At 40.4% G+C, this 118,485-nt stretch overlaps 13 protein-coding genes and 2 non-coding genes across 20 annotated transcripts; 8 read left to right on the forward strand and 7 right to left on the reverse strand.

The window, feature by feature from the left end:
• Positions 1 to 205: 205 nt before the first annotated feature.
• On the reverse strand, positions 206 to 16,081 carry acer2 (alkaline ceramidase 2). Its single transcript, XM_033624658.2, has 6 exons — positions 15,700 to 16,081; positions 15,182 to 15,296; positions 11,777 to 11,918; positions 9,634 to 9,771; positions 2,371 to 2,508; positions 206 to 1,761 (listed from the first exon to the last, which is right to left on the reverse strand). Exons 1-6 carry the CDS (start codon positions 15,811 to 15,813, stop codon positions 1,575 to 1,577), a joined length of 834 nt encoding a protein of 277 aa, XP_033480549.1. The 5' UTR covers positions 15,814 to 16,081; the 3' UTR covers positions 206 to 1,574.
• Positions 16,082 to 19,213: 3,132 nt separating this feature from the next.
• On the forward strand, positions 19,214 to 25,678 carry rps6 (ribosomal protein S6). The gene is made up of 6 exons (XM_033624745.1): positions 19,214 to 19,345; positions 19,995 to 20,126; positions 21,244 to 21,454; positions 22,261 to 22,407; positions 24,113 to 24,270; positions 25,542 to 25,678. Exons 1-6 carry the CDS (start codon positions 19,340 to 19,342, stop codon positions 25,635 to 25,637), a joined length of 750 nt encoding a protein of 249 aa, XP_033480636.1. The 5' UTR covers positions 19,214 to 19,339; the 3' UTR covers positions 25,638 to 25,678.
• Positions 25,679 to 26,194: 516 nt separating this feature from the next.
• On the reverse strand, positions 26,195 to 32,555 carry LOC117255630 (perilipin-2-like). 2 transcript variants are annotated; one of them, XM_033624744.2, is made up of 7 exons: positions 32,446 to 32,555; positions 32,316 to 32,346; positions 31,822 to 32,005; positions 28,834 to 28,916; positions 28,490 to 28,739; positions 28,291 to 28,415; positions 26,195 to 26,483 (listed from the first exon to the last, which is right to left on the reverse strand). In XM_033624744.2, exons 2-7 carry the CDS (start codon positions 32,334 to 32,336, stop codon positions 26,283 to 26,285), a joined length of 864 nt encoding a protein of 287 aa, XP_033480635.2. In that variant the 5' UTR covers positions 32,337 to 32,346; positions 32,446 to 32,555; the 3' UTR covers positions 26,195 to 26,282. The 2 variants fall into 2 exon arrangements, with proteins under 2 accessions (XP_033480635.2, XP_033480634.2); XM_033624743.2 differs by having other exon boundaries at positions 26,195 to 26,621.
• Positions 32,556 to 33,230: 675 nt separating this feature from the next.
• Positions 33,231 to 33,312, reverse strand: trnas-cga (transfer RNA serine (anticodon CGA)). The gene has a single exon. It is a non-coding gene; the product is annotated as a tRNA-Ser (tRNA).
• Positions 33,313 to 34,501: 1,189 nt separating this feature from the next.
• On the forward strand, positions 34,502 to 47,228 carry LOC117254916 (WD40 repeat-containing protein SMU1-like). Its single transcript, XM_033623371.2, has 12 exons — positions 34,502 to 34,706; positions 36,422 to 36,632; positions 36,721 to 36,873; positions 36,959 to 37,075; positions 38,846 to 38,968; positions 39,411 to 39,530; positions 39,902 to 40,018; positions 40,198 to 40,325; positions 42,963 to 43,089; positions 43,203 to 43,364; positions 45,736 to 45,888; positions 46,117 to 47,228. The coding sequence occupies exons 1-12, from the start codon at positions 34,681 to 34,683 to the stop codon at positions 46,213 to 46,215; spliced, it is 1,536 nt and encodes a 511-aa protein (XP_033479262.1). The 5' UTR covers positions 34,502 to 34,680; the 3' UTR covers positions 46,216 to 47,228.
• A 3,300-nt stretch (positions 47,229 to 50,528) lies between these two features.
• dnaja1 (DnaJ heat shock protein family (Hsp40) member A1) lies at positions 50,529 to 63,305 on the reverse strand. The gene is made up of 9 exons (XM_033624391.2): positions 63,177 to 63,305; positions 60,915 to 61,066; positions 60,333 to 60,519; positions 57,278 to 57,382; positions 56,777 to 57,004; positions 56,556 to 56,670; positions 54,358 to 54,473; positions 53,462 to 53,562; positions 50,529 to 52,455 (listed from the first exon to the last, which is right to left on the reverse strand). The coding sequence occupies exons 2-9, from the start codon at positions 61,044 to 61,046 to the stop codon at positions 52,219 to 52,221; spliced, it is 1,221 nt and encodes a 406-aa protein (XP_033480282.1). The 5' UTR covers positions 61,047 to 61,066; positions 63,177 to 63,305; the 3' UTR covers positions 50,529 to 52,218.
• On the forward strand, positions 63,293 to 68,297 carry aptx (aprataxin). Of its 3 annotated transcripts, none has more exons than XM_033624394.2 (7): positions 63,294 to 63,515; positions 65,636 to 65,682; positions 65,825 to 66,064; positions 66,224 to 66,283; positions 66,389 to 66,615; positions 67,633 to 67,736; positions 67,852 to 68,297. In XM_033624394.2, the coding sequence occupies exons 1-7, from the start codon at positions 63,386 to 63,388 to the stop codon at positions 68,004 to 68,006; spliced, it is 963 nt and encodes a 320-aa protein (XP_033480285.1). In that variant the 5' UTR covers positions 63,294 to 63,385; the 3' UTR covers positions 68,007 to 68,297. The 3 variants fall into 3 exon arrangements, with proteins under 3 accessions (XP_033480283.1, XP_033480285.1, XP_033480284.1); XM_033624393.2 differs by having other exon boundaries at positions 63,295 to 63,515; positions 65,825 to 66,106; XM_033624392.2 differs by having other exon boundaries at positions 63,293 to 63,515; positions 65,825 to 66,283.
• A 1,179-nt stretch (positions 68,298 to 69,476) lies between these two features.
• trnai-aau (transfer RNA isoleucine (anticodon AAU)) lies at positions 69,477 to 69,550 on the reverse strand. Its single transcript has one exon. It is a non-coding gene; the product is annotated as a tRNA-Ile (tRNA).
• Positions 69,551 to 71,811: 2,261 nt separating this feature from the next.
• On the reverse strand, positions 71,812 to 77,702 carry LOC117255836 (uncharacterized). 2 transcript variants are annotated; one of them, XM_033625045.2, is made up of 12 exons: positions 77,514 to 77,696; positions 77,207 to 77,261; positions 76,905 to 76,952; positions 76,567 to 76,620; positions 76,446 to 76,472; positions 76,294 to 76,335; positions 74,919 to 74,966; positions 74,539 to 74,592; positions 74,390 to 74,416; positions 72,771 to 72,812; positions 72,612 to 72,671; positions 71,812 to 72,511 (listed from the first exon to the last, which is right to left on the reverse strand). In XM_033625045.2, exons 2-12 carry the CDS (start codon positions 77,258 to 77,260, stop codon positions 72,053 to 72,055), a joined length of 915 nt encoding a protein of 304 aa, XP_033480936.1. In that variant the 5' UTR covers position 77,261; positions 77,514 to 77,696; the 3' UTR covers positions 71,812 to 72,052. The 2 variants fall into 2 exon arrangements, with proteins under 2 accessions (XP_033480936.1, XP_033480938.1); XM_033625047.2 differs by lacking the exon at positions 74,919 to 74,966 and having other exon boundaries at positions 77,514 to 77,702.
• Positions 77,703 to 84,783: 7,081 nt separating this feature from the next.
• sparcl1 (SPARC-like 1) lies at positions 84,784 to 94,783 on the forward strand. Its single transcript, XM_033623215.2, has 11 exons — positions 84,784 to 84,879; positions 85,922 to 85,977; positions 86,835 to 86,900; positions 87,000 to 88,112; positions 89,840 to 89,948; positions 90,284 to 90,405; positions 90,502 to 90,622; positions 90,706 to 90,842; positions 91,064 to 91,212; positions 93,152 to 93,300; positions 94,202 to 94,783. Exons 2-11 carry the CDS (start codon positions 85,924 to 85,926, stop codon positions 94,228 to 94,230), a joined length of 2,049 nt encoding a protein of 682 aa, XP_033479106.2. The 5' UTR covers positions 84,784 to 84,879; positions 85,922 to 85,923; the 3' UTR covers positions 94,231 to 94,783.
• Positions 94,784 to 95,102: 319 nt separating this feature from the next.
• Positions 95,103 to 95,995, forward strand: LOC144462474 (uncharacterized). The gene has a single exon (XM_078166267.1). It carries the CDS (start codon positions 95,228 to 95,230, stop codon positions 95,867 to 95,869), a length of 642 nt encoding a protein of 213 aa, XP_078022393.1. The 5' UTR covers positions 95,103 to 95,227; the 3' UTR covers positions 95,870 to 95,995.
• Positions 95,996 to 97,493: 1,498 nt separating this feature from the next.
• Positions 97,494 to 99,911, forward strand: scpp9 (secretory calcium-binding phosphoprotein 9). Its single transcript, XM_033625405.2, has 6 exons — positions 97,494 to 98,098; positions 98,983 to 99,057; positions 99,166 to 99,222; positions 99,334 to 99,399; positions 99,482 to 99,532; positions 99,653 to 99,911. Exons 1-6 carry the CDS (start codon positions 97,874 to 97,876, stop codon positions 99,716 to 99,718), a joined length of 540 nt encoding a protein of 179 aa, XP_033481296.2. The 5' UTR covers positions 97,494 to 97,873; the 3' UTR covers positions 99,719 to 99,911.
• Positions 99,912 to 102,426: 2,515 nt separating this feature from the next.
• On the forward strand, positions 102,427 to 105,708 carry odam (odontogenic, ameloblast associated). Its single transcript, XM_033625126.2, has 10 exons — positions 102,427 to 102,570; positions 102,670 to 102,742; positions 102,827 to 102,862; positions 102,969 to 103,016; positions 103,141 to 103,389; positions 103,509 to 103,565; positions 103,657 to 103,779; positions 105,115 to 105,147; positions 105,254 to 105,337; positions 105,472 to 105,708. Exons 2-10 carry the CDS (start codon positions 102,683 to 102,685, stop codon positions 105,505 to 105,507), a joined length of 726 nt encoding a protein of 241 aa, XP_033481017.1. The 5' UTR covers positions 102,427 to 102,570; positions 102,670 to 102,682; the 3' UTR covers positions 105,508 to 105,708.
• A 17-nt stretch (positions 105,709 to 105,725) lies between these two features.
• LOC117255892 (uncharacterized) lies at positions 105,726 to 109,751 on the reverse strand. Of its 2 annotated transcripts, XM_033625125.2 has the most exons (13): positions 109,672 to 109,751; positions 109,509 to 109,580; positions 109,318 to 109,416; positions 107,422 to 107,514; positions 107,171 to 107,191; positions 107,049 to 107,069; positions 106,924 to 106,950; positions 106,799 to 106,825; positions 106,643 to 106,708; positions 106,453 to 106,488; positions 106,326 to 106,361; positions 105,958 to 106,023; positions 105,726 to 105,860 (listed from the first exon to the last, which is right to left on the reverse strand). In XM_033625125.2, the coding sequence occupies exons 1-12, from the start codon at positions 109,738 to 109,740 to the stop codon at positions 105,970 to 105,972; spliced, it is 621 nt and encodes a 206-aa protein (XP_033481016.2). In that variant the 5' UTR covers positions 109,741 to 109,751; the 3' UTR covers positions 105,726 to 105,860; positions 105,958 to 105,969. The 2 variants fall into 2 exon arrangements, with proteins under 2 accessions (XP_033481016.2, XP_078022872.1); XM_078166746.1 differs by lacking the exon at positions 109,318 to 109,416.
• Positions 109,752 to 110,594: 843 nt separating this feature from the next.
• On the forward strand, positions 110,595 to 112,046 carry LOC117251297 (uncharacterized). The gene is made up of 4 exons (XM_033617467.2): positions 110,595 to 110,666; positions 110,762 to 110,826; positions 110,919 to 110,981; positions 111,108 to 112,046. Exons 2-4 carry the CDS (start codon positions 110,770 to 110,772, stop codon positions 111,459 to 111,461), a joined length of 474 nt encoding a protein of 157 aa, XP_033473358.2. The 5' UTR covers positions 110,595 to 110,666; positions 110,762 to 110,769; the 3' UTR covers positions 111,462 to 112,046.
• The last annotated feature ends 6,439 nt before the right edge of the window (positions 112,047 to 118,485 follow it).

Here is a 118,485-nt window from a genome sequence, read left to right on the forward strand (position 1 = left end):
AACAAACAAACAAACAAAAAAAAAAAATCTGCCGTGAAATGTTTAGTATGCGAAGATGTTCATGAAGCAAAGTTTTGAGTATTGTAATTATCGTCGCAGTGTGCATTTAGCCAACGGCTTTGAGAACCATCTTCATTTTGTGCAAAACATATAATTATCTCCTTGACTAGTCGATCATATTTAAATACATTTTGATTTCACATTCTTTTTTGTTTTTTTGTTTTTTTTACTTTGGGTTTTTGGCCAATGTCGAAGGGTACCTGTTCACTCAGTAAAATATGAATGATATGCTTTTCCTTGGAAAATAACTGCATATAACATTGTTAGTTAACACAACTAATACAGAAGTATATTAAACACATTTCTTTTATACTACCTTTTAAAATCACAATAGCATGCTGGAAGCAGAACATAATACACCCAGAACAGAGAGAAGCGTTTTGCGTGTGTGCGGCTCAATCCCAGGATAAATGTTGGCATTGTACATTGAACAACATGTGGGCAGTTTTAGGCACAAAAACTATTTGGTTATGGTTGGTAAAAGATCCTGTTTTGGCTTAAAATACATGCTGTTTGTGGCAGTATCTCTGCTGGAAAAACCACTGCTTTTCATGTCTAAAAAGCCGCAAGAAAAACAGCGACGGGTTGCTACAAAACACCCATGTTTGGTGCCTAAAAAGAGTGCCACATACTGTAGGTGACACCCCATGCACCTCCAGACAAAGTCAGCTAATACACTACCTCACTTTAGAAACGTTGACACAATATGTATGAAATGTAACCTATTTGTGGTTCGCAGAAATGTACAATGCCAACATTTCTTCCAGCGACTGGCCTGTGTGTTTCTGGCATTTCAAATACAAAACACCCATCCACAAAGAGGGCAGGCACGACAGCCTGAATCCATTATGCATTTAAAAACACATAAGGCTCGGTGTGAAATACTTGTAACACTTCTGTGGCATCTTATGAACCAGCTTGTTGATTCACTGAGCATAGTTAGATCGGCTAAGCAATATAATATGAAGCATTAATGCATTATGCATTAATCACAGTCAGTGAATCCAGTGCTTTATTGTTTCTAAATATGATTTCATAATGGCCAGACTGCACCTATGAGATGCTATACTTATGTTTATAAAGGCAATACAACGCTTTATAATGAGGTTTTCCGAGTTACTACAAAATGTACAAAACCGTCTTCTTATTAAAGAAACCTGAAATGCATAATACTAATACTGACATGATCTCATAAACAAAGCCTGAGAGTATGTTTTTAACACTGTTAAGGTTTCTTGGCTTTGATACTGTGTTGTTTAAAAAGTCACCCTTTCATCATCATGTTAGACTAATTTTGTAACACCTTTTGTTCTTTGACAGAGTTGCATAAATACTGTTGTGTAATGACACCAGACAGGGATGGAAAAAGGACAACATAAATCCTCACAGTTGGCCACAACGTGCATCACCTACATCACCTGGTCACAAGTGGCCGCAGAGATGCCATATTGTTCGGACACATCCTGCTGAGAAGTGTTAAAGCACGACCAGCAGAGCAGCACATGTGAGTCCCCTTATGTGACCTTGATGGCAGTCTTCTTGTGGAGGAAGAGGAAGGAAATGTAGGGCACGCCGATGAAGGCCCATTTCTCGTTGGGCCAGAACATGATGACCGGTCCTCGCTCCGGGGCCTCGGTCGCGACGTCGAAGTAGGCGAAGCAAACGCAACCCAAGTAGGAAGCCAGGCAAATGAGGATGTGCCTGTAACAGCAAGAGGAGTTTGGATGAATGAGTGAACTGCCTGAGAAATGGGTCGCTAAATATATCCGGGTGCTGCCTCTGTTATTTGAGTCTCTAAAAACTCATTTTCTTAGAGGAATACATCACCCGCAAAATTACCATTTGTATGTAGAGTTAGTCACAGCATGTTACTTTGAATTAGTTGAGAAAACTTTGCTTTTTTTGGGTTTTCCGATCACCATAGAGACATGCAAGGAAAACAAACATCCTTCATAAATTGATCTAAACAGGGATTGTGTTAAACAACAGCAAAACTATATCAAAACATCTGTTTTCATAAGGAATATTTGCCTTTTTTGGATTCTACGTTCACCGAGGACACATGCAGGAAAAACAAAGATTTCTTAATAAATTCAAGGTAAAATGGTGAGTAATTGATATACATACGGTCATTTGCTGGTGAAGTATTCATTTAAATATAGACAGAAATGACCTGATAAAAGATTTTTGTAGTGTAACAGCAGAAGTTTTGATAATAGTAACCTAACTAATGTCAAAAGAGTAGCCATTATTCTGACCCTTATAATCGTCCACACTAGAGTAAGTTTTCTGAGTCTTTTTTGAGCTTACCAAGCACAGTGTAAGTAGGGAAAGTTGACAGATGACCACATCTCACAGAATATCCTGTCACTGATCCAACAAAGCAGAGCCAGTGCCCACCAGATCCCTGAGACCAGACCCAACTTGAACACACGTGGGTTTTCACACCTGCGATGACGAAACAGAGCACTGAGAAACATGTACAACTGTGAAAACACACACAAGTTCACACAAGTTTTGACAGCTGAGAAATAATCGAACTTACAGATAATGCCTAATGTAGTATGTTTTCATTTTATGTCACAAGAGAAGCAATTTCATGCAGTCTAAAAGAGAGTGTGACAATAAACGAAATAAAACGTGTCAATGTATCCGCAAGCATTTCAGAGACTGAGATAAATTGTTGCTAATAGTTTAGCTTTCTGATTACTGGAGCCAAACACTCAAGGCTGCGGCTTCATGTCCACATTAATGTAGCTATCGTTAGAGCCTCGGATCACAGTTCGTCCTTCACCTCACTCCCCACCGCTACAGACCAGCTTGCAGTGAGGAGAGCAGGCAGCACCTCTGGAGTTGGAGTCGCCAGTCAGTGGCTGCAGCAACCTGAAACCCAGTGCCATGCGACTGGACAACCCCGACTCCCTTGGCCACCAGCCTGGTGTGTCACCCAGCGCTGGGGGGTTTGCGCTAGCTGAATTCAAGCTGCTACAGACATCATCCGAGAGTCCATCTCTTGAGCTGCGGCCTGCTCTCCTCCTGTGGAAACACTCCACATCAGTGGGCAGCGAGGTGAAGGGATGGTGGGGTGGCTAACGTAAAACACTGGGTTACTGAATGAAGTGTGTGCATATGCCCAAGGTCGTCTGGTAGGACAGAGAGGAGAAGAAGGATGTAATTTTGAATTATGCTGGGTTTCTTTCTGCCTACCCGAGCTTTAAGACTCCAAAACAGCAATAATTAACGACCATAGGGTGAGGATGTCTCTCTCAGAATACACTGGGCACTGTGTCCAGTTTTGGTTGTGTACAAATCCCCCCTGCTTGTTATGAGGTTTTGTAATGATTTTACTGCCTGTGATGTCCACTCTTAGCTAGGGTGCTATAGTTACAACTGAAATATGTTCATACCAGGAAGACAAATTATATGTTAGCACATTTATTTTTGGATGAGGGGATTATCTTCTCTTTCTTTTTGGAGCCTGACAGAACTGTCCGAGGCATTCTGGTCTCTGCGCACATATCTCAGAGTGGACACTCCACTGACTTACAGAGACATGTGCTAATCCAACGTGCGGCTGATAAAACTATTCTTAGTAATGTCCTCCTTAGACATACCAGTTAGAGCCCTGCTGCTGGCTGAGGCCAAAACAAAGACAGGGGCAAGGAGGCCTGACCGAACTGTGCTGATGATGCAACTGTTTAGTCACTGTGAGACAGTGTGTCACCTTCCTTTATGACTGGGCATTTCATGAAGTCATAGTATTTTACGAGCCTTTAATTTGAGTTGCCATTGTTTCAAGGTGAAAGGAATGTTGGAATGACGCAAACATTTTGCATAAAGTATGACAACATGTTAAGATTTCAATAAACAAGAAGCATCTCTCAGCTGCAGAGGCCATGGAAACTGCTGGTCTACAGTGAGTGAGCGTCCATGACGTCTCTGTGACAGTGGAAAGAACAGTAAAGACATTCTGCCATTTTAAAGCTAACTTATGGAGCTTTATCACCTTATAAAGCTGTAAATGCAAATGTATTAGCCAACAGTTGCTTTGCATTAAGATGAATGAGTTCAACATTCACTCTCATTTAAAGCACTTGGTTTTAGTCTCACTTGCCGCTCCGCTACGTTTTGCATTTAACAATTAACAATTATAACATTTGTTTTAAAATTGTCATCTTCATTTAAAAAGCACCAAAATCAGGATAAATCATGTAATTTGTAAAAACAACAAAAATGGCTGTAATACCTAGGGGTGTAACAATCAATCGATCTGCATCGATATATTGATTCAATGATATATCATTGATGCAAAGTGAAAACATTGCTCCGTATCACCATCTTTGGGTTACGCCTCCATTTTGAAACTCTGTCACACCGTCAAACAGCAGCAGGCAGACAATGGCAAGCAGCCAAGAGATAAACATAACGTTATTAACTTGAAAATTAATCAGCAGTGTGGAAATGTTTTCAATTTCAGAGAAAATACGGGTCAACAGACAAAGCATATGCTGTGTGTAAACAATGCTGTTATGAGATAAAACACGAAGCACCTGACTAGGCTGCTTTAATTAAACAATGTTTAGCTGAAATAACGTGTTTGCAGGCTAAAAGTCAACCATGCTGCTCAGTTGAGAGATGTAAGAGATGAGTAAGTAAAATCATAAATAGTACGTGTAATTTGTGAAGCTACGAGTAGAGTTGCTAGGCTGATTTATGCAATGTAAAAGTGCTCAACCTGATAAAAGGTAACAAGCAAAAAACAACACTCTTGTCACTTAACCTTTACAGTTATTATTAAGGTGAATATTATACTTTTGTTAAGTGATGTTGCTGTTAATCCATGTTTTATGGCTGTTAAAGGAAGTTTGCCTTCGAGAAGTTTAGGCAAAAAATGATGGTTTGGGTTCAAATGAAACATTTCTTCCACAGTGTTTTCTGGCAGAAAGCCCTGAAGGCTGACTTACTCCATGAGCTGTTCTTTGTGTGTTAATGGAGTCAATTTAAAGTAAACTTAACTGCACTTCTCTTTTATGGCCAAAAGCAAAAAAGGATCAGGGTTGGCAGGTACTTCTGTAACAGACTGTGTTAAATGGGCATATGATATCGTCTCTTATTGATCGCAGGGCCCTATATCACATCAACTCGAAATTGTCTTGTGGCAGACTTTGTAACATCTGCAAATATCACATAGTTGTCCAAAGAATCAATATAATACTGTATCATGATTAAACTAGTGATTTACACTCTGGTAATACCACATATCACACTGTTGAGCTTTATCACTGCAAGTAAAATTCCTTCACATTCCCACAATGACCACTATCACGTTACATGTCGTCAACTGATCCTTTGTTTACATAGAAAATATTGATCAGTGCCGTTTCAATGCTTAAATGAAGCTCAATATTTGTAGAGAAAAGTCATACAGTCAGTGAAGTGTCTCAGAAATGTTGGCAAACGTTAGATATGGTTTTGTAACTCATATTGCCCACCATAAGCAACGCTATGGCAGCAAAACCTCTGAGTACAGTGTGCGTCATGACAAAGATTGTGTTTTGTCTTCTTTCAAAAGACACAGCCTCACATGATGTGAAGAAAGTCAATGAATGAACCAAACTGGAAACATGTCAGTATATGTTACATAATTGGACCATCAGAGGGGGCAGATATAAATGGTGTCATGGCTGCTCATCAGCAACAGGAAGTATAAAAATAGATGACCAATGATACGACCTTCCAGAGGGAAATAGGCCATTAAACTGCCATCAATATTCTATTATATTGTTAAGTGTTTCGATCGGTTATATTCACATGAGAGCTGTGCCTCGGGGACTGCACTAAGCCAGCTATAGGCTCGGTTACTGACTTTACATACAGTGCATCTGCCATAAGACAAATCTATCGCAGCACAGCTTGATATCTGGTGCCTATCAGCTCAAACAGAAGCATGTCAGATAAGACACATGACATGAAACAAGGACTTCTCCTTAAAGACGCAAGAGCTCATGAGTGTGATAGAAAGTTTGACTGTGGGAGGCGGTGATAAGTAAAGGAAAGGACAGTCTGTCTATCTGGGGTGGAGCACTGCTGAGATGCTTCTCTCACCCAGGGGAAAAGAAAGGAAGAGGCTCCATAGGATCAGCATAGGATTTCTCAACGACGCTGGTGGTCTTCATTCATTGGCTTTAATAATATAAATGCTTAGCTTCCATTTGAGATGCCAGTACTCTATTAAACAATGAGTAATACAATGAACAATGAATAATAACAAGTCATGTTGTATTGCTCATACATACATGAGTCTGAGCCGACAGGAAACGAGCCGTCAGACTGGCTGTAAACAAGCTGGATTATCTTAACATCTTTATTGTGAGGTAAAACTGAACGTGAGCATCCCCTCGATGTTGGTAATTATCCCTCAGTGCACTGGGAAAACGTGTTTACGCACAGCTGTACGGTTGATCAAGCTGCATCAGAGAGGCTGTCTGTAAACTACAGTATGATGGGTGTGTACAACAAATAGTTTGGGTACATTTCTCCGCTTCTGTTCAGGAAAATTTTGCCAAGATTCCTACATTGATGTATTTATAGGTCACAGTAAAAATGCAAGCAGAGAATGGTAAAGAAGAGACAGTGGAAGACAGAGATAGCTTTTAAACACCCCTATTTTAACTTTCAAAATTGGTTCAAATATGTTGTCTTTACAAAATATACTTTACTTCCAAATATGTTCAAAATGATCGTCTGACTATACTTGCACTTCTCACCCTATCAAACTTTTAGCGAGGTCAACACGTTCAAAGATCTCTAACAAACTTGATGAGTTACAATGTTAGGCAACACTCTGTTTGGATAGTCCGCCTGCAGATATTTTACAGAGTATTTGTAACATTTCAGCAGCTTTTAGTTGAGACTCAACAATCCCACTGTTTCTCTTTATTCTGTAAATGTTTAACAGATGATCTTTAGAGTATATGTGACAGTTCATAAACATATCTACATGTTCTCAGAATAATCAAACCTGTTGAACTTGAACTTAAAGCAACTCTTACCTTTCTTGCATTTCACACAGCACTTAGAAAAAATTTGAACATCCACAACTCCTGCCTCCCTCCAAAGTCCCAACCCCCCTCCTCCATTACGTCCTCATTATGTCTATGATAGACGTAGGCGTTGGCGAGGTAACGTTAGCTACACGGAAGAGGAGAGCGAGTGTAACATTACACCCAAGACAGTCAAACGCAACCCCGGAGTTTTAAAACTCAACCGGAGTCAGTGATGACTGATGAGTTTTAGAATAAGGTTACAGTGCTAACGTTGGATAGTAGCGTTAACTTTGCTAGTAAGTAGAAACGCACAAGGAAGATAACGTTAATGTTTCAGAGGCTACGCCACAGTAGGCTAACGTTAGCCATTAGCACTGGATGCTGTGTTGTCTGTGAAGAGATGGTACGTGAGCGGTGACGTCAGTCAGAGGCCTCCACGTGATTGGTCAGAGTTTTCTTAGAACCATATGAGGATGATATAATTATGAGTTTTTATCTCTGGTGGAATTCACTTACATTTTAGTGTGCCATCAGCTTATTAATAGCATTTTAACCTAAACAAAAAAATTTCCAGAAAGGTAAGTGTCGCTTTAAATGAATAATTCAAGTTCAACTACATTTTTCTGAGAATATGTGGTGAATTGTTAGATAAACTTTATAGATAGACATCTACGGACAAAGTGAAAATGCTGAATTGTTGAATCTCAACAAATAAGCTGTTGAAATGTTACTAAACTATCTATAGGTAGACTATCCAAATATAGTGTCATCCAATATTGTTACGACAGAAAGGAAATGATGGCAAAGCTATGAAAATAAGACACGAGTTGTAGTAAACCAGAATCATCCTGTATGCTAAAGCTGCCCCCTGACGGTTGACCAAACGTTAGTTGACCAGAAAGGTCATTGGTCAGCAAGATTTCATTGGTTGCTCAGTCATAGAAAAACAAAACAACGACAAAAAAACCCATTAAAACTCTATCAGGAGCTGTGCCATGTCAAAAAAAAAAAAAAATTCAAAATTATATGACTGGACCATGTGGGACTTTAATTTGAAAGAACAGACACAGGAAGTGTCCACGCTCAGCAGTCAGACAGGAGTCACGTTAATTTCCAGGGCTGGTACCTGTGGTTATTCCACAGGCTAGTTAATAACATGTCGGGTAGGAAATCCAAAGTGTGGGATCATTTTGAGAAGGTGAAGGACGAACACAAGGTGATATGTAAACTCATCTTCATTGGTCGACTACAAACATGACGTATCATCTGAAATATGGAAGTAGCTACATGCCCATTAGCCACTTAGCACAATCATTACTGCTTTGCCGACAGCGTCATTAACAGGCGGCTTGCTCAGTGTGTGACGTGCACTTGTAGATAAAATATAGGCCTATATTAATGAAGGTTCATTAGTACGGTTTTGTATTTCTCTGTAATGTAGCACAGTGTTAACAATGTTACTGATACTATTCTTTCTCAGACCTTCAACTCAAACCATTGTGTCGCCCCGCCCAAAATATAGAATTCAATAATGAAATTAATATTGTAAACTTAATATTAATATTAATTTATTGTAACCTTAGCTCTCTCATGCACAGAACCAGTTTTCAGACATAATCACTTTGGTTTGTCTCACTACTCTCCTTCACGAACAACTCAGCTATTACAGCACAACTATGACTGGTATTTTTGCTTCGGCAGTATTATTTGTGATGAATGTCCTATACACAGGACAAGCTGTTCTTGTTCAACTGGAAGTGACTTGGCTGACAGCCATACTGTAAAAAAAAACAACCCTAACCCTAAGCAAACAACAAATAAGTCTGTCGTTTCTGAGGGCAAAAGTCTGTTGGCCAGGGCCACAGGAATGCTCTCCCCACTTAGCAGAACAAAAACAAGCAGCCTCGACAGATGACTGGCACTTTCAGTAATGTGAGGAATAACTAACAGGTTGAACAATGGATGACTTAAGGTTTCAAGACTGAAGGTGGTGAGTAAGGGATGTGGGAAACGGAAACAACCGAGCAGCCCCACATTGCTTTGACGGAAGAAGGCAACACACACACACACACACACACACACACACACACACACACACACAGAAGGGCACGAGTGGCTTGTTGTGTGTTTTCAGGAACATTCTTTCACATCATAAGGTCCTATAATTAGCCGGGAACAGACAGCGTGTCATACGACAATGTAAGCACACAAGGCCAGAGGTGACATGTTAATGTACTGTCGACTGCAGCAGCTATGTCTTTGCATTGTTTCCCTGGACACAATCCAAGTAATGACTTCCATTACAGATTTCACTGACTGGACAACACTGAACCACTGACATGGTCATTGACATCTGCTGCTGCATTGTCGGCAGATTATTTAAGCCCCTAAGGAGATCGGCAACCATCAGATGAGTCTGCATCTTCAACATTCTTCTCATATCAAATATTAGGAGCTACTTTGTGACTTAAATGCCGCTGCATCACATTGACCTGCCCACACTCACCTCTGCTGTTTCTTCACTAACCTTTTAAGCTCGGTAATAAGCAGCACGGTGCAGGGGATGCCCAGAGTCATCAGTGACAATGAGTTGACGACAGGTTTAACAAAGGCCAGCCCAGTGGTGATCCCCGACAAGATGCCAATGACCACTTTGAACCTTGTCCTAAAATTGAAAAAGGAAAACATATCAGACAAACAAAAGTTGCAGCAATGTTGCACTCTGAGCAGAATTGTGAAACTCAGACAGAACATCTGAAAGCTCTTCCCAGAAAGCACTGTAACATTCAGATAATAAACAAGAATCACTCAGCTACCGGGGGGGGGGGGGGGGGGGGGGGGGGTTAAGTGACAGCCTGAAGTGAAAGAGCAGCCATGACGGCTCTGTGAGAATGGAAAGAGAAGTAAAGACATGTGATGCAGCTTTTACTGGTGTCAGCTATCTCAGACATGCCTATTATTAAACAGGCAGTCAGAGCAGTGGCGACACATCATGTGACAAAACAATGTCCCACAGTGGGCCACACTGATACTGTGTGTCTACCTGACATAAAACAGGCATCCGCCTTGAAATTAATTTCATGTGAAAAGAGACAGGAAAAAAACAAAATAGAAAACACAGTGATTTCTTTTGTTTGATTGTAAAAGCATGTCTTTAATTTTGTGTAACGCAACTACCACTGCATCAAACACCTACACCTGTGTGTACACAAAGTTACAGTACACTCTTAGAAATAAAGGTGCTAACTAGAACCATAGAGGATTCTTTGGCTTGTCCTGATAGCAGAATCCTTTTTGGTTCCTGGTAGAGCCTTTTATTATGGCGCCACCTGGGATCTCTTAGAGGGATCTACATAGAGCCCCACATTATGGTTTTACTTGGAACCATCAGTGAAAGGTTTCACCCGGAACCCCCGATGATACCCCTCTTATGTCAGCATGGAATGGGTTCTGCTTGGTTCCTGCCCCTAATTTTGAACTGTCCAGAGAATTTTGACCAAAAATAATTTAGTTTGGAAACCGAAAATTTGGGTCTTAGCTGGAACCAAAAAGCAACAGATTTTTCATAACCAGAAGTATTTTACAGGTTAGAAAAAGAGGATGAAGAAGGCAACAACAGAGAAGTCAAATGAGAAATTGTTGGGGGGAAAAAAAGGAGCGTGCAGTGGTTTCATTAACAGTTGTTTTTTTTGGATAAACAATAATGAAACAAACATCTGTAAGAACAAAAGCTTGCAGGTTATCAGTGCAATCTGGTGCTGTTCACTTCTGTTGTGCGTTGTGTAACGCCCTCTGAGGATGACACATCTTTGATTACAAAGGTCCTGCTCAGCACTGGTGGAAACATGGGCTGGTCCTGATCTGAACCAGTTCAAGAACCAGAGCTTCTTTGGTGGAATACGGGTATGACAGGTTCTACAGACAAGCAACTATTTGCACCATATGACACTGGCACATGGTGAGGTCTGAAACGAAGGACTCAGTGGGGATGGAGCACCTGCCGCAGCATGCGAATGTGCCGCCTGCAATCATTTTGACTTGACCAGTGGACTTTTGGAATTTCAGCACACTGTGTGCTATTGAATGGCATGGGACGAAGGTAAAGACATCAGCTACATTGTAAACATTACTGTCCCCATACTTCCATGCGTCCTTTATGTTGGCACATTTGTACCCAATAAATGGCACTGGAGTGCAGAGTCAAAGGTTTCACACAACAACACCCAAGGCAGACAGTGGTGGTCTGTGAGGCCATGATATACATCCTGGCATGCAGATGGAGATATCTTTTCACTATTTATTATTATATATTACTAATTTGTTCTGTTCCGCCACCATTTAAATTTCTTTGTCATCGCCTACGATCTTATCTCACTTGAACTACACTACACTGCCCCCACGATGTCTCATGGTACTGCTCCGTTCTGTCTGTATCTGTAAGCTTTCAGAAAATGTGCACAAATATGGACTAAATGAATGCAGAGTATGTACAAAAGGCTCCGTCCGTCTCCACCTACGTATCTAACATTGAGCATATATGAGCCCTTAGTCTTACCAAGAACCCTTGAAGAACCATTTCTCCAAAAAGGATTCTTGAGAAGCAAGTGGTTCTGGGTAAAACCTCAGCTCTTAAGGAGGAAACCTTATTTCCAACCGTGTAGTTAACATACCGATCCCTCCTGAACATCCTGGGTAGGTATCTCTTGGGAAACCACATGGCTATGGCACACATAAGCACCCATAATATGGCCAACTCGTCCAGCATTTGTCCAAGGAAACTGAGGGTGGCGTGAAAATACGTCGACCCAATACCTGAAAGAAAGACACAAAGAAAAGCACAAATGTTTGTCAGAAGAGAGACACCATCTTTAGTTCAGCTCAGTGTGTTAACGAGGCCACAATAATGAGTGTCAAAGGTGATCAGTGAAATCCTATAATGTCTATTTGGAAGTTAAGTCACAGAGTTATATTAGTTAAGACTGGACAGTTTGCATCAGGAGCTAAAAACTTTGCGGGCCACTATGAGCTGTCAAAACTGTGTACTGTCCAGTGAACAGCTGACATGTCCCTGTTTCCATCGATCAAATGGGAAAAGTCGCCAATGTCACCTCTAAATGAGACCAGTTTAAACAGATTACAAGTGCCAAAAACAAAAGCAGCTTAAGAAATGCGCGTCGCTCTAAACAAAGAGCGACACAGGAACAAACAAGTTAATTACAAATAGTTACTTGGAAATCAGCGTTACTGTTACTGGGAGTTTTGAAATTCAGTGGACGGATGGATCAGTCAGTGCCCCTCTGTTATCACGGTCCAACAGACCTTCTGTTATCACAATAATCTGTTGTCATAACAGGAGATTCCTACAGTTCAACGGACTTCTTATCCAAATGGGGGTGCTGCTCCCAGTCAGAAGTTACTAATCATGACAACCTGTCAGCGTGCTCGCATATCACTGGCAGTCAAAACAGAGACCACCTTAACTTTCACATGGAGATAGAGCTGAAACGATTATTAATCAATCAGTGATCTCCAGAACGTTAATCAGCAACTACTACAAACATTAATCGGATCCAACTTCTCAAATGTGTATATTAGCTAGTTCCTTCTGTCCTCTATGATGGTAGATTAAATATTTGGGGGTTGTGGACTGTTAGTTGGACAAAAAGAGGCATGTGAACACAGCTGAGGCCAAAACCAAAAAGGCAGCTAGGTGTTGTTTTCCTACTAGAACCTATGGGGTTGTTTTTCTGCTGCGGTCAAAGGTCGTCCCAGCTACAGAGACAGTGGAGATGAAACCATGTGTCCCCTTGTCAGCTGCGTTTTTGAAGTTTTACAGCCTCCAGATTCTTTACAACAGCCTCAGTAAGAGCTGCTAAGCCACATATATGAGCATTTGCGGTATGGAACAGAAATGTATGATTACTTTGATGACTGGTTTGAAAGGCAGCAGGTGTTGAGCAGGAGACATGGGACTACTCTGACATGAAAAGACAAGATTAATACAAAGCTACACAGTCCAGAATGAGAAGACGTGACCCATTTCACATCTGACCCGTAGTTCAAGCTCAGTTATGCAAATCCCATTCAACAGCTACTCAGTTATCATCCAGTAAAGTCACCTCTCTTTAACATTGGGAGGTCTGTCGGGTTATCTGTGCTGACAGTGCAGCCGGGGTGTTTTCATAACAGCTGTAAGGGAACAAGACACTGTAATCTCTTCAGGACTGTTCTGTTCTTTACATACAGTAGCCCCATTTAGGACTGACATACTGTGTCAAATCAAATAAAATCTAGGCAATAGGCATATTCATCCCACCAATGAATAAGCCCAGTCATGATTAAATGTTTTTCTAAGAGGGTAAAGTGATTCAGGGCAACCTAAAGCTATGGCTGAGGACAGTTGACAGAGGCCACAGCTGAGGAAACCTACATCCTCCTAACAGTGCTGTTGTTGCAGTTTAAGAATGTGGGGCCCTACATACAACTCACATGTGTTGTACAATGTATAATTCATGTACAGCTATTTAGTTGTATTCAAATGTCCTTTTTTTGTAAAAGCACCAATAGCCGATGAAGGTATTTTTCAACAATATCGCAATATTTGATATTTTCCATATCGCCCAGCCCTATATTGTTGGAAAATACTTAAAGAATGCCTTTTATAATAACCAGAGACCAAGGTGACATATTTTAATAGCTTGTTTTGTCCAACTAACAGTCCAAAAACCCCAAATATTCAGTTTACTGTCACAGAAGACTCTGAGAACTGGAAGATGTTCACATTTGAGAGGCTGAAACCAGTGATTTTTTGCATTAAAAATGAGGTCCAGTGTGTGGGAATCAGGGGCATCTGATGGCAAAGGTGGTATATAATATTCTTAACTATGTTTTCATTAGTTTATAATCAAATAAAAATAAGAATTGTTGTGGCCGTTACCTTAGAACGAGCTGTGTAAATCTACATAAAGGAGTGTGGCCTCTTCCATGGAGTACATGTTGTTCTACAGCAACCCAGAACAGAGAAACCAAACACTAACCCCTTTACGTAGAGATGCTGCTACAGGGCCGCTACAAAGTCCCTTCTTCACGTCTCCTTTGCATTTTTACACAGAACTAAATGATGGCGGCATCATGTTGCTCCAGTGTGTGATTTTAGATAACATGCTGGCAGCATGGAATCAAAAGAGGCGTGACATGTAACACAACTGTGTCAGCCTCTAGTGTCATACATGTCGGCAGCGCTTTATAAAGAATAACAACGGCATAACATGGCGATAACAATCATTTACTGTCCCTTTTACATGGCGGCCTATCTCGTCTATTGCTCGGAGGGTATGAGCTCCAGAACTTCATTGTTTTCCCAATGTGCGGACATTTTTGGCTGCTGTTCCTCTTAAAGTTAGCTGTCAACTGCATTTAGCTACTTTTTAAATCTCCCACGGTAGGTTGCAAGTGTAACACATTGTCAAAACATCACACCCGTGACCTGATCCCATCCTACTGACTGTCCCTTTAATATAGACATCGTTTTGGCGCTGCTATGACCACCACCGCCAGCATAAAGGCGAGACAACTCTGTCCCCCAATTCCCAAATTGTACCTTTTCTACAGAATGTAAGGCGCCTTAACAGTGTGAAATTCCCACTTTGAAGAAGCAGTGTAAAAGGGGCTACTAGCTCTGTATAAGGCCACTCACACTGGCCATGCTTGGAAGATGGGAGAAGTTTCAGTTCTGCAACCTCACCACTAGATGCCACTAAATCCTACACACTGGACCTTTAAAGAGTTCATTGTTAATTTTCTGTCAAACTAATTAATGGGCTTATTGTTTCAGCAGTAGTGTATTTTCTCATATAAGATTAGGCCTATTACAATTATACACTACAGCAGATTGGAGAATATTTTATGCTACAATAAAAGATGCATGAGATGACACATTACACTGTACAAACTGTAATAATAACTGGTTATGTGATTTGTTAGCTGAGGGATGTTGAAGCGAAACTGAGATGATGAATGTCACCCACAAAGCTGAACAGAAACACAGAAGGTCAAAAGGTCATCGCACAACTTACCAACCACAACTAGCAGAATCCATATGAGGTAAATCCCACTGTTGAAATGTGTTGCATATTGGCGGAACAAGCACATTAATATGGGCGGCAAAACAAAAAACAAAAAGTTGCTGATCTGAAATGATAAACAAAGGAAAAGCTATGAGCAAAAAAAATACATCACAGTTGAGCCGATCGTGCAGCTCAATGACATCATGCTTGCCAAAAAGTTTATCAGTGCGCGAGCCTCGCTGGCCTTTAACAAAGTTGGCAGCCAGTGGAAATGAAGACAAGCAACATTTGTACCCTGATGCTAACATTACACATCAAGATGCTGAAGCTGAGAAGCAGCCCAAACTGCCCAAAGTCAGTTTAACTCACAGCTAGCTACAGGCTAACCTGCGAATAAGAAAGCAGTGCAGTACAAAGAAAAACAAAGGCAGAGAAGCTGAGGTCCAGTTAGCTGTGACTGTACACATCACTGTATTATGCAAAAACAAAAAAGACAGCACACATCGTTAGCTAACGTTCAAACCGACCGTGTTGTAAAATTCAGCGATGCTGGGGTAAATTAGGTAATTGCCTTCACACCAGTCCACCTCGGAGCTGCCAGCCTGCAACTGGTCCCAAAAAATCAGATTAACGTTACTCATGTCTGGACTAGTCCTGTCGGATGGACAGTGCAGAGCAGACAACACTCAAAGAAAAAAAAAACACTCGAGGAAAAGTCACTCTCTGTCGGCTCGTTGCTCATACGCTAGATGTGGACGTGTTGAAACCCGACACGACTATATGCTAAACTACAGAAATCGTCCCTGAGCTGCATTTTAAATCCTCTGTCCTTCCTCAAAGCCTCCTGCTTGTCGTGACGCTCTGTACTGTGCATTGACAGCTGCTCGGTCTGTGGCCAGAGAGTGTGCAAGCGCCGCGAGAAGGTTCACTCCTGTCTGCTTCCGGCTTCGGTGTCACGTGACCAGCAGCGAGATGTGCCTGTATACATCTCGCGGGAACGCGCACCTACGACAGTTGCACTTTGCTTTTCCATTTTGTGATACTTTGCACCTCTACTTAACTTGATTTTTTCGCATCTGTCAGTTACTTTACCGATTTATAGACTGTCATAACACCCAACATGAGTGTTTACAATATGATACTTTGACTAAAAATTAAGCAATCTGACAGTATACTATATAGGCCTAAGTGTATTAAAATCAGCTTCATTCCAACTAGTAACAACATTAAAATGCTGCATTCATGTCTATCAGACAATGTGATATATAAGCTAATAATGCACCAAAATATTATAACGCCCAGGAGGCATCCTGATCAGATGCCCGAACCACTTCAACTGACCCCTTTTGACGCTCTGCTCTGAGCTCCCCCCGGATGTCCGAGTTCCTCACCCTATCACTAAGGCTGAGCCCAGCCACCCCATGGAGGAAACTCATTTCAGCTGCTTGTATCCACGATCTCATTCTTTTGGTCACTACCCAGACCGGTGGTGTTTCGGGCACGTCCCCCTGGTAGGAGGCCCCGGGGCAGACCCAGAACATGCTGGAGGGATTACATATCTCATCTGGCCTGGGTACGCCTTGGGGTCCCCCAGGAGGAGCTGGAAAGTGTTGCTGGGGAGAGGGGTGTCTGGGGTGCTCTGCTCAGCCTGCTGCCCACGCAACCCGGCCTCGGATAAGCAGTTGAAAATGGATGGATGGATACACCGCTAGCAGGGGTTACTATCATTTTTACTCTTAATTTTGATCGGCCCCACTTAAAATACCAAAAGTAGTAGCAAGTTTAGCTGATTATGAGCTTTATTTGAGCTTTATTTACTTATGTAGATGAAAGATACATTCTACGGATACCAGAGGAGGCCAGATGAGGAGGCCAGACTCTGCTCTGGGTTGTATGTGGGGCTTCTCTCCATCTTTGAGGAACATGGTGGTCTTTGGCTCATGGTGGCCCTCAAAGTTGTCTATGGCAGTGGCAATGCTCTTAGCAAGTGCCCTAAGCACCTGGTCGTGGTGCCAGCGATAGCACCCATCTCTGAGAGCTTTTGTGCAGCTGCTAAGGAGATGTTCCAGGGTGTTTCATTTTTACCCCAGATGTGAAAGTTAGCAGGACTTGGTAGGACATCATAAACAGCTTGGACTAAAAACCTGATGCAATAGAAGTCTGCTTTCCAGATGTTGGGCCAGGTGATCTTTCATTGGAGCACATTTTCCCATTGTTCTACTGTTCTCATTCTTTCCTTCTCCCCTGGGGGTATATTATCAATTATATTATTATTTCGTGCACAGAATACAGCACAAAGTGCTTTAAAATTCAGCGGCAGAGACAAAGAGCAAAGAGATAAAACCATACAATTATACAACACCTGTTCAATGAGAAATAAGAAGAAAACATACATTTAAATAACAAAAATAATTAATCAATTAGGCTATATTAAAATGATTTTGAAATGCCATTTAAACTGTCCACTTAGCCATCAAGTAAAGAGTGTTTCATATTTTTGGGGCATAGTAGCTAAAAGTAGCATCCCCAAATCTTTTCATAGTTAGTGACATTAGGAACAGTTAAAAGAGCAGCGGTGGAGAATCTCAGGGTTCATGGAGGGACATAATATAAGAGGGGATGAGGCCATTAAAAGCCTTGAAAACCAATAGATGGATTTTACAATCAACTCTAGAAGATACTGGGAGCCAGTGTAGGTTATGTAAAACAGGAGTAATATGGTCTTTCTTTTTGTTTGTTTTTTCTCTTAAGGTGCAGCAATAGAGGATTTAGGGTGCTTTACTGGCAGAAATAGAATATAGTAGCCTATTCATGCTCTTTGAAAATTGTTAACAAGGTCTGAAATAGATTACCACCAGCTACAAATAAAGGGAGGGGTGTGCCGAGTGGTATTGAGGCAATCTGCAACCTCACCACTAGATGTCACTAGGTCCTACACACTTGTCCTTTAAGTTGGAAATACTTATGTCATGACTGTACACACAGGTGTAAGCTGTTATTGCCTATTTTCACAACAGACATTCTGATTTGTCATAGCAGGAAAAACAGAGGTATTACTAATAACACTTATGATGGCTCTATTCTGTTCAAGTGTTCCAGTACGTCACAACAGCATAAACAATACCAGGACCTGAAGAAGCTAAATGGAATTCAGGCATCATTCATTTTACTATTTTCAGATCTGTCTTTATCCTACTGTGACATGTCACTTTTTTTGTCAGGTAGTGCGTGATGACTCACCGGGATAGCTTACTGCGAGTGAAACAAAGCCAAATATGACTAATAATACTGTTGAACTGCAAAACAAGTCTGTGTTGTTAAGTGCTGATAATCGAGGAAACTGTTCAGTTGTTTTTTCCTTCAAGAGACGTAAGTAATTAGACTACATTAGTTCTAAAGTCTTTGGAAATTTACGGTGATATATCCTTCAGGAATGTGGTATTATTAACAGGAACTGCAGCATTTTCTGTGATGAAAACATGCACAGATCCAGATCGCGTATTACTGTAGTTAAGTGAACTGCTGATGTATTTGAAGATGATTTATCTATAACGTGCAAAGGATTTTTCTCTGTCTGGAGAGGGATGGTAATTATCTTTCAATCACAGCTCCTGATCTACTCTCTGGCACCCTCTGGCCGACGCATGCTTAGCGACTTCATAATGCCCTCTGTGTTGGTGTTATATATATGCTTACATGGTCATGACGCATAACTAGCCTATAAATTATTATAATTAACTAGTTAATGTGTTTATCTTGCTTTGACTTTGTTCAGTTCTTCACCTTTCCATCTCATATGTAGGGGTTACCAAATAGACAAAACAATTGAATAAAGGAATACATATTTTGAGCAACAAAAAAAATCTGTTCACAATTAAATTAAATTAAATTAAATTTTATTTTATTTTGTTTTATTTTATTCATTTATTTTAATTTTTATTCTATTTTATTTATTTATTTTTATTCTTTTTTTTTAAAAATTTATTTAATCATTCATTTTGTGTGTCAGTGTGTGTGAGAAATTTGTTTAATAACCTTCAGCTTGAGCCTGTTAAGAAAATTACAACGAGGCAGTTATCGCGAGAACATTTCAGGCCTATGTGAGACCACGAAGCGGATATCCGGTCTCTTTCCCGTGGCGGACCGTCGTAGGGCCGGTTTAGCAAAATGAAGGTACAATGTTTCCCTTATCATAAATCTGTGTTGAAAGCTATTTTAGATAAAATACTTGTGTGTGGTTGATGCCATGATTGTAAACTTTAAAGCGGACTAATTTAATGTAGCGGTCGCGGCTGTAGCACTTAGGATGAGTTTTGATTGTGATGAGTGTCGGCGCTTACGATGCTTTCGGCTAGTGAGCTGTAGAAACATGGCGGCACACTGAGAGAATGTGCACCGAGTGTAAGCTCGGTTAAGTGCAATTAAGAGTTTCCAAACTTCTGTAGCTTACGTTACATGAATATGTCGTGTGGTTCGTTTATAACGTTTACTCTTAAACTGGTTGTTTTAATGCTAGCAGTGTTTAGAGAGCTAACGCTAGCCAGCCGACAGAGGCTATCAGGCCTCCAAGCCACTCATTCTACTTCTGTTTTAACGTCAGCTCAGATGAGCTTACTATAATTATTGTAACTGTATTGTATTATATATTATAATGTCAGGCCCACACTAGTAACACTATCTCTTTCCGCGTCACAGTTATACACAGCTAACGTTACCTGCTATACCGACCTGCGTGAGGACTTTTGGTGACCTGTCATAACCCATGTGGAGCCCAACATGACCGTGTACATGTACTAACAACAACCTTGCAACTTTTTTTCAGCTGAACATCTCATTCCCCGCTACTGGCTGCCAGAAGCTGATTGAAGTTGATGATGAGCGCAAGCTGAGAACTTTCTATGAGAAGCGTATGGCCACTGAGGTGCCTGCTGACCCTCTGGGAGATGAGTGGAAGGTAAAGTGATGCTTGATCTCTTTGGACCTCATTCTGCTTTGCCAGAACATTATAGTGCAGAGTGTATGTGTCAGTCTGACTAGGTGAAAGTTAGGGATGTAACTGTACACAGAAGTCATAGTTTTGGTGCAGGTTCTGTACCCGAGCAGCTAAAACAAATACAGAAAGATAGATTTCCTTCCATGTATTTAAGTGTCGGTGACAGATGAAAGTCTTTTGCCCACCGGCAACTTTGGTTAACCACTCTCATTATTAAATCAAGAACAGTTCTGTATATTGCTGTAGGGATACTGAAATGCTTCCCAAAAAGTTGCTGGTCAGAATGGGTTACAAAAATGTAACTGAACATGTGCATTAGGATTAGTGTTTCAAATAGTTCCACCTGGCTATATGCTAGTGCAAATGCCAGTTGTTTTTCTGTATGCTGCTACATCTAAGTGCATCCTGAAAGCAACTTGGATAAGGAGTTAAGCTTAGTTTGTTTTTCTTCGTCCTGTTGAGAGGCACATCTACCTGATGCTGTGTGTTCACATGTTGGGTGTGTTTTCATTCACGTACCCTTCAAATGACATAGCAACACTGACACACTGTCCTTGTCTTATACACAGCTCTCAGTTACTATTGCAACTGAACGGGAACCCACAGACAGCATCTTATTAAAATGTGACTGACACTATTATGTGACTGACTTGCAGGGGTAGAGGGTAGATCTTGCCCTTGGGAAATTTGTTACCACATAATGTGCATCAGTCGACATACCTTGTATTCTGCAAGCATCTGAGTGTCTGTTTGGTATGAATCCTCAAATCGTTACTTTCCCAGGATATTATGCTGCAGAGTGTATATTTTAGCATGAGTAGTTACAAATGTGTTTTATAGTTATCATATATAATGTGGCACACCAGTAGACCCTTTCTGACTGATCTATAGTCATTAAGGGGGGACAGCGTGTTGCTAAAGTAACTGTGGAGCTGCTTACCAGATGCGACCAGGTCCAGGATCAGTGGATGGTTGAACTGCAATGCTCTCTCACTGTCAGTGTTATTCTTTTGTGACACCATCTACCAGTTGCCTGAAATTGAAAAGCGGAAAAGTAACATGTTTTCTCTTTCTGCAGGGTTATGTGGTGCGCATCAGCGGAGGCAACGACAAGCAGGGCTTCCCCATGAAGCAGGGTGTGCTGACCCACGGCCGTGTGCGCCTGCTGCTCAGCAAGGGCCACTCCTGCTACCGTCCCCGCAGGACTGGCGAGCGCAAGCGCAAGTCTGTGCGTGGTTGCATCGTTGATGCCAATCTCAGCGTGCTCAACTTGGTCATCGTCAAGAAAGGTAGCTTGTTCAGTCTGCGCTTATGTAGACCATTATGTGGAAATTAATTGGATACTAAAGCAGACAGTTAACAAGTAATCCAACAGAAGTCTTGATGGCCACACAACACAGACTTAATTAGAGTTGTCTCTGAATGTCACTGTCAGAAATATTTATGGCACACCAGTAGACCCTTTTTGATTGGTCTGTAGTCATTAAGGGGGGACAGCGTGTTGCCAGAGTAACTGTGGAGCTGCTTACCAGATGCGACCAGATCCTGGACGAGTGGATGGTTGAACTGCAATGCTCTCTCACTGTCTTGTGTACACCAGCGTCAGAATGACCTTAAGTTTTTGTTGTTTGTGAGCTTCTGTAAAAAATCTCATTATAGAACTAATTAACCTTGATTTGTGTCTCAAACTATGCCGTGGTGGGTAATTGGAGGGAATGATGCCTTAAAAGTCCCCAGAGGCCTTTGATTTTATGTTTATAGCATCTGGTTACCCTGAATATGACTAAATAGAGCAGTGTGTTTATTTGACATTGTTGTAGTGTTTTTGTAGGACATTGAACGTGGCACTCTGAGAAACTTTAGTGTGACCAGTTTTCCACAAAGTGAAGAGCAATCCTTGTCATTTTGGTACTTTGGGCTGCAGACAGCTGCCCCCTTTCTCTGGGGAACAAAACCTTCTGTACCTTTTCATTTCAATGTTTTGTTTTTAGTGATAGTTGGAAATCATGCGGGTGTAGATTAAGATGTAGGCAGTGCAGTTTGCAGGTGAATCCGCTTGAGCGTTTGACTAATCTCCTGATCTGGATATTCTCAGGCGAGAAGGAAATTCCCGGGCTGACCGACAGCACCGTCCCTCGCCGTCTTGGTCCCAAAAGGGCCAGCAAGATCCGCAAGCTCTTCAATCTGTCTAAGGAGGATGACGTGAGGCAGTATGTTGTGAGGAGACCCCTGACTAAAGAAGGTAAGACTACAACTGTGTTGTCAGTTTTCACTTAAGCCTGCATGTGTTCTTTGGATCACTGAATGTAGATTTTCATTTGGTATCAGTTTGACTTTCAGTGAAGATTGAGATTATGGGCCGCATGATGTCCGTGCCAGCTAAGAGTTACTTCAAATTTAGATAAAATTGAGCCAATCAGTCTCAACATTAAAACCACTGACAGATGAAGTGAATAACACCTAACTTGTACAATGCAGTCTTTTGCTGGGAGTCCTTGGTTTCTGGCATTCATGTGGATGCCACTTGACATGCACCACCCACCCAAGCGCCACTGCAGACAGGCCAGAGACTCCATCGGGTAACAGACTTGGCTCTGACATGTTAAGGCATGGACACAGGACCTCTGGGGAGTTGGCACATCTTACAGATGCTTGATCGGATTGGAATGTGGGGAATATGGAGGCCAGGTTGATGGGTTGAACTCTGTCACATTCCTCGGGCCATTCCTGAGCAGTTTTTGTGGTGTGGCATGGTGCATTGTCCTGCTGTGGGGACCCACTGCCATCGGGCAATGACATTGCCATTAGGGGGTGTACTTGGTCTGCAGTGGTATTCATGTGGACCCAAGGCTTCACAGCAGAACATTGCATAGTAACAAAATTATCAAAGTTATTCACTTAAATTGTTTTATTTGTGGCTCATCGCTGTGTCTATATAAGATTGTGACTAAAATATTACTTGGAAATACTTACGACAATGATGAAAGCATGGTTAAGTGTTAAATGCAACTTGGCTAATATTACAAGTCTTAGTATTTAAGCTTGTTGTCTATGAATTTTAAATACAGTTGACTGATTGTAAAACTCAATTCTCAAAAGAACCACTGTTGCAATTTACAGCATTATCCTTCATACAGTTTACAGTATAACAGGTTTATACATGTCATTATTACACTTGTTAACATTCTCTGTATCGTGTTATCCTGTGTATGGCTGAGGAGCAGTAGGAATATGTTCTGTAGTCCTATGATTTAAGTTTCTTTGCTGGATAAAACTTTGCCCGAAAACCAAGTACATTAATCTTAATTGCTGCTCCTTGCATTATGCATACGCACAAGAACTCAAGACAAGATGGGAAGTTGTCATTTTGAATTAAGCAGATTTATAAAACAAAACTATGAACCTCTAAACTCTAAGTAAACATTAAGCACACCTAAAAATAAATTGTCTAGAGTGAGCCTGTAGCTGCTCAATATATTTCCATATTAAATACCTCTTCATTGTTAATTACCTCACTTTGGGTTAATTGGGTAGACTTAATTAACTGACAAATTCACTCACACTAATTGAAAAAGCCTGATGTTCACCAGCAGAGATGAGCTCATGAGCCACTCTGGTGATAATTAGCAAACACTGACATGCCCATTCATTAAATTAGGAATATTTTCATATCTTAAAATATTGGTCATGATGGGAAGTTTTTATGGCAAGCTTCACCCGCAGGTTGTTTGTTTTTTAGCCAGTTTAAATCTCTGACTCAGCAGTGTGTATATAGCTGTCACGAATGAACAAAGTCTGACAGAAGCTTTTCTTGGCAGTCAGTCCTTTGCATTGGCACATGCATCTATAAAACCACTTCAGCTGTTAAGTAAAGGTGGCCGACCTTCATAACCCCACCTGTCTGTTATATGGATTGTCGATATTAACTGCATCTCCTCTCTTTATAGGCAAGAAGCCCAGAACTAAGGCTCCCAGGATCCAGAGACTGGTGACGCCCCGTGTGCTGCAGCACAAGCGACGCCGCATCGCCCTCAAGAGACAGCGCACCCTGAAGAACAAGGAGGAGGCCTCTGAGTACGCCAAGCTGCTGGCCAAGAGGATGAAGGTAATGTTTCAGTTTTGTGTTATTTACTGCGCTTAGCCACAAAGAACTAAAGTGGCTTTTAGTTTAAGACTTTTTCCTCTTAATCAGATTAATAAATGACTGAAATGAACATTTTTAGATATTGTATCAGGGTGAATTTGGCCTAAAAAGGTCTAAAGATCCTAACTTTAGGGGCTCAGGAAATAATTGATTCTTAGATACATTGCGATGTGGATGATTCGGCAAAGATTTACAAATGTCAATCGATTATCTAAGTGTTAATTAATAAGGTAATGTTGACCGAACAAGAGAGGTGGAACACAGCCGCAAGGGCAATGCAGCACCTGGACAGTCCAAAGTTAACTTGTAATTTATGTTCATAAACAGCAGGGGCTGCAAGCTTGTTTTAATATCTAAATAATATCATTTGCAGGACAATCGTGAAACATATGGCAAATACTATTTATGCCTTCACCCTGACCAAAGCAGCCATCAGCAGTAATGTAAACGAATGACCAGCTGACCAACACACGCTGCAGCATTAACCAACTTTAAACAGCTCTATGAAGAAGAAAATAACTCTGCTCAGTTAGTTTAAGCTCAGAATGTCTTCGCCTGGCCTGCTCAGCAACTTGGTTTTTCCCAGAGCTTAGAGTGCAGCAGAGAAGCTCATTTTAGCGAGTCGTTGCCCTCTGAATTGTAATCGAACCATGCGGTGCCTGGAGATTCCCAACCCTACCAAACATTGGGCAGAGATAAAATGCATCATATTTCAATGGGAACTTTTCAGTTGTGGTGATAAAAATAGATGCGTTTAAACATTGTACTGAAGTAAAGATTACCTCACTGTACAGTAATGCATGTTATCGGTAGCTGTCAATTCTTCACTTGATTTGTGTGGCTATTCTAGGAATTTTTAGTTTCAGTTTACTCAAACTTAATTTAAATTTATTTCAGTTTTAGTTTACTTTTGTGTTATGATTGGATCATGTTTTGCAGATTATCAGATCGTAATATATCAACAATATGCACTAATAAGTACATGCAGAGTGAGTCAAAGTATAGTGCTGTTTTTCATTACCAGTTAATTCATTACATCTTTTAAGAAAACCCTTAAGCAGTCAAATCACTGCAGTCACTGGCACCAGATTATGTTAAGAATGAACAGTGAGGAATAACTATGTTGTGTAAGATTGAGAAAGCTTGTGTGACGAGACAGTTAGCTTGTAAGCAAATGACTGGTTCTGGGATGTGCTGAAACATTTCACTGACACTTTTGTTCCTGCCAACAGGAGGCCAAGGAGAAGCGCCAGGAACAGATCGCCAAGAGGCGCCGCCTTTCTTCTCTGAGAGCATCCACATCCAAGTCAGAGTCCAGCCAAAAGTGAAATCACAAAGTCAAATAAAGTCATGTTTTGCTGAAAAATTACCCCATGTCATGCAATTATTTTTTTCAGTACCTTTTTAGACAATGGACCGAATATTTGTGAAATGATGTGATCGCAGGTTTGCCAGTTGAATTATGGTGGGCAATTATGACTAAAAATTAATGACCAACCACCAGATACAGACAAGTGGTTGCTGTCCAAGAGCTAAACCTTTGCTCAGTTACAGTAAGAAATAGGAAGTGTTTAAAAATGCTTTGCATTTACTGGTGTATTACTATATTGAAGAAATACTTTAAAAACAGTCATGGTATATTTAACTTTATATAGTTGGTGCAGTTTGAACAGCTGGTCAGTGTCTATTAAAGAGGGAGCTTTGCAATGCCACTAAGAAAACAGGAATGTGTCTTGTTTTATAGTAACATGTTTAATTGTCTTGGGTTTTGACTTAGTGTCCACATGAAGGCGTCTTGGGTTTTGACTTAGTGTCCACATGAAGGCATCACAGGGTACCTGTCTGCCTGAACAGCTGCTGGAAGGACAAGACGAAACTACATAGATGAATGTTCAGCTTATTTTAATACTCCGTTACGCCTCTCTGGAGCTGTGGGACATATGCATCGTACAAACATCAAATACATAAAGTAATCAACGACTAACACACCCTTTAACATTACACCCGTTGTCAAACGCAGGTGTCTTGGTTGGCCGTCTCACTCGGAAGGTAGGCTTATGTTGTGGGCGAACCTGGACCACGTCTTTGTGTGTTGAGGTCTCTGCAGCATTGAGACAACTTCTGTCCTGATAAAGTTGCTGGTGTTGAGGTGGCGGGCAACCTAAGTTGTACATCTGGGAGACAAAGAACACGGCAGATAGAAGCTGATTCTGCAGGTACTGAGGCAACACCTGGACGCTCCAGGCCAAGGTCAGCCAGCTGGCCCGAAGGTCCTGAATCAGAGCTGGAGACCTGGATAAGTTCTCCATCACCTGTTGAGAAAAGGTCAGAAGGGACCATTCAGCCAAGGTTTGATTTATTGAATACATCCTTTGAGCTAAAAATTTGAAAGTGGTACAATAGGCTTTTTTCATGCGATGCATTTTGACGTGACAGTAGGAAAGCACCAGTGTTAAGGACAAAATTCATTAAGACTACAGTCCACTGCTCCAGGGCCCTGGTGCATGCCAGCTCACCTTACTGAGATAATTAATTGGTATGTAACGCCTGTGCTTCTGTTCTGGCAAGTCAAAATGGCTGCTTTGAAAAAGGCCCATTATTTGACCAGCTGGTTACCTGATTTAAACAAAAGCTGTTGAGTTGAAAAAGTGAAGACAATGCTAAAACAATTTTTTTACTAGTTATATGTTTGTGTTACTGTCACATCAAATTTACACTGACAGTACATAGCTTTATGCCACAGAAATATTTAAGGGGTAACTTGGGTATTTTCAAACCTGGACTCTATTTTCTGACATTTTCTTTTTTGTCTGAGTGACTACAATTTTTGAAATTGGTCCAGTACTGAGAGAGACTACTGCAGCCAGCAGCAGCTAAAAATGTGCAATTTAGTATCTGCAGGCAACTAAGCACCGTCAATTTACATCCAATAACTGCTTGTTGTTGTCACTGATGGGGCACAGATTGTTATTATAAGTGTGACAAATTTTGGAAAATATCCCTACAGGGGTAATCTTTTTGGTTAGGGAGTTTTTGTTTTACCATAAACAGACCTGAAATCACCATTGCCATACACACCAGACTCCATTTAAATCAACAGTAATTTTAGGGTGTGTAGGGTTAGCATATTTTCACATCTAACTGGGTGAATTAAGGGTTTATTTCAACAAAACCAAAGTGGGTGATTGTTGGAACAGCAGAGAGATGAACCAAGGAGTTTTATTTTGCTTCTGTTAACTTTAAATGAAGTGTGTTTTTGATGATAAAATTTCCGTTTATATTTGCGTAAATTAATGGTGCACAAATTTCACAAATGGTTATATTGCCAGCTGCAGCTATCTCGCTCAATGCTGGACCAATTTCAAAAATGGTTGCTTCATTAGTAACTTATACACAGGAACTATGGGCCAGGTTGAAAAACACCAAACTTACCCTTCAAGCGAAAATGTCACATAGCTTCATCAACATGTTGTGACTGCAATGAAAACATAATTTTTATACCAAAACTAGAGAGTACTTGATTCTTGTGAGTTAAATCTTGCAGTTATTTGTACACAACCATGTTATTCCTTAGATATAGCTCCATTATTTAGTCAGTACGATTATGAATAATTTCATGTTTGCAATAACCATGCATGCTCCTGAGGTGGAAGGGCGCTTGAGACTCAACCATGCTTCCGCCTCTCGTTAAAGAAATATTTCGACATTTTGAAAAATGTGCTTATTAGCTCTTGCAGTTGAGTTGGATGAGAAGATGGGTAACACTGAAGTCTTGTTATCACTGTGAGGTTGCCAGGCAACCAGTGGAAACTCCAGAAGGAAAAAAAAAAACACACATTACATGGCTTTATTTACAACAAACCCACTTAACGTCAAAGATGTACTGCAGAACTCCTCCTGTCTCTCCCTGTTTCCAGTCTTTAAGCTAAAGTAACTGGCTGCAGCTTCATATTTAAACTTAAAATACACCTCATAACCCACCTGAACAGATTGCATCCTATTGTAGGTCCTCCTACACAGCTTGATGGCGAATGAAACCAGTCGCACGGGGTATCTTCTCCTGAGTGTGGCTGCCTCAAAGCCCTCCACCAGGTGAGCTTCTTCCTCTACATGTAGCAAGAAAATAAAGTTTGAGTAACTTCTACCTGTTTCACTTGAGAAACTTCATGTCACAGTTTACCTTTATCTTCTTCAGTGGGAGGAAGCACGCGGTCGATCAGACTCTCAGACACAATCAGAGCGGATTCCAGTCCAACACTGGCCACACTGATGGCTCTCTCCAGCAGTGACTGGTCGGCCTGGGCTTCAGTCTGAGGTATCCCGCCTGTCAGCCACAAGACCGTGCGCTCCACACAGTCTACAGTTCCATTAGCTGCGATGCTAACCACACCCCGGATCTCATGTATCTTGTCCTTGGCAGAGGCAACAATCTGGGTGAAACAGACAAAAGCAGGAGAGATGATTGCAGCTTCTTGTGCTAATTGAGGAGCATTTGTGGTGCTTATTAAGATCTGAAAAGGTTACCTGCTCTGTTGGTGTGTGAATCACTGGGAAAGAAGTCTCGAGCCAGTCAAGACTTCTACATGCAACATCATTTGCAATTGAAACTGTGAAAATATTTTAGACAGTGAAGCCATTACTGAAGGTTTTCGCATTTCTACAATAACATCTGCAGTCCTTCATCATTTAGTAGAGATGTTCACCCTCTAACTCAAATACCATCTGCATCATCTTTTTCTCCAAAGATTATGCGAAATATTACCTATTAGCGCTTACATTTAAGTACATATAAATTACTCATTGGTTATACATGCTGTTAATGCAGGAAACATATTTAATTCGACTTAGTAATTCGACTTCAAAATCACTACTATTTATAGTTTTCAGTCAATTAGTTATTATCAAAATTGTTAAAACTTTTCTTCAGGAGTCTGTCCTGAGATTTTCCAGCCCAGTCGCCAGAAGAAAATGTTAGCAGGCTGCAGACCACTGTTCAAGATCAACAAAACTGGTTGTTTATTAGCGAGTCATTGCTGTGTTTTCTGCAACTTTTCAGCCCCCAAACATGAGTATTTTTTTAACGACTTGTTGCTGTTTTTCCAGAAGTGACTGTGCGACAAAAAGCGGTTCTACACACCAAGTCATTGTTGTGTTTTCAGTGGGGATTGTGCCCCCAAAACTGGGCATTTTAAGCCAAAACATGATCTTTTCCTAACTATAACCATGTGGTTTTTGTGCCTAAACCTAACCACACATTATACACATTATTGTAGAAACTAAGTTTGTCTGCTACATGTTAACATGTAAAACGTATCCATGGTTTGCAGAAATGTATCATGCCAACATCTTTTTCTGGGTTGGTTTTTCTGCTCTGGCTCACTGACCTTGGAAAGCTTGCCCTGTGATAGAGCCCCAATAAACCTTAATGTCCATTAGACCTTAAAACAATTAATCAGTGATTATACAACCCCTGGCAAAAATTATGGAATCACCAGTCTTGGAGGATGTTCATTCAGTTGTTTAATTTTGTAGAAAAAAAGCAGATCACAGACATGACACAAAACTAAAGTCATTTCAAATGGCAACTTTCTGGCTTTAAGAAACACTAAAAGAAATCAAGAAAAACATTGTGGTAGTCAGTAACAGTTACTTTCTTAGACCAAGCAGAGAGAAAAAAATATGGAATCATGAAAAACAAACAAACAAAAGAACACTTCAACACACCACTAGTACTTTGTTGCACCACCTCTGGCTTTTATAACAGCTTGCAGTCTCTGAGGCATGTACTTAATGAGTGACAAACAGTACTCTTCATCAATCTGGCTCCAACTTTCTCTGATTGCTGTTGCCAGATCAGCTTTGCAGGTTGGAGCCTTGTCATGGACCATTTTCTTCAACTTCCACCACAGATTTTCAATTGGATTGAGATCCAGACTATTTGCAGGCTATGACATTGACCTTATGTGTCTTTCTTCAAGGAATGTTTTCACAGTTTTTGCTCTATGGCAAGATGCATTATCATCTTGAAAAATGATTTCATCATCCCCAAACATCCTTTCAATTGATGGGATAAGAAAAGTGTCCAAAATGTCAACGTAAACTTGTGCATTTATTGAAGATGTAATGACAGCCATCTCCCCAGTGCCTTTACCTGACATGCAGCCCCATATCATCAATGACTGTGGAAATTTGCATGTTTTCTTCAGGCAGTCGTCTTCATAAATCTCATTGGAACGGCACCAAACAAAAGTTCCAGCATCATCACCTTGCCCAATGCAGATTCGTGATTCATCACTGAATATGACTTTCATCCAGTCATCCGCAGTCCACGATTGCTTTTCCTTAGCCCATTGTAACCTTGTTTTTTTCTGTTTAGGTGTTAATGATGGCTTTCGTTTAGCTTTTCTGTATGTAAATCCCATTTCCTTTAGGCGATTTCTTACAGTTCGGTCACAGACGTTGTTTCCTCCCATTTGTTCCTCATTTGTTTTGCTGTGCATTTTCTGTTTTCAAGACATATTGCTTTAAGTTTTCTGTCTTGACGCTTTGATGTCTTCCTTGGTCTACCAGTATGCTTGCCATTAACAACCTTCCCATGTTGTTTGTACTTGGTCCAGATTTTAGACACAGCTGACTGTGAACAACCAACATCTTTTGCAACATTGCGTGATGATTTACCCTCTTTAAGGAGTTTGATAATCCTCTCCTTTGTTTCAATGGACATCTCTCGTATTGGAGCCATGATTCATGTCAATCCACTTGGTGCAACAGCTCTCCAAGGTGTGATCACTCCTTTTTAACTGCAGACTAACGAGCAGATCTAATCTGATGCAGGTGTTAGTTTTGGGAAAGAAAATTTACAGGGTGATTCCATAATTTTTTCCTCAGAATTGAGTGATTCCATAATTTTTTCCCTCTGCTTGGTCTAAGAAAGTAACTGTTACTGACTACCACAATTTTTTTTCTTGATTTCTTTTAGTGTTTCTTAAAGCCAGAAAGTTGCCATTTGATATGACTTTAGTTTTGTGTCTTGTCTGTGATCTGCTTTTTTTTTCTACAAAATTAAACAACTGAATGAACATCCTCCAAGACTGGTGATTCCATAATTTTTGCCAGGGGTTGTATTAGCTGTTCAACAGAAAATTAATCAACAGCTTTGATAACTGAGTAGGAAAAAGACAAAGCATTTACAGGTTAAAACTTCTGAAATGTGAGAGTTTTCTGCTCTTGTCTCGTTTTTATGATTAAAAATTGAATATATTTGGATTTTGAACCAATTGTTGGACCAAATAATCATGACATCATCACCTTAGTCCCCGAGAACAGGTGCTTTTTGATTCGTTAAATTCTGACATTTTCTAATTATTCTAAAAAACAAATTAATAACAATAACCATTAGTTGCAGCCCTGATGTGAAATCACTGGCTGTTTCCTTTCATCCATAGTTCACAACTACATCCAAAGTATATCATAAATGTAAGTACACAGTATGTTAGTCCTTACTGTACTTACTCTGGGGCTCCAGTTTAACGATGACAGGTGAGACTACAGCTGTCACGCTGCTCTCCAGCACCTCACACACAGACCTCAGGTGTGGGTGGCTGCATTTAGTGTCAGAGTACAGCTCTGACAGCTTGGTACAGGCTGAGTGAACTATGGGCAGCTTGGCCAGTCTGGCAGCTGCAATTGGCCCCTTCTGCAGGAAAACAGCACACAGACAAAAAGGTTCAACCATTGTTCTGCAGGGTGTAATTTTGGCATTTAATACACTAAAAAATCTTTCCAAAGTTGCCAGATAAAATAATTTAAATTGAGGCTCTCAGTCCCGATTAGATTATTTAGGGGACCTGTAATTGATAATCTGTGAAGCTGTCATCTTACAAATTATTTACTACAAAAATACATTTTTAGGAATGTACATGAATTATAAAGACAAATTAGGCCTTTATATCAAGTGTCGTTGCCCTGTCAGGTAAGGAGGCTTAATCTAGGCCTACAGCACTCACCTGGTTGTTGTTCAGCGGCATATTTCATACACTTCAACAGAAAGGGAAAATGAAATTAGTAAATGTTTTACATTTTAACTTCTTTAACTTAATCTGTTGAAGAATATGTTTAACAAAATACAAAACTCACCTTGCAAAGTGCTGCTTCGTGGGAGAAAACTGTCGCTCACATCGCGTGCTCATTGTCAATTAGCGCTCACCTGTGCTGGGACTGCTCAGAGCTCTCCGGCTGTTCTCGCGATATGTCAACTCAGCTGTGACGACACGATAAAACGGAGATACTTTAATTAAGTCAGAGCGCTTTTTACTCTGTTTTTGTCCTTTCTGGTAGGCTACGAGACATATTGACCACTTAAATTAAAAGTTATTATTATAATAAAATGTTTTAATAATATATATATGTTTAAAATCTAATGTAATCATCATCATGTTAAGGAATGTTCAGGATTTTCAGGAGCTTTGTTTCCTAATTTATTCTGCACATATTGTATGATTATCTGTACACAAATGTCATATTTTAATTGCAGAAGTGTTGCACTGACTGAAAGACTCTTTAGATAAGGCTTGTAATTAATATGACTTTTTTAATTAACTGAAAGTGCCTTCAGTAATTTACTATTTTCCCTATAATTAGTAACAAATTACACGTTTCCCCCCCCAGAAACCATCCCACATTGTTAGGAAATTAATAGTTAATAGGGCATAGATAAGTATTTGGGCTATTAATGTAGTAACATTTGAATTTCTTATTGTGCTCATTAATCGCTTGACATATTCACATTTTATTGAACCCGTGTGCTTGGCTAGTTTGGGACTTGTATTGATGGATATGTAGCTTAGATACCAGATTTGGCAAGAGGCTCATTTAAGATTTGTAATATTGCATCTGATTTGATCATTAATCAAAGTAATGGTCGCTGTGAGTAGGATTTGAACCTACGCGGGGAAACCCCATTGGATTTCGAGTCCAACGCCTTAACCACTCGGCCATCACAGCTCTGCAAAGCTCCTCAAACAAGGTGTCCAAAAGCAGAATTCATTCGGATTGAAGATTCTTATTTTTGTGTTATTTTGTGTGGTTGGATATAGGCTGATTTCTGACCTGCGTTCAGCGGATGAAAGATGAAGATGCCAAGTCACACAAACCGAGGTCAGCCTGGGAGTCTTTTTGATAATTGATAACACAGGAACAAATCAATAGTTTCCTACACCAAACAACACTCAGCAGAACACAGAAGTGAGCCTGCTGTGTTTTTCTTTCCAGACCTTTGAGAAGTGATACACCACAAATGCTGATTCTGATGTCTGGAAGAATGCTGGAGGCCTCAGTGGAAAACAAGGGGTCAAGTAAATCTTCCTTGAGACATTACTGCTGCTGCTGGTCTGAAACACAAAGCTGCGACACCAGGGAGGCAAAGTCCTCTCTAGTCTCAGTGACCAGGAGGCTTTAAAAGATAAAGGTGCAGGTAATAATGCCACTTCAGGTCATTCAAGTCAGAGAATGACATATTACAGTCTTATTTGTGTGTCTATGCAATCTACCAGGTAGATTAAATGTCAGTAGGTCTACAGACAATTGCATCACAGTGTTGTGCAGTGTTTTGATGCTCTGCAGGATCGACGCCACACAATATGAAACATCTGTCATGGATTAAGGAGGCTCCTGCTTCCCAACAGGTTCATTTGCCGTATGGGACTATACGTACTCAGAATAAACAAACACTGAGCGCTGAAGTGGCAAACACCGCGGCTGATTAACACTCACAAGCCATTACACCACTACACCCGCACTGTGTAATTACAGGAGACAGTGACGGCTGGTAATCACCGTGAAGGCTTATGCAGGGGATTGAGTCAAGGCAAAGATGCTCGTGGCGCACCCAGCTCTGCATTTGCATAATGATGAGCAGCACGGAGGTGATTTTCCGTTAGAGGACGTTAAGAGCGATGTGTTGTTTTTTTGTGTGCTCCAGTACAATGGTTCCTACAGCGAGCACGCTCTGAGCCACGAGGTTCTGACCGTGGTGCTGATGCTGCGCTGTTGTCGTGGCTGACTGCCGCCGCCGCAGCATCTCGGAGCGCAGCCGCGTCTCCTGCACACAACGTGCCCAGAAAATGTTTCCTCTGTTCATCGGCATGCGTCAGGGAGGGCGTGTGAGTGTGAGAGTGTGTGTGTGTCTCCAAGTTTTTGTGCGGCAGCGGCAGTCACAAGGTTTGGGACTGCTGCCCGCCGCACCAAAAAAATGCGAGACACAAGAGAAGCACGTGTAGTGGGTGGTCCTCAGCACACTGCCTTCACGTGGCTCTAGCGAGCGCAGAGCCCAGCCGCCAGTCCAGTGTGGCAACTACAGGAGACAACATCAGCATGGCTGTGGAGATGGAACCCTCGGAGTAAGTGCGCTTTTCTTTGGGTTTTTTGGGCTAAACAGCAAGTTTTAAGAGATAATTTCATGCTGAAAACAGAAAAATAATAATGATAAAACCAACTCTGTTTCTATACTAAAAGAAAACAGCTCGTCTTAAATATAGGAGAGGTGTGTGGATCTGTTATGGACACTTAATTGTGCATTACGCGTTAAGATGACAGATTGCATCTCTTGTTTGGTGTTGTTAAATTTTGCTGCCATGTTTGCATCTTTCTAAAAGTTCCTTCTTACAATAAAATGTGACTTCTAAGAATGTGACATGCATGCCTGATGTTTGATTTAAAGAAATGCGCAACTATATTAAAGACTCTAAGTGTAACATGTGTCCTCACATGACGCTGATGTTATTTATTGTCTGCGTCTGGTTTGGTCACCCATGTGCGTTTTGCCCAGTCTGCCTCGGAACCTCCCACACAATCACTGCTACATGCTTTCTTATCAAAACACTGTATATATTGTGGTCAGTCAGTGTGCTGCTGCACATATGGTCACTGTCGCCTCTGTGAGCCTGCTTTTATGGTCGCTTTGAGACATTTAATCCGATGTTCTTGGTGATGATGCTCAGAGAGAGGCGGGTCCGGGATGCTTTGCAGTGCGTTTCATCCACATGTGCCTGTTGATTTAATAGGCTCTCCACCCCTGGCGAGGATGTGGGTGTGTCCTTTTTTGGTCAGATGCTCAGTGTGGGGAAACAGTGGGGATGGAGTACACGTTGTTGCCGAATATTATGATAATCACCCAGTCACCAGGCATTGCCACTGATTCATGTCTCTGGTGAGAATCACACTTAAAGTCCTGCAGTGTGGCGCCTGATGGAGTGACACCAGAGGGGAAATGGGATGCAACAGAGTTGTGGCAACGCTCAGCAGATGGCTGTGAAGTGGGGCAAAAGTCGACATGAAGCAGGATCCCTGCTCCTTGTCTTGTTTTGACTGGAAGGGCTGATATTATGACAGTTGAGCCAGACGATCTAGAACATAAAGCAGTGTTTTAGTGTCCAATTTATCAGTCGGTGTCATTAGAGTGTGACAGAAGTGACAAACACTGACATCCTGTGAAAGATAAAGATATGCCAGAAAAAGAAAGCATCTCGCACCAATAGAATCATTCTGCAGAGAAGTGTTAATGGCGTTGCTTTTGCACAAAGTGCAACTTGTAATTTAAAGGAGCTTTAACGTCATTCAGAGCATTAATGTAGCAGGAGACTGCTATTTGTTATGTAAAGATATAGTGGAGTATTGACGTCCTGAGCAAAGAGCTTCTCTGTTTGTTGTTGTGGTAGATGGTCTGACCGTGTTTGCACATTGGTGCTGCTGCTCTGCAATGTGCTCATACGGTGGTTACAGCTGATAACACCATCCCTATCCATGCTTTGTTGCGGAAGTGCAGCACCATATCCCCTCCTTCCCCCAAGGTTAACACCATTAGCTGTTGGCAGCATCTTTCCCATGGTTAGCATCGTTAGCTGCCGGCTCAGCCAGCTCCATGATGAGGACTGTGTGCAGAGAATCCGAATCAGACTCTGAATGTTGTACACAGCTCCTTTAACCCTCGTAGAAAAAAATCAGTTGCTTGTATGACCTCACCCAGCACTTCAAAGGATACTACAGAAGGCCTATGGGCTTTGTAGGAAGGATTATCAGTCAGCATGTGGTCGTAACATGAACCTCTCTTTTCCAGCGTGATCCGCCTGATAATGCAGTACCTCAAGGAGAACAACCTCTACCGAACGCTGACCACCTTACAGGAGGAAACCACTGTCTCGCTCAACACGGTGGAAAGCATCGACAGCTTCATCGCAGACATAAAGAACGGCCACTGGGACTCCGTCCTGCTGGCCATCGAGTCTCTCAAGCTGCCAGACAACACGCTTATTGACCTTTATGAGCAAGTGAGCTTTTGCATTTATCGGCTAATTAACTCCTCTTGGCTTGAGTTTGTAATCAGCAGCATGTGATGAACACTGCTGTCCTCAACAGGTCGTGATGGAGCTCATTGAAATGAGGGAGGTGGGAGCAGCTCGCTCACTCCTCAGACAAACCGACCCCATGATCATGTTGAAGCAGACGCAGCCAGAGAGGTACATGCATTTGGAGAACCTTCTAACGTGCTCCTACTTTGACCCTCGTGAGGTGAGACAATAGAGATTTTTTTCCTCATTACACAACTGTATCTGTAAGTTGTTTATAAAATGACATCCTTTCTGTCTCGCTGCAGGCATACCCGAAAGGCAGCAGCAAGGAGAAGAGGCGCAGGGCGATAGCAGAGGCGCTGGTGAGAGAGGTCAGTGTGGTGCCCCCTTCTCGCCTCATGGGGCTCCTGGAGCAAGTTGGCGTGAGTATACAGATCAATATTCCTCTCAATACTCCCTCTAATTATATATCAAGGGAAGCCAATCAATATCCACAGCACTCTTTGTTTGTGAATCAAAGATCCAAAACTATCCTCATAATTTCTCCTCTCTTTCGATGCTGAATGAGGCTCTTAAAGGCCCCGAAAAAATTTTTTCCCGACTTTAATTATTAGTAATGATGTCTACATGAACAAACATTGTCCTGCCAAAGCTTCGGTTCAATGACAGAGGATAGTTTTTATTTTTTTGGCCTGAGATCTTCTCGCCAGTTTGAAGTGGGCGGGGTTCAAATAGGGAAAAAATTATGTCACATACTTCAGGATAACAGTTTTTTTTTTTTTTTAATTTGAAAAGGTCTCAATAGTCAATATATTGCCAAAACACTTTGATGCTTGGCTGAGATGGAAAAGTATCAACAAAGCAAATGAATATTAGCTAAACCAAAGAAGATGGAAACTCACTTTAGTTTGCTTTTGCTGATTTTCAGGAAATTCTGTTGAAATCTGCTCGAGATTTGTATCAAAACTCAACTAATATCAATCAAACTACACCCACACAGTACTGATGGAACAGATTAGCTGACATTTTGAGTGTTGAACTCTTAACTAAATAATAATTAAGGATTTTTTTTAACCATAACTTTGATTTTTGCTCATTTAGTCATGAATGATTAATTTGAAAGAGAATGCCTTAGAGTTTAAGTAACAGCAGCAGATGGGAAATTAGTCCCATACTATCAATTTTATTGGCCTTTATGTCTATGTAATTATTTATCATAAAGGTCCTTTGGGTATTAAAAAGTAAGATATGCTCAATTTTTTGAGTAGCTGATTGTATGCCAAGAGTATTATATCCTCACCTGCACTGAAACAGTAATATTTCAACAAACTGTCAAACCTTGCAGTGAAATATGTCCCACTGATTTCTGGCTATTTTTAGTATTTAAACACAGAATGTGGTACATTTTTCCAGGTAAAGATTCCCACCTTGGCTGTTCAGGTACCAGTGAAATATTTGACAGAATTGGTCTGTTTGTCAGAGCCCATAATGCAATATACTTATGTTAAACACTGTAAATTATCTGTGAATGTTGATAGTGTTGCTGTTGTATACAAGATGTTAGTGTGCTAAATTCATACAAGTAAAGTACGTAGCTACCGTGCGGTCACGCTTCAATTTGTGGACTCCCGTTCTGAAGCCTCGAGGGGGTGATCGCAAACTATATCGTCATTATTTGATCAGCCAAAGCCAGGTGGCAACTGCCAATAGGTCCTCAGGGTGAAATCGGTGCAGCAGAGCAAAATCTGTGTGTGTGCATGTGGGCAGCAACTGCTTCATACCCCTACCGCAATGTTGGAAATGGCTTCCTCTCTGCTGCCTTCCCTTCACTAAAATGAGCGGAGGCAGCGAGTTACTGTGCAGCGGTGTGAAAGCAGTTTATATTAGTTGTCATGAATGTTGACATTAGCCATAGAGACCAAAACCGTTTTTTTGCACTCGGCTGTAAACATGTTTATTTCGCTGTAAAGTTGGGCATTTTAACATGAGGGTCTATCGGGATTGACTGGCTTCTGGAGCCAGCCTCAAGTGGCCATTCAGGGAACTGCAGTGTTTGGCACCTAAAATAAAAAAAAAAAAAAATAGAAATGTATTCAACTTGGCATTTCTTAGTATTCTTGATATTGCTGAGATCTTGTAATTTGTGGAGTAAAATACCCACAACTAAGTGTTTTCTGTTGATTGTTCCACAGTCTATGAGAATACAGGGCTACCCAGGTCATCTCTCACCCGACATGACCATCGACACATCTGCCAACAAGGACAGACAGGTGGAGAAGGAGAGTTTCCCAACACAGCTGTACCGCCACATCAAGGTAGACCACTACCTGATAAACACAGGATTACAAATTCTACTGCATTCAGTAAAACAGTGTATTTACAGTAATAATACTTTTCTTTCTATTGATGAGTCACTTCCAAATATAGACTAGCATACACACACACACACACACACACACACAGGTAATTGCTTTACTCACCTGAAGGCACTTGTCTTAGTCCCTGGCCGTGCTCTCATCACTCACATCCAGATGGAGCTCCCTGAGTTGCTTGTCCTTGCATTTCTCTGCCCAAGGTTAAAAGTTTTTGAGCGGTCAGCCTACACAACTTCAGACTGCAGCATGGTGGAAAAACTTAACACCTCCCTGAGGCAGCCTGATATTAGCTTACATCTTATATATCTCAGTGCACCTGGACTCAGGCAGCAAACCAAGTAGATGATCACGTTTTTCTGTGTGTGTTGTTTAAAATCTGCAGTTTGGGCGGCGGTCACATGTGGAGTGCGCCCGCTTCTCTCCTGATGGCAAGTACTTAATCACTGGATCGGTGGACGGGTTCATCGAGGTCTGGAACTTTAACACTGGAAAACTTAGTAAGGCAAGTTAGAATTCATGTCATGACACTTAAAAATGATGAGACTTCCTATTTTCTTTGTATTTCTAATTTATTTTTGGACTTTATTTTAGATAGTTTTGGAAACTAATACCTGTTCATGCTTTGTAACTGGATGTTTTTTTTTTTTTGTTTGTTTTTTTTTTTTTTTAGCATTTTCTTAATCTGTTTATGTTGTTTGTATTTATTGATGTTTTAATGCTGCCCTGTTGGCCAAAAAGAGATTTTAAACTTTTACCCACAGAAATAAAGCTCTTATTCAATCCATTTATTTTGTTTATTGAATTGTTTTTCTGTTCTGTGTGTGTGTATGTGTATGTGTGTGTGTGTGTGTGTGTGTTTGATGGATGAATTAGGATTTAAAGTACCAGGCTCAGGACAGCTTCATGATGATGGATGATGCTGTGCTGTGTATGTGCTTCAGTCAGGACACAGATCTTCTGGCAACTGGAGCTCAGAATGGCAAAATAAAGGTTTGGATCTGCTGTCTTACAATACTGTCATTTGATATTATTCTGCACATTTGTCAACATAAGAAGCCAATCATTGTGTCCTAACTAAAAAATGTGATGTTATTAGCTGAGTTAATGATGATATTTAGGTGGTAGTCTCATTACTTCTTCTGTCCCAAAAATGTGTGCTGTTGGCGAAGGTGTGGAAGATCCAGAGCGGCTTGTGCCTCCGCAGGTTCGAGCATGCTCACGACAAAGGTGTGACCTGTCTGAGCTTCTCCAAGGACAACAATCAGATCCTCAGTGCTTCCTTTAACCAGACCATCAGGTGGGATGTAACATAATTCATATTTGCAGGGCCAACACTATATTAAGATATGTGGTGACATTATTTATATAAGATAAACTTGTAAACACACTGTGCACACATACACCGATCAGCCAAAACATTAAAAGCAACAATGGGTGAATTGAATAACACTGATCATCTTGTTACAATCCAATGTTCTGCTGGGAAACCATGGGTCTTGGAAGTCGTATGGATGCCACCTGATGTGCACCACCAGCCCAAGTACACCCCGCATGGCAACAACACTGATCAGCCAAAACATTAAGACCACTGGCGGGTAAAGTGATTAACATAGATCATCTCATTACAATGATGTCCTGATGGGAAACCTTGGGCACTGGCATTCTGACATGCTCCACACTGTGGCAGACCAAGTACCCCTCCCTCATGGCAACAGCCCTTCCTGATGGCAGTGGCCCCCCAGCAGAACAATGCACCAAAACTGTTCAGAAATGGCCTGAGGAACGTGACAAAGAGCTCAAGGCATCAACCTGGCCACAAAATTTCCCATATCTCAATCCGATCAAGCATTCGTAGGGGTACCAGAACGTCCCAAGGATGCTCCAATGGATTGGGATCTGGGGAATTTGAAGGCCAGGTTGATGCCTTGAGCTCTTTGTCACATTCCTCCGGGCCATTTGTGATCAGTTTTTGTAGTGTGGCATGGTGTGTTGTCCTGCTGGGGGGCCACTGCCATCAGGAAGGGCTGTTGCCATGAGGGAGGGGTACTTGGTCCGCAACAGTGTTTCGGTGGGTGGAGCACATCAGAATGCCAGTGCCCAAGGTTTCCCATCAGGACATCATTGTAATGAGATGATCTATGTTAATCACTTTACCTGCCAGTGGTCTTAATGTTTTGGCTGATCAGTGTACACTCTGTGTGGAAGACAGAGCTTTGCAAATGGTTAAAAAATTATGACAATGAATTAGGCTGTAAACATCGAGATTAGGGAAAGTCCTATCGAAATATGGGGGGGGGGGGGGGGGGGGGGGGTTGAATGTCACAAACAGGTGGATTAAAGTACTTCAATACCTTTTATATTGAATTCAATTTGAGCTTTTAAAAGCAAAGTAAATACCTGAATTCACAAAACTGAATCTACTGATCTGATCTACTGTATCAATAGAGCAACAAGAGAAACAAAACAAAAAACATTGTGGGAGCCTTTTTCAATATCTTGATTCTTGTTGTGGCAGAATTTTGCTTGTCTGCAGTGGGAGGTAGTGAGAGTTCTCACTGACCTCAGACATGATTCACAAAAGTTTCAAAGGCGCACACATAAATATGAGTTAGGCTGGAAGGCAGTTTGTTCTTTTTACATCCCACGATGGATTAGCAAAATGCTGCCATAACAAGCCACATAGACGATAACAGAACTGGCAAAGAGAGAAGCACATGGAAAAAGAAATTGGTAAAAAAAAAAAAAAACATCTTTTAATTTGACCCTTAAAAAACTGAAATGTTACATTGATTACATTTGTTTCTCTCTTCAACCCCTTGAATGATTTATTAAAGCATATTTCAAATTGTAATATGTTGCAAATTAAGCTATACCTTAACTGATTGAGCATCTCAGTACTCAACTGAAATATGTCAGGGCCAAAAAATTCCCTGGGTGCACTGAGGGGTTCAGAACCTGTTCATGAGGCTTCATTCCAAGAAAATAGCGGAGAGACTGAAAACATGTGGCCTGAAGATGTAAATATATACCATATGACTCTTGACTATATATGACTCTTCTTTTCTTAGTTAGTTGAAAAGAAAAGCAGAATGACTGTAATACACATTAAGTGAAAAAGCTGGTGTATCAAAGACTTAAATGGACATATCGTCCATTTGGGAGAGGCTCCTGATTAAAAACTGTGTGGTCAGTAGAGAAGGTGCCATTATGAGCCACATTATCAGATTATAAATTCTGCTTTTTATCATGCATCAGTTAATATAGTTTTTCTATTTTCGGGTGCACTTCAGTTAATTTGAAGTGAGCTGTTTTTAAACCTTTGAAAAGCCCCATAACTCCAGCAGACGTCAGCAGTTGATGCTTGATGTCACATGTTGCTTGCATGAGTAGAGCACCTGAATGTAAATAAGTTGGGGCAAAAACGTCAGTCTTTCACTTCCTCTGTCTCTCCCTCAAACACACACACACACACACACACACACACACACACCAAATCCCCTTCATAGTTGAGGAGTTGAATATCTATTTCTGACTCCTGGGGGATGTGGGCTGAGCCTCTCTGCCGTGTTGGAAGCACATGTGCCGTGTGGGTGTAACTGAGAGAGAAACCATGTGCTCAGGCACAAAGCTGCAACGTGTTTCTCCCCTCGCAAATTCCACGAGATGGGAGTCTGAATTGTTTACAAAATCATCCTCTCCAAGACGGAGTGAAGCAGTGAGCATTGGGCGTTTTGTCATGGTTTAGCTAATCTGCACCCAGTCATTCCACAGGAGCTAAAAATAACTCAGCTCAGCAACACGTTTCGTCTGCACGAAGAATCCACTCTTGAGCTGCATAAACTTGATTTGTTAATGAGTCAGAGCTGCTGTTTTATTTGTATTTTTAACAGCTTTAATGTCAGTGTGTTTTCAACATGTAAATGTCATTTTTCAGAATCCATGAACTGAGGTCAGGCAAGACACTAAAGGAGTTAAATGGCCATTCATCGTTTGTAAATGATGCAGCTTTCACTCAAAATGGAAATCACATCATCAGCGCCTCATCTGACGGCACAGTTAAGGTACAGTGACCAAATTATATGACTATTATTCATGTCTGTGCTGCATCGGTATTATGTGACTGTGAGAAGTGACAGCCAGTGGGATTTATTTCATATTTATGTGCATATTTTAGATTTGGAACACAAAATCCTGCGAATGCATCCACACTTTGAAGTCTCTGTCCCAGACATCAGAAGTCCCCGTCAACAATGTGATCCCTCTGCCCCAAAATCCGGAGCAGTTTGTGATTTGTAACCACTCCGACACTGTGGTCGTCATGAACATGCACGGTCAGGTGAGAAATCCACCATATTCATTATATTAAGATGGTTCGTATTAGCTTTTCAAATTTCAGTTATCATTAAAATTGTTTACTATTACAGTGCTTTCAAAAACTACTGGTAAATACTGTCCTTGCATGAAACATGGGTTTGTTTGGCACCATGAAAACATGGTGAAGGGCGATGACAGCGCTGCAGAAATGTTTCAGCCTTATTGTTTACAGAGTGGGTGTGCAGCAGGCAAACCCAGCGATGCTACCGGTCCCTTGTCCTCATCTACAATGACACAGACACACAGCAAGCATTTCAGAGACAGGCTGCTGACACATCAATATAAAATAAAACTTGGAGAAACTATTTCAGTGTGTGTATCAGTACTTCCTGAACATTTTCAACACATTTTAACAATACAGCAATAATATTCTTAAGGGTGATAATTATGGTCACTTGAAATGGTATGAAAATCTCTAAATATATTCATACATATTATTGATATTCAGTGTTAAAAACAAATACAAAATCACTCTACAGCCATGCTCGCAAATCTGTCAAGCTGTACTTTAGCACAGCAATCCTTTTTAGCTAACAATGACAATGCTAACATACAGATTTTCAACAGTTTCATCATTTAGCTAATGTTAGCTCACTAATTAACATTAGCTAATTAGCTTTAAACACAAAATAAAGCTGCAGTAGATGGTAACTTCATTAGTTTGGGAAGTATTTGGTCATAAACTAAAGTGTTGGACAGATTTTTGACTCGATGACAGAGCTATATGAAAATGTAGGGACATCATGTTGACTGGCTGAGGCAGTTGTTGACCCAGGGCTATCCAGAATGTTGTCTTCGGGACAACAACCACTTGTCAAAATTAGAACCTGCTAAGTTTTACTGTTCCTCTTGAGACATACCTATACTTAATTTCATGGCAGTACATTTAGTAGTGTTGAAACATTTCACACAAGGCCTAAAATGTCAGCCTCATGGCAGTATAATGAAGAAGTCAAGCTTCACCAAAATCTGTGGGGTTTGTCCTCTGGGCACAAAATGTCATGGCAATCCATCCAATAGCTGTTGAGAATTTTCAGTTTGGACCAAAGTGGTGGACCAAATGACAGACTGACTACTATTCGCTATTTTTACGCCTCGTTTTTACACAGCTCTGTGTATGTATGCAAGTCAACTGGAAATACATTCATTCCTATGAGAGCCTACCTGATCTCTGATGTGTTTGCTTACTACCTCCAATTTTTTGGGGGGTTGGAATTTGCCTCGAATATGTTGATAAAACTAAACCTTAGCATCAGATTTCGGAAGTTAGCAAAAAAACAAATTACCTAACAGACTGATAAATGTAATAGGCTACTAGCCTGGAAATCCAGACTCAAATCTAGAAAGAGTTTGACGTATTCATTGCACTAAGCCCCATCTGTTTGCCGACCAGTGGGGCTAACTGATATATTATGCTTTTGCCGTATCCCGTCAGCAAAACGGCAAAAACGTCCTTCCTAGAAACGAAGGCTTCTAGGCTAGTCTTCTGTTCCTCTTTCAAGGAAAAAGATAAGTGTAGTTGGCTTAGCATTTCTTCCAAAGCTAAATTGAATGGACGCGGTCCTTCGGCAGCTGCCATCTTGGCTGTTTACTTTTAGAGTCCTACGGCGCAGCACTGTCGTCATCATGTTATGCCCGCCAAGAGCCCGCCCATCAGATAGACTGATCTGATTGATCCGATTGGTGATTCAGCAGGCTCTGCTTGTCGGGGCCAATTCCCGTGCAGAGCAAATTCGAATTTGCTAGGGGCGGGACATCTGGATTTCCAGGTTAATAGGCTACAGCTCCTTTGATAAATTTTTTTCTACGTGAAAAGTTGGACGGCATGTTTAGCTAGCTAACACTGGCAGCATGCTAGCTGAGTAACATACAGGGTGGATCATATGTCTTTGAACAACGTATTTTACAAAACTGTCCAACCTTCACACTTATTTGGCACCATGCATTATTGCTCTTGTTTTTATTACTGTTTTGCTCCATGAGAATATTCCACAATATCAGACAGTGAAAAAAACCTCAAAAATAACTTTTCTGCCATTTTGGCAGCGGGGTTTCTATCCATCCAAAGAGGTGCATTTCCTTGCATTGACCAGTAGGGGTGTACTCTTTATACTGTAGGGAAATCGGGACACATAACAAAACTGTGTAGAAACGATGAGGTGTTAGAGCCGATAGCATGGCAAATAAAAAGCAAGCACACTTTGAAACTTCCCTTAATGAATTACAGTGTTTTTCCACAATTATTGTCTATTTTATTTGTAGTTTCGCTAATGATACCCACAAACTACCTAAAGATCTTTGTAAAGGCCTCGTCTTTCCCCCTCTCTCCTCAGACGGTGAAGACCTTCAGCTCAGACAAAAAGGAGAGGGCTGACTTTGTGTGCTGCACCGTGTCACCCCGCGGGGAGTGGATTTACTGTGTGGGAGAAGACTTAGTGCTGTACTGCTTCAACTATACGACAGGAAGGCTGCAGAAAACGCTGACCGTAAGCTCTACTGATAATATTCAGTCATTATCAAAGTCTGTGAGACGACGCAGCTCATCCACGCTGGGCTGCACATGTTTTTTAATCCCGTTATTCTTTTGTCTCACTTGATACTCCAACTGCGTCACTGCTGCTGTGTAGTAATTCCTGCAGGGGGCTAACAGGGTAACAGTGAGGCTGATGGGAAACTGAGAACGTGTGGTAATCTGTGTTCCTCTGCGCCCACAGGTTCACGAGAAGGATGTAATTGGCATCGCTCACCACCCACATGAGAATCTGATTGCCACATACAGTGAGGACGGCCTCCTGAGGCTATGGAAACCTTAAGCTGTCTTCCTGCTTTGTGATATGGAGGACCCAGAAAGCCTTATGTATGGTTATAAAGCAAGTCATTCATTTCTGTGTGATTAAAAAAGATGGATTAACAAAACAAATGGAATTAATCCATCAGTAATGAATCATCACCATTAAGGTCCATTAAGTGGTCTGGAGCTTTAGGTCATATCACATGATCTTCATCAGCAAATGTATTTTTCCAGGTTTAATGAAATTGCAGATGTTAAATTTCAGTTTTTCTGAGCACTTTAAGGACTTCTTTTCAATGTTGGCACAACAACCGAGGTTCACAATGGGAAAACAATGAAATGAAAAATGGGAGAACTCCATCTGGTGATGAATAATTTGATCAAAAGCACCACAACAGCTGCTTAATGGACCCTGTGGTGAAGCTGTTTCCTGGACTGCTATTTCTGTGGTCAAAAATGAATCTGGAACGGCATCATTAATTTGTGTTTTTGTTTATTGAAGTTTGGCCATTTCTGCCAGTAATTTCAAATTGGATTACACAGTGGTTAAAAGCCAAGATAATACATTTCTCTTGAAATTGAAGATAAAGCCATCAATATTCTTTATTTTGTCATTGTCAATAAATCGCGTGAAAAGCAACCAAGCTTTCCAAAATCCCCTACCCTGCCTGTGGTACTCAGCCCAAAGTCATTTGGTTCTTACTGAAAATGTTAATCAAAAGCAAAATAATTTCCTAGACCAGCTGGGCACTGTGATTTTTAGCAAATGTTACACACAAGTAAATAATGCATTTGTTGGGGACCAGTTTCAGCTAGTCACTAATACACATTTAGTGCTGTAGTGACAACCTTATGTCAGAACAAATGTTGGAATCATATGTTTCTGCAAACCCCAGATCAGTGGTGGGTAGAGCACTGCAAATCCTTACTCAAATAAAAGTACAATTACTGCCTTAAAAAAATAACTTGAGTAAAAGTAAACATTACAATTAGAGAAACCCACCAAAGAGCCAATACAAAAATAATTAAATAAAATCAAATAACATCAAAGATTAATATTACACATGAAATAGTAACATATCGGTAGCTAACTTACTTACAGGTGCTTATGGAGGTTCAAAGAAGAGTTTTTATAAGTGGAGATCTCAGTGTTTTTTGGGAGTAACAGCGAGCACTTCATCATGTAAATATTGCCTTTTTAAAATTTTGGTATATAAAGTGTGGCCAGATGTGGTTGGTGGCTGGGTTTTGTTCCATCATCGCATCATGGTCAAAAGACAGATAATACTTCTTTTTCTTCCAGGCAACTGGAAACTTGGTATCTGCAGTGTAGGTGGCTCACTAAGTCCCTGCATTTAGAGCAGATCCATTCATTCATTCATTTTCTATAACCGCTTATCCTGTTAGGGGTCGCGGGGGGGCTGGAGCCTATCCCAGCTGACATTTGGCGAGAGGCAGGGTACACCCTGGACAGGTCACCAGACTATCACAGGGCTGACACATAGAGACAGACAATCATTCACGCTGACATTCACACCTACAGACAATTTAGAGTCACCAGTTAACCTGCATGTCTTTGGACTGTGGGAGGAAGCCGGAGAAAACCCACTGTAACACGGGGAGAACATGCAAACTTCGCACAGAGGGGCTCCCCCACCCCATGGTTCAAACCAGGAACCCATTTGCTGTGAGGTGACAATGCCAACCACTGCACCAATTTGCCGCCATTTAGAGCAGACTAGTTGTAACAAATGTATACATGGCAAATGACTTCGCTCAAAAATATACTCACTTTCATATGTTGTGGATATGTTGAAACTTGACTTTTCAGTTTGTAATTTCATGTTGCGAAAACACTGTTGTTAGATTTAGGCACAAATACAACTTGGTTATGATTAGGAAAACATGACGTCTTGGCTTACAATACCTGGTTTGATCACTACAAACACAGCTGGACATATCCCAAATCCACCATTCCCTCCTCCTGACAAGACACTCAGCTCATATACATGTACATCATACGTATTACATGTACAAATGTAACATATCTATGGTTTGCAGAAATGTACAATACCAACATTTTACTTATTTGCCACTGGGCTGCTTTATGTGAGATGGACTCACAATAAAGTCAGTACCTATTTTCACTGTATTAAAGCATAATTTGTTGACAGTAAGAAAAATATAGAATATCGCTACCTGTCTATTTTTTTAAATTTGTTTTATATATAGATTAATTTGTGAGGTCTTTGCTTTATAAACCATTGCAGCACTATCTAGGTCCTCCATGCTGTACACACACACTCTTCCTCATGGATCCAACGTCACCAGTGCAGTTTGAATCCCCATTTTCATCTCTTCTGTCTTTATTAGACATGAAAATGCATGATGGTGAACTGTCGTGGAAATACTTATAATAAATAAAAACCGCCTCTTGTTTGGGCATAAACAAACAATATCAGGTATATGATTTGTCTGCTTTGGTTAACAATAATACTTTTGTAACTCAGATGATTCAGATGATTTGTTTTGTCCTCTGTGTTCCCTGCATGCTACCTCAGTACACTGTCTAAATGTGGCTCTAAAATAATTTTAGTAGTCCTTTAAAAATATGCATGATGACTAATGATGAACTTCACTGGAGCTCCAGTGACACAATCCGTAACCTGTGTGTATATAATAAATGTTCTTAACGTGGTCACATTATTGACGGTTTGTTGCACTGACTGTAATCGGTGTTCCTGTGCATCAGTATGCCTGCAAGAAACAGAGCTACTAGACCAGTATTATTTGTACTACAGCATTGGTACTTCCTGTCATCTGTCTCTGTGCTGTCATCCATATATCACTGTTGAAAACTAATGTGTAGTCATCAACTCTATTTTGTATATTCATTGTTGTATATAATACTGCCAGTCATGTCAGAAATGGTTATCAATAAAATCCAAAAACCTTCACAGCTGACGGTGTGGGTGCCATTTTTTTAAGAATGAAATTAATTCTAAACACATATCTACATACGTATATATTGGTGCACCTGTTCAACTGCTTCTTGATGCAAATAGCTAATTAGTCAATCACGTGGTAGCAGCTCAGTGCATTTAGGCATGATCAAGACGACCTGCTGAAGTTCAAACTGAGCATCAGAATGGGGAAGAAAGGTGATTTAAGTGACTTTGAACGTGGTGTGGTTGCTGGTGCCAGACAGGCTGGTCTGAGTATTTCAGAAACTGCTGATTTAGTGGTATTGCCACGCACAACCATCTCTAGTTTACAGAGGATGTAACAGTATCTCAAATCACCACTCATTACAACCAAGGTATGCAGAAGACCATCTCTGAATGTACAACACAACTAAGGCTACAATTCACACTGGCTCACCAAAATTTGACAATAGAAGACTGGAAAAACGTTACCTGGTCTGATGAGTCTGGATTTCTGCTGCCACATTCAGATGGTAGGATCAGAATTTGGTGTAAACAACATGAAAGCATGGATCCATCCTGCCTTGTATCAACGGTTCAGGCTGGTGGTGGTGGTGTAATGGTGTGGGGGATATTTTCTTGGCACACTTTGGGCCCCTTAGTACCAACTGAGCATGGTTTAAACACCACAACCTACTTGACATAGATTCAACAAGGTGCTTGAATCTTGTTGAAGATTCAAGCACCTTGTGCTTGACTGTGTCCATCCCTTTATGACCACAGTGTACCCATCTTCTGATGGCTACTTCCAGCAGGATAACGCACCATGTCACAAAGCTCAAATCATCTCAAACTGGTTTCTTGAACATGACAATGAGTTCACTGTACTCCAATGGCCTCCACAGTCACCAGATCTCAATCCAATAGAGCACCTTTGGGATGCGGTGGAACGGGAGATTCACATCATGGATGTGCAGCCGACAAATCTGCAGCAACTGTGTGATGCTATCATGTCAATATGGACCAAAATCTCTGAGGAATGTTTCCAGCACCTTGTTGAATCTATGCCATGAAGAATTAAGGCAGTTCTGAAGGGGTCCAACCCGGTACTAGCAAAACATTTTGGGGAAATTGTTCTACAATTGCAGTAGCTCTTAACCTTTAAGAAAGCCATTATTATCTTCGTACAAAACAAAATGCAGTTCAACTAGAAAATGCAGACTGTTGGTACAAAAGGACAGCGGAGTTAATGCAGTTTAAGCTTTTGCTTTTACCTAAGACCATAATCAGGAGAAGGTCACACCAAAAGCTTTTTTTTTCAGAGTAACTCTATTCTTGAATATTTTGAATACCAGTGGATTGCCACGTGACTATCACACTAACTATCACACACACCAAGTCATACAACACATTAGAGAGACCATCAAACTGCATTTAATTAGAAAACATGAGCATAAACAATTAGATGATTGGTCCGTACACACATACAGTCAGTCAAGAACCTGACAACATTTATTGGAGTTGAGCTCCTTTGATATTATGAGTACTCATAAATTTGCATCCACTTTAAGAACAACTGTGAAACAATTTAAGGAATCTCTCTTCTGGCGAGCATAGTTGTGTTTTACAATAACCAAAACAAAAAAAACAAAACAACAACTCTACATCATCAAGTAGCTTTAAGTTACGATAAGGCTTTCAAACAGGCAGACACTTCTATGAGGTATCAGGTGTGCCGATTTTAAGTCCCTCCATAACCTCCCACCGACCCATTTGGCATTTACAATTAAGACTAAAAATAGGAAAAAAAAAAAAGAGAGAAAAAAAAAGACTTAATTTCTTGTCAGCAAAAATTAATTGACAAGTTTATCGTGCTACTTTGATTAAATTTAGAATCGTAAAATCCACATTGAATTATTCTTCAAAGTATTCTAAAACAACATGCTTGAAATCAAGAACATTTAAAACCTTGAAAAAATAACTAAGACATTAATCACTTTTTTGTAAAACTTGGGTGCAACTTGGCACTTAACAGTTCTTTAAGGGAGGGAAAACATTTGTTATGAAGGCCTGTGATAAGAAGCAGACTCATCGAGTTATCTTGATAACTATCTGCTATGTAGAACCCCAAACCACATAAAAACACCCACTCTGAATTTCAGTTATCAAGATAACCTGCTTCTTGGAACCCCCCCTGATCTGCTGTTTTTTTTTCTTCTTCTTGTTCATCTTTGACATCTTGTTTCTGAACACCGACCTTGCCATTAAAATGCAGTCATTTTCACATCAAACTGTAGTTATGCACAAGATGTTCCACTTTCCACACAAGGTTCCAAAAACAAATGCACGGCGTTGCCACAGACGACTGATTGCAGCTCAGAAATATTGAAGTAGACTTAAATATTAGTTTGAATATTCTACATTAGTGGCTTGAAGCTGAATACTGCCATGCCTGAATCGTTGTCACCTGTACTCCCAGCTCACGCCACATTTTTAACATTGTTAAGAAATGTCTGCAAAATAGCCCTTTAAAGGGTTAAACAGCATAAATGTTTCAACTCAAGGCTCAATGCACCTCTGCTCTCCACCACCATCTTAAGATTGGGTCTTTACACACGCACACACGCACACACGCACACACAACGGACTGAACAAGTCATCAACAAGTGGTTCACAACAACAACTGATTTAGTATCACTATAAAAAAGGTTATTTTCATATTAATATTGGCATCCGTTTCATTGTAAATGCATAAAAAGCAGGCAGTCTTTGTTTCAGAGAGCAGTTTGTCTGAAGCGTCTGTGATACCCCTCGTCTCTACTCACAGTGTGATTGAAAAAAATAAAATAAAAATAAAATAAGGTCCCAGAGATGAAGAGGAATCCCATTCACCCGGATCCAAGTTTAATCCTGGAACTACACGATACTCTACTCCATCCAAAGAGAATTTTAGTAATAAATCAAGAAGGCATTGGGACACTGATTCAGTCTGACAGAAAACGCAGTTATGAGAAGTAAATTAAATAAATGTGCACAAACTTCCAAAAAAGGTGCTTCGCTGTAGAGATGGTCTTCTGGAATAACAACGGGCTGGTTGTTACTTAAGACGTCTGACACTGAACGCCACCCGTGCTGGCGTAGTCGTCTTCATCCATGTAGTAGTACTGATGATGGTGGTGTCTTCTTCTGTTCTCAAGGTCACAGTCCTCCAGGTCGGCGTAGATGTAGAGGTCATCGTCCATACTGTCGGGCTGCTCTGCAGCCAGCTTTTCTGGGAGGTAGCCTTCCAGCAACTTAAGCTTGTCCTTGGAAAGGAAGTTAGCTTGAGGGAACACCACCTAAAAGAAAACAAGCATAAACAATTTGATTGAAACAACCATGTAAAAGTTCAGCCGTGTCTGTTAAATATTTGGTGTTCATTTGTAAAAAAGATTAGGAGTGTAACTGTGCGTGTATATGTCACAAACTGCTCAGTAAACAATGTTCAGCACGCCCTCTGATCCAAACAATTACTCTCTAATAGTTTTACCCGGAAGGTTTGGCAGCACACTACTTATTGTCTATCAGCTGTGGCATGCTAGTTTGCCTAAACCTGTTAGTCAAGCTCTACGATTTGTGTCAAACTGTATACCAACACTGTTCAACTGTACTCGGCAATATCTAGATACATCTAGATACAGATTCAGACCGTGTCAAAGCCATAACTGATGCCACAGAAGTGTTTATCAGTGTGGACATGCGTCTCCGTCATGGAGCAGCCAAAATTAATTGCAGGGTGTCCGACACATTCACTTAATTGTGGCAGCATGCTACAATAGCAGCACTTGTTCAGGATTGTGCATTAGGAGTGCTGTGGAGTATATATACTGTTCATTATTCAGAGCTCCACGCTCTTGGTGTGCAGTGTGTACTCCGGGCACAGGTGGAGCAGCAGAACCCAAGGCACAGTGAAAATGAAACTTATGTCATATAGAAATACAACACTCTCAACACTGCTCTTATTTTAATGTTGCACATCTTTTTCTAACCTACTTTAGAGGAAACTGGAGAGATATCGCATTCAGTGATATCAGTGACCTTGACTTTTGACCGGTGACCACCAAAAACTAATCATATCATCGTTGAGTCTAAGTGGACATTTGTGCCAAATTTGAAGAAACTCCCTTGAGCCCTTCTTGAGATGTCATGTTCTCAAGGTTGGGACGGATGTATGTATGGATGGATGGATGGACAACCCATACACACAATGCCTCTGGTACAGAGGCATGAAAAAATTGTTTTCTGCTGTTTTGGTAGAGTAAAAGGAAACAGAGGAAATAAAGTGAATATGGAAAAACTTCTTACCGAGAAGTGAATAATAAGGCGTCCCTTCTCAAACGGCCTGCGGTACATGGGCATCCCTTCATTCAAGACGCACTTGGTGTCTCCAGGCTTGATCAGTTCTCCTGTGATGGAAAAAACAGGGGTCACCTCAGTCATGAAAAACTGTATACATGACAGCTATATTTAACAGGCTAAATTTATTTGAAACAGTCTTACCTATACCCGTTGAACATACAGGGTGTTGCACAACCATTAACTTTTTTTTTCTCAGTTAAAACAAATGAGTAAGAATGAGTTTATGGTTTACTTTTTAGAGGTTTCACGGTAAATACCGCTTTGAAATTCATAAATAATCAATATATAAGAAATATACATTAAACAAGGCATTTTTTTTCTGGTGATAAACTTTGTACAAATACTGCTGCCAAGCACACATTTTTATTCATCATTTTTTTTCTTCTAGAAATTGCGTAAAACCAAATTCATTAAGTTATTTCTGACAGTGTGGAAAAAAGAGGCACTCCAAAATAGTTTGTTTTTAAGAAGCACATGAGTTCAACTAATTCAAAAGACATGAGGGCTGTAATTTACACATTTGATCATGTCTTTGGAGCAACAATACAGCGAGTGTCTATACAGTGAAGAGCAGTGTGGAGCGCACAGCAAATAACACTACTGAAACAAATCAACTCCACAAATGCTCTCAGGACTCAGCGATGCTCATTCAGCTGCACATTTTTGTGTGAAAGATATCAGGTACAGTGACTAACTGATGTCTGTGATATGCAAATATTTCTACATGTGAAATGGATGCTTTCTTCCTCCCAAATACTGGTATCTTCCAAAGGAGGGAAAGCTTGGCCCTCAACTAACAGACACACAGTAAGGGTAGCTGTGCATGTAATGATTTAGTTCACCTGGATGTGAGGTGATGAGCAGAGTTCTGTTGTCCAGTGTCTGAACAGGCTTCTTGAAACCACACAAAGCTTCAACCAGCTGTAAGTCCATCGACATGATCAGGTCCTCTCCTTTCCTGATGACATCAAGGGGAAGTTGAGGAAAAAAAAGCAGAGGTGAATTACTGGGTGGATTTTAGTGGATTTTTAGATTTTTATGCACCGATATTCGGTAACCAAATATATTCGGCCGAATATTGCAAAAAAACACACATTCGGTATTCAGTGGAATAAGTTAAAAGCAAGGACGAATAATAGCGGCGTGTTTTGATAACGCAATCAAACAGCGTGCCGTGATGGGCGGAATAAAATGTCGGCAGTGTGGCGATCCGTCCGTCACAGCACTCGCATTTGCGACTAAAAATAGTTTTGAGTGAGCAAAATAGGCTTAAATCATTCAGCACGCTGTGTGAGCAGCCTACATATTTCAACCAGCAGCATAAACGAAAGGCGAATCCCACCGATTGTGGGTTGAACGGGGGTCACAGACACAGACAGTAACGTTAATGTATTCCTGTCAAATACGGCGGCCATCGGCTTACCGGGCGACGGAGAAGTTGGTTCCAATAATGTCCTCTTCTTGGTGTCATGACTGCCCAGAAGTACCTGAACAGCTGAGCCAGCCGAACACAGGTATGTGATGTGTCAGAGGAGAAACGAGCCTTTCACATTTCTCTCTTTCTGGCAGTAATGGCCCACAAACCTCACCGCACTTTAGGGACTGTTCTTTACTTATGAAGGGACTTGTCAGGGGAGGAGGGTGGCTGGTTGATTTTTATTTTATTTATTTATTTTATTTTGATCCCCCCTATGTTCATCACTTATTGATGCTGTTTTTGAAGTATGAATAAGTCAATAAGTAATTTATTCCATTGAAATATCATTGATGTATTATAGAAAAGTGATTTATCTTTTTATAAATGACAAAAGGCACATCTGCCTCATTTTTGCTGTGGTATCGTGATACTACTCAGAACCGTGATATTTTCACTGGTATCGCACAGTGGGTCCTAATTTTGATACCGTGACAACACTAATCTGGAGGGGGTTCATCTGCAAAAACTAATGAAAAACTAAACAACGACATTCGGTATTCGGTACTCGGTATTCGGCCGGTCGGTAAGCGTTTAATAATATTTGGCTTCGGCCACAAATTTTCATTTCGGTGCATCCCTATGGATTTTTATAAAAAGTAAAACAAAGAAACATAAATAACATGTTCAAATATAAACAGGATGCAAAGTCAAATGGGAGTAATAATTTTCATTTCTACTGACATCTGCTGACCAGCATTAGTTTTTCTATTTTGGCTCTTCAGCCCCTCCAGGATGTTGTGATCGCATCAATTAAGGCAAATTCAATCAATCCCTGTTTATTCTGTGAGACTTTGCAATTATGTCCAATCACAACAACTTTTCCGTAAGTTTCACCGATCATCATAGTCACCACACTGACTTGATTTCTGGTTGTGAAGATGCAGACATGTGTAACACAAATGTCTCCCACTGACTGACAGAAATTACTGCTATACGCTGACATTCTGTATGAAAGTGAGGGTTAACTGTTTTGCAATGTGCACAGTGTTGTGGTGAAACAAATGAAAGTCATTGACCAACACTATTCTACCCCTAAACACACCCGGAAAATGGCCGAGAGGCGCTGATGACAGACGAGACAAATCACCATAACAGACGCTGTTGCATCCAAATCTATCACAAGTGCAAAAATTAAGATGAATTAGATGGTGGTAACGTTGGTGTAGTATTAATCACAACGTGATAGAGACGTGTTTGCCTGTTAGCGTGACAAACTGTGTGTGACAACGGAAATAGTTGAGAATAAATGTCTTGAGTTGTTCAACCCTCATAACTATGGTTTTATTCTCACTGGAAAAAGTTGCCTTTGATTTTTAGTTATGTATTCGAAAAAATAAACTATTTTTTGCAATTTTCACTAGCTCAAGTAATTTCATTGCAAAAAAAGAAAAGAAAGAAAAAAGCCTAAAAACAGCGACACATGCATCACAATCTTTTAGAAAAGCTGCCGTGAAATCCTGGAGGGACTGGCTTATGAACCACTTTCGTACTCAATAACAGGTTATATATTCCCCTACATCTATCATATTATCCCTACACACCAGATAATAGAAAACATATTACCTGGTGAAACGTGGATGTTCTCTCTGGTCCAAGACAATGATGATATCACCTGGCTCAATTCCTGGCTCCTGGTCTCCCTCTCCATGGAAAACAATCTTCTGGCCATCTCTCATTCCTGTGGCAGTGAAGTGACCATGTGATGTACGTGCAACATTTGTTTTTCTAGGTCACTCTTCAGACAGTCACAGATACATTTAGATAAACTCTCTCTTCGCTCTCACCTTTGTCGATGTGCACCTCCAAAATCTTCTTCTGGCGCAGGATCTTTCGACCCCCGCACGCTTTGCAGCGGTCCTTGTGGCTGATTCTCTGCCCTTGGCCCTGACAGCTGTGGCACACTGTGGACACTTGCTGCACCATACCTGGCACTAGCTGGTGCATGCGGACCTGCATGCCTGTGCCATGGCAAGACATGCACATCTGTGCAGCTCCTTTCCGACTCCCACGACCTGCCAAGAAAATCAAACCATCAGCACACTGGACTACAAAGATGAAGGCTATTTTTGCTTCAGGTTTGGCTTGTTATATAAACTGTGGTCACCTGCTGAGCGAGGACGGGATTACATTTACAAGACTGATGGGTTTTGTTATTTGACAAAGAGCCTTTTCATTGCCTGGCTGGGTGTGAATGTGCTGAAATGCCTGCTTATATTACTTAACAAGTTCAGTGATGGCCACTAACAAGAGCACATGAAACGTAACTCGAATAACCAAAGACGTACCTTCACATCTCTCACAAATAATATTCTTCTGGAGGGCGAGTTTTCTTGTTGCTCCGTTATAAAGATCTTCAAGCGTCACTGTTATCTGATGAACTATGTTCTTCCCTGGGGGGAGACAAATCACAAATTTTAGCAATGCTGTTTCTTGGAATAAAGTTCGCAATGGGTAAAATGTCATCAACTCCTTGTATCAAATTCCTTTATTTATTACACAATATACATGTTTAATATATTAAAAAATATGCTTCCAGACTGTAACCAGAAGTATTTCCAAATTAGAGTGAGTCAGCATGAACTAAGATGAATTGGGGGAGTTTGTCCTTATTCACTGTGAGGGTCCAAAGGACAGAGGCATGTCGTTTGATGTAAAGCCCTCTGAGGCAAATTGTGATTCAGGCTTTATAAATAAAATTGAATTAAATTGAATTTGTAGATTGGAACAAATCAAAACAAGGACATATAATAATGAAAGTTTGTTGAATGGATCTGAAATGTAAATTAAAATGTGCAATACACTTTTTAATATTTAGAAATAAGATGATTAACAAGTATAAAACTGAGTTATGAACACTACTATGTTTATATGATTTTTTTTCTTTGAGACTTTTGCATACAGTACAGGCCAAAAGTTTGGACACACCTTCTCATTCAATGCGTTTTCTTTATTTTCATGACTATTTACATTGTAGATTCTCACTGAAGGCATCAAAACTATGAATGAACACGTGGAGTTATGTACTTAACAAAAAAAGGTGAAATAACTGAAAACATGTTTTATATTCTAGTTTCTTCAAAATAGCCACCCTTTGCTCTGATTACTGCTTTGCACACTCTTGGCATTCTCTCAATGAGCTTCAAGAGGTAGTCACCTGAAATGTTTTTCCAACAGTCTTGAAGGAGTTCCCAGAGGTGTTTAGCACTTGTTGGCCCCTTTGCCTTCACTCTGCGGTCCAGCTCACCCCAAAACATCTCGATTGGGTTCAGGTCCGGTGACTGTGGAGGCCAGGTCATCTGCCACAGCACTCCATCACTCTCCTTCTTGGTCAAATAGCCCTTACACAGCCTGGAGGTGTGTTTGGGGTCATTGTCCTGTTGAAAAATAAATGATCGTCCAACTAAACGTAAACCGGATGGGATGGCATGTCGCTGCAGGATGCTGTGGTAGCCATGCTGGTTCAGTGTGCCTTCAATTTTGAATAAATCCCCAACAGTGTCACCAGCAAAACACCCCCACACCATCACACCTCCTCCTCCATGCTTCACAGTGGGAACCAGGCATGTGGAATCCATCCGTTCACCTTTTCTGCGTCTCACAAAGACACGGCGGTTGGAACCAAAGATCTCAAATTTGGACTCATCAGACCAAAGCACAGATTTCCACTGGTCTAATGTCCATTCCTTGTGTTTCTTGGCCCAAACAAATCTCTTCTGCTTGTTGCCTCTCCTTAGCAGTGGTTTCCTAGCAGCTATTTGACCATGAAGGCCTGATTGGCGCAGTCTCCTCTTAACAGTTGTTCTAGAGATGGGTCTGCTGCTAGAACTCTGTGTGGCATTCATCTGGTCTCTGATCTGAGCTGCTGTTAACTTGCCATTTCTGAGGCTGGTGACTCGGATGAACTTATCCTCAGAAGCAGAGGTGACTCTTGGTCTTCCTTTCCTGGGTCGGTCCTCATGTGTGCCAGTTTCGTTGTAGCGCTTGATGGTTTTTGCGACTCCACTTGGGGACACATTTAAAGTTTTTGCAATTTTCCGGACTGACTGACCTTCATTTCTTAAAGTAATGATGGCCACTCGTTTTTCTTTAGTTAGCTGATTGGTTCTTGCCATAATATGAATTTTAACAGTTGCCCAATAGGGCTGTCGGCTGTGTATTAACCTGACTTCTGCACAACACAACTGATGGTCCCAACCCCATTGATAAAGCAAGAAATTCCACTAATTAACCCTGATAAGGCACACCTGTGAAGTGGAAACCATTTCAGGTGACTACCTCTTGAAGCTCATGGAGAGAATGCCAAGAGTGTGCAAAGCAGTAATCAGAGCAAAGGGTGGCTATTTTGAAGAAACTAGAATATAAAACATGTTTTCAGTTATTTCGCCTTTTTTTGTTAAGTACATAACTCCACATGTGTTCATTCATAGTTTTGATGCCTTCAGTGAGAATCTACAATGTAAATAGTCATGAAAATAAAGAAAACGCATTGAATGAGAAGGTGTGTCCAAACTTTTGGCCTGTACTGTATATATAATGTACATGTATTTTGTTTTGCTTGTTTCTTTCATTTTAGTTGTATAAATCTAAAGGGAACAGTACCAAACAAGTAATGTAAAAAGGACAGATGCAATAAATTAATTTCAGCCGACACCTTTTGGGTCAGCATAGACTTCATTTGGTTTGTACTGCTTCAAAGGTAATGACATATCTTTGTTTATTTATTACTTTTTCTTGATTGGTATGCAAGTTTTATTAGTTGGAAAATGACCGAAATAAACTAAACAAACCTATTTCTGACACCAGTCCTAAATTACAAGCAAAAAGGGAATCTGAAGTTAAATGTCTCCCTCTCTATTTCAGGCTCTGAATTTTTTTTTAGCTAAACGGCATAGTCACAAACAAGATAAAAATGTACTGTAATGTACGATCAGTTAAGACGCATCCTAAAAAACATTTGTCATGCTTTCTAGACAGCCCTGTGTTTTGACTGTGGTGTGACTGCAGGAGAAATGAGAAGGAGATTCATTAGGGCATGAACAATTATTGTTTTGTTCCCGTTAAACAAACAGCTGCAGAAAGAAAACTCATAGGCCTACATCATACACGTTGCAAAGTAAAGCTTACAGCCCAACTGATACAGGATTTTAAGTCGGATACAAATATCGATATTTGAATGTTTAAAAAATTTGATAACAAGCTGCCAATGTGGATTTTCTGTTCCCAGCCCATGACATTAATAAACATCTTGGAGGAGGGTCCCTTAAATTTGCTTTTTTAACAATTGCAACCAAGATATTGTTAAAACTTTACATCATCTTAGATCAGTAATTACTTTTGTACCTTTTCGCTCTCTGTGCATCCGACTACCTCCTCCAAAAAATAAGTCAAAGATGTCCATGGGTGATGCAAAGCCCCCACCACCGCCACCAGTCCCTCCTTCCTTTATAGCCTTTTCACCTCCACGGTCATAGACCTCTCTCTTCTTGGCATCTGACAAAACCTCATAAGCCTGTGAGATCTGCTTGAACTACAAAGGTAAAGAAACAAAAATACGTAGGTCATTAAAGAGGATCAGAAACATTTCTGGCAATATGCAGCTGCTTAAAAGATTAAAATTAAACTCTTTGAGCTTGTGTACAAACTAATAACTGATATCTGATAATGACTCAAGTCTTCAAATTATTTTTATATGGCCTCTGCAGAAAATAACAGATAAATCTAACATTTTAATAAATCTACCAAACAACCAAAAACAGATTTAACAATAACCACACATACCCTGTTTAGTCTAAGCCATTACATCATTTCATTTTTTGATATCCATTTTAATATTTATATTTAATTTAATTTCCATGCAAGTAAAATTACATGCACATATATTAAAATACAGCTGCAAACGTTTGAGTTCATTCAGGTACTTACCTTCTCTCCTTCTGTGGGATTTTTGTCAGGGTGATATTTCAAAGCTAGTTTGCGGTAGGCCCTTTTCAGTTCGTCGGGAGTAGCAGTAGGTTTCACACCCAGTGTATCATAGTAGCCTGTTTCCTTAACCATGTTTGACTTTGATGGATAACCTTGAAAAAGTAAAAGAAAGGTGAAACACAAGCAGTATGTCAATATTCAGGTCCAGTTCAGCTCTTAAAATCTCTCAAAACCTACCAGAATGGATACCAACATTTAGTCTCTAAACTCTGAGAAAGGAGGAGAGAGGTTCCTTTAATAGATGCAATAACAAAGTGTGTCATCATGTGGCTGAACTGTGAGATTGGCCTTTATGCTGTTGGGTTGTAAAAATGTTTGGCATGGGCATGGCTTTGAAAAAGGGCTAGATTTGGATATGCTCTTTCCATTATTTGAAAAAATAGTGTAGAAATGTCTAAATATTCTGTCTCCCTCATAAATGGTGTTGGACAAAACACGAGACATATTTTTTTCAATATAGTGCAATCCAATACAACACAACTGTTGAATATAGCCTAAAAAAATAAGCATTTAGTTGAATCAGAATCTCTCTGACACACATTACAAGCTTCCCGAATGTATGATTAGTTGACTATTGTAGTTGATTGATTATATTATACAGATGTAATTACTTACTGACAACTCAGTGTGTATCAACAATGAAGTATATGCTTACAGTACCCTTATATGAAAATTTCTAATGCACTAAATGTCAGAGTCACACTTTTCAGGGTTCACAGATGCACAGACATCTAATGACACCATGAAAATGTTAGTGTGTCAAGATTTTATACTACTACTCATTATGTATTGGGAAAAATTTAACCAGATACGAGGCAGTGATGAGGGTCACCAGTTATGTACACATGTATGTGTAGATCTACTGTAAACTTCATTGTAGTTTGGGTAAACCCAGCTAAAACTAATGCAGTATGATGCAACAGCCCTACGATAAATCCAACCTCCATCAGAGGTGTAGTTAATGCTTTAGAAAATATTATTTTGAAGAGGTGCTTTTTCAACTTTATGGTTATTTTTAAGGCTGTAAAGTTAGGGAAAAAAATTGATACAGCATAGTATTGCTATATTTTTGTGTGGCAATATCATATCGTCATACAGTGCCAAGTACTGTTTTTTCTTTCTTATATAGATTATCAATATTACAAATACAAATTAAACTTTATATAGTCTACTTGAATTATATAATCAGTTGCTTTTTCAGTTCACTACACACATTTTACTGAAAAAAAAAAAAAAAAAGATTTAAGTGAGATGAACGGACTCAAAACTGTATCTTATTAGATAACACAGACGTTGACAAAGTTTTACAGGTAATAAATTGCAATATATTATATCACAATACTCAGCATATCGCAACACATTTAAAAATGCAATAATATTGTATCCTGACAGTATTGTATTACAAAGTCTCTGGTGGTTCCCATCCCTAAATTATAATATACCATAGTCTATCCTTATTGATATAAAGTGCAGGACAAAATGTAATTCTCAATGTAACAGTACATTTAAACAACACCACCTGCAGTCTCCACAATGACCACTAAGTTAAATCAATACCTCTCTGAAAAAGCTCAGACAGGCTTATAAGTCAATTAGTTAGATCATTTGTTTATCCTACCAAAGGTGAAGTAGTTTCTCTTTCCATTTTGAGGAAAAGTAATGTTAGCTAGTTGTGATGTTGATTACCAGTACATCTTGTGATATGGATGATGGTTGTTTGTAATCGACTATTTTGCCTTATATTTGGACCATAAGCCTGACATGAAGTATTCAGATTACACAGTAGACAGTGGAAAAGTAAAGACCTACAAAGAGCTTCAGGTAAAACCTAAGTTACTTTTACACGTCATGCTTCTTCTGATAATTTATGTGACATGTTTCCTAATATCAAGGAATTCAGGGGCTGACAACAACGGACAATGTGACCACCACAGGTTTATTTTTGGTTGACAAAAGTATTAATTAATGCTAGTTTATTAGCAACTACCTGTTATCCTGCCCATGATAATGACAGTGGCGAGGTTTCATATCAGTCAGGCCCTACGTACTTTAGCTAGCGGTTACTCAACGTTAGCCCAGCCAATGATATCATGGCTAATGCTAACACGCTAGCTCTAGGCACTTTTTCTAACGATACGCTACAAACATTCAATGTCACGCCGGTAAACACTACCAATGTAGTTACGGGTATTATTTTCCAACCTTGTATGAAGCCTGTAGTTTGAATCCAGATCACACCTCAGTTCACAGACTCTTCGAGAAGCTTCTGACCCGCCTCGACACAAAATCCGACTCTGTGACGTCAATGTCCTGCGACGAAATGCGTCACCAAAACAAAGCGCGTGCTGCGCAGCGGCTGTAACAGTTGACTCGGTCGGAAATCAACGTCTTTAGCTACATAAAATGATAAAATGCCAATTTGCTGGCTTATCAGCGAGGAGCGCAATCATAAACCTATCCGACTGCCTCACCTGCAGACAGTTGTCCTGGGTCGAGGTCCAGAGACGACTATTAAAGACAAAAAATGCTCGCGGCAGCAAGGTAATATAACGATACATTTGTGTTTAGATACACTGACTTAGCTGCGTTAGCATTTAGCTGACAACACCAGCAAAAAGGAAAAGATAAGAAAATGCCATTACGTTTACACACAAATGTCACCTAATTAAACATGAATTCGAAGTAACGTTAACTGGCAGTTACCATACAAACTGGTAGCCTGAGTCAGGGGCGTAAACATAAACAGGTAGACAGTGTGGGTGCACTGGGGCCTGTGGGGTGCCACCTGGAAAATATGCCCATGTTCAAAGAACTCACATTAAATCACAAGTAGTGTGATTTTCTATACATGCCCTCAAAACGAGAAAAGCCATCTCCACCATGGTTTTCTGTTTCTGTAAAAAAGTATCAATCTAACAAAATCATATGCTTATTCTACATAAACTATAAAGAAGTACAGTTTAACTAAACTAACAGTTTCCTTTTTTAATAGTTTTTGTCATATATCAATATCAATGTCAAGTCTCTGTTTAATCATGTAATGAGACGATAGGATTTACAATAGCTAGTTTAGGTGCAACATCTCTCACTGGGCACACTGGGGCCCATAGTAACTACCCTTTGTCACTGGCTTGAGTTATATAACAAAATGACTATGAGCATTGAACATTAAAAAAGTCAATTCCAGTGGGCTCAAAAGCATAAGTTATAGTCGTATATACTGCACATATATTGTACTTAACACATACTGTAGATGTTTTCCAAATAAAAATATAACCTTAAACGCAACACTTATTGTCACTCCCATTTTTCAGGAGTTAGTCCATCCACCTCACAGGTGTGTCATATTAAGGTGCTGAATAAACAGCACAATAATTACATAGCAGGTGTGCCCTGGGCTGGTCACATTGAAGGCCACTCGAAAATATGCAGTTTTATCACACAACCTGTCACACAACCTGTCACATAGGTTTTTAGGGAGTGTGCCATTGGCACCCTGACTGACTGCAGAAATGTCCAACAGAGCTGTGACCTGTGAATTAGTACATTCAACCAGCCTCATAATCGCAGACCATGTCTAACCATAGCTTAGGACCTCGACATCCAGCATCTTCATTTGTATGATTGTCTGAAACCAGCCACCCGAAAGCTGTTGCAACAGATATTTTACCCACCAAAGAATTTCTGTACAAACTGACAGAAGCTATCTAAGGCAAGCTCATCTACATGCCCGTCATCCTCAGCAGGTTCGTGACCTGACAGCAGTTCGGAATCAGAACTGACTTAAGTGGGCAAACGCTCACCTTCAGTGTCTGACACTTTGGAGAAGTGTTCTCTTCCATATTAATCTTGTGTGACAAAAAAACATATCTGTGGCCCTAGTATTGTGAGGTCCTAAGGGTTTAATAAATTTATGCACTAAATTTGACAGAAACAAGCCTTTTATGGGCACCGGAAAAAGTCTTAGATCTTTATTTCCACTTGTAAAAAAATGGGAGTAAAAACAAAGGTGTTGCATTTATATATATTTTTAGTGTAGCTATGTTATTTTGTATGAAGATAAATAAGTGGTCCACACAAGATAATTGATGTGGTCCCACAAGATAGTAACTTTTTATCCCACAGGCCCCAGGGATAAAAAGGATAAAATAATTTACCTTTTGGGACCTTAGGGACTCTGTAGTTATGCTTTTATTCTGCACAAAACATTTTGGCGTGAAAGTTGGCTGGATTTATTTATGATCAAATTTAGTAATTATTCTCTGTGCTACCATAACTTACTGTTTGGCTTCATAATTTCCACAAATCTAAAGATAAACCGTATTACTCTGTCCCTTTTTATTTACATATTGGCCTTATTTATAAAGTTAACAATTTTCCAGATTTTAGCCTCTCGTGAGTTTTTTAGGGAAGTCAAACATCACATTGCAACTATTGAATTCTTTAAAAGAGCCTTCATACCCCTTCTGTCACAGTTCTAAATTTAATCTGTCTAAATGACCAATTCCCCTCATAGTTTTTTTAAATTGTGTACAGTTTTGTTAAAAACATGTCTTTAGATTTGTTTTATATGTGTGCTCATTTTTCATATATAAGTTAAAATCTTTTTAAGTATTGAAAACAAACTTTAATCTATACAAATGTTATCCTCTCTCAACCAGTTGAATTGAAAGCTGAATGCAACAAAGGTTATGTCAAAGTTAAACAGGTAAGAAACATAAAGAACAATGTTTTTTTTTATCAAAGTGAAGCTTTCATAAAGCAGTTGTTACGCTGAGATTTATTAATTACTGTAATCTAACGCTGTTTAATTAACACTTTGTGTCTCATCTCTCGTCTTTGTTCCAAAGCTGGGCTTGAATCCGACCTCCGTAGACTCAGTGGTGGTGGGTAAGGACAGTGAGGTGAAAATGAAGCCCGGACAGAAGCTTCACATTGTCAATCAGCTCTACCCATACACTGTAATATTCAAGGAGGATCCCACTGGGGATCAGGGCAGTGGCACCAAAAGACCCCGAGAGTCGGCTTCAGAGGACAGAGAGAGCCGCAGAGAGGCTCCAAATGTTAAAGCAGCCAAACAGACAGAACAGGTCTCTGTGTCAGTCAGTCAGGGAGAAGTCACAAAAACCAGTGTAAGAGAGCAAAGAAAGTGTGTGTGCACAGATAAAAAAAATGTTTATACATGTTTTTCTCTTGTGTGGTTGTTAGTATGTTTTATTAAAATACATGTTGCCTTAAATTTGTTGCAGGAAAGTTTTGGACATTGGAGCCAAGGTCTGAAGGTCTCAATGCAAGACCCAAACATGCAGGTAGCTGTTCTTAGAGAAATAAGTAAAGATTTACAGTTGTTGTGATGCTAACTGATCTGGATCCTAGCTGAGAATGTTAAAAAATCACTGTCTCCTCCTCTGTAGGTGTACAAAGATGATAAAGTAGTGGTAATCAAAGATAAATACCCCAAAGCTCGCTACCACTGGCTGGTCCTCCCGTGGCAGACCATTTCCAGCCTGAAGGCTTTACGTGACGAGCACTGCGACCTGGTGAAACACATGCAGGAAGTTGCTGACCAGATGATTCAGCAGTGCCCAGATGCTACCTCGCTGCGCTTCCGCACAGGGTACCATGCCATCCCCAGTATGAGGTCAGTAATCAGTGTTCGAGATGTGCCATCACATTGAAAGATAATGTTGATGTTTCAGCATTTAGTACAAAATTATATTATATTTTCTAATATGCATGGGTTTTTAAGTTTAATAACATACTTCTCTTATTAAAGACAGCCACTGTTTTCATTTCAAGATAGTACAGTTCATATGAAACAAAATAATCTAAGCTCAAAGGTTCACGTTATGTTCACTGCTGCCTTTGATCGATACTTAAGCATTTCATCATTTCCCACCATGTACTTAATATCTTTACCTGCCAAGTATTGATTTCTCTGTCTTTTCCTTTTGAAATGGTCTGTACTTTGAATAACTATTTTATTTTATCCCGTTTGCTTTTAATGGATTTAAAGCACTGTAAATTGTCTTTATGTGTAAAATGTGCTTTACAAATACATCATGCTTCACTCTGCCTTACACAGAACAGCCAAATTCCCGTAGTCACGTCATGTACTGTAGTGGTAGAGGCAATTTAGAAACCTTAATTTCTACCCAGAGCACATGAGTGCAGTGTAAAGCGGGGGATGCACACATGCACTAACCGGTGACCAGTGTCCCACAAAATAACCACAGAGAAGCTCCAATTACAACACACACAGAGGTGACTTCATTCGCTGCTCAGGATGCCATTACTTCACTGTATAGAAATTAGTTTTTTGGGGGGGAAAAAAAAAACCCTCTACAATACGTTTTTGTAAACATTTTTATTGCAGACCTTAAGTAAATACCACAAGGTATGGTGTGCAATCTAATAAGCCTGTGTTGGATCATTTGCTTTAAACAGAAATCAGAAACCCTGATACGTCAGTCTTCAAAGACCTGAAAAATGGTATTCAAACATGTATGAAAAGCATTGGTATGGTCCTTTTTAAATGCAAAAAACTATGGTACCTATAACGAAATTGAACCCCAAAGTTCACGAGGAGGAGGATCAGCACATATTTAATGTATACACATAAAAAATGAACACACTTTGTGCATATTCTCTTTTACAGTCACGTACACCTCCATGTGATCAGCCAAGACTTCGACTCTCCTTGTTTAAAGAACAAGAAGCACTGGAACTCATTCACAACTGACTATTTCATGGAGTCTCATGGTGAGAACTAATTACATTTTTTGTCAGTATGAGTTGTTAGCTAGAAGTACCACAGTAGTAAATTGTGTTCATTACTGCAAATAAGCTTTTTATCTATGCATTTTGTCATCTGCAGATGTCATTCAGATGCTCGAAACAAACGGAAGGGTCACCGTCAAAGAAGGAACCAGCGAGCTCTTGAAACTACCTCTCCGCTGTCACGTGTGTCGCAGAGAGCTTTCTACTATACCCGCTCTGAAGGAGCACCTCAAGTCTCACTTTCCCAGCTAAGACAGTGACTGAAGGGAAAACGTGTCAGATGTTTATGGTTCAGCACAGGACTGTAGTGTGATGGGCATTATTTTTGCCTGTTAATTTTGATTTACGGTTTTATAAGACTTGTTATTACGTGACCAGAACACAATGTCCATCTGGAGCTTTATTTGGATTTTCAACATGTCGCATGTCAGCAGGTTTAAGATGCACTTATGTTGGATTTCATCTGGGTTTTTCTGCCACACACTGCATCTTTTGTTCCCACATTTTCAAACACTATGTTGTATTAAATGTTTTTCTAAGAAGTGAATGCTGGATTTGTGTCATTTAAAACTGTAGCATGTTTTCCCCAATAGTGCAACACCCACTAGTAACTCTATTTGCATTTTATTTAAATTTTAGAACTTGTATGAAGTGGTAATGGAAGATGTAAGAATTATGTTATACTTTTTTAATGTGTTGCAGTCGTCTCTTTGTCCTGGAACCATACTACTGCCAAAAAAGGCGGCTAGTTTGTTTTAAATGAAGCTTTAAGACCATCTTTTAACATGTCTGAAAGAAGACATTGGGAAAACCTTCATCAAGTAGCTCACACTGGACTATCTTGGTTTTACAAGCATTTTAAAAGTGCAAGACTTTAAAAGCAGACGTTGCAGGTGGCTCTGGAGATTACCCATCTTATTCTGTGATGCACTTAACTAAACAATGGCTCTGTAGGAGCATGAAATGAAGTTTTGGGGTCTGATGTGAAGCTTTGAAAAAGTATTTAAGGCAGTTGGATGAGTTGGAAAATTACCCCACACCTGAAGAAAAGACAGTTTTGTGCCAGAGGGAGGTGTCATGCTGCTGAAATTACGACAATTGTGAGCTTGACAGAGCTTGAGTCTGTATTAAATATTAAAAGGAGGAGAGTGAGTAGCCCCTGCACGCCCATATCCTACCCACACACTCATTATTACTTACTGTTCCTGATAGACTTCTCTGTACTGTGTGGGTGCTGGCAGACAGTGCTTGATTGACAACTCCCTCATTCCCCACTAAGTTTTATGTTAGGATGGGACAACTTGTACCTTTATCATTTTGAAGGCGTTATGTAATTCCCAGCATGGCTCTGCTTAATTTAAAACTGGACAGAGGTCTAATGATCCAGAGTAAGTGGAAACATCCGTCAGGCTTTGCAGGGCCTCGAAGACTGCAGCATGACAGGGTGTCTGCAGGTCCTTAAAAAGTCTTAAATTCCGTGGTACAACAATAAGGCCTTAAAAGTCTGGTACCTGTAGACCTGTATGCTGCAGACGCCCTGCATGAACTGTTGACTTTGTCGCCATCTAGTGTTTGTTTTTATAAAGGGAGGGATGCATATACACTTCCCTGGGATTTGCGCTTTAACATCCTGTCCCTGCGTTAAAACTGGAATTATATGTTGTCAAATCGAGGTCCACCACACTTCATAACAAAAACATTTCAAATGGAAAAAGTTGATTCTGGCCCGTACGGGGATCGAACCCGCGACCTTGGCGTTATTAGCACCACGCTCTAACCAACTGAGCTAACCGGCCATGCTATCAGGAGATAAAATGACGGTATTTGTTCACGATAATATACACTTAAAACTCGTTCCATCTTTCATTGTGGTATGACAACACGACCACCCAGGTCAACATTGTGTTAAACTAACACTGAGTCAACTCTTGTAGTTTTAAGCTTCAACAATAAATGGCTATTCTAGGTAGTGTAGTTTCAGTAACTAGCTAACTGTCTTCTAAGCTAGCTTCAAGTTGGCTAATATTTACCCATGTGGTCGAAGAAGTCGTTCTCAAATCTTAACGACTCAGCCTAACTACAATTATTAAAACGACAGTGCTAGTAAAAGTCCTCCTGTCTTCAGTTTTACTTAAATGTAAACTACGGAAATCAGCGAAAAAAAGATTGTCCAAAGTATCACAGGTAAAGTCATATTGGCCCCACATAAAGCTACTGCAGACATGCAACTGGCTACTGTGGCTGGAAGCTAGAGAGAAGCTAGAAAGCCTTGTCATTGCATAGGAATACATAGAACATAGAAACATAGAAACACTTCATAAAAGACACTGTTTGTCTAAAGCAAGTCATATTTTAGAGGCTGATCACATGTTTTATATATAGAATCTTAACCTGCAAAGGGACTAGTAGTTATTAAATAAATGCAGTGAAGTCAAAAGTAAAATGTGTTCCCTTTGTTGGGGAGTATTGTACTAAATGGCTGATTTTAGTTTACAACTATATATTTTGGTGTAGCATGCTGGTACTTTAACTACATTCATATTTACAAAGTGATTCAAGTTGTTATACTACTTACTGCCATTTTGTGTAATTAATTGGCCTATACTGAAAGTGCAAACAATTTTAGGTAGGCCATAAAAGGAAAGTTTTTTTATTTTATTTTTTTAAATTAGTTTATCTTTCCATAGCTTCTCTATTGAACCACAATTGGCCACAACTAGTGATTATTGCTGTTTATTAACAAATATCAGAGAAGTTCTGGTGTGCTAGTTTAGAAGTTACCTGTGAGTAATCCTATTTGGTGCAATTACTCCACCTAGACCAGGGGTCAGCAACCTTAACTGTCAAAAGAGACATTTTTGACCAAAAATAATTTTCAAAAATTTGCCTGAAGCCACACAACATATTTGAACCTTATGGTAATACTGCGTATTAAGACTAAAATAGCAGCAACATTAAAAATAGGTCTAAATGAGCATTCAAAAATATGTTTTACCACAAGATGACTCCTCAGCAGTACTACATTTATGATTATTTGCATTGTTGGCAGTGAAAGCAAATGAATCCGTCCACTCACTATCAAATTCTGTATTTTCCTCTGAGACTTTTACTTACTTTTGGAATCCATGGGAGGCTCAAGACGAGCCAATACTGCTGAGGTGTGGCAAAATTTAGAGAAAAAGCTGCCAGGTGGTAGATGTATGATGCACATTTATCTGATGAAATGTTAAAACATGATAAATAAAAATGTTAAAAAAAAAAAAAAAAAGTATCCATTTTCATGTAATTTTTTTATGTTTTGTTTTGTCGAAGCCACGGGGAGCCACTGGAGAGCTTTAGTTAACTAAACTAGATTTCTCCCAAGGGTAGCTTTGCTGTAATTCACCTTTTTCCAGTGTTAAGTATTGGTACTGTGACCATAATTACTGCACGCATTATATTTTGGGGTTATTTTTATTACTAAAGTTACTGTGTTATTTATGAATGGATACATTATTCATATTCAAGTAATAATAGATTTAGCATTATTGAGTTACTGGTCAATTATTAATTCAGCATCATTTACAGTACTCTGTATATTGTTTCATTTGTATTTTCATGTGCAGTGTTTAAGTGGAGTCATTGTGTTCCCTTGGTTATGAGCTGTTTGGTTCCTTCCTGCCCTTGTTTTGTGAGGACAAGTGTGAGTGATACACGAGAGAGTGATTGCCTCGTGCTTAAGAGTGAAGAGAAGTTGCTGTACTCTTAAGTTGAGATGTGTTAGTACTGTCTTGCCATGTTGGTAAAAATTAGATAAAGAGGAAGAAACAAAGTGTTGTAGCCTGCTTATTACCCACAGCCGACCAACAATCAAGAAAAGAGGATCACAGTTTCTTGCAAAGCTATTCTTTGTAGCTTCCCCCAACACTGTATTTCCCTCGAACATGTAATGGAGAGATTGGAAACACTCAAAACTTTCAAGTACAGTTGGCTGCTTAAGTACTGAAATATACTTATGTTACTTTCCACTACTGACCATGTCTGAATGGTTACATAAAAACACACAGGTACCCAACACCATGATTTTATTATTCTTTTAATTTATCTCAAAACAAAGTAGATGCTTAGGTTACACCATCATCCCAGTAATAATCACACACACAATAAAACAATCAGCTGCAGGTATCATTATAATGCCAAAATCAACATTCAGAAGCGATGGGTAAGAGCAAAATGTGTCATCCTGAAGTCCTCAGACAGGTCATTTAATACTATTATAGTTCGTAGTGGGAAACATAGAGCTACACAGACGCATGTCATCATCTCCTTAGATGCAACTCCCTCTCATCCTCATCTGGCACCATCAGAAGGTCCACTGAGTGATGAGCATCGTCTCCTATATCCTGGAAGAAGTACTCCTCGCTTTCACAGCTCTGAGTTCCGTTCACACACTCCGGGGTTTTGATTTGCTCCAGCTCTGCGCTGTCGCTGGCATTGCTGTCCTCCGCGCTGTCGCTGGCATTGCTGTCCTCCGCGCTGTTGCTGGCGTCACTGCTGTCACTGGTCTCACTCGTCTCGTTGCTTTCACTGCTGGTGCTCTCACTGCTGTTACTGGCATTCATGCCAATAATTCCAGTGGTGTCTGTGCTGTCGCTGGTGGTGTCACTGCTGTCGGTGGGGTTCTCCACCAGCGTCAGGTGGTCTGGATGACCTGTGACCTCTGTGCTGCTGTTGTCCTCTGTGCTCAGGTCATTGATGACGCTTGCAAACACTCGGCCCTGATGGAGAGAACATGCAGAGCATCGTGATACTCAACTTTAATCTCAGCTAAAGTGTGACAGTTTAAAACTAAGTGTGTGGTCAAAATATTTATCCCACCTTTCGAACATTCTCCTCGCTGCCCATGCTGTCATCTCTGGTTTCCTCCACGGAGTCAGACTGTGGAAATACAGTGAATGATAAGAGCTAAGCAGATACTGGATGGATGCTGTGCCATATACAGGTGTGGCAAAATACTTAAGACTTAATTGTTCTTACCACATCATCCTCATCTGATTGACTGTTACTCTCCTCTGAAATCTGTTTGTGGAAAAGAAACATACAGTTTTAGAAAATAATATCTTATTTCCACAATTTCCTTTATCTTTTCTTTCACTTTAATTATATTTTTTTGCAATAGAGTTGGCACAAGTACTACTACTACTACAACTCTTAAAGGAACAGTGTGTAAGCTTTAGGGGGATTTAGTGACATCTAGTGGTGCGGACTGCAGATTGCAATTAGCCGAAACCTTCCCAGCTAACATTCTTTCAGTGTTCATTTTTGCAGGGGTTTCTTCATCTTGAAAACAACAGCATTAGGTCATAAAAACAGTAAAAACACTTTTAAAAAAATCAGTGCTTTTCTGACACTCTCGTAGCGCAGGGGCTGCTAACTATGGTGGCTGATGTGAAAACACAAAAATGGAAATGGCCCTGTGCTGTAAATCCCAATCCATCCATGACACAAAATTTTAAAGTCTACACACATTCCCCGTCAAAATGACATAAAATCTTTATGTTCACTTGACACCAAAATGCGTCCCTTGTGAGCCTGATATATTTTTTTTTAATTTGAGTCAACAATTTTTGAGTTTTGAGTTAATTTGACTTGAATTTATAAAGCTGATTTTGCCTAATTAGTTTAAAGCCAACAAACAACACTGTCATTGTGCACTTAACATATTGAGGCGTCTTGGGGCTAAATGGGTGGAGTTTCCTAGCATGCCGTGAGACAACGTGTTTGAGGCATAAGTCAAAGAAAACTGTGTTTAAATGTGTTCTAAATCACTCGTTACCCATTACACAGTGATTAACGTTTATGTATTTCACAGTGGTTCTAATGGGTTACAGTTAATGTTGTGGTAAAAGCCATTTTGCATCATGAGTTAAGTAGTGACCTTCAGCCTGTGTGGATATTAGAGTGTTTTACATGAGGTTGTGCTGAGGTGGAATAAACAGCACTTCTTGATACAGAGTTAATCTCTTTGCCTTATTCTAGCAATCAAGAAACCTAAACTTGCCACAATATACTTTTATAGTTCAATGAAATAATAAGAAAATCTTTGTAAAATGTCTACTATATGCCTGTTATGTTCTTATGACATAAATATAAATGCTCAAACAACAAAATAATTTATGTTAAACTGACATCATATTCCTGCCAGATAAGGGTCATGTGACGCATTTATTTTGTGTCTGGTGTACTCAAAACTGTTATGTTACTGTATTGTACTGAATTAAAAGTTTTGAGTGCAAGATGCTTCCAAAAAAAGGTAAGTTGCACAAGCAAATTAGAGTTTAAAGTGTATCCAGAGACAGTGTTTGGTTTTTCTATTTTGGGCTACTGTTGAAATATGGCGATGCAACATAGCGACCTTTGTGGACGAGGACTTGCTCCGTTTGCAGATATTAACGGCTCACTCCACGGTAATGACAACACCACTCTGATTTTCATTATACACTAAAGAAAACATATTTACCATATTTAATTTCTGCCAAGATATCCCCTAAACCCTACACACTGAACCTTTAGAATATAATGAATTTAAGGTCACATATTTACAGAATGATGTCAGATTAATTAGATGAGAAGATTGACAAATCAAATGAACTTACTTGATTTGAGCTATTTTCTTCAGAGCTCTGCAACAGAAAAAGGAATACATTCCCATTTAGGTGAAGATCGGCACTCAAAAGAGATGCAAAGAGTCATCTGCATTGATAAATAATAATAATCTCTCTGCTGGAGCAAATGTCTGCAGTACCTGAGCCTCTGAGGTGTCATTTTCAGCTGATTGTGAAGCAGACAAACTTTCAGTCTGGAGAAGAAAAACAAAGAGAGCACAAACCACAATATATTTAATTATACATAATAACTGCAACACAAACAGTCATCACATTCAAACTGCTACTATAACTGGATCCAGTAAAGTAAACAATAGTGTCTGAAATGGAAATGCATCTTGAGGTTTGGAGCATCTTCAAGTAACCGCACCTATTGTTAGTCTTTCTGCTGACCTTGTCAGATGAACACAACCTGCCTGCAGTCAAATGATTAACATGTAATGTGTGTTGAGCTCCTGCGCTGTAACACTAGCAGTCAAATGAGATAAATAGGAGAGGACTGATTTCAGATTGCACCCACCGAGTTAGAATCATCCTCATCTGACTGACTGTTGCTTTCCTCTGAAGTCTGTTTGTGGAAAAGAAACACACTGTTAGGACATAATCCAGTGTTTTATTTCCACAATGGAGAGCACAGCAGCACACAAACATTATTTCTTTTGTTATCTTTGCTAGGTGTAAGCCTGAAGGGGTTTTGTGTGTACGTGAGTGTGTGTATCTATCTGTCCACAGCTAATCTCGCAAACTACTGGACCAATCAGCCTAATATTTTGTGCACTTTTTTAGGACTCTATTCTCAAGGATCTCTCGTGGTTGCAGTGATTCACAATTGTTGGAAAAACCTGTTTAATGACTGTTTTATACCATCACTGACTGCTGACTCCTCACTCCTCTCAACCTGCCAGTAGGGGCAGAAAGTTCTCTGGAAATTGTCTGTTGCAGGCCACATCTTGGTCTTTTTCGTGAGTCAAAAACTGATGCAAAGTTTGGTCATTTTGAACCGGAGGATCTGCAAATTAATTCCATACCCCATTTGTTATGATTCACTAAACTTAGTCGCATTACGAGATGAGTAAGTCCCAACTTTTAGTTATCTTCGCTGCCATCTTGACTGTAAGGGAGCCAGGAGGGACAGTTCTACCAGCTGCAGCTCTTTGTGGTCCGGCTGTGACCCTGTATTGTACCGTCCTCTGCATGGTGTCATACCACACCGAGAGCAAGGACTGATTTGCCGACTCGATTTTGTAGACTTGCAGATTTTGTTGATTTGGTGATTTTTCCTTAATATTTGTGCATCTTCCCCAAGTAAGTAAGCAGGCTATGAAGTGAAATGTTTTTTGTCTGTTTTAATTGTGTTTATTGTTGTTATCTCCTTCTTTGTTGTGCTGTAGCCTACAGACAAACTAAATGCTGTTAAAAGTCCAGTTATGAACAACATGGATCAAAGATTTGTGGCTATGCTTCAGCTTTTAAGAATACATTCATCCTCATAACTACATCACAGTCTATCTATTTCACATACAGCGTCTGTTAGCAGGAGGAATCAATCCACTCTGTGCAATGTGCCAAGGCCCTGTAAAAAATATGAGGCATGTTGCATTGTCTAGAGTGGTAGCAATCAGCTTGGGCAGCCCCCACTCTACCAGGTTTATTAATGTAAATACTGACTGGACTTTCTGCACTAAACACACATTTTTCTTACTTATCTATATTTTTCTCTCACTTCAAATCTTTTTTGTTACAATTATCTTCATTTTCATTAGAGTTTGTACTTCTACTGCTACTACTACTCTTAAAATGTGATGAATTTGGGGTTATGAACCCTTCAGTAACATGCTTAATGTAGTTTACTGAAGACAATGAAGTGAAAGAAAGAGAGTGATGATACAACTCACCTTGTCCTCTGATGTGGATTCTGATGATTCTGAGCTCAGACTCTGAAAAGACACACATTTGATATTGTGAATTTAGACATATTCACAGTACGCTGTTAGAATAATTAGAAAATGATTTGCGTTGTGTAGATCACAGAGCAAAATGAACTTACTTGATTTGAGCTATTCTGTTCAGAGCTCTGCAACAGACAAAAGAATACACAACGATTAAGATAAAAATCAGCAGCTAACAGGGATGCAAAAAGTCATCTGCGTTAGAAAATGTCACAGTACCTGAACCTCTGAGGTGTCATTTTCAGCTGATTGTGAAACAGACAAACTTTCAGTCTGGAAAAACAAAGAGAGCACAAACCACAATATGTTTAATTATACATAATAACTGCGACACCAACAATCATCACATTCAAGCTGTTGCTGCAACTGGATCCAGACGTACAGTAAAGTAAACAACAGTGTCTGAGGTCTGGAGAATCTCTGAGTAACCGCACCTATTGTGAGCTTTTCCGCAACCTGCCTGCAGTCAGATGATTAATGTGTACAGAGTGTTGAGTTCCCGCGCTGTGACACCAGGAGTCAAATGAGATATAGCTTTAACTTTTAGTTGCACTCACCGAGTTTGAGTCGAGCTCATTTGATTCCAAAACAGCGCTGTATGAAATCTGTCGGAAAGAAATCACAGGTCATATTTTACACAATGGTGGATTCAATTGCTCACATTTACAGGCATGCTATAGCCTATGGTTGCAACTGGAAGAGTCAATGACAGTATTAAAAGAAGTAGAAACAAGCAAACATTTTTGAAATGTTGCTAAATGTGTATTGAATTGCTAAAAGATTAAATTGAAAACCTTAATTATAAGTTAATTGTTAATTAAATGAAACACAATTGTTTTATTTCCTGTTTCATACTTACTGGATTGGCAAGAACTGCTCCAATGAGGCAAAACATGATTATGGTGCCCTTCATTCTGTAACAGACGTGCAGTATGTGATTAATATTGTTGCAAATTTGATTAAATTCAATTGAAAATACCTCGTCCCTCAAGGAAAATTTGACATAATCAGTAATCTAAAACATATAGATAGTTGCTTTAAACTGCTAAACATGTAAAGAAAAAGTTGACAGAAACTAACAATACAACTTAAATGCTCATGACAGCAATGAAAGTTTGGAATAATGCAAGAAAAATATGTCACAAAATCAATATATGATCAGTTACCTTATTGTCTGTTGGATTCACAGCTGGTGTGAGAAATGCTGTCAGTGTTCCTTGCTCAGTGGATGTAGCAGCAAACTGTCCTGAGCCACGTATGGAAGCTGGTGGTTGAGGCAGCGAGAGCACGATGTGTGGATATGCTGTAGGAACAACTGTATATAAGCAAACCTTAATTACAACAGTTGCATCACTTCCTTCCGGCCGTCTTTCAACTGTGGACATGCGAAGGTGGATTTGTTTCTGGAGAGCGAGCTCAAAACAAACACACACACTGGCACGATAATGCTCACACCACACACACCACAAACACATGCACACGCACTCACACACAGTTGGGTTCATTCAGTCACTTCGTGTCCTCCACCCTCTCTCACGTCCTCAGTGAAATATAGTTTAGCCTACTAAACCATAGGATTTGTGGCCTGTTGAGAAAACAAGCTCACCCACTCAGAGAGGAAAGGACGGCTAGACGGGATCATGCTTGTTTCCGGTGAGGTGGATGTTTTTTTCTGTGCTGTCTCGTCAACCACTAGTTTGATTATTTTTTTTAATATATTTATATAGATTTTATTGTTGTCTAATAATTAATTACAAGAAGCAGGTGAGAGGCCTGCCTTGATCAAAGGTAGATTGAAAATACTTTTTAAAAAAAGGAGGAAATTACATTTTTTAATAAGGAGGCTCAAACTTCACGAATAATTCCAGTCATATACGCACATTAAGACAAAAACACTGATACAATTATTATCAAAAGAGCCATTTTTGGCCAAAAATAGAAAAAATATATATATATCTAAAGCCACAAAACATATTTGAGCCCCATTATAAAGGTAACACAGCCTTTTAAGTTGAATTCAGCCTATCAGCATTACTGATATGTCTAAATGATCATTTATTGATATGTTTAGCACAATGTGGCTATTCTTCAGTGGGCTATTTTTGATTATTTGGTACTTTAACTTTGCAGCATTGCTAATAAAAGCAAAAATATATGTCTATGCACTATTAAATTCTCTTTTTTCCCCTGAGACTTTTCCCTTTTTGGATTTGGAATCCACAGCTAGCCTAGCTAGAAGGACTCAAGACAACTGTAGCCATCACTAGTGATGTTTTCGGGGGGAAAGGCACTAGGCCACAGACATATGATGCACATTTTAGTTGACGAAATGTTAGAACATTTTTTAAAATCACTGTATAGACTGTAGGCGGCACGGTGGTGTGGTGTTTAGCACTGTCGCCTCACAGCAAGAGGGTTCCTACTTTGATCCCAGGAGGGACCTTCTGTGCGAAGTTTGCATGTTCTCCCCGTGTTAGCGTGGGTTTTCTCCAGGTACTCCAGCTTCCTCCCACAGTCCAAAGACATGCAGGTTAATTGGTGACTCTAAATTGTCCGTAGGTGTGAATGTGAGTGTGAATGGTTGTCTGTCTCTATGTGTCAGCCCTGTGATAGTCTGGTGACCTGTCCAGGGTGTACCCTGCCTCTCACCCAGTGTCAGCTGGAATAGGCTCCAGCCCCCCAGCGATCCTCAAGAGGATAAACGGTTACGAAAATGGATGGATGGATGGATGGATGGATGGATAGACTGTATGAGAGTTATTCAGTTTCATATAATTTTCTGTCAAAGCCACAGGAAGCCACTGGAGAGGGGCTAAAGAGCCACATGGGGCTCTGGAGCTGCAGGTTGCCCACCCCTGCACTAATAGACATTTTATTAAAATAAATCCAAACCATGTTGTGTATCTCATGACAGTGATAAGCCTCTGTGGACAGGGGCCAATATTTTGGGCTGATCCGATTGTCAATGTAGACTCCCTCATCCATGCACCGATCATTTTGGCTAATCTCTGTAAAGCAGCCCAGTCACCACAAGAAAATATTCTTCAAACCATTCCTACATTACATCTGTATGTCTCATCTGTAGTATATCCACACTTCTAAAGTGACATAGTACATGAGCTGACTTTGTCACTGTAAGGTGGAGGGAATGGTGGATGGTGTGACACCTACGTGAGACGGCTGCCAAGCTGCAGACGACTATTTGAGACTGCTTGGTTTTTGGCGGCTTTTCCGCCTACGTTTTTGGCAATGAACCTGAATGTTTTTTTTCACAGCACCTGGGTGTTTTTAGCAGCACGCGGTGGTGTTTCCCAGCACTGTTTGAGCCACAAAGCCTGGGTGTTTTTCAGCGACCGATGCCTTTTGCTTTTCCAGTGCATATCTGTCACCAAATGTGGGTGTTTTAAGCCAAAACATGATATTTTCCTAACCATAACCAAGTGTTTTGTGCCTAAACTTAACCACACCTTTACCACAAATGTAAGATTTCAGTGTATCTGCCACAAAGTCGTTTACAAATGTAACGTACCTGTGATTTGCAGAAATGTATGATACAAACATTTTTTTCTGGCAGTTGGGTTGCTATAAACACACATCCGCATATGAATGCAGATAATTTTTTGAAAGCTAATATGAAGCTAAGTTGTTATCAGGTGATAGCTGATGGGTTCGGAAATTACACTTCGTCCAATACCTTACAACACGGACTGTTTACGTGCCATTTAAACATGATTCGTCAATACTACTCAGACTACAAACAGATTACAAATGAAAACCAGAACACTTCCGATATCAAACTCTTGTCCTGTCGCCCACAGATTCTGCGTACATATGCGGATATCCGTTTAAAGAGATTATGCAACCTGTTGTCCTCAGTGTTAAGTGATGTTGTTGGAAACGAGACGTGTTCTTGGAAGTAGGACATGTACAGTATGGACACCTAAATAAAGACTTCTATGTTTCCTCCCTGAGGCTCATAATTGCTTCCTGGATACCCATATATGGTCAGGCCTAAAATAAGATTACAGATTCCTTGTTTAACCTCACTCTGGATTTCAACCGTGCAAAAGAAACATGTAATTAGACTGGATGTTCACCAGTCTGGAGCTGTTTGCCAAAACCACAGCTACCAGAGAGTGGAGAGGACGATTGATGCATGTTGTGGCTCACAGACCGGCAGTCAACAGTGTCTGCCCTGAGGTTACATACGTTTTTATGATGTATCCAACATGTCAGCCAGACATCTGATGCATCAAGGTTATTGATTTGCTTAATGTGATATGCAATTTTACAACAAGACAGACTAGTAATAGAGCAGTAGACTCAAATCTGATCCTCAACAGCCAGAGTGATGCAGGTTTTTGTTGCTCCCTGGTGTTTAATGAGCAGCAGCTGAGCCAATAATGAATCATTAACTAATCAAGGAGGAACAGAAGCCTGCAGGACAGTGGCAATTCAGGGACAGCATAACTGAAAATAACTCTAGTACTTGCCTCCAATTTCAAAGTTATTTACATGACTGTTTTCATTTTCATGCTGCTTCTGCTCCATCACATTTCAAGGGTAAATATTGTACTTTGCACCCCACTACCCTAAATAGCTTTAGCTAGGAGCTGCTTTGCAGATTTACAGGATTAATGCAAAAAATATAATTAACAGATAAATTCTGATTCATTATTATAGATTAAGAGGCTCAGCAGTATGAAATATAGTTAAGATTAGCCTAACCTTTACCAGCTGTAACACTGAAGTGATGCTGAATGTATCAATAGTTAAAAATCCAGTTATGTAATATTATATTGAGATGGGTTATTCTGCATAATGAGTACTTTTTGCTTCAAATACTTCTCTACTTTAATTAAGTAAAATTTAGAATGCAGGACATTTACTAGTAACAGAGTATTCCTACCCTGTTGTATTGGTACGTTTACTAAAAGATCTGAGCACTTCTTCCACCACTAACTGTGGAGAATTTTACTTGAATTTTACGAAGCTCAGTTACAGTGTTCACAGCGACTGACAACATCACCTGAAATGTCCAGTGTGTGGGATTTAATGGCCTCTAGTGGTGAGGTTGCGGTTTGCAGCCAGGTTAAACTTGATTTAAAGCGTGCCAAGCATGTAAGAGAACTACGGTGTCCTACACAAAAACGCATATGGCTATAATAATAAGGCCAGTTTTTAGTTTGTCTGTTCAGGGCTACTGAAGAAACATGGCAAACTCAGTGGAAGAGGACCTGCTCTGTATATAAACTGCTTATTCTGAGGTAATGAAAACACAACTATTCTTATGTTCAAATGATTATAAACCAATGAAAAAATAGATGAATATTATATACCATGTCTGTCATATGCCTCTGACTTCAGTCATGTCACATGTATCATAAGCAGATAGAGTCTGCCCAGTTATCACATAACTGTAAGTGCTCAGAATAAAATGTAAATTTCTAACATCTACATTTCCATTACAGCTGCTGATGAACATTACCTGATATGTTTAAAAGCTCCAGAGCAGACACTGAATGGCTCTTATGGCGAATCTGCAACGTCAAATGAGAAGGAGTGCATTACAATAAAAACACTTTGATAAAAAGACAAATCTTGCAAAAGTGAACTAAAATATATCTTCAACTCTTTCTGCTGTCATGAGCAATGGATAAAAATATTTGAAATAAAATGGTGACAGATATTTGTCTTGTTGTTAATGTTAATGTTATGTCACTCATCATTTCAAAAATGTTTGAATAACACTTAGTGGCCCGAGCAGCACAGGCCTGTGGCAGAGTGACATCTAGTGGCCAAAAGTATGTATTAGCTCCGTCCTAAAACTGTGCTTCATGTGACAAGTTTCACATGAGTATGGTTTGGTTTTATTCTGTCATAAGCAACCTACACATGATACAGTTGTTCCAATATTTAATAAGACAAAAGAAGAAAAGCAAAACAAAAAAAAATCAATTCAACATGAGACCTGGACATTTAATTAAATGTAGGTAGAGCCTTAGGCGTAGATTTTAAACCTGGGGCACCAGGGACATTCACTTATTTACAAAATGTGCATTTTTCATCCCAATGAAAACATAAAAAGTTGTAGTTTTATTTTTACAAAATTGAAGACATTTGATGCAGAAAAGACAAAAACTGGTGCATAAACAATTCACCAGGATGCAGGAAGTTAAGTTTTTGAAGCTCAAAATTTCCTGGGGGAGGACCCCAAACCCCAGGTTACATATGTGTTCAGGGACGAGATCATATGTGCATGATTGCTTGCACTACAGGGCCCATCATAAAAGCATGCACTGGGGCCCGTCGCAACTACCCTACGCCACTATATGTGTTCCCCCCAATGTTGAAACAAAACTTTTGCTCTAGGTTATCAGGAGCAAAGCTGAATACAGAAAACGTAATATTTCATTACACTCTAGTTCTATTCTAAGTCAAATATCATCATATGTTTGAATTTGTCATGTATCTATGTTTTACAAGTGTATTCTAAATAACAAACCTGGATTTGTATAGACCGTCAGATTGTTTTTTAACTTTCTTCCTCACTCTGTGCATGTGTCCCCAAAACAGAGTCAATAAATGATAAAATTCTTAAAACTTGAGCTCAATTTTGGCCTGCATATATTCTCTGTCGGGGCTCCTTTGTCAGCTAATCACGCCTTCCCTCTGTCTTTACTGGACAATACCTTTGCTGTATGGGCTAGGCTGGACATAAAAACCATAAGAGACATGTATGTTGACTCCATTTTTGCATCTTTTCAACAATTAGTTGATAAATTTTCACTCCCTAAGGGACAATTTTTTAGGTACCTTCAAACTGTACCGCATTCCCAGAATTCCCAGCTCTACCCAATCCTTCAAACTGATGTGTTCCTGAGACCTCTTGCCTCATTGAGGGGGGCGATCTCGTTAATATACTCCAATATTTATGACCTTCATCTGGGCTCCTCTGCTACTCTGAAAACGGTCTGGGAGACAGATTTAGGAGTGACAATCATAGATGGGGAGTGGGTGGAAATCTTGAGGAGAGTGCATAAGTCTTCAATTTGTGCTAGACACAGCTTTATGCAATGCTGGATCTTACACCAAGCTCACTACACCAAAGCTCGGCTTGCAAAAATGTTTGATACAGTGTCTCCTTTGTGTAACCGATGCCAACAGGCCACTGCAAGTTACATACACATGTTTTGGAGCTGCCCCTCATTGAAAAGATTTTGGTTTGAAATTTTTCTTACATTGTCCAGGGTAATTGGAAAAGATATCGCCCCTAATGCTCTGACCGCTCCGTTTGGTGTGTGGCCTTCGTAATCTGTTCTTTCTCTTGCTAAAAAAGATTTAATTGCATTTACAACCCTGCTGGCCAGGAGGTTAAGTCTGTTGAAATGGAAATCCACAGTCCCACCCACCTATACGACCTTGATCAAAGAGGTGCTTTATTTTCTCAAGCTGGAGAAAATCAGACTGACCCTGTCTGGTAGAACTGATTCATTTGATGGAACTTGGACCTCTTTTTTGTCTTATGTGAATAGCACAGAATGTCAGATCTCTTTGGACTGAAATGGGAATTACAACAATGTATCTTACATGAGATGTTCATTCATTCATCTTCTAACCACTTCATCCTCTTGAGGGTCTCGGGGGGGCTGGAGCCTATCCCAGCTGACATCGGGCGAGAGGCAGGGTACACCCTGGACAGGTCGCCAGACTATCACAGGGCTGACACATAGAGACAAACAACCATTCACGCTCACATTCACACCTACGGACAATTTAGAGTTATCAATTAACCTAGTCCCCAATCTGCATGTCTTTGGACTGTGGGAGGAAGCCGGAGTGCCCGGAGAGAACCCACGCTGACACGGGGAGAACATGCAAACTCCACACAGAAGGGCTCCCAAACCCGGGATCGAACCAGCAACCCTCTTGCTGTGAGGTGACAGTGCTAACCACCACACCACCGTGCTACCCGCATGAGATGTTTATTATTATTATTTTTTTCTTGCTATGTAACTTTCCATCTTCTGTTTTTCTTGTGCTTGAATGGGGTAGGTGCCAGGGGTTGTGGGTGAGGGGAGAGGGATGTTGAGTCTTGTTATATGGCTCTGTTAAACTGACAACTGTAACACAGAACCTGTGAACCACTGTATTTTTATCTGAAAAAAATCAATGAACAGATTGTTAAAAATAAATAAATAAATGATACAATGTGTAAAAATAAGTAAATAATAAGAATAAAAATAACCCAGAGGAAACAAGGTACCTAACTGAAGTTCAAAGCAGGATCTATTTCTCTCCCTCTTTGTATCTCTGTAGCCCAAAGACCCTCCCAAAGTAAAAAAAAAAAAAAAAAAGCGTTGGCACCATAGACCCAGAAAAAAACTCTGTGTGTGTGTGTGTGTGTGTGTGTGTGTGTGTAGCATGCCAGTTTGTGTGGACAGTGTGAGCGCTGTCTCGAATACAAAAGGACACCTTCACAGGTTCAACACAGGCAAAGATTCTCATTTCTCTTGCTACTGCCAGCCTCAGGTAAAAACCTAATTACTGTCTTTTTACATTGTTTTGAAGGGTAGTTTGTTAATGATCAATAGAGGTGCATTGACGAACTAATTTGCAGTCAAACTTGTTGTGTGTTGTATGCAGTGACCACTGGCTTGGTTATGCTGTAGCCTCGTTTGTGACAGCCAAAACTTTATGTTGACGCTTAATGGTGACATTTATGCCTTAATTATTTCTGTGCATATGAAGAGATACTGTCACTATTATTATACCGTCTACGTTGTGATGTACTAACTAATATATTGCACATAATATTTTGAATGTTGCTTACTTATAGTTGTGCATAATCTACATATCAAGATGTACTTTTATAGTTTATGTATTCTAAGAAAAACCTCAAAAAATAAAATAATTTGTATTAAATAATGTGAGTGATAACAACCATCATGTAATATACATAGGTGTTACGTTAAATATGAAAAGTTAATATGTGTCGTTACCAACATTACCACAATAAGATCACATAAAACTGTGTGATTTATCAGTTTTAGTGAATTTTCATACACACACACACTCCCCGTCGACAACTATTTGGGGTTTAGTGGGCCAAACCGGAGAGCTATTGTTCCCCTGGACAGGCCCACTAGTGTCTGTTTTGTTTCCGTCCCGAGAGACAAAAAGTTTGTGGACTTAGTCAACTTTTTCCAGTCTGGTAGCTTCTGATGTTTACTTAGGCTCTGAATGTGACTTTTGAGAGAGAGGCGCATCTCAGAGGCCTGTAACCTTGACAACGGTGGAGGCCAATCGCGCCGCTCTGCTTGTCATGAAAGTGTTGGCAGCACACAGATGCAGTCATTTGTTTAAACTTTGAAGGCTTTGCCAAGTTCATGTCTTTGTTGTGACCCGTTAGAAGTCAGATTGTAATGTATTCATTGCTCACAATATGTTTTGTTAAATTGGGTTATCTAATTTTCATCTCTGCAGGGATTCACGATAATGTAAATTAGCACATGTAATTAAATTTGGGCTAGATGTAAGCCTGATGTTTTAAGTACTCATTTTAATGTCTCAGGTATGAGGGCCTGCTTGGTATTCCTTTGCTTCCTGGCAGCAACATTTGCCCTGTCTGTGAGTAATATTTTTCTTAATTTGACATCGAATTTCACCATGAGAGAACTGACAAACAAAAGATGTGATATTTTTTTATTGCAATTTGGGCATTAAAGGAACAGTGTGTGGGATTTAGCGACACCTAGCGGTGAGGATTGCAGATTACAACCAGCTGAAACTTTTCCATTTGCTGAGCGTGAACTCCCGGTCAGATTTCCTTTAGTGTTGATTGTTCAGTAGGTTTTTAACGGGAGCCAAATTATCCACAGGGGTCTCTTCCTCTCCAAAACAAGCAAACCATGTGATTAAAACCGGTAGAAAACACAGAATAAAGCAGTTTCACGTTACAAATCATTTTCTCCAATGCTGTTCAGTCATTGCAGACAGGCGTTAGCCCAGCACTTGCAAATGTGTGCTCACCTTTTCTCAAATAACTTAAGATCGAGACATTCAGGAGGTTTTTACCGGGAGCCAAATTATCCACAGAGGTCTCCTCCTCTCCAAAACAAACAGACCGAGTGATTTAAACTGGTAAAAACACTGAATAAAGCAGTTTCACGACGTTTCCACGATGGCCAACATGAAAACATGAATGGCTCTATCTGGAGTCAGTTTAGTTTTCCGTTCTGGGCTTCTGTAGAAAGATAGCAACATGGTGGACCCCGTGGACAAGGACCCTCCCTATGTAGCTATAAACGGCTCATTCTAAGGTAACGAAAATATGGCCGTTCTTATTTTCTGGTGATTATACACTAAAGAAAACATACTGTACTTATTTTATTTTTTATTACTGCCAATATAGCCTCCTAAATCCTACACACTGGACCTTTAACTGAATGGATGTTCATGTAATTAATTATCCCCATTATATCTAGGTAAAGAGTAAACCTCATGGAAAACATCATGGATTGCACAAGACTTCACATACAGCCAAAGAAAAGGTAGAGCAGGACTCTACACTGACGTTTTAAACATGTATTTGAAACATAAAATGTTTCCATGTTGTATAAAATTCACATTTTCCCTTTCTCCAAAATAAGGACGTTATCACAGAGGAGGCCAACAAGCCACAGATCTTACCCACTTTAGTCACGTTTGAGGCCAGCAGCCAGGAGCAGGAAGATGAAGAACTGAGCTCCCAAGACAATGCTAACGCTAACAAGGAGGAGGGAGAGTTTGAGGTGTCTGAGAGGAGCGACAAAACGACTGCAGTCCTGCTGAGCGAGGAGGAGCTGGTGGACCTCCTGAAGAAGGAAGCAGAAGAAGAGCAGGAAGCAGAGGAGAGAGTGCTAGAGGAAGAAGAAGAAGAAGTGGAGATGGACAAAGGCAAGGCGGAGTCTGGTGAGGCTGTGGAGACCACTGAGGACAAGGAGGTGGAGGAGAGGAAGATGGACGACAAACTGGAAGTGGAGGGAGATGATAAAGAGGTGACAGATGAGGCGGAAGAAGGAGTAAAGGAAGATATGCTGGAGAAAGAGGAGGAAGAAGAGGTGGAAAATATGTCACTCGAGGAAAAGAAGGAAAAGTCAGTTGAAAAAACAGCAGACAAAGAGGTACAAGGGGCATTTCTGGAGGAGATAGATGGAAGCACAGATTCAGAGATTCCAGCTGATCTTGACTACGCTGCCGATAGTGGCATCTTACAACCTCTCCAGATTGTATCTGCTAAAATAAAACCCCACCCTGATGACACACTGCCTGATTCAAAACCAGATGTTAAAGTGAAGAAAGACGGTGAGAAAGAACTGCCCATCATAACAGATGACTATGAACAGGACGTTCAAAACACTGAGGCAGTGGACAGTGAGGAGGAGTCTGATCAAGACAAAGACTCACAGGCAATATCTAAAGATGTCGATAAGAAAGAACCTGAAGCAAACGCAGACCCTCATGAACCAAAAAGCACTACAGAGTTCGAGTCAGGTTCCCGAACGGCTGGAAAGGAGGAAGAGAAAAGTAAGAACGAGAGTGGCAGTCACACCAAGGGAAAGACAAGGAAGCAAAAGAAGAACAAGAGGGCAAGGAAGCACTCTCCACAGAGCGAGGAAACACAGTCTGGACAGGAACAGACCCAACAGGATCCTCAGGTGTCTGAGGGCAGCAGCATTGACAATACAGTCCAAAAGGCAAAGAGGAGAAGGGCAGGAAAATGGGTAATGCATACTTTTTTAAAACTCTGATGTAAACCCATGCACAGCAATACCAGATGCTCAGAGCAACTGATACAAAGAGCTGTTTAGGGAGGCAAATGGTAGATAGCACAGGACTTTCACCCAGGTGACTGGTGTTTGTGTCCTGTGTGAAACCAAAATCAGTGCTGATTTTTTTTAATCAGAATGTTGCATAAGTTATGTATGGATGTCACATACATCATGTCATGTTCAAGTGATAACCTGGGGCTGGAAAATGAAGCCAAAACAGAAGTGTCAAAAAGTGCAGTTCCTTGAATGGCCACTTGAGGCTGGCTCCAAAAGTGAGTCAATCCCCATAGACCCTCATGTTAAAATGCCAAACTTAACAGTAGAAATAAACATGCTCACAGCCTGGAACAAAAAACACTTTTGGTCTTTATAGCTAATTTCCCCTTTCGTGACAACTGTACAGCTCACCCATTTACATTTTATTAAGGCTTAAAATTAGGCATGATTAAGGACATGGCCGCTTTAAGTCACAGGCTGTCTGCGAGACCTCACCTCGGGCTCTCAGTCAGACCCACCCCATTACGGTGACTTCTGGCTCCAAAAAAACACAAGATGGTGACGGCCAAAATGCTGATCTCTAGGCTTCAAAATGGGTGTCCAGAAACCATTGGGTGGTGTCACGGTAGCTACATCCATTATTTTAAACAGTCTCTGGTCATGTCACATATTTATGTCAGGTTATGTTATGTGTAACCATAACCCCGTCACAAATGTATTCATTTTCACCCAAACCATGATCTTTTTTCTAAACCTACCCAAGACGTTTTGTTGCTTAAACCTAAGTATGGCTGTTTCATAATGTTAACCACTCGTTAAAATGTGTTTCACACAGGAGACAGCTGCGCGTCTCATACAGACTGTAAAGGGTGCCTTGTGGCTTTGGTATCAGACTGGTGGTGTGACAGAGCATTGATAGTAGACGACCCAACCACGAACCTAACCATGATTGTTTCATAATGTTAAGCACGTGTTAAAAAGTGTTTCATCCAAGAGGCTGCTGAAGGGTGCCTTGTGTGTTGGTTTCAGATGCCAAGGGGTGTGACAAAACATTGGTATTTGGTGACCTGGGAATGAGAACAGGTTGTATATTTTTGGTTTCATGGCTGTTTAGGTTCACTCTCACCAATCTCAGGGTAACGTTTGGCAGGAGCAGGCAGCTGTTTTCAATGAATAACACAACGTGCGCTGCATCAAATGGCAGACAGACCAAGCTAGCCTCTCGCTGGTGAAGATAGTGGAGCATCAAGCAGCTACAGAGACAAATGTGAAATTACTTTTCCCTGACTCACTTACTTCTCCAGCTGTTGTTGGACTCTTGGGGGGATGGAGAGGGATAGCAGGTCAACAAAAGCGACACATTTTGGTCATTTTGCTAACAAGGGGGATGGCAACCCTTCCTCAAACTGCCTACTGCTTATAATTACCAGGTGGCCAGAAACATTGCTCCATATCTTCTGCAAGTATAAACAGGCAACTGTTGCTCATATCAGCTAAAAGTTAGATGTCAGTGTTGTGTCCACAGAGTGATTCTGGTGCCCCCCAAGTGGCCAAAACATCTGTTAATGCTGGTTTTCATTAGGGGACAGTGACATTTACGTTGCTGTTGTGCTGCAGTCTGATAAATAAACACATTTATTGTCATCTTCTCAAGAAATTACATTTTCACATCTCTCTTCCAGGGTCCTTTGGTAGGAATGAATCCAGTGCAGATAAGAGCCACGGTAGATCTCTACCCCAGTTCCAGACCCCCTCTTGGTGGAGGCGTCCATCACCCAGAAGCCCCTGCTGGTTGGTTAATTCAGCTTTCACCATACTGACTAATGCACTATCCCAACAGCCTCACATGGGAATCTGCTGACTTGATCATTTTGCTAAAACTTCCGCATGAATAGTGTCAGTCTGCTTCACGGTCACTACCAAAACACAGCACTGTGGGCTTAAGGAGTGAATGATGGAGATCAAGTTGAATTTAATCGCTGTGCAAACTCAAATGGTGGAGGAATGTAGGGGACGTTGTGCAGTGCGTATAGCTCATCAGTTATCACACTGTAAAATAAAACCAAACCAGTTCTGAGAATGACTCTTCATATCATTGGTTTTCTTGTGCTTGTCTTTTCTCCTAGATCCATGCGACAATTTTCCCTGCAAACGTGGAAAGACGTGTAAACTTGATGCAGACAATAAGCCAGGCTGTGTGTGCCAAGAGCCGTCTGAATGTCCTCCCAGTGTGAACGACTTTGATCATGTAAGTATGGATAATCTGTTAATAAGGGCTAAACTGGGATGGTGTATAACAGCTACTGTATAGCATTTGATTGTCGCTCTTGTTGAACTCCTGAAGGTTTGTGGGACCAACAACAAAACATATGCTACGTCATGTGAACTCTTTGCTACTAAATGCAAGCTGGAGGGCACTAAGAGAGGACACAGACTTCATCTGGACTACACTGGGCCATGCAAAGGTGAGTGTTAAGCCTTGTGCAGAGCATATGCTTTAAACAACAACATTATTTGACCCTGATCTTTCTCTCTGTTTCTCTCTCAGTAATACCTCCTTGTGTGGACACGGAGCTGGTCCAGTTTCCTCTACGAATGAGAGACTGGTTGAAAAATGTACTGCTGCAGCTCTATGAACATGACTCCATGACTCCTGGCTTCCTCACGCCTAAACAGCGTTTTAGAGTAAGATGCATTGCTCAGATGATTATGTATTGATAAACTGGGATTCTTAGGCCTCTTAAAAACTGTGTATTTAAATCCTAATCTTAAAAAACACTACAGTAGTACTTCAATTTGTTGTCTTATTTATATCCAATCAATAAGTCAATGAATGAGTCAATCAGAAAGTCACATAGCACATTTGGGAAAAGGAGAGATTATGCACTATTTTGTGTATTCTGTAGGTGAAGAAAATTTTTGAGAGTGAGCGGCGTCTTCATGCTGGTGATCACTCCGTTGAGCTGCTCGCGCAGGACTTTGAGAAGAACTACAACATGTACATCTACCCAGTGCACTGGCAGTTTGCACAACTGGACCAACACCCTTCTGACAGGTAGATTTTATTCAGTCCAGTTACCAGAAGAAAGTGTACGCTTCTGCAAACTATTCATAAATCACATTTGTATGTTTCATTTGCCAACATTTCTAAAGTGACATAGCATATAAGCTGACTTTGTCATGGTAAGGTGAAGGGGATGGTGGATGGTGTGACATCTAGGTTAGTTGGCTGTCAAGCTACAGACCACTGTTCAAGACCAATGAATGACAACACTGGTTGTTTTTGGTGACCCTTTGCTGTGTTTCCACTGGTGTTTGTGGCACCAAACCTGGGTGTTTTTTAGTGACACATCAGAGCGTTTCCTAGCAGTGTGTGAGCCACCGAACCTGGATGTTTTTCATCGCTCTGTCCATGTTTTTCCAGCAGCTTTTGTGCCACAAAATTGAGTGTTTTAAACCCAACTATGATCTTTTCCGAACCATTACCAAATGGTTTCTGTGCCTTAAAGCCGCTACAAGGAACTTTTAACTGGATATGCAAAAGTCTCTCGTTTCTGCTGATGTCTGTGCGTGACCTACAACAGCAAATGAGACCATCGGTGTGAAGATAAGCTATTTCTATATAGTGTATATCCATACCTTTAGGAAACTGTGTCCGGGTCCGCTCCAGGTCGCTTCCAGGACACAACGATTTACGGCACTCAGACGGCACACTGCATCTTACCTAGCTGCTTACATTTATAGTGACTCTTATAAATAGACGTGATTCCTCCTCCTCGACCTGACGTCCGCGGGGAGTTAAAATAGCAGCAATCATCGGGTTAAAGTTCTGTGAAAGCACTGGACTCACCAACAGTCAGCCACGTCTCAGTCACAGAGAAAATCCAATCCTCGGGAAGTCAGGAAATCCTTCAGGATAAACGTTTTGTTCACTAGCGATGTAGCATTTACCAGCCCAATCCTGGCAGGAGCCGGTGAGTCCACGGTGTTAGCTGTCCGGGGAGCCACACACAGAGGCCGCAGGTTGAGCAGATTCACCCCGCGCCAGCGGGGACGATGAGAGCAGGGACCGCGGGGCTGGAACACCTCATGTGGGCCGACAACAGGTACCAGCCAGGCGTCGACAAGTGCCGAGAAATAAAGAGGCGAGGCACCGCTCCATACTCAGTCCAAGAAGCCGTGGAAGTGCTCGCCAAACAGGCTTTCAGCCTTACCAGCCGACTGCTGCGTTTACCCCGGCGGCGGTGGCGCTTATGCCGGAGAGGTGGAGCTGGGGCGCAGCAGAGGTGAGCTGGGATCCCCAATAGGAGCGAGGGCAAAGTTTTCCTGTCTTGTTGTTTCATTCATCCCCAAAACAAACACATGCGCGAGCCAGGTAAGCGTCTTTACGACAATACGCACTAGAGCTCATGGGAAATGTAGGCTTCATTCCGGCAAAACACTACCGCTTTTGTCCACAGGGTCGCCAAAATCAACTCAAAATTAAAGTTCCCTGTAGCGGCTTTAACCTAACCACACCTTAACCACAGCGTTTTTGAGAAATTTAAACTTTTATTGTATCAAATAACACACAAAAAATATATAAATGTAATGTATCAGTGGTTTGCAAAAGCATACCATGGCAACATTTTTCAGGCAACTGAGTTGTTTTATTCTCCTGAAAGTAAACTTTGATTTTTCTCAACCTTGATATTTCGTTTAAAAATGATCATAGAGTATGGAGTTTCACTAGTATGTGTTTAGAAGCCAATACTACACTGAAGTCACTAAAACCAGTATTTTTGCTTATGGTGTTAACTATCATGATGATAGTTAACACCATAAGCATGGTAGGATTGGCAGATGTCAAAGCTTTAACAGAACCACTGCCACCAAGATGATGTATCATAAAACCCATCTATGAGTCTAAATATAATGCAAACATACTGTACTGTGTATATATATTATATTAAATGCTCAGTTATCAAATCTTGATGTTCACCTGTCCCATGCAGAGTCTTGTCCCACTCAGAGCTGGCTCCACTGCGAGTCCCTCTGGTGCCGATGGAGCACTGCACCTCCCGCTTCTTCCAAGAGTGCGACGCTGACAAGGACAAGCAGGTGTCCTTTAAAGAGTGGACCTCCTGTTTTGGTATCAAGAACGGTAAGAGCTAACAACAGCATGTCAACACCATACTGTGGTGTAACTCTACCTTGAACATTTTTTCTCAACATTAATGACAGCTTTAAAATTTACGCTTTGGCTCTGATGATTTTCCAAAAGCGGTTAGTTAACTATCTAGGCACATTTACTTTACATGTGTCACTCTCATGTGTTTCTTTTTAGGTTTTAAAAACTCTTTTCCTCACAACAGTGTAATGCCTGAGAACACATATTCAGTTCCAGACACAACATTACACAATGACACAACTGATTTCCTGAATCGATTTGATTCCTACTCACAATTTTGTCTTAATTTTGGACTGATATTGATACTGAGTGATTTTGAATTATTGTATTTTTAATGTTGTTTTGTGAGTGGACCCCAGGAAGACTAGCAACCACTTTGTGGAAGCTAATGGGGATCCAAATAAAGAATAAAGGTCCTGATTTAATTCAATTTTCTATTCAATTTGATGCAAAATCAATTCAAGAAGAGATATTTCAGTTACAATACCAATTTTGCTTGAATATGAAAGAGATTCCCAGAACAACTAATGCTGTAAATTATACAAGCAATTATTTTAAAAAAGTTCAGAACAAGAATTGAATATTTGATAAATGTAGTCCCGGGGCCAGTTTAATGCTGTTGAGATTAACATGGTTAAAGTTTTAAGCATCCACTGGGAAATGCATACACAATATTACAAGACAGATCTTTAATTTTATGAATTGATATCAGATCATTCAAAGGAAGATTGATTTGAACTGGTTATAGTGATTTTATAACCCTAGCTTTAGTGTATATAGCAATTACTTTGTGTAACGCAGCCAGTTTATCCATGATTTATTTTTATGTCTGCTATAATACTCCTATGATTCCACCTATCCGTTCTCTCCACAGATGATATGGATGCCAACCTGCTATTCTGAGCTCCATGTCCTTCCTCATCTACAACAGAAGCTTATTAAAGCTGCTCCAACAGTGCAGCTTGAGACAGACGCCTCCATGAACCTCTGTAACATAAGGAACTCATACTGATGAAAGAAACTCATTTTTACCTCCTGCTACAGAGGGCAAGTGTTAATGGTCATCGCTGTTATTTTGTGTCAGCTTGAATCTGTGTTCTGTAATTTAGACTACGCTGCTAGAATGATTTTAATAGAATATAAAAAGGTATTATTTTTTAGCTGGTTTTCATCCAGAAACTGTTTTCTAATGCATTCCAACCTGGGGAAAAGTTTACATCAGCTCATTAGCGGAGAAGGTGTTGTAAATGAGGCTTTAAGAGAACTGCGGTTTGTATGTTAGAGTGATTTAGTGCAGAATTCCTCCTTAAATCACACTCATGTTACAGTAGGAGATGTGAAACAATAACTGTGTGTCTTATCTTAGTTGCAAATGCTGTAAATGTTTGTCTTTGCTTCCTACATTTCATTGTAGCTCTTAATTAAAGCTTTATGGACAGCAGTGGACTTCACAATATCATGACGTAGAATAGTTCTGTTAACCCTCTTATTGACGACGACTTTCTTTACAGCCCTGAAATAAAAGCTGTTGCATCATTTCGGTGGATAAACATAAACATCAGTTTACGCTTTAATATCATGTTTTATTTGTTGGTCAGTTTCCCTGATGCCACCCTGACATGAAAACATGACCTCTGCAACAATGGTTTGGAGAATGCAAGTCACTGTTACCAGGTTAAGGTTCGCCACATAATCCTGAATAATGGCCATCTGTAAGGTAACAAAGCAAAAAATAGCAAGCAGCACGGTCATGATGATTACAGTGACTTGTTGTTTTGAGATAAAGCGGTGGACTCTGATTGGACCTCTCATGGTGATGGCTGAATGTGCCGCTTTCTATATAAGCAAAGACAGAAGCAGCTCTTCACTTGTTGTCTGTCTGCTGTGACTGAGATAAAACATGTTCTGCTTACTGTGGCTTATCCTCCAGACCTTGGCTGTTGTGGTGGAGGGTGGTGTGTCTTCAGGGAGTGCTGAGGCACTCGCCAATGGGGGAGTGAATAATAATGGAGCAGCAGCTGGCAACAGTGCCAACAAAGGGGCTCAAAATGGGGTCCCACTAAATGGTGAACCCCTCGTGGGACGCTTAGTCCAACTCGGTGGCTCGTTTTTCCTCCAGCCAGTCGGGAACCAAGTAGGTCAGCAGCTAATTCCCATTGGAGCTCTCCAACAAGGTGGGACCTTTGCTGTGGTGCAGGCAGGTGCAGCCAGTGTGAACCCACAAGTGACTCAGAGTGCCAGGGGTCAGCCGGTCACACTGTTTGCTGTGGTGCCACAGGGGAATGCTGGAGGAAACCAACAGGGTGCCCTGTTGACTACTGGCCAGGTGCAGCTGATCTCAGTGGCCGGGCTGAACAGCCAGCAGCAGCAGCCAGGCGCTGCTGGTGGGAGGGCGGCTGGCAGAGTGAGGTTTCAGCGTTCAGTGGCAGCTCGCCTCAGGAGGACACAGTCTCCGGTGATGAAGGCGGTGGAAGCTGAGGAGGTGGAAGAGAACTCTGGGATGGAGATGGAGATGGAGATGGAGGAGAAGCAAGCAAAATGAGACCACACAGCAGATGACTCATGATTTATTCACTACGCCTTGATCCTGTCTCACTAGCTGTTCACACTCGAATGTTATTAATCACTGTCATCATAATTAATGAGCAATAAATGATGGAAGTCAATAGCTGAATATTTGTGGAGTCTTTATTCAAATAAACCAATAAACTAAATACTTGATTTCACATATCTGGAGCCCAGATTATGTAAAGTTGAGTTGAGCAAAATCCTGAACAACATCGTCATGGGTGTGGCTCCTCTGACGGCAGTTATTTTTGTGTATGAGACAAATATGCACAAATCTCTATTAACAGTACGCTGCTCGCAACATGGTGATTTAGGTCTCTAAATATGAAAGACATCTTAAACACATTACTCATATCGTGGCGGAATTCCCAGAGTAGCTTATTCTGGTGTGTAAAGCCTGTGACATAACAAAAAGTCTCTATAAATTAATGAATCATGCATATAAAACACATATATTTACATGATTACATTAGGAAATATAATTTGTTGTGTCAATAAACTGCAAACAGGAAGAAAATGCTGCTCAATGTGAACTGTATGACAGTGTGTAATTAGCACAAAGCTCCAGACCAGACTTCCACAGAGACTGTTTACCTGGTCTGCTGCGGGCTGCCCAGTCAGCAGCAGCAAAAAAAAAACACCCTTTCCCAGACAGCCTCAGTATGTGAGAGCATACCCAGCCAACCACACTGGGAATACATGTAATAGCTCTAAACATCATGTGCTGAGGATACATGACAGACAAATAATCTGCTCCTGTCTGTTTGTGACATCAGAGTTTTTAACAAATTAAAAAGAGGTCTGACAGCTTGTGGTTGTCACTGTTGGGCTGTTGAGAAGTTATTTTAAGGCCTGGTGTTGCGTAAAAATCATTTTGAGACAAATATGAACTGAGCACAAATTACAGTGAAGCCTCCCTCCAGACATGCCCAGGGCAAGTACAGTACTTTGCACTTAAACACAGCAGCAGGAAGCATGACATTTCCTAAGATGTCATTCTAACTTGGGTGTTTTTCAGAGCTCACAACCATCTGCTCATAAACAGTGTGCTGCTTCAGAGGTAAATGTTTAATTACATTTAAGAGCACACACTGGTTTTTCATGGTTTCTCTATAAAAGACCTTAATGATGATGTCAGTTGTTTGCTTCCTGTGATCAGAACCCGCAACATTTAGATGGTTCATGCTGTTTTTTAGCTTCCAGAAACGTCCGCAAACCCTCCCCAAGACGCTGAATCACTCTGTTGTTGTTTGCGGTCGCTCAGCTGCTTATCGAGAACAATGTTAGAGGTTTGAATAGGCTGAAGTGCCTTTGAAAAAAAAAAGGCAGCTCACCGTTACATTTCTTTCAAATCTTGTAGAAAAAGAAGATGTCATATCACACACGAGTTCCCGTGACACACAGGTGACAAATATAGTTCATGAACAAGTCAGTGTTCTCCTCTCTAATTGGCTCGTAATAATCTCTAGGACTGATAAAAGGTGCTCAAAATTCAGAGAGCAACTATAGTCCTGCTTGGCACATAACATTTTGAAGAAGAACAAAAAACATCAGGTATGTATTGGGTTTTTTTTTAATACTGGGATTATAATTAATGTGCAATCCTGTCTGAAAACAAATAAATGGTCAATAAAAAATCATGCATATATAACAAAAATAAATTAAATTAGATTTTACAATTTAAAATGTGTGTTTTCTCATGTTTTTACAGGTTTCAGGCTGCACAATGAAGCTTCTCCTCCTCACAACATTTGTAGCAACCGTCTGCTATGTGAGTACAGCCTGTCTGTCTGTCTGTCTGTCTGTCTGTCTGTCTTACACGCAAAGCAGCACATTTAACACCTGGTCTCTTTACTCACTGCAGGTTAATGCAGGCAAGGTAAGAAACATTCACACTGATGAAATATTAGTACAATAATGCAAAAAAATCATTGTTAATAACACATGTTCCTTCTCCCTCTTCATACAGAGACAGAGGATGCTGGCGGCTATGAATGCAATGAATGGAGGAATGATGGGAGGTATGGGAGGTCTAGGAGGGATGGGAGGTATGGGAGGTATGGGAGGTCTAGGAGGGATGGGAGGGATGGGAGGTATGATGGCAAACGGAGGAGTAAACCCTGGGATGATGGCTGGAGGCCTGAACCCACCCATGGTTGCTGGTGGTGGGGCTGGTTTCATCGGGCAGCCGCAGTTTGCTCAGGTGAGTCTGTCAGGTTGTAAAACAGGAAGGAAAATGACACAACAGATTTCAACAGTGTGTTTTTTCCTCTTACCTGCAGTGCTATTTAGCAATCTAGATTGTTTTGGTGTGTTTTACTGCACAGAAGGAAGTGTGCATCTACTCATGGAACAGCTCAGTGGTGCTACGTGAGCTAGCAACGGATGCACACTTCCTTTTGCACGGTGATACACTTGGCGGGTGTAGTGTGATAGAAAGGAAATAGTTCCCACATGAAACTGCTCACAACAAGGTCTTGGATTATCTTGAGTAACCAGGTTATGATTTCTGAAAAGAGACATTGCTGTTGAGTTTTTCAAATGCTCCCTGGGCACCACAAGCCGAGTGCCATCTAGTTCTATTATATGACGAGAAGGCAGACATCTCTACGGCCGATATCTCCAACACTGGGCAACTCACACCAAAACTATCTACAGTTATATATAGCAGTGCAGGTAAGAGGACAAATATGTGTTTTTGATTTTGGTGTGACCTGTCCCTTTAAACTGTTTAGTAACACAGCCTATATTTCCATTAACTTTGTGTGGACGGATTAAAACTGGGTGTAAAAACAAGCCTGTAAACAATTACAAAAACATTAATAATCCAAAAAAAAAATTGGCAGTAGTGCATGGCATCACAAAAAATTTAGTTGTTTTCATTGAACTCTATTTGCACCACAAGATGGCGCTCTCCTGTTGTCTCACTTGTAGGTTTCTGATGTTTTTATCAGAAATTGTGACGGCTGCTTAGCCAGTTAATTCATAATATGATTTATTATCTTTCTTATTAACACTTTTACAGTAAACAACAATAACCCTGACATAAACAAACACATCTGTTTACTCTTTCTCGGCCTCACAAAGTTTGTTCCTGGAGTTTCTGCTTATGCTGCACCGGCCCCCATTCCCCAAGTGTACGCTGTCCCTGCAGTCGGTGGGGTAAGTGTGCACATACTAGTTGTGTTAACAGCACAATTCAACATTATTTGATAATTATTTGAGTACCACACTTAAGCACTGATTTATCTTTTTGTTGTCTACTGGCAGTTTCCTTATATGGGAGCTCCTCAGGTGGCACAAATGGCTCCTCAGCAGCCTCTGATGGTAACCACTCACCTCTGACTCACCCTCTCAGTCCACAGCACCCTTTTATCTCAGGTTACATTGTAGAAATTTAACAAATCACTTAATCACTAAATCTTGCTGTTTTTTTAGGGGATCACGGGTGGTGCAGTGCAACAGCAGCCTCCTCTTCAGCCTGATCCACTCAGAAGATTCAGGGTAACTAAAGTGTATTTACAGCTACTGTTTGTGGACACTGATGAAAGCTACACTGGCTAACTGATGTTCTTTGACTCTGCAGCGTCAGATTATGAAACAGGACAACCCCTTGAAGACCACTGTGGATACTCAGGTAAGATTATTTAATTTACAAGCAAAGGAACAGATTTCAGTGGGTAACCTCATCAATGCTGTCAAATATGAGCGGGTTTTTTCGTCTAGCTGTGAATCGTCTATGTCTCATTTTCCTCAGATTCCAGCTCCTACTGGCACAACAACCACAACCCCTCCCTGCGACGATCATCATGACGATTATTAAGATGATAATCTCAACGAATGAATCAATCAAACATGCAATGATTACTGTGATAATAAAACTTGAATGATGTGATTTTGTCTCGCTAATCACCGATGACTGTGGAAGCTGTGTGTGTGTTATGTGTTCTTTTAAAACCAACTTCAGACTGAATCATAGTGATGTACTGTTCATGTCAACTATCCAATAAAAATAAATTACACTTGAAATTAAAGTTTGTTTCATCGAGCCTTCTGTATGTATATATCAGACAGTTCTCACCAGGAAACTGTGGTTATGGCTGCAATTTAAAGTGGATCTCTGCTGCCACCTAAAGGATAATAAGTATAAAACATGCACAATAAAACAACATGAAATCACTTTTATAAGGAGATAAAATAAAAGACTTAATTCTATAAAGGACTTACAGCACACAGTTAATTAAGATGCGAGCTGTGTTGCTGTGACATGAAAAACCTGTCACATGTAGGCCTCTTCGATAGAGGATGTGTTTTGACATCTCACAGCAGGAGCAGCACAGGTGTAAATTATTGTCACACTCAGGAAGGAGCCCCCCGGAGTTGATGTTATCAGTAACACCTGTGCTTTTCCTGCTACAAGTCGTAGTACCTGCTGTGAGAAAAGGCCTGTTGGTCACACTTCAGGTTCAAAAAGAGAGGCATGTGTTAGCCCCGCTTTAATTCTCATTTTAACCTGAATAAGAAGAACCAAGAACAAAAAACCTTAAAGACATTAAAAGTTAATTGGTACAAATTATTTGAACTAATGAACAAGCTGTCAAACTTCTATGGACGGACTCACAAAACAATTTTTCCTGTTTTTTTGCAGTGTTTCCACAACATGACTCAGTCATCTATCAAAGGAATACTTAACCCCGTGAATCAGTTACTCACCCCATAGTACCTTGAATACAATAACAAAACTTTTTTTTTCCCCACATGCCTCCACGGTGAATGGAGAATCGAAAAACCGCAAAAATCCTTGATGAATTGGAGAAAAAGGGGTCCACATTTAACAGCAGAACTCTCACACAACTTGTGCAGTATAATCCAAGTCCTATTCATCCAGTTGTTTGCTCAGTACTTCCCAAACACATGCATTTTTACTATAAACTTACTATTTAAAAAACTTCTTTATAAAGTCTCATGCACAGACGAGGAGCGTTGAAAGCACAAGCGGAGTTCAAGCACACACGCTTGCCAAGCTCACTACTTGTATGCAGGCGTGTTTTAAATATTGAGAAATGAGACTTGGATGATACTGCAGGAGCTGTGCGAGAGTTTGTAAACAGGTGTTTTGATATAGTTTTGCTGGAATTAAAGAGGTAATTCACTGCTAGAAAGATGGTCTTTTCATAAAATTGGGCCATCGATGCAGTAGAAAGAATAAAATACTTTTGAAATTGGTGCTACAAAAGAAAAGGAAGGCGGCATTTGCTTTTGCTCAAGAGTTAGAGAACCTACAACCACCAGAATGCACTGCACCTCACCAGACCAACAAATGCTCCAGCTGGTGGCTGACGTAATGTGAGCTTGGCTGTTTTTTCCACAGGAAACAATATGGCGGCCGACTGGTAACAAACAATCTTGACTACAGTTGATTTGTAAGCTAAAGTATGTTTCTGAAAAGAAAAGGCAAGAAATGGGCAACACAGTAGAAAATCTTGGTTCATATTTCATCTGCACTTCTTAGTTTTACTGTTTGATGTCACTGTGCATTCCAGTACTACCATGCTAGTATGCAAGAAAAAGATTTAGTATGTCCCAAAACATATGTTAAATGCAGCCAAAAACACCACAATGTTCTGCAACATCCGGTCCAATTTTGCAGTCTGCAAGCCAGCATGATTTTCTGGCTATTCCAACCCACAATCCTCTGTGCAGTGGACGATACCTCACGTTGACTGCCCAGCAGAGATGATAGCTTGACAGCTGATTGGCCAAGAGGGTCAAAGTACAGGGTGTAATGTTAAGAGATAGTGGTATGTCCCGATTGTGTGCGTACTGTATGCAACAGTACAGACTTTTTAAGGGCAGCTGCAGTACCTATTAAAAGTAAAAAGAAAAAGTAAGTATCCACTTCCTGTTTACAAACTCTTATATTACAGCGAAACAGTGCACTAAATTACATTTCTAGCAACATTTTAGGTGAGAAATCGGCAACGCAGTAACAGAATTTGATCAGCATCGTTCACTGCCGAGGCATGTGAGATAAACAAAATTTACCTCATGAATTCAACATAACATGGAGTGACTAACTGCTGATCATTTTGTGGATAAGTACTCCTTTAATACCCATGATTTACCAACACCAGTCAGCGCACGATGAACAACTTGTGACAAATGTCTGTTTGTAAGCTCCCAGCTCCTGTTTGTCTTTTTTTTCTCATGACATGCCAAAAAAATCCTGTTACTCTAAACGTGTGTAATTACAACCTGAAGCAAAACACTTGAACATAAACTTTACTTAAGAGATCATATAAGAAGTGTGTTATCTACACAGGTCACCTGAAGCTGAAAGTCACTGGCCTGTTGAAGCAAAACTGTCAGTCTAAAGCTGGTGTGTAATGTTTGTAGAAAACATGTTTAATTCAGATACTTTAGAGGATTGTTAACAACTTAACGCAGAGCATGTCACGCTGTTTAAAGACATGACTTACTCTTAATGACATACTTACCTGTCTTGTGTTGCAAGTGTCTGAGTCTGATGCCATGAGAAATGTCTGTCATACTGACCACATATTGTCTGGAGGGGTTGGCGGTGGACTATGACAGCAAACACGGACAGAATTTAAAAGGGATATGGACACACAGGGAGGCAGGCAAACAGAAAGGGAAAGCTGAGCCAGAGAAAAGGTGAGAAGAGTTTCTAACGCTCGATGTTCCAGTGAAAGCTCTCTGTCTGACATGTGATCTAAATGGATTTTTAAAAAAACATTTCTTATGTTTTTACAGACTGTAAGACACGATGAAGCTGCAGACTGCCCTTCTGTTGGTCTGTCTATTCAAGACAAGCTTTGCTCTTCCAGTGAGTAGAATCTCTTGCTACAGAATATATTTCTCATATCATTTTAAATGGCAGAGATAAAGAGCTATTTTTTGTGTATTTCAGGTACAGATTGGAATCATCGCAAGCAACAGCAATGAGGTAAATATATCTGCTAAAACTTTTATGTTTGTTGCTTGCTAAGTCAAAATCTGTTGTCATATAGGAATAATATTACCAAATTTAATACAACCTTTTATGTGTTCAGCTCCTACGACTGAATGGACTAACTTTTGCAACACTTGGACAAACACAGGTAATGGAAGCACATTTTTATCTTTTACATTTTATTATCTGTATCCCTTTGTCTGATTAAAAAGCTTGACATGTGTGTACCAAAAAAAAAATTTCTCAACTGACCCAAATCCCTTCATCTCCAGGCGTCTTCACTAATACCCCAGTATGTGCTGCAGCAGCAGCAGCCCGAGGTGCTGCTCACCCCACAGGTGGTGAACTTGAACCCGCAAGTGACCGGCCCCTTCGGTCCCCAGGGGCCTCAGCTGTTTCTCCCCAACCAGGGCAACCAGCTAACGCCTGTGATCCTCCCCAACGGCCAGCAAGAGCAGCTTGGACCTCCACAGGATCCCAACAATCCTACTATCCCTCAGCAGGTCCAAAACCCTGTTCAGGTATTAAGCAGCATGGAGAATACTGGTACCATGTAATGTGATTACTTTGTATTAACACTGAAGCTGCTGCCGCTCACAGTCATATGATGAAATCAGTAACTGTTTTAAATTTTCTTTAGATGTTTCCAAATTTCCAGTATCCATCTTATAGATATCCTCAATTTCCCAGACAGCAGGTATGAAGGAAAACATATTGACCCATCTGCAAACCTTATTCTGTTTATGAAGATGCCAACATCTGATTTAAACTGATTTTATCACCCACAGGGCTTCCCTTACTTTTTGCCTCCATACGGCTACCCCCAGCAGAGGAACACTGCCGTGCTGCAGCCGAACAACGGTCAGCAAAAGCTGGAGAGAACCACACAGAGACCACAGCTCCCTCTGCAGGTGAGACATACAAAATGACATGTACAGAAAAGAAGGCTTCTCTGTGCTTATGCATAAAACAGCAAATGTTAACATTAAAACAATACACTGTCTAAGTAAAGATGCCTTTATAAAACACCAGTGTAGAAGTGCTCAGTGCATATTGGCTGCACATTGACTAAACAATTAGAAATAAAGGGGAAAAAAGAGCCCAAATTCTTTACTGTGTCTGTCAGCTATCCTTCGCTAATTTGAATTATGGTTAAAAACAGATGCAGCAGACTCTGATGACTAAAGACTAGACTTAATGATAATAACATAGCTGCAGGTGTTGAGTCAGGTGCGGTGGCTGTGATGCAAAGTCGACTGTCTGCCCTGCTGACCACACACTGTTGAAATCATGTCACCGCAGTCACATTTTAGTGTTACATAAGTGTTGCATGATACCCCTCTGCTGCTTAAATGTTTCATTAATTAGTACTACTGACTGATTTATTTGGTCATTTGTTTATTTGTGGTGATATAATTTATTTCTTGTTAGTTTCGTGAAGATGATGCTTGTAGTTCAGTGTGGGTGTGGTTTACTTACATATATTATTATGTATTTTTGCTGTTGTTTTATATTAATTTGTTTGTTGTTTATTTTATGTCACGTATTAATGTCTATTAATGTAATAGTTTTGAATTTGAATGGGTTTTTACCTCAAAATATAAAATTTAAATAAAACACTTAATATATGTAGGCTGTATTTGATATTCAGGGACCGGTTGCACAAAACACCTTAAGTTTTCTATGTAAGTGTGAGATGTAGGACTTAATTTCCTCTTAGTTGAGGGACTTATTTAAGGGTGTTGCACAGTTCAGTTCAGGACTAGGTGTTAGAATCCCTTTAAACACATACTTGAGACTATGAGTGGGAGTGATGGTGCTGTCTGGGTGTTTCTGAGTGGGAGCCAAAGGGTTAAGGTTAGATGGATACAAAAGGAAAGCGCATAGTTAGATGGAAAAGGAGCATAGGAGAGACATGGACAAGGACTCAACTCTCCTCCGCTGGACTGGGCTGTACAACAGAATCCTTCATAGAATCCCTTAAAATGATTCTTAGTTAAGGAAAAAGCTTAAGGGATTATACAGTGATAAAATTCTGCAGTTTCCACAGGAACTGTTTATTTGCTTGCAGTCATGCTTGTGATACCTAAGGTCTTTTGTGCAACTGTTTAAGGATTCTGTACATATAACACCAAGATAAGGAGAAAACCTTAAGTATCAACATTTTGAGGAAACCTTAAGGAGAAGACTTTTGGTGCAGTTTTCTTGTTTGTAATCTAATTTTCCTGCACATCTTCCCATTTCAGCAGGCCTCCCAGCCTAAGGTACAAACAGAAAGAGTGAGTACACAACATAACTTCTTAATTTTTATAATTTCACCACTAAACAAAAGAGAGTTTGCACCAGTTGTGTCTAATTGTTTTTGTAACTTCCTATCTCCATCAGACCTGGCCACTGGGGACACAGAAAGAGACGACCACAATTCCTCCTGATCCTCGTGGCGACACATCTGGCCCAGGAGTTGATGAGGTATCATTTTATACAGTGACACTCAACCCTTAAATCTTCCATGCATTCATGTCCAAGCACGCACACATACAAAATACATGTCACTGTCATTTATCTGTGCAGGATTTCAACTGTTTTGTTTTATGTTTCTCCAGGGTCGCTCCAACTTCCCCTTCCTGTTTGAGCCTTAGATTTCACCTGGGAAGTCGCAACGAGGGGATCACTCAAAAATGCATTCATGTGTGTTTGGCCAAGTCGCTCATTCCTCTGCAAAATGTGCTGGCCGTTCTTCCAAATGCAATTTTTATTTGTACTCATTTCTTTTTATATGACACTGAAACGGTTGCTCCTCACTCTCACAACAGGTCAAATAAATAAACAACATAAAATGATTTGTTGAAGACTTTTATTGTGTCACACAGAAATTATGTTTTTACTCAGAAAATGCACAATGACATGAGTGATTTCTCTGAATGTATCACAGGAAATGACACCACAATCTACTTTAAAATGGTCGATTAACCTTGTAGTTGTTGGTGTCCTCCTGTGGGAAGTGTGAGATAAGAACAATTGTCAGCAGCAGTAATTAAATAGATAATAAGGTAATAAAACATAATCAGTATCACACCATTTACACTCACCTTTTACAGTTGTCAGTAGTCGTCTTCAAAAATGTCTTCGCCTCGAACAAGTTCCCCAGGTTTCACCTTGAAAATAAAATTCAAAATTAACCACACAAGCCAGATCTCAAATTAAAGAAACAACAGGACATATTTTTCCCAAATAATGTGCATAATATCCCGGTTGAATATACCATAAAGTAATAGGTCTATGACTTGCACATTTCCTGGTGATTAAATGGCTGCACATACCAACAAAAAAGCCTTGAATAACAGTTGCATGGTAGTGGAAATAGGAAGCTAGAACTTTGCTTTTGGAGACAAATATTGTAGAAAATGGATTCAGACATTTACATGGTGCCATATGCTTACAAATCACATGTACTTACGGGCTTCATAACCCCAAACTCGATGGATACCTTGTTCTTCAAATGTAAAAAGAGAAATAATGATCAGCATTGAAGACACGTCTATTAAAAAAATCATATCATGTGCAGTAAACAGTAAGGCGATTACCGGCTCCATGGCTTTGTAGATGAGCTTCACATATTGCTGCGATTGAGATGGAGAGAGACAAAAATCTAAATGCTGCTGTCTTAAAATTAAGTCAAAGATCCAACCAACAAACTATAAATCCCAAACAAACCAGCCAAAGCCCAAAATAAAGTTTTTTTAAAAAATATATTTGACTGAAATCAAAGTATACCCCAGGTCCGCGTCTTTCTCCCCTCCTCTTTTCCTCCGGACGAGGTCCTTCTTCACCCTCCCGTGGCTGTACATGTTAGTCATTAGCATTCAATAATTATGATTTATTTTAACTGTGATTAAACTTAATAGTGAAATCGATTCTTCAGTCACTTACCCTCACCATCCGAAACATGGTCTCCCCCTGCAAGATTTTGAGAGTCAGCGCACTGGTAATATTTCACAGGATGGTGTAATTCACAAAATAAAAATGAAATCAAGTCACTAAATCACATTGTTTACCTCCTGCAGGGGCACAGCAGAGGTGCTCTATGGGTAAAAGTCACGCGATAAGATGAAAATGTTAATATTCAGTGAGGTCTGTCATGTCAGACATACAGTACACTGTGTATGCCTTCTTATCTCACCTGAAACGTCACGCCGTCAACCTGAAAAGGAATTAATAACAAAAGAAAATCTGAGTTTCTGACAACTGTCCTGGTGAATTTGAATGTGTATAAATCACATTTGGAGATGACAGCAGGCCTACCTTGAACACAGGAGAAAGCTCCTACAACAAGAAAGAAATAATAATTGTCATGTTTTGTCATGAAGCAAAATAATGCTGATGTTTCAGTTCAGTAGTAAAGATTTTAAACCAGCCTTCAAATGCAGGCATCAAATTTTGCAGCAACAGACGTAAAAGTAAAGGAAATAGAAGGAGTTTTAGCAAACCCCAACTCCACAAACCCCAACATTTTTTTTCATCAGAGTACAGATATATTGTCATTGTGAACTTACCATTGGTCTCCTGTTGGGCCTCCTGTCCCCTGAAGGTCCTCTGAGTCTCCCAGGAGGAGGGACTCCACGCTCACCAGGCTTGAAATCAGGACCCTGTGTGAAGCACAGATAAAGTGCTGTGTAAAGTAAATGTCTAATAAACGGTCAGGTGTCGGTGCAGTATAGTATGTTGCAGTGTGGCTTGATAACCACTATTGTACACCGATCAGCCAAAACATTAAAACCACTGGTGGGTGAAGTGAAAAACATTGATCATCTTGTTACAATGCAATGTTCTGTTGGGAAACTTTGGGTTCTGACTTTCGTGTGGATGCCACCTGACACGCTCCACCCACTTAAACACCAGTGCAGACCAGGTACCCCCCAGTAGCAGTGGACCCCCAGCACGACAGTGTGTTATGCCACACCACAAAAACTGCTCAGGAGTGGCCCAAGGAACGTGACAAAGAGCTCAAGGCATCAACCTGGCCTCTGAATTCCCCAAATCCCAATCTGATCAAACATCTGTGGGACATGCTGGTACCCCACCTCACAACCCATGGGACCCAAAACTTCTGAAGCTAACGCCCTGGTGCCAGACACTATAGGACACCCTCCAGAGGTCCTGTGTTCATGTCTTAACAGATCAGAGCCAAGTCCGGTCCAAGGAGGACCCACTGTGGATCGGGGGTACCTCTGGGGTACCTGCACGTCCCTCCAATATTTGATCAGGTTGGGATGTGGGGTATTTGGAGGCCAGGTCAATGCCTTGAGCTTTTTGTCCTGTTCCTCGGGTCATTTCTAAGCAGTTTTTATGATGTGACATGGTGCATTGTCCTGCTGGGGGGCCACTGCCATCGACAAGTGCCATTGCCATAAGAAGATTTACTTGGTCTGCAACAGTGTTTGGATGGGTGGAGCACATCAGGTAGCATTTACATGAATGCCAGGACCCAAGGTTTCCTAGCAGAACATTGCACTGTAACAAGATGATCAATGTTATTCACTTCACCCACCAGTGGTTTCAGTGTTTTGGCTGACTGGTGTATATTGTTAATGTTAATGAAATAGCTTGACATTTTGGTTTCTCTTTAGCTTATTGTAACTGAGTCAAAGGTAAAATTCATATAATTCAAGGGGTTTCATGGGGTTTATTCTATATCCTTATCACAATGTAGTGCCTGCATTTTAGTTCCCACTATATTAAAGCTGTAAAGCATGAAAGCAAAATGTATTTATCTACAAGTACTTTTCTAAACAGAAACTACAAGACTGGAAGCAGAGAAAACAGGAAGTCTGGTGCTCTCTAAAGTTAAAAGATATACATTTCCAGCCTCCTAGAAATTTTGTTCACGTAAAACTATTCGGAAACTGCAAATAAGTTCTGAGAGAAATGTAATGCTGAGCAAATAATGTTGCTAATTAACGTACCTTGCAAGTCGCAAAAATGTTGACACTTAATATATTAACATTTAAGTGAAATCCTGATCTTTCTCTTTGTCAAGTCAAGGTCCTGCTCTTTGTGCGCTCGCAATTCTCCCCAACCACCTCCAACTGAAGACTGAGCAGTACAGCATTTCGTCACCAGTTAGAAACATTGTCTCTGAGCCTAATCCAAGCTGCTGCAGCGACATAATTTAAAAAGCAGTTTAGCAACATAGAAACTTACCTCCTAAGAGACGGGTTTCACATATCAACACCTGTAAAGTTAACTGGCAACCTTACTTAGGCAACAAGACTGGGAAGTCCCTATGCCTGGCTGTTGCAGCACATAATCTCCCATGAAACTGTAGAGTTCATACTATTGTTTGTGGAATAAAGAAACTAAACTCTCAGACACACAACAAATAAAAGTACAACTAGTTCAACTTGTCCTTTAATGAGACTCAATAACAAATGAGAGCTTCATGTAAATACTCTTTGAGAAGGACGCCCATCAGTCCCTTCCACAGGTCTGCGGGGATTTCCTGGTCTTCTAGCTTGCTGGTTTGGGAACCAAGGGGGCATCTCAAGAAGCTACCCCAAACACAAGAAGATACCACTGATTATCTCCCACCACCAAGTCACCACAACTACTTAACAACTATACGACTTGAAACAACACGTACCCATGGGTGGCCAGCGTCCCAGTCAGACCCGTGTTCTTGGGCTTCTGTCACCGGCTTCTTGCTGTCACCCAGCTACACAAACAGGTAATTCAATGAGAAAAACTTCACAGATGGTAAAAACACCTCTATACCTGTGTGTCTATGCATGTCTATTCCGTATTACCTTGGGTTCTGCATCCAGCTGAGCGGCGACAGCTGACAAAAGTAAAGCTGCAATACACAAGTGCTGCATTGTGTCTGAAGAACCTGCAAGAAAATATTAGATGTTAGTGCCTTAAAACAAACCAGACATTTCCCAGCAAGTTTTCTGTATAGTACACTCACCTGTGCTGTTTAGGTATATGTTTGGCCCTTTGTGCATTGATACTTATAGCAGTCATCAGACATTGAGAAACACCACATATTTCTCCAAACTTAGTCACGCCTAATTATGTGCAAACTGCCATTACCCCACACATTGTTTGTTAATAATTTCTTAATTGACTATGATCCCTTTTTGTAGCAACAGCGCATGACGATAGCACGTGATGACCGGCAGCGATGATTAATTATATTTAAATAGAACTGGAAATGGAAAACCTCTTTAGATTGCTTTAAATGCATCTTCTGTACATACTTCTATGTGTAGAGGCGAGAATAGCAGCAACTAATTTCCAAAAACAAAAGGAGCCAAGAATGCATGCTTCACTGGGTGTTGCCTGTTACCTGCCAAAGCCACTAAGTCAGCTGATTTGTAATTTTAAGACAAGGTGTTGGGTGTTCCCATGAGTGATATCTGTTTCCAGACTTACCAATGTAGAAGGGTGGAGAATAAAGAACCCACATAGCAGTGGTAATAAAAATGCTCTCTGACTAAAACTGATACTTAGAGCTCAATGTCAGGCAAATCCAATGGACTGTGGCATATTCTTTACGATGTGAGCTATTTAATGAACCATACAACCCATGTGTGGTTTCCCTCTCTGATCGTTAGCCACACCTCGGCATGTGAAGTGGAAGATTTCCTAACATCTGTAATTTCCCAGCAATGCTGTCTGCTAATGAGATGGCGTCCACTCCTATAACTGTATATAAGAAAAGCATAACATTCAGAGCAGCACTACAACAACCTCCTAAACCATCGGCAAGACTGTCTGCTGAAGCTGTGAAGACCTGAAGGTGATTATACGAATCTTCTGCTCCTGTCTCTCCTGTGTGAGGTTGGTGGTGATTTTGCTGATACCAATAAGGACTTTATTATTTCTTTTGAACAGGTGTAACCATGCTGAGGGTAGCACTTGTGCTTGGATGCCTCCTGAGCCTTGCTCTGGCTCTTCCTGTAAGTGTAACATACTCGATACCAGTGTTCTGACATCACTTTAACTGTGATAGCGTAACGCTGGTGATATACAACTTGTGGATTTTCCACAGATGGAGCGCAAACGACTTGCCCGATCTTACTCTGGTGATAGCTCTGACTCGAATTCCAATGAGGTAAGTGCTTTCTCTATCCTCTACAATTCAACATTCAACACATCTGAATGTCAGTAACTGTAAAAATCATTTTTAAAAAATCCTCTTATGTGTATTTGACAATGAATGTTTCCGATTTCCTTGAAGGTTTACAGGCCATGGTATCCCACCTACCACCAACAGCCTAGTGCTCAAGACTGGCTCAACATCTTGAAACTGTGGGCTAGATTCTTCAATCAACGAATTACTACTCCCACTAAAGCACCTACTACTGCTAAACCTACTACTGCCAAACCTACTACTGCTAAACCTACCACTGCTAAACCTACTACTGCCAAACCAACTACTGCTAAACCTACTACTGCTAAACCTACTACTGCCAAACCAACTACTGCTAAACCTACTACTGCTAAACCTACTACTGCCAAACCTACTACTGCCAAGCCAACTACAGCTAAACCTACCACTACACCTGCTCCACCTACTACTACTACTAAGTAACATCTGGAATTTACCCAGAGATCAATGAGTGAATGAAAACCAGCACTGAACATCTGGCTCAACATCTTGAAACTGTGGGCTAGATTCTTCAATCAACGAATTACTACTCCCACTAAAGCACCTACTACTGCTAAACCTACTACTGCCAAACCTACTACTGCTAAACCTACCACTGCTAAACCTACTACTGCCAAACCAACTACTGCTAAACCTACTACTGCTAAACCTACTACTGCCAAACCAACTACTGCTAAACCTACTACTGCTAAACCTACTACTGCCAAACCTACTACTGCTAAACCTACTACTGCCAAACCTACTACTGCCAAGCCAACTACAGCTAAACCTACCACTACACCTGCTCCACCTACTACTACTACTAAGTAACATCTGGAATTTACCCAGAGATCAATGAGTGAATGAAAACCAGCACTGAACATCGATCTGTTTTATATCCACTTTGTTTCGTGTCAGTTTGTCATGGCAACCATTTTTCACACATCACTGTAGTTCAGTCAAACCTGTGGATAAAAAACACTTCAGTCTCTGTAGTATCTGCCAAATAAACTCTGTGAATGTAAAACATGCACCAGATGTTTGTTTTTCTTAATGTTCATATGTTTGAGAAACTTTAATGAGGCTGTGCAGAAAGGTGTGTATCACATAAGTTATTAGATATCTATGTTATATTAATGGAGCTTAAAACAGAGCTCTTGCATCACATCAAGTCTCAACACGGTCACAGTTTCCCAACAGCTGTGAGTGTCTGACTCTTGTGGCGGCTGTGGTCAGAAGGAGCCACCACATTAACACGTTTCATCAGATAGCACGCCATTAATAGAAATACAAAATCACAGCCCACCTTGACAGCTGATTGGATGGCTGAGGGGTAAAAATGTCTTTAAAAAGTGGACCTGGACTGAAAGAGGACCACTGCAAAATTAGACACCCCTCTGTGACTGCTATTAAAACCCTTAATGTTTGACTCAAGGTAAGATCATTTCCTTGCTCTTGTTGTTTTTTTGTGTGTGTTAAATTAGTAGCTAAACTCGAGTCCTTTTTGCAATTTTCTCTACAAAGGATCACACCTGTCTCAGCTATGAAACTGCTGGTTCTGATTTTGTGCTTCACAGTATTGTGTTCCTCCACCCCTGTAAGTATCGTAAACCAACAGTGACAACAATCTTCAAATCTGTCTCTGAGTCACATGCTCTTTTAATTGCCGTGTGGGTGTTAGTGGTTTTGTTTTAAATACTTAATGTGGTTAATTGAGGCCTATCAATTTTTGATGTGCGGTTATTTGTATTTTAAGGTGTCTGAGGAGAGGATACGAGTTAAACGCTCAGATGACAGCGATGAGGTCAGTATATCTGAACGCATGCTCTGACCCACTGCCAAAATAATCACATACCCTCCAGAATGCATCTCTGTATGAATTCATTTCTTCACTGTATTTTTCCCCCAGATGAATCAGAACTACATGCAGCCTCAGTATCAGTACCAGCAAATTCAGATCCCCATTCCAGTGCCATATCCACGGCCTTTTACGTTCCCTATACCTGTCATTCCACCTATCCCTCCTGTCATCCCACCTGTTATCCCACCTGTCGTCCCACCTGTCGTCCCACCTGTCATCCCACCAATCCCACCTATCATCCCTCCAATCGGAAAATGACACAGACAACCTGCTGACTGGGGAAACCTGACTTTAGTGTGCATTATGAACATTGTCTTAAAATGTAATAAATGATTATTAAAGCAAAGTGTGAATAAATGAATGACTTCTATGTGTTTTGTTTTTAACTTCAGAAGATTTTTTTCATCCATTAAGAGAGCAACTGTGAAGAAAGTCCCAGCTGTTTGAGAATAAAATGTTCAAGTCAGCATATATGATGAGTTTATAGTTGCTGATAAAATAAGAGTGTTGAACTGTTTTGATATGTCATTGTCAGGAACTCTCCAGTTTTCACAAAGTGCACTGAAAACCTTGTAAGGGCCCCCAGTGTCAGTAACCAAAAGGGCCACATTACGCATTGGAGGGATATATTCGTCATTTTATTGTTGAGAAGGTCGATGAAAAGCTTAAATTACAAGCCAAAATTTACAGGTCACAGTGTACGCTTGTGAACCACATTTCGTTGCCGTCGCCATCAAAGACAACAAGTTAAAGTGCCACTGAAGGTTTTTGGCTCAGAACATGAGAAAAGGATAACAGCCTTTTTACCATCTTTACCAACAGTGTCTCTCCCTTAGTTTGGTGCTACAGTATTTACATTGAATCATTCAGCATAACATTTGCCAACCTTTGTTATCTCGATTACAGATAAGTTAATGAAGCTAAGCTCCAGAAGTTAACGTTAGCTTAACTAGAGCCCTATGGACAACAGATAACAATGATGTACGATCACCAAAGTACAAAACTGGAATAAAATAGGCTAATGAACTCCCAGCAAACAAGGTGACATGTTGAACAACGCAGGTAGGAGCTAACTTTAGCTAACGTTAGCTAGAGATGTTAAAGATAACTTTATATTTCTTTCCAGCAAAGTGACAATATGTTGCCTCAAACACAATGTTGACTTCCCTTAGAACAGATGTAGACATCATTGTTAATCTTATTCACATTGAGTTGATGTTGTGGTCTAAGTTACCACATAACTTTATCCAAAGGAGACACTTTTCTCAGTTGAGATGTGGTTTAAAGTGTAAAAAACACACCTCGTCGCCCAGCCTCTCAGGATACCTTGTGTTGGAGTAACATGTACCCCATGCACACTGTTTGACCATTTTTAAACTTCAAATCTCCGAAAAAGCTCAAAAAAACGAACAAAACTGACTTTCTGTAATGCATTTCAATGAACGTCCAGGCAGAGAATGTCCGAGTATATGGGAATGGCTATACGCGCTGTGATTGGCTCATCGCGTTTGAGGGCGGGACTTAGCCATAGGTCAATTGCTGCCCCTCCACGAAAATAATTGGAAACCGACATTACTGTCTTTGAGAGGCTGTGGCGCGCTAGTTATTTTTAAGCTAGCACAAAGGTGTTAGTGGTATCTTGTGAAACTAGCCAACCTAGACTATCCATTAGTACAAACAATGTAGGCCAACACATTCTCACTCTGACCTATGTGCAAGGTAGCCTGGGTGGGTCTGTTGTTGACGTTCTGGGATGCTGTTTCAGCTTCAGCCTGTTACATGCATTTTACCTTTTCAAAATACACTTCCATTTTCCCAGGAAAGGTACAGTACAGTTTGCATGCAGTCTCTTTCAAAATACATGTACTACATCGGTACAACACCGCCAGCCAACACCTTTTTTCTTCAACAACAAAAGCACATTGTTTGGTTTTGAAAAAAAGAACAAGGTTTGGATTTACAATCTTACGGGAAGTGAACACCTGCCTTGGATTGAAAGTTGGTGATTGTTGGACCACCCCTGCCACTCACCCTACTTGGACTTTTCACCCCTATAACCTAAGTTGTTGTCCTGCGACGTTTCCCCCTGACGCCATTAGGTGCTGTTACACACTGATGGTACCCAGTTGTGTATCACGGCAGTGTGAAAGGACGGCATTTTTTTGTTGGTGGCTGAGGTGGAAGTCACTGCCCACATGCTGGTATTCAACAATTTTGGAATGAGACCGGGTTGTGTAGGCATAGCTTGTCAGAAAGAGGCTATATAATGCTCTAAATCTGGGCTAAATTTTGGCAAGGGAACAACTGGCATGGCCATTTTCAGAGGGGTCCGTCTGATGGGTTCTGTGGGTACCCATGTGTCTACCCTAAACTTGAGAAGGCTTGTTCCCAGTAAATGTTTTGTTAGTTACAATTAATGTACTCTTTCTGCAGCTGTATATCTGTCTTTGTCTGAGAAACTATGAATCACCTAACATGTACAGATACATAACACATTAAAACAGGATTGTTGTGGAACTCAAAATGTTAACTGTACTAGTTTAGTCTACGCACATCAGATGATTAGTAATATTAAATGTACAATAAGAAACCAAATTATAGCAGTATGTGATTCCATAACTGTCCATAACGAAGTAGTTTCCAACTATCTATATACTTCAACAGCATGAAAGAGTTCCTGAAATTCAGTTAGTCAGTTGGTTTTGGTTGCCACCCCAAGATTTTCAGAGGCCCAGTGGTGAGTAAGAAAACACTTAAGAGCAAAACAGAGTTATGAGCAAGACTTCACCTTACACACTCACTCACACTTGCAGTTTTGTGCTTTCTTAGATAAGAAGAAACAGTTAAGGGACAATGACTATTCTTGTGGTACTACCACCTTGTAACGCCCATACTGGGCAAAACATGTTACGATTGTGATTCATATACAACAACTTCCTTACTTATTATCAATGAGCTGTAGGTTACTGACTATTGACTATTTTAGTTTAGTTGAGTGACTGACCTAGTAGTTGTAGAAAATGATCAAGCAGAATAAGGCATTAATAAGTGCTTTATAATGTCTAATAAAGAGTCAATACGCTACTAAGATGCATGCTGATAAGCAACTAGTCATTGGTGACGATGTGTACCTTAAAGGGCCAGTGTGTAAAATGGGTTGAAAACAGTGACATCAGTGGTCAAATTTTAGATTGCAGGGCTCACTCGCTCACCCCTCCCGTCGGGTAAATGATGGTGGCCTTGTAGGGACAAAATGCCTTGCGCACAAGTTTTTCAGGAGTTGGTCTATCTAGCGACGAGGTGAATGTTTATTTAGAAATTTAAACCATGTTATGATATTGTAATGAATCCCTCACGAGCAGGAGACCAGAGGAGCGTTTGGGAAAAAGGCCAGTTTATTTGAGCACTCCAGAAACTCCAGTAACACTCTAGGGGGTAAAAGACTCCGTCCCAAACTCTGACTCTTCTAGCGTAACACACACACACCATACACACATACTCGTTTACGGTACTAAGTGGGGACCCCCCTCCCCTCTCTGCTCCACCAATCTCCAGCCCGCACACTGACTGACAGCGTAGCCGGTAAACAGAGCTCAGCTGTTTATTTAGCCTAGCGATATCTCCGGACTATAGTAGCTGCAATGGACGACTTTGAACGCGATTTTGAAGATTCTCTTGTAGCGGACACAGACCCAGAGCCATACCTGTTTGAGCTGGAGCATACAGATGAGGAACTCCATGTGTTTGATGCTGAGCGGGCGAGAAGAGAGGCTGAATGCACAGAATGGGATTCGGTGCTACTGCTACCATCGTTGGGGAGATATATCACCAGGAGGAAAAGCGCCGCAGAGAGTGCATCACAAGGAGTGAAGTTGCGTCTTCTTTTCCTCGCAGATGACGGTTCGGGTTCATTCTCTCCTGTTGCATGGTAAGTGTGGTCCATTCGCAAACTTTATAACTAAAAAAACTTTTCACTACTCTCTATCGATGAACTACTAACACTCTCTGCTGTTTCCTCCTCTTTCTTCCTTCCTTCTGCTGTCTTCGTTGGTTCATTTATACACGCGAAACGCGTTGTCTGGCTGGCTGGATTGTCCGCTCGGACTGCCTTAGATACATGGCGGCACAAGATGGTGACCTCTCTAAAGCAAAGCCCTTGCTATATATATATATGTATATATATATATACATATATATATATATATATAAAAGCATAATTATAAGGCTACGAAAACCAAACGAATTTTATTTTATAGCGATTATACACTTGTATAAACATATTAATGGGTAGAATATTCAGATTCAGATTCAGATTGACAATAAACCATGCCAAATATTACACACTGGCCCTTTAATATACAACGTTAATGAAAATTAAAATGCATAAATTCCTAATTAGGACACTGAGCACCTTTTTTCATTTCGTAATGACTCCTATGGTATGAAAGACTTGTGCCAGGTTGTGAAAGGGAGCATTTTGTAATTGTATGGAACTCTGTGGTGTTTTTTTGTTCTGCGACAGAGTGGTTTACAGCCCATCCCAGGATGAAAAACAGGCCGACTTACGAGAGAACCGAGAGAGTACTGTTTACGCCACACGCTGAGCTACATGTTTTGTTACTTGCTCATGCCCCCCCATTGCCCTGAAAAAGGCGCATTCTGTATAAACACAAGTAGGTAGGCGGAATTTTGCTGCACTCCCCGATTTTGTTTTTATACTGCCAATGCTGAAAAAAGACTGATTGGGTTTTCCTACAAATTTGCACAACTCCTATCTAAAAGGAGTTCTAAAAAGGGCTATAAATAGATAGATAGATAGATAGATAGATAGATAGATAGATAGATAGATAGATAGATAGATCATTTCAACACCTTCAGTGTTTCCAAACACCTCTGAGTGTCTGTCTGAGCCTTGAGAGGACTGTGGTCAGAATGAGCCACCACTGTTTCATCATATTGTATTTGTACAGCACACACTGTATCTCAGGTTGCCACTTAGTCTGTGAATCAATATATTAGATGTCAGCTTGGCATTTTTTACTTGTCATTAATATTATTAGTGCAGTTTTAAAAATGACAAAAGTTTAAAAAGTGATGTTGTTGTTTTCTGGCAACTTTATATTTATTGTACATTTCTGACAAGAGAAGGTGTTGACATGGGCAACATTATACTGGTGCATGAAAAGGGTAATTGACATTCCAGTCTGAAAGATATGGCCGATTATGGAGGATTTTCCTTGGAAAAAACAAACAAACAAACAAGTAAAGTAAATCCCCCTGAATCATCACGAATTAATAAAATTAAAAAAACAAAAGAAAAACAAAACTTTTCCTAAATTTGAAAAGCTGAAGGAAAATACACATTTGCAGTCTTTTGTTTTCAGGAAGGACATTTTTGCTGGGTGCAGCTGTGACAACGTTTTGCTCTGTCTGCTGCACAGCATCAAACCACGACAGGAGTGTTTCAGAAAATCAGCGTTTCGCCTTCCCAATTTTGTAGACTTGCAGATTTTGTTGATTTGGTCATTTTTCCTTGATATTTCTGTTTTTACCAAAAGTAATTACGTTGGCTGTTTAGTTAAATTGTGCTGAGCCATTGTTAAAATA

This window comes from Epinephelus lanceolatus, chromosome 3, assembly GCF_041903045.1.
Source record: "Epinephelus lanceolatus isolate andai-2023 chromosome 3, ASM4190304v1, whole genome shotgun sequence".
NCBI classification, from domain to species: Eukaryota; Metazoa; Chordata; class Actinopteri; order Perciformes; family Serranidae; genus Epinephelus; species Epinephelus lanceolatus.

Bases quoted from the DNA above. Each gene is read 5' to 3' on its own strand.
- acer2 (XM_033624658.2), bottom strand. From the start codon at position 15,813: ATGAGTAACGTTAATCTGATTTTTTGGGACCAGTTGCAGGCTGGCAGC. The intron at 15,297-15,699 runs GTCGGTTTGAAC...TTATCATTTCAG, and splicing joins TCGCTGAATTTTACAACACG to ATCAGCAACTTTTTGTTTTT. The intron at 2,509-9,633 runs GTTAGTGAAGAA...TCGTCATCGCAG, and splicing joins CTTATTACCGAGCTTAAAAG to GTGTGAAAACCCACGTGTGT.
- rps6 (XM_033624745.1), top strand. The intron at 21,455-22,260 runs GTAGCTTGTTCA...GGATATTCTCAG, and splicing joins CTTGGTCATCGTCAAGAAAG to GCGAGAAGGAAATTCCCGGG. The intron at 22,408-24,112 runs GTAAGACTACAA...CTCTCTTTATAG, and splicing joins GAGACCCCTGACTAAAGAAG to GCAAGAAGCCCAGAACTAAG.
- LOC117255630 (XM_033624743.2), bottom strand. From the start codon at position 32,336: ATGCCGCTGAACAACAACCAG. The intron at 32,006-32,315 runs GTGAGTGCTGTA...GTTTTCCTGCAG, and splicing joins TGCCGCTGAACAACAACCAG to AAGGGGCCAATTGCAGCTGC. The intron at 28,416-28,489 runs GTAAACTGTGAC...TGCTACATGTAG, and splicing joins TCCCACTGAAGAAGATAAAG to AGGAAGAAGCTCACCTGGTG.
- LOC117254916 (XM_033623371.2), top strand. From the start codon at position 34,681: ATGGCTGTGGAGATGGAACCCTCGGA. The intron at 43,365-45,735 runs GTGAGAAATCCA...CTCTCTCCTCAG, and splicing joins TCATGAACATGCACGGTCAG to ACGGTGAAGACCTTCAGCTC. The intron at 45,889-46,116 runs GTAAGCTCTACT...CTGCGCCCACAG, and splicing joins GGCTGCAGAAAACGCTGACC to GTTCACGAGAAGGATGTAAT.
- dnaja1 (XM_033624391.2), bottom strand. From the start codon at position 61,046: ATGGTTAAGGAAACAGGCTACTATGATACACTGGGTGTGAAACCTACT. The intron at 57,383-60,332 runs GTACAAAAGTAA...GTCTCCCCCCAG, and splicing joins GATGCACAGAGAGCGAAAAG to GGAAGAACATAGTTCATCAG. The intron at 56,671-56,776 runs GTGAGAGCGAAG...TCACTGCCACAG, and splicing joins GGAGGTGCACATCGACAAAG to GAATGAGAGATGGCCAGAAG.
- aptx (XM_033624392.2), top strand. From the start codon at position 63,386: ATGCCAATTTGCTGGCTTATCAGCGAGGAGCGCAATCATAAACCTATC. The intron at 65,683-65,824 runs GTAAGAAACATA...TTTGTTCCAAAG, and splicing joins GTTATGTCAAAGTTAAACAG to CTGGGCTTGAATCCGACCTC. The intron at 66,616-67,632 runs GTCAGTAATCAG...TCTCTTTTACAG, and splicing joins CATGCCATCCCCAGTATGAG to TCACGTACACCTCCATGTGA.
- LOC117255836 (XM_033625045.2), bottom strand. From the start codon at position 77,260: ATGAAGGGCACCATAATCATGTTTTGCCTCATTGGAGCAGTTCTTGCC. The intron at 74,967-76,293 runs GTGAGTTGTATC...TTCCACAAACAG, and splicing joins AATCCACATCAGAGGACAAG to ACTTCAGAGGAAAGCAACAG. The intron at 72,512-72,611 runs GTGGGATAAATA...TCTCTCCATCAG, and splicing joins GCGAGGAGAATGTTCGAAAG to GGCCGAGTGTTTGCAAGCGT.
- sparcl1 (XM_033623215.2), top strand. From the start codon at position 85,924: ATGAGGGCCTGCTTGGTATTCCTTTGCTTCCTGGCAGCAACATTTGCC. The intron at 91,213-93,151 runs GTAGATTTTATT...TGTCCCATGCAG, and splicing joins GACCAACACCCTTCTGACAG to AGTCTTGTCCCACTCAGAGC. The intron at 93,301-94,201 runs GTAAGAGCTAAC...TTCTCTCCACAG, and splicing joins CTGTTTTGGTATCAAGAACG to ATGATATGGATGCCAACCTG.
- LOC144462474 (XM_078166267.1), top strand. From the start codon at position 95,228: ATGTTCTGCTTACTGTGGCTTATCCTCCAGACCTTGGCTGTTGTGGTG.
- scpp9 (XM_033625405.2), top strand. From the start codon at position 97,874: ATGCTGGCGGCTATGAATGCAATGAATGGAGGAATGATGGGAGGTATG. The intron at 99,058-99,165 runs GTAAGTGTGCAC...GTCTACTGGCAG, and splicing joins CTGTCCCTGCAGTCGGTGGG to TTTCCTTATATGGGAGCTCC. The intron at 99,223-99,333 runs GTAACCACTCAC...CTGTTTTTTTAG, and splicing joins CTCCTCAGCAGCCTCTGATG to GGGATCACGGGTGGTGCAGT.
- odam (XM_033625126.2), top strand. From the start codon at position 102,683: ATGAAGCTGCAGACTGCCCTTCTGTTGGTCTGTCTATTCAAGACAAGC. The intron at 102,863-102,968 runs GTAAATATATCT...TTATGTGTTCAG, and splicing joins TCGCAAGCAACAGCAATGAG to CTCCTACGACTGAATGGACT. The intron at 105,338-105,471 runs GTATCATTTTAT...ATGTTTCTCCAG, and splicing joins CTGGCCCAGGAGTTGATGAG to GGTCGCTCCAACTTCCCCTT.
- LOC117255892 (XM_033625125.2), bottom strand. From the start codon at position 109,740: ATGCAGCACTTGTGTATTGCAGCTTTACTTTTGTCAGCTGTCGCCGCT. The intron at 107,192-107,421 runs GTAAGTTCACAA...TTCTTGTTGTAG, and splicing joins GGCCCAACAGGAGACCAATG to GAGCTTTCTCCTGTGTTCAA. The intron at 106,709-106,798 runs GTAAGTGACTGA...TAACATGTACAG, and splicing joins CCATGTTTCGGATGGTGAGG to CCACGGGAGGGTGAAGAAGG.
- LOC117251297 (XM_033617467.2), top strand. From the start codon at position 110,770: ATGCTGAGGGTAGCACTTGTGCTTGGATGCCTCCTGAGCCTTGCTCTG. The intron at 110,827-110,918 runs GTAAGTGTAACA...GATTTTCCACAG, and splicing joins GCCTTGCTCTGGCTCTTCCT to ATGGAGCGCAAACGACTTGC. The intron at 110,982-111,107 runs GTAAGTGCTTTC...ATTTCCTTGAAG, and splicing joins CTGACTCGAATTCCAATGAG to GTTTACAGGCCATGGTATCC.